The following is a 144179-nucleotide window of genomic DNA, read 5'->3' as shown; positions in this document are numbered from 1 at the left end:
CCAGTCATACACTTGCAGATATAATCACGCAAATATGTTTCATGATAGAACGGCTGTCACAGCATCCCCACAACTGCACAATCATGCAGTCACCAATTTTTAAAAACTTACTTTACTATTTAAATTGCTGCTGCCCAGCACTCTGAAGATGTTCTTGAAAAAAGGCACTTTAAGGATAACTTGGTGGAATTCAGAGGTTTCATATATAATTTTAAGATCAGATATATTCATATTGTGCATAAAATGGTAGCCATAATTACCTACCTTGTAGCCCCTTTCCACTTTCTATGTGTACACTTCTCGGGCTAGTCAGTCCCTTCCGAATCTTCTCAGTGAGAGGAATGGAAAGGGACACAACCTTGAAGAATGAGATAAAGAGAAAGATATTGCAAGAGGTGGGGGGTAGAGCTGTACCCGAGATAGAAATGGAAAAAAGCCAGGAAAAAAAAAACAGTGTGTAGAAAAATGTAGGTAGAGAAAGACAGGAAAAGAAATAGCTAAGGTTTTACAGCGAGGTTGAGAAAGCTAGAGACGTTGAGGCTTTAATTTAGAGATCGGACATGGGGTAGAGTACACCAAGTGATGAGGAAGAGCGAGAGATAAGCTAAAAAAAGGTAAAATGGAGAGAGGTAGAGGCACAGAGTTAGAGTTAAACTAATATTGAGGTGATGTAGTGAGACACGTATGAAGACATGCAAGGTATAGCAAAAGTAGTATGGTAGAGCTGGGGCAAAATAAATAAACAGAGCTACAAAAAGACAGGTATAGAGAGCAGAAAGAAGGGTAGATAGAGGAGCGACAAATAGGAGGGATGAGAAGTAGAAAAACAGTGAAGTAAATACAGAGGTGAAGCAAGGAAAAGATTAATTTGAAGAAGTGGGAGAGGAGAGAATGGGTGAGGTAGTGTGTTTTGAGGTAGAAAGGTATACACAGGGGTGAGCTAGAGAGCTTCATAAAAAGATGAGGCAAAGAGGGTCAGTGGAAATAGCGAAGGATGTGCCGAGGTGAAAGATTATGTAAGGGTAGAGAAAGTGAGGGAAGAAGAAAACAGTACAGTAGTGAGACAGATGGAATAGAGGGAACAGTGGTAGAGAGAGGTGGAGAAGCACGGTAGTCAAGGCAAGGTAAAAAATTAGGTTAGTTGGTGGGGGTAGAAAGGGAGGTGGGTCAAAAGCAGGCTTGGGTGAAATTTAAATTACGCGCACTGTCTGAACCTTTGCACTACACTTGTGTCAAAAAATGAATGACAGGTTTGCATTTCATATAATTTTCTTGAAATTTCACATAATCACTCAAAAGAAAATTGCGCAAATGTCATACTCTCCTAGTCGAAAGTAGGCTAGAGGGAGGTGAGTTATAAAAGAATGGAGAGAGAAGTTAGTTACATAGAGGTAAAGCTGAGAGAGGTGAAGTAGATGCAGGTGAGATATATTGGGATGAATTGGAAACAAAACAGTGAGCTGCACAAAGAGGGGTTAGTTAGCAAACAAATTGAGGTAGGGAAAGGAAGCAAAGATGTGGAAGCACAGAGTGGTAAAGAAATGAGGTTGTCTGAGAAGTGGGGGGAAAAAGTATATTGAGAGAGTGGAGGAACAGAGTTGATAGAGAGTGTGTTAAGCATATAGTGAGGGCGTAAAGTGCCACAGGGTGGAGTACAGTGTTAAAGTGGAATAAATTGGCATAGAAGAAATTGCGTAGACTGGAGTAGAGTGTTGTAGAGCAGCATAGAGTGGAGTTGTGTGGAGTAGAGTGTCATAGTGTAGCATAAGGTGGAGTAGTGTTGTAGAGTGGCGCAGGGTGTTCACTGAGTGGAGTAGAGTGGCTAAGAGGAGGGGCATAGAGAGGAGCATCAGATTGGTGTGGAGTGGAGTAATGTGGAGTGTCAGAGTGGAGCAGAACAGAATAAAGTGTCAGACTGGAGTGTAGTGCCATGCCGTAGAGTGGATTGTCAGTGTGGCGTAAAGTAGATTGTCATGAAGTCACAGAGTGGAGCTGTGTATAGTGGAGGGTCGAGTGGACGGGCACACAGCAGAGAGATGTAGAGCAGAGTAAAATCTCATACAATGGAGTGGCATAGAGTGGAATAAAGTATCAGAGTGGATTGTTATGGAGTGGTGTAAAGCGGCCTAGAGTGTTGCAGAATGGAGTGGCACAGAGTGGCGTAGAGTGGAGGAAAGTGTCATGGAGTGTTCTAGAGTGGCCCAGAGTGAAGCGGCAAAGTGGAGACAAGTGGAGGGTTTTAGAGTGGTGCAGAGTGGAGTATGCATGGTGTGGTAGCGCACTGCCATTACATACAACACATTTTCAATTGAAATGACCATTACATTTGAACATACAGTTTTATTGATAAAAACTATGTAGAGTGGCATTGAGTGGAGTGGTGTATAGTGGAGGGTCGTAGAGCGTTGTGGATAAGAGTAGAGTGGATGGGCACACAGCGGAGGGATGTAGAGCAGAATAAAATGTCATACAGTGGAGTGGGGTGGAGTGGAATGTTGTGGAGTGGTGTAGAGTGGCCTAGAAAGTTGCAGAATGAACCGGCAGAGTGGATAGAAGTGGAGGGCTGGAGAGTGGGACAGAGAGTGGTAGTGCACTGCCATTACAGACAACACATTTTCAATTGAAATGACCATTACGTTTGAACATACATTTTTATTGATGAAAACTATGCAGCACACAAACAATCATGTGTGGAAATGGCATCACCTAGTCTATTGATTTGTTTTAATTGTATTCAAATATTGGTTTCACCACGCTTCAACAACAAAATAACTGTACTTCATTTCTGCTTCCTATTTCTGATACATTCTGTAATATTTGCACAGTTCATTTAGACATTTAAATTTTGCTGTGTGTTAGAAAAACCTTCCCTTTCCCACCCTCAGTATCCAGCAAGATTATCACACAAATCCTCTCACTTTAAGCCCAGAGAAAGAAAAGTAAACACCAAGCTCCCTCTTAGGACAAAGCCTGACATCTGAATGCACAGCAAATGTGCCAAGATAAGAACAAAATTTAAAGGCGTGTTTACAGAAAGCGAGCACTCATGGAAGAATACAGTAAATAGACTATGCTTCACAGGAGAGACTAGCTCAAACTGGATAACCTATAATAAGTAAAGCCAGCAAATAGAAAGCAAGCAGATGGGAGTTACAAACCACAAAGCCAATGGTAAGCAATGGGAGGAATGCATTCCTAGGGAACCTTTCCGAATGTCCCCAAGATATCTTCAGCAAATGAGACAGCTCTGCTGTCTGATAGGCTTCGACTTAAAACGTAAAGGGTGGGATGGATACATTAATACAAGTCACCTGTAATAAATATGGGACCAAAAGAGTGGTGGATGGAATGAAGCACTAGTCTGTTGGGGAATATACCTTGATGGGAAGATGCTCCTACTGCAGAAATCTGTACAATCAAGGTTTCAACTTAACTATCTGACTTAGCCTTCTACTTGTCAATGGGTTTCCGTACTTTTAATGGGGCAGTATCTTCACTTTCAGCAAGACATTAACGAGACAGTATCTATATTTCTTAAGTGCAACAGTATAGGACTTCCAAGATTTTCAAGACATTTCAACTGCAAGTAGTATCAGTGATATATTGTTGGTGCATAACTGATACCTTTCAGCCGAACTGAAATACTAGTAAACAGACAGTACCAGCATTTCATATTACAGAGGATGGCTGCTGTAAATAAAAAATAAAAAAATATTGAAGTTAATAAGAGTAGGTTACATTCAATGGGACAACGCAAGCACTTCAAGAGAGATTGTGTGACACCTCACCTCCTCAAAATGTTAAAATCTTATAACATTTTCTCCAGTACTACTGGTTTATACTTTGCTGCTTCTTGGGGAATTTGTAAACTGCATCTTATGCTAATGCCCGCAGTTAAAATATGCCAACAAGCGATCAGAGTGTTCCATTAGACGTCTGAGAACATGCTAAAAGGTGTTGGCACTGTCCATGAAAAGCATACCAGAGTGGCGTTATAGTTCAGTTTAGGTGCTGACTTAACCGGTACCGAAAGGAGGTTTCGGTACCAGTTATGCAAGCAACTAAAAGGTCATCAATTCGAATATAACACAATGCAAACATCAAATACGCTCGTTGGGTGAACAGAGCATAAATCTACTAATATCAAACTGTGCAATGCTAAACAATTCAGTAAACGTTGCAGGAACGGCGTTTCGATATATGCAACTCCTCCGTGTTATAGAATGAACCCTGAAGCTGCAGCAGAGAAAAAACCATGTCCATTCATCCTTGCCCAGACCAAAGTGTGCGCTGTGCCAACTAAATAACACAATAGAGAATGCAGCAGAGGGCCTTCAGTGTCTAAGAGACTGACGCCCCCTAAAAGAACATGGTGTTGACTACATACAAATCACCCTTTAGATGCTGTAGCCGTTTAAAGTGTAAATCTGAAGCCTCACACGGAGATGGATCTCATCACTGAGGCTAGTGTTTTGCTATAAATACCCCAAGTTTTCTGTATGTTATGCACGGGCTCCGTAGCTTACCAATTACAGACTGTGGGTGAATCTTCTTCTTGCAGGACTGGTCAGTTATTTCTTTCCCCAGAAAGTCCTTTTTTAATTTGCGTGGTGCACAAGTAAAGGTTAACCTGGGGGCTAAAATGACGATTTTTGTTTCTACAAATGCAGCACGATAGTTCTCTAAATCGGCGGATGCAGTGTATTCGTTCAAAAATGGATAGCATTCAGATTTATTTAAATAAAAAAATGTTTTCTTATCCTTTAATGCTAGACCCAGGCAGTGCTTAAAAATTACCAAACGGCTGTTTTCGCTGTCGTAAGCATTTTTCATTAAAGGGCTAATTTAAACAAAGACCTTCCCGAACCAACGAAAACACGTCCCTCAATTACCTGAGAAACTACTAATCCTATGTCTTGCTCCTGAAAAGATTTCTCGCCCACCAACAAGCAAACGGCCAGGAAGCATTGAAGAAAGCTGAAATAAACTACAAAGTGGTTGAGGGAGAGCCATGTTCACTCTTGTAAATATCCTTCATAATCTTGCTGGCCCTCAGGTTTGCCCTAACGATTGCACGACGATCAGAAATGACGTCACTTCCGATGCCCCCGGAAATGCGTGTCAACAATGCTTCGACAGGTTACGTTTCCTTTATGAATGCAACTCCCACATTTCTTGGGTCAGCTGTTGCAGGCAAATGAGATCACTAGCTGGCATGCACAGATCTAATGAGCACTCCAGTTTTGTTTCCATGAGTACCAAAACCTCACTCAGGCCCTACGTTTTGCTTTGCATTCTGGGACTTGAAGTTATAAATTCTAAGTCTCTGAATGGACACCCAAAACGTGGCCTGATGATTTGTACAGCAATCAAGATGCAGTGAAGGAGGTGGGGTGCACATCCAATAGTCGATTGCAGTCTGGGATTTGTAGTTTCACTTTTCACTCAAAATCCCAGAGTGCAACATGGTGTTAGCTAAAAACATGCAGATGTCCAAGCACACAAGCAAAAAAACATATGCACGCTTGTTTACTCAAAATACAATGTAGTCTCACTCTTCTCCTGCCAGAGCACTATTTCCCCCCACACTGTTTGTTGGTTCTTTCGGTTTTGTTATGAAATGAGGAATAACCATACAAACTGGATTCTCTCAAGTTCAAATGACACATAATTACCTATTGTAGATTATCACTCCCATTTACCACTTCCTGCAGGTGGTAAATGGGAGCGGCTGATGGTGCGGGGCTGGGGGGTCAGGGAGGGGCACCAGGTGGGGAGTGGAGATGGCATTAGTGAGCAGTGGGGGTTAGAGTGAGGAAGGAGAAGCACCCTCGTGCTGTAGGAAGGCATTGAAAGTTAAGTGCAGCTTTTTATATGATTTAGACAAATTGTTTTACTGTGGATGCGAGAAGCGCAATACTGATAATACTAATCCTGTTCTTCAATGCAAAAAATCATTACATTTTGGGGAACAATATTTCAAACAGTATATACTGAGAGTATATTTTTCAAAAGCGCCGGAGTACACTTTGTATTCATACCTCTCTGTGTTATAAATGAGATAGAAGGTTTACTCTTTGCAACAGTTTCCCTGCCCGAAAGGTGGATGAAAATTACTGGCTTTGCACTACTTCGCAGAGGAGGAGAGTACATTGCACAGTACTGTAGGTGACTGTGCATAGCGTGGAGATAAAGGCATAGGGGCGCAACCTCATACTAATTAGGGCGGGTGGCTCAGAGAAAGCAACTTTCCTCCTCCGGAGGGGAATCTTATGGAGCAGGATGGGTGGGTTTAGGGTATAATCAGGGTATATGGGATAGGTCCTCTGACAAGGGATAGCTGTCAAACTACCAATAGAACCTCACAGCAGCTGAAATTGTTACTCGATGTGATGATAAAGGACAACTTAACTGGCCTGTTTTTGCTTCACACTTCTTAAACTTGCTTGGTTGTCCCAATTCGCTAATTTACTATCCACTAGTTAAAAGGACAGCTATCATGCTATGCAGCATATTATGGCCCTCATTCTGACCTTGGCGGTCTTTTCGCGAGACCGCCGAGTTACCGCCGCGGTGAAGACCGCCGACCGCGGCGGTATGCTGCTGTGCGCATTCCGACCGCTGGGAGCGTTCCGCCGGGAAACCGCCAGCAGCCACACTGGCGGTCGGCGGAAAAGTGGAGACTGGTCAACCTCCACCGCCACGCCAGCAGAACACCGCCCACAGAATTACGACCCACATATCTGTGTGGCGGTCTTCTGTTGGCGGTGTTCTGTTGGCGGTCACCTCCCATTGGCTCCCGTCGCCTCCCGGAGGACCAACGCACAAGGTAAGTTGACCGTCCGTGAGGGGAGGGGGAGGGGGGGTGTTGTGTGATGTGGGCGTGCATGGGGGTGTGCGTGTGAGTGTGTAGAGGGGGTGTGTGAGTGCGTGTATGCGGGTGGGGGGTGCTGCTGTGTCTATGGGTAATGTGTGCTGTTCGGCAGGTGCGCATGTCTGCATGTATGTGTGCGGGTATGTGTCCCCGTTGTGTATGTGTGTGTAGGGGGTGTGTATATGTGCATGTTGGGGGTGTGTGCATGTATGTGCATGTCGGGGTGGGGGTGGGGAGGGGGTTCATACCACCTCTGGGGGGTGGCAGGGGGGTGGAGGGTGTGGGGGGAGGACTCGGGTGGGTAGTGGGGGGTGGGGGAGACCCCTATCAGTGCCAGGGAAGGAATTCCCTGGCCCCGATAGTGCTTACCGCCATGGTTCGCATGGCGGTTCCCGACCGCCAGAAACCGCGGCGGTAGGCAGGGTCATGATACCGTTGGCGGTCTTGGGACGACCGCCGGGCCGGAGTGCGCAAACTCCAGCCCGGCGGTCATGACCGCCGTGGCGGTCGGATTGGGGAAGTGGCGGTCGATCGCGGCGGTGACCGCCGCGGTCAGAATGCCATTTTTCTGACCGCCGGTCTGTTCGAGGTCCGACCGCCGCCTCTCCGCCGACCGCCAAGGTCAGAATGAGGGCCTATGTCTTTTTGGTTACATAATCCACAATATAATTCACCTTTCTCCTGGTGAATAATGTAGCCAAAATTTTCTACTCGAGTGCTGCTTAATTCCAGCACCACTGCCTTTAGTGGCAGACATACATCATTATTAATATTATATATTGCTCTTTATTTCAATGGATTCTTGAAAAAAATAATTTGTGACTCTTCTTACTGACTGTTTTCTAAAGCTAATTTTATGCATATTTACATGTACTAGAAATCAAATGTAATATCTAAATGGTGATTATCGTACAGTAATTAGCAAATAGTTCTGAAATCATGCAACAGGTTTAACTTTTTGGACAAAAATGACACCAAAATTAAGAGCATTTTCTTAAAGTAATCAGTAAATCAGAGCGATTAATTTTATGTTAATGACTATAACTGTGCTTTCAAAAGCATCAAATAAGCATCTTTAAGTAATCAGGAGCAATCACATCCTGTGAAGTAATCAGACAGTCATTTTAAAGTCATTCTGAAATCATCAGGCAGAGTTGCTAAACTTTGTTGATGACTTCAAGAGCTTGATGATGTCTGAGAACGAGAAAATGACTTCTAAAGTAGTTTGAAGATCATCCAATTACTCTGGGATGGCTTCTAAAGTCATCCAGTTTGACCAGGGCAGGCATCTTACTGATGCCACTATGCTGTCTATCGGTGTCCTGCAGCTTAATCAAAGATGACAATTATTTCTCACTTTCAAAAAATGTTCAGTGCTGGGGAGCGTTGCTCAAATTAATTTTAAAGTGTTTGTACCTGCGCATAGTTTACAAAAGTTGAATGACAGATTGAAACGTATCATTTCCTGCAATGCGACTCATGATAAAGTACCAGTTAAAGCTGCAGTAAAAAATAATTTACCGATTTATTGAAAAACTAGTTCGGTGTATCCATGCAGCCCCACTATGCGTTTGATTTATAGCATTCAAAGGTGTCTTCTCTAATCGCTGCGCTACGTCACCGAATTTTAAGTCCAAAGTAAAGACTCTCAAAGTATTTTGAATGCAGAATATATCGGCCATCTTTGAATGACACTGGTTCCAGTTTAGGGAGAAAGCGAATATTTATCAGAAGACTAATAAATAACACTTTTATTAAGCAAAGCAAATCTTTTAGAAGAACTTTACATAACAAATATACCAGTTGACATTATACGTTTAAACTTACAATTATGTATAATAATGCGCTGTAAACTTCACTAAAATGTACTCTAAAACCTGTGGTCAATGTCAAAGAAAGTTTTCTGTAAAACTGATCAGAAATCGTGTTTTTATTGCATTCTCTTAACCCCTTCACTGCTAGGCCTTCCCCGTCCCAATGCTAAGCCTTTTATTGGCTGTTTTGGAGTAGTTGGCCCTTAGGCCTTCTTAACTTTTTGTCCACATAGGTATTCCCGCCAAATTTGTGGGGTTTTTTTTCAACATCCTGGGGATTCTAAAGATACCCACGGTTTGTGGATTTCCCTGGAGGGGACCATGAAATTAGCCAAAATACAGCTACATTTGGGGTGTTTTGGGAAAAATAGGGAAAAAAGTGCAAATATTATCAATGAAGGGTTTGCAATGCTAAAATCACCATTGTCCCAGCTTTCAGTAACAGACAGAATTGAATCAGAAAACCAAACTTTTCAACACAGTTTTGGCGTTTTATTGGGGCATAGCCCATGTTTCCTATTTTTTTTGCTTTCAACTTCCTTCCAGTTAGTGGTGGAAATAGGTGTGAAACAATGGTGGATCCCAGAAAGCTATACATTTCTTAAAAGTAGACCAAATTCTGAATTTAGCAAGGGATCATTGTGTAGATCCTTCAAGGTTTTCATATAGACAGTTGAAATAAAAAATTTTTTTTGAAATTGAGTGGAAACAAACAACCATTTGTGCCTATGTTTTAATTTCTAAATTTTTCTAACTATGGCAGATTTCTAAAAGCAATATACGTTACGTCTGCAGGACCCTTCTGGTTGTGGGGATATATAGGGCTTGTAGGTTCACCAAGACCCCAAGATACCCAGAGCCAATTACTGACCTGCATCTCGCAACGGTTTTTCATTGTGCACCAGGTATACAGCAATTCATTTGGTAAAATTCAAAGAGTGAAAAATAGGTATCAAAGAAAGACAATTGGAAATAACACTCGTTCTACTATTCTGTGTCCCCCCCAGGTCTCCTGGTAAAACAGTACTTCTCTTGTATAGGTAGGCCTAGTGACCGCAACAGTAAACGGCCCAAAACACAACGTGAGCACATCACATTTCTCCACTGAAAACTGACACTTTTTCTGCACTGTGTCTAGCTGTGGATTTTGGGCCCCAGCTCAGTCGGCACCTAGGGAATCCTAGCAAATCTGTACATTGTTGAAAACTAAGCACCTAGGGGAATCCAGGATGGGGTAACTTGTGTGACTTTCATTCGGGTCTGTCACCCAGAATCCTTTGCAAACCACAACATTTGTCTAAAGAAACACATTTTTCTCACATTTCGGTGGTGGAAAGTTCTGTAACCTGAGGGGAGCCACAAACTCCCTTCGACTCAGCATTTCCCTAAGTCTCCCAATTCAAATCGTACTTTACTTTTGTGGGTAGCATGATGGCTGTGACAGGAAACGTCTCAAAACGCAACATGGACACATCACATTTCTCCACTGACAGCTGACCTTTTTCTGCAATGTACCAGGCTGTGGATTGTGGGCCCTAGCTTAGCCGGCACCTTGGGAAATCTAGCAAACCTGTACATTTTTGAAAACTAGACACCTAAGGGAATCCGGGCATTGGGTGACTTGTGTGGCTCTCACCTGGTTCTGTCACCAGAATCTTTTGCAAACCTCAAAACCTGTCTAAGAACACATTTTCCTCACATTTCTGTGGTGGAAAGTTCTGGAATGTGAGGGGAGCCTCAAACTTCCTACTACTCAGCGTTCCCCTCAGCTTCCCAATAAATATGATACCTTCTGTGGGTGGGCCAGTGCCTATGACAGGGAAGGGCCAAAATGTGTGAAGTTTGAGGGGGAACAAAAGCTGGTCCAAAAGAGTTGTTTTTTAAATATGTTTTTAGGCTGACTCTGCTTTGGGCACCCACACAAGTGAGGTATAATTTTTATCAGGAGACCAAGAGGAACGTTGAGTGGTGGGAAATATGTGGTTTATTTCTGTGTCTGGAAGAATATGGCACAGACATGCAAGGAAAATGTGGTGATTTTAGGCACATTTTGAGGTTTGCAGGGCATTGTGGGTAAGAAAATGTGTTGGGATCCACAATAGGCACACCACCCTGTACTCCCCTGGGTGTCTTGTTTTTTTAACATATCTAAAGTTGGTATATTTCCCTAGACAAGAAGCAAACACGCTGCCAAGTCTATTACCTCTGTGAGGTTCTAAACACTCAAATTGTGAAAAGAAAATGCTGGTAGGTTTTGATACAAAAGACCCCTCACCCACCAGCCTAGTTGGTGGTATACTTCTTCACTTGGGTCCAACCTGAGACACCCAGCAAATCAGGAGTGTGCTTTGATGCCTAATTACAGTAGAGTGTTTTTTTCATGAGTTGATTTCCCAACCCAGAGGAGAAGTGCAATAAAATTGTCTTGTGGTTACCCACCAATATGGTATGTTTCTATTCGTGGTAACCTTGGACAAAGGTTAAAATGAGTGATTTTCATAATATGAGTGTATGGGACATCACAGAACTAAAAGACTTAGTAGCATGCTTGCTTGTTGTGGTTTTTGATAGTAATTTGGGAAGGTGAGTGAGCTCTCTCTTGTTACTCTCTTCACACACACACACACATACTGGTAGGATTGGGCACAAGGGTGAATGATGGTTCAATATATAAAATTTTATCACAAGAGATTTCACAAAAATGAAATACACTGGCAGGTTAAAAAACGTAACCAATGACACAGCTCATGAGCTGTAAAGCCGTGTCAAGGTACCAACTGCTTTACAGTCCATTCACACACCTTTCATACGTGACACAAACGAGACCATTCACGCCGCCAGCCACGGACCCAGCACATTACAACACTCATATCAACAGACAGCTCCATTCAAGGACCCATCACTTTCATAAGCCCACATGACTGACTCAGTAATCACACAGCTGACGGAGTGTGTGGACTGGCATTTGACTAGCAGTGAGTGTAGTGACCAGCAGCAAGTCACTCCTCACACACCACCATCCAAATGCCAGCTCACACACACAGCCAGCCAAACACTAGCTCACACACACTGCCAGCAAACCAGCCCACCCACACCGCCAGCCAAGCGCCAGTCCATGCACAAATCCAGCCAAGCACCATTCCACACACACTGCCAGCCAAGTGCCTGTCCATGCACACTGCCAGCCAACCACCAGTCAACACACACCACCAGCCAAGCACCAGTCCATGCACACCGGCAGCCAAGCACCAGTCTATGCACACCATCAAATTTTTTTTTTGACAAAAAAGAAAACACAAACCAATTGTAAGTAAATATAAAACTACAAACACAACAGCTCTAACTAAATGCATCACACTAATGCCATCCATGACACTGAACAAAAAATATAAAACGATACAGACCAGGCAGTTCACTTTTATGCTCACGGTTGCTCCCAAAAATAGTTTTGCGTGTGGTACAATCTAAAACATGCTGGCACACACAGCCCAGGTTTAGAAGGACAGTTGGGGCAGTACATACGACTCTCCTTCTGTGCACCTCTTCGCAAACAGACTCTACATCTCCTACCGCGAAAGTCTTTTTTTGGGCGTGGGAGGAATGTGATCAGGAAAGTGGCGATCTCTAAATTTAGCCATATTGTCCATCACTCCAACTCTAGGAAAACCTGCCTGTTCCACAAGGTTGTCTATCACAGACTGCTGAAGCTGAACAAATATCATCTTCGACCCTGGAGAACAATCCTTTAATACAACAAAAGTATTAAAGGTTGCTAAGTGGAATAAATGGATAGCCAACTTCTTATATCAAATGTAAGCCTTATGAACAGCAGTGTAAGGTTCCAACCTCTCATCTACTCTATCTACACCACCCATGTGCTTTATAGTCTAAAATGCCTACAGGTTTGCACACTTCAGCATACTGACCCCAAACAGTCACAGATGAAGTATTTTCATCATGGTTGGTAGTCAGCATGTAGACATATCTCCTGCCTGCAAATTTCACAGCTAGAATTTCATCACTACGCAAGGCACTGCACTGTCCCCGCTCAAGTTTTTTACAAACAAGCTCTTTTGGATAACTTTTACGGTTAGAGCAGACTGTGCCACAAGCAACTGTGTCCACTTTGAACAACTGCACACCAATGTAGAAGTTATCTATGTATAAATGGTGACCTTTGTTAAAAAGACCTCTACCAAGTTCCCACACAATTTTCTCACTATCTCCGAAAGTGGACATACAATCAGGGTGGTCGATACTGGAATCTCTACGGGTGTACACCTTGAAATTATAGACATATCCAATCCTGCTGTCAGACAGCATATGCATCTAAGTTTCATAACGTGCCCTCTTGCTAGGAATGTACTGCCGAAAAACCAAATGGCCCTTGAACAGGCCAAAGACTAATCCATAGTTATTTCTTTTCGAGGAATATAGATCTCTGAAAACCACTCTTTAAAGTGATCAAGGACTGGCTAAATCTTAAAAAGACAGTCACAATCGGGGTGATCTTGTGGCAACGCAAAAAAATTATCGACAAAATCCAGCATCCGAAGCAGAAGCAAATATTGATCATAACTCATGGTTGCAGGAAATATAGCTGTTGCCATCAAGGAACTTGTAGACCAATATGAAGACAGCGACAGCTTCCTTATCAAGACCATCAAAAAAGTTAAACACAAGAACTTCCTCAGTTCATCCAGATTGGTGGGAGTCCATCGGCTAGCTCTAGAAAGGGGCTTAAGTCGGGCACTGTTGTCTCTCAAATACTGTTCACCATACAAATTGGTCTGGTCAACAATCTCATCCAAAAATACACCGTCCATAAACAACTGAAAGAAATGTATAGGCAAAACGTTTTCAGTATTCATAGTGCACCCTGTGACACCATTGAAGATAGGCAATGCCGGCTGCCCTAGTCTGGGGCATACCAGAGTTCAGCTCTTCCAATGGGACGTCTTTCAGCCCCAGGCTGCAATCTTCTTGCAGCACCATCAGCACATCAACGTCCTCCTCTAAAACAGGCACTTCCTCTGCACTGAGTGGCTTTATCATCAGATGATTCCTGTCGGACAGAAAGTTTACTGCCAGAATCTTGCACTTCCTCCTCTGCCTCAGATGAAGAGTCACTCTCATAATCATGGTCAGAGGAAGATTTAAAAAAGCATACCAACAACCTGCAGAGCGGTAATCCTGCGGCTAGCCATAATCTTTAATGATAAAAGTAACTTGACAAATAAGTCAACAACAACCATAAGTAAAATAAGTAGCAAAAAAAGTGAGGCTTTATCACAATGACTTATGTACTCAAAACGATCCCAATCACTTGCCAGAGACAGCTAGACTCACCAGCACATACGCAGCACGGACACACCAAGCACCAACGGTATCCCACTTGAAAGGAAGAGCAACAGAAAATTACTCACAAGACAACACAATACCCTTTGTGCACAATTCCAAGGAGAATTTCACACAAAAAACAGAAGCTAAATATGTTGCTATTATTACACCATTTACAAAAAACACTTTAATGTAGGGAAATTATACTCATTTAGAGTAAACAGTACCAAAATTGTTTTTTACCAAACACATGCAACTACACAAATTGCAGATCTACCAGTGCCAAAACCACAAGCAGGAATCACAACAAATGAAATCAAAAGCTTTGCGCTAGAATACAAAGGAGAAATAAAACATTACAATCACAAACACAAATGATTATAAGAAATAAATCAGTTAACATTATAAAATGTTAGGTCCCCACCCAAATGCCAGTCCACACACACTGCCAACCAAGTGCTTGTCCACATACATTGCAAGTCCATGCATACCGCCAGCCGAACTCCAGTTCACATACACACAAAAGGTTTCCCTGGTGTCTAGTGGTTTTCAGATGGGCCTCCAACTATGGCTGATCTTCCCCCATGGAGGAAAAAACAGCCAAACGTAAATTTAAAAAAAACAATTGGGGCAACCCTAACCCAAGGGGCTGCCACCGAACATAAATATAGTATTATCCCTGGTGCTAGTGGGTTTTCTGTCCCCCCTTGGGGCAGATAGGCCTCCAACTATGGCCGCTCTGCCCCGCAGGGGGGTGGAAAACGCCCAACAGTAAATAAAAACAATATCTCCCTCCCCACAATTGGGACGACCCTTACCCAAGGGGTGCCCCCAAACATAAATATATGTTTATCCCGGTACTAGTGGGTTTTCTGCCCTCGTTGTGGCAGATGGGATTCCAACTATGGCTGATCTGCCCCTGGGGGAAGGGGTAGACAGAAAATGGCCAAACATAATTACAAAAAAAAACAATTGGGGCAACCTTTGCCCAAGGGGCCGCCCCCAAACATAAATATATATTTATGCCTGGTGCTAGTGGTTTTTCTGCCTCCCTCTGGAGGTAGATGGACCTCCAACTACAGCTGATCTGCCCCCACGGGGGTCAGAAAATGACCAAAAATAAATATAAAATATGTCCCCCCACTTGGGGTGACCCTTGCTCAAGAGGCTGCCCCCAAACATAAATATATATTTTTCACTGGTGCTAGTTGTAGTTCTGCCCCCGGGGCTGTTGTGTAGCCATTTTAGTTATAGCTCCATACACGTTATTTTAACATACTAGGCCTGCCGCTGTGCACTTCAACCTAGATATATTTTTTTGGTTTTGCTTTATTATTATTACAATAGGCACTTTTACGGTCTTGTTTTATTTTCTCTTTATCTATCTGTTTTTGCCTAGGCCAGCACTCTGTTCTCAAAGCTCACTCTGTGCTTTTCCAAGGCTGCAGTAAGATAGGTTGCCGGTGAACATGGTGTAGAGTTTTGTCTCTGTCGTTCATAGAAAACACAAATCCTTACGCAGGGACATTTTCTCAGAACATCAGCTGTTATGTTATAAAAACACTTCCCTGTCCCTTACACGTTAGAGGGAGTTTCCAGCCAGAGAACCACAACTGTGTGCTGATTGCCAAACGCTTCGATACAGCTGCTTATTCAGACCAGGTCTTTGCTCAGGTCTGGGGGTGATGTCTTCCCAGTAGAACCTGAAGGGCAGAATTAGAGCTTAACACGCTGTGCTCTGTTATAGCCTAGGTAGGAATTAGTCCATTGACACTAGTGACAATATGGTAGCGTTATTTCTATGCTTTACTCTCCTTCTCACAATTTTAATCTTGTCATGCTGTATTGTCCTGGTCATTGCAGCCCATGCTTTGCTATCTAAGATGCAGTTGCTTTATTAAAACATTATTGAAACATATACTGCCTCTGTTTGTCATTGTGTATGTGAGGCCAATGTAATCGAGAGAAACGGGTGAGACCTGAGTGACCACGATTTCCCTGAGAAATCAAGTATGTCATGCGCTCGGCTGCCTAATCATCCCTGCCTGTGGGTAGAGATGAGGCATTGCTAGTTAGCTGGAGAAAAACCCATATTTGAGCGACAGCTGTCAACTGTAGTGGGTCAGACTCCCACACACCAGGCGATCCTGCACCTCAAAATCCAGTAGTCTCATTAGAGTAATGAGAGTCTAAGCAACAGGGCAGATGAACCTCCAAACATAGCTGTTTTGCCCCTGGGGGGGGCAAAACAGGGCCAAAACAATTCCCATGCGTTTGGATGCAACCTTTGCACAAGGGGTCGCTTCCATACAAAAAAGAAAAATCCCTGGTGCTAGTGGGACATTCCTGCTGCACAATTGTGGTCTCACATGCAATTATGCAGCAGGAATGCATTGCAAAGAGACATCAGGAGAAAGGGAAAACTCTTTCCTTTACCCCGATGCCTCTTTGAATTTCCCAATTGCTCCTGCCTCCCCACAGAAGGCAAATCTACCTTCTTCTCCGACACTCTGGTAGTCAACCAGCTCATCCCGGTGCCTTTTGATGATATTGGCGTATGCTGTGCACAGCAACATCATTGGATCACCTAGGGGGGTGTCAGGAGTGCAGCGGAGGTGCTTTCGCTGCCATCCCTGTTTTGAGGGGTACAATGAACAGCCCAAGGGGGGAACGCCAGCGCTTTCCCCTTTGGCATGTGCGAGGACTGAATGGTTCCATCCTCAGCACAGGCCCACTGGTGGTCAGGACGGAACTGTTCCATCCTCAGCACTGAAGGGGTTAAAGTAAATGGTACCACATGACTGCTGATTTGTTTTGACTAAGGGGTGACATCATTTTAGTCCTTCTTCCATGCCTGCACTCTGTCTTTTCATGGTTCCCAGGTATTGTTGGGAGAAAGGATATGGAAGGCAAAAGTGCTCCGGAGTTGCTGGTGCCATGACCATCTAACGTGAATGATGTCTGGCCTGCTGCTGACCAAGCTGGTCCCTCAGGAACAGGATTGCCTTCTGCAGAAGACCCGGCAGAAGGATGAGGGAGGAGGAAGAAAATGCAGTTTCCTGCTGGTGGATAAGGAGGAGAACCTGCAGATAAGAAGAACAAATTCCCTTGGGAGAGGCATAGGTTAGTGAAACAGTATGGATCTAGATTCCCACTCTCCTGATGCTTACAGGGCCCCTTCTTAGAGTTTTCTCACTTTCTTACACTCCTGACTCGTCTCTCTTAAGATTAGGATCGGAATTACGCTGCTCACTGAACTTAGCGGAATCTCACAGAGTTTTTATGTTCAATTGTGCAGAGTAAAACTCCACAAGTTCCCCCCACCACCCTTAATATCAATGCAATGTAACGCAACCACTTTTGGTAATTTTATACAATGATTTCAAAGTTCATCTTCATGCATACAGAAGCAAGAGTGATGAAAATCTGATATGCAGTAGGAAAATGCAAATAAATCCCCGAATTCTAAACATGTTGCTGTATTATATGGTGGAGGGGTGGAGGGATAGGGGTCCTGCTCTCAAGGGGTTAAGCACACATCCTTATGATGGTCACTTCAAAATTGCACTATTGGGTATTAAGATCTGAAGACCCCCTGTTACAATTTTACCACATACTAGGGACTTATAAGTAAGTTAACCTATGCCAATTGTGGAAAGTCTAATTAGAAATATTTTTTTAAAGGGTCAGAGCACTGGCAATGAGGCTTGTTTGGCAGGACTCAGTGCACTGTAGGAGTTGAAAAACCAGCAACATCAATCAAAACATTTGGAGGTAATCATGCATTCGTTCCTTACATGCCCCCCTCCAGGCGAAAGGTGATAAGCAACTAACCTATAGCCTGTTAGTTCTCATCATCTAAGTTTAAGAACCTGGAGGGGTTATCTGCAAAAGGTCACTCCGAGGTCTGTGTTCGACTTGACAGTCCATACACTTCAGGGAAGTTGACCACCTCAACGATTTTGGGCCACATAAAAGGTCTGTGGTCAGTTTGAACTCTGATGTAAGTCCCAGACAAGTAGGGTCTCAGCGTCTTTAGGGTCAAACTGCAGCAAAACAAAGACTTCCCTCGCAATGGCACTTCAACGCTGCTCTGTGGAAGAGTTGCCAACTGATAAAAGCAGCTGGTTGATCTTAGCCCTCATCATTCACTTATGCCAACACTGACCCAATCCCATGTTCAGAAGCATATGTTTTTAGCAAAGAGGGAGATTTCAGCCAGATGACCACGACTGTATGATGATTGCTGAGTGCTTTACTGTAGCTGCTTATGTAGACTACAGGCCTCTTGCTCAGGTATGAGGGATGATATCTTCCCAGTGGAACCTGAAGGGCAGAATTAGAGCTTAACATGCTGTGCTCTAACATAGCCTAGGTAGGAACTATCCTTAACGATCTTAGTGACAATATGGTAGCGTTATTTTTATGTTACGCTCTCCTTGTCACAATTGTAATCCTATTGTGCTTTATGGTCCTAGTTATTGCAATACACGCTTTATTATCTAATATGCAGTTACTCCAATAAAACCTTATTGAACTATATTCTGCCTCTGATTGTCCTTGCATATGTGAGACTAAACTAACTGAGAGAAACCAAAGAGATCTGAGTGACCACGATTTCCCTGAGGAGTCATTTGTGTCATGCGCCCGGTTGCCCAATCATCCCTGCTCTTGGGTAGAGATGAGGCACTGCTAGTTAGCTGGAAGAAAACCCGGATTAGGGCAACAGGTGTCACCTGGTGTGGGTTCAGACTCAGTCCCCGTAGTACAAATGATTCTGCCTCCCAAATCTAGTAGTCTCATTAAGATAATGAGAACCTATGCAACAATGCGTATCTATTGGCCACAATAACCACCCACCAGGATGTGAAAGTGAAGCATTAAACGTGCCATTTTGGACCCTTTCATCAAGCTGATCTTCAGTAGCATTTATATACTTCTGCCATTTGTATAATTTTGCAGGGGCAGGAATACTGGGCGCATTCAAATCCTTACTTTTTGCCTAGCCTAAACAGCTTATCTGTTGTACAGTTTCATTTAAAAATATCATTAAAGGTATCAGGCATGCTCTTAAAAAAGCTTCCTTTCCCCTTATTTGCCAATATTTTGTTCCTCGCACACTTTTTAAGTCAATCGACTAAAACCAATATTCATAGCCTTCTATAGCCAACTGGGAAACAAAGGAATCTGAACAAATGAATTTCGTATCTGTCAATAATATAAGTACATTTTCCTTAAATGGCAATTTGAAATAATATGACTCAGCATTTGTAACATTGTGCCCAGAAAAGTAAGTACGTTTTTCAGAATATGTTTTAGAACTCCCTTGTGGTGGAGTCGGACAATGTTCCCATTGTGTATAATTAAAATTAGTCTTTGTGGTACTTGATCTGTGAATGAAATGGTGTCCATAATAATTATAGCAAAACATGTCACCATAATTCTCTTTGGATTGATAAACATCTTCTCTTTCAAATACAGTAAAATACTGCAATTCAGTTATCATAGAATCAGCTGTTTTCACATCCCAGTCATGAGAAACAACTCCGGGTATCATTACATCATTCATAGAAAGTTTCAACACATATGGTATTTGAATGACCTCTGTATATATCAAATGTGACTTTATCCCAAACAATCCCATCAGGAATTGGTATAGGGGAAATGTTCATGAAAGACAAGTCTCTGTGCACCCTGTGAGAAGAAAAATTGAGTTTTAGGACCTCATCCACCAGTTCAACTGTTGATCTTTATTTACCATGTATTAATAGAAAGAAAGTAATAACAAAGTCAATCCAAAGAAGGAAAGCTAATACTTTCAAGGAAAGCCACAGATAGTTCCATGGGAAAATAAAGTAATTTGTTTTAAGCCAGTTTATCAGCTTACATGTTTTGGGGAGTTCAGGTGTAGAAGAGTCAAATGAGTCAGAAAAGGTGTCATTGATGTCGGCAAAGCAACCAGAAGCAGTTTGTGCAAAAACTGGAGCCGTATTTGATGGAGGAGAACTGGTCGGGGTCTCCCGCGGTAGTTCACTGTAAATGACGCCATCCATTTGTGTAGAAGTCAAATCAAATCGATTAGCAATTTCCGTGTTGCTTGTTGTAATAGATGTTAGTGGAACTAATGCAAGATAATTCTCCACCCTTCCCAAGCTCGGAGAGGTGTCAACGTTTCTGCTTAAGACTTGTAGGGGGACATCTTCACCAGTAGTGAGAGGGATTCGGGTACTACTGGTTGTTCCTCTTGGTCTGCTGTGCAGGATCGGCCACATGGTGTAGCTTGACATTGTTGATGGAGACAAATCGGTTTTCTTTAGAACCAGGCAGCGGTGGTAGAATGACAGTTCTGGTACCGTGTAGTCCCACGACTGGGACCGGTGCACGATAGGAAGGACCAAACTCCTTTTTCACAGCAACATTTTCACATACTAGAACTCCAACCTTTGGAATCCAGCCAGTAAATGTTATTGGTACATCCTTAATTCCCACGGAGGCAGCACTGGCAGAAGCGTTGTCGTCATGGAACTATTGTAATTCCTACAAGACAGTGGCACGTTCATTTATGTCAAAAGGTCGTTTCTGCCGCCTCCACGCCAAGGACCATCAAGATCTGGAGCATACATTTGAGTTTCAAACAGGCACTCATATGAAGTATGACCCCCCACCCCCCGGGACCTTCTAGGCAGATTATTAAGTGCTATCTGGACTCTATACAGGTGATTAAGCCAACTACGACCGGTACCTAATACTCTGGCTGTTAAGGATTGCTTTAAACCTTGGTTTCGTCGCTCCACTACACTATTTCCCTTGAGATGAAATTGAGACAGACCCCAACAAAGCCATGGCATCCCTGAATGCCCTTGAGGCGAAAGCAGGGCCTTGGTCCGAGTGGAAATCTGCTACTGCATATGTGCTGATAAAGACTTGAAATCTTTAATAACAGTCCGAGCGTCAGACGCGCATTGTGGACACACCTATAGAAATCTGGAGCAGGAGTCAACAACGACTAAGATGTATTTGTATGCACTGTCTTATGTTAGGGGACCGCAATGGTCCAAGTACACACATTGTAATGGTTTGTTTGAAATTAGGAGGGGTGTCAGCAGTGGGCGTTTGATGGTGGACCCTTTAATTTGTTGGCAGATATCACAACAAAGGACATACTGCTTGGTCTGTTTGTATAGACCTGGCCACCAATAACATGCTTGCAATAATGATATTGTAGCCGTCACACCTGATTGGGCAGAGGCAACCCTCTCATACACTGCTTTGATCAACTCTGGTCTTAGGTCTTTATTGGGAATTACTCGAACTCCCGCGTCTGGTATTTTTACTTCTGCATCTAAAAAGCCTCCCATTCGGTAGCAATATTTAGCAGGAAATGCTTTTGGTAAGGGCGTGCCTTCAGCCGTGGCTTTCACGGTAGCCCATATATTTAATTGTCCGGTTTCGTTCTAGAACGAGTTACTGCAGCAACAGAAGCTATAGCTACTGCTGATTTGGCTGCTTCGTCAGCCAGTGTATTCCCAGCAACGTGTATTCCAATGCGCTGGTTTCCAAGTGTATGCACAACATGGCCATTTGGTAGCGTTTCTTTCAGATCCTGCTACTTTCCCCCCACAGAAGTTTGTGTTTGATAGTGTTACCTTTAGGATCTCTGAACCCATTCTGGCTCCAGAAATGCAGATATTAATTGAAGGACTGGACACAGTAGTACGAATCACAGACAATCAGCGTTAGCTGCGCGGGATCCATATGCTCCTGTGCCATCACCAGAGCCTTTAGCTCTGCTAGTTGTGCAGTGCAATCCCCTAGGGTTTGAGTGAAGGTATATTGTGGATAAAACGTACCCTCCATGTAGCCACTTATGACTGAGCAAGCAGCGGAGTATTGATGCTTTGTGCCTATTGCAGGTTGTGCTGAGCCATCATTATACATGACTTTGATATTGTTCAATAGGCAATGTGTTTGCCGGAACTGGGTATTCTAGTTCATATTGCAAAAATTCTTGAGTTTGTAACTTTGGGGCAAAAATATAATCTACATCAGTGGCTGTCAGAGACATTGCCCATTGGATCCAACGTAGATGTAATGCTTTAGCGTTTGGAACGCTGGCTTTGGTAACAGCCTCAAGGGCTGGGATTGGAGATATGACAATAATGCTTTTCCCCTGGGCCAGTGGTCTTTCTTTAATAACAGCCATCTGAACAGCAGTGCGAATTTTCTCGGTGGAGGCAAAGCGTTGCTCTGCTGCTGAATGCAAATGTGATTTTATGCAATCGGGACTGTCTCACCCTCATTGAATGTTACATAGGTGAAACTAATGGCACCAGCAATTACTCTGATGACCAGATGTTCTTTATTGTCCTTTGTGTGCATGTCTGTTTGCAAAACTCTGAGAATGCGTGTGTGTTTGACTGTCCAAAATTTACTGGAAAAGTCAGGACGAATTAAGTCATATAAGGGTTTTATACGTGATGAGTATTCTGCAATGTAAGTTCTGCCAACATTTAGGAAACCCAATAGGGATTGGAGTTTTTTTTAATGTATTTGGATGTTGTTACTGCACATTTTTTTTCTAAGAATTGTGGTACTAGGCTCTTTCCTTCACTTGATAGTTCGTATCCCAGAAACAGGACGCTAAGAAAGGCAATTTTTGTTTTTTCAAATTGAATTTATAGCTGAATTCGGCAAATCCTACAAAAATGCGGGCTACCTGTCTAAGATGTTGCAGTAATTCAGCATCCGTGAGATAGATATCATCTACATAGGACAGTGCTTCAGGGTCAATGTCATGCAATATTGAAGTCACACGAGCCGCGAATAGTCCTGGACTGTTCTTATACCCCTGTGGTAAACGACAGAATTTTTCTTGGAGCCTAGTGCACTGAAACTTGTTAAGTCTCTATTCTCAGGCGCTATATTTTGGAAGAAAAAAAAACATTGGAAATGTCCAGTGTTGTTTTGTATTTTTTGCGCACTATGTTGTTCATAAGTGCTGTGCTGTTAGAGTTCTGTATAGTGTATGTGTGTGTATGACTGTTTAAGTGTTTGTAGTCTAAGACTATTCTGTACGAATGGTCTCGTTTAGCTACTGCGAATAAAGGATTATTCATTGATGACACACAGGGTTCAATTACGCGCTGGTACTCCAGTTGTGTGAGGATTTCCCTCACGGGTGCTTTAGCATCATGTTTTATTGGGTATTGGGGTTGAGGTTGAGGTTGATTTTTAATTGGAAATACATGATAGGGGGAATCTTAATCCCACCCTACGTGGTTGCAATACAACACAGGTGCCTGCGCGGATGCCCAATTAATGGCGTAGGATTCTGCAAGCTCGTCGGGAAAGAGAAAGAAGGTTTGATAACCTCTTCCCCATATGGGCAAGTGCAAACAAATTCAGGTGGCCAATCCCTTTCGGCCAGTAGAATATCATATATGTTTACGAAGCGGTCCCAAAAGATTGCGTTGATTATGCGTTCAATGTCTCCTTCTAACTGTAACATTACTTTATACACCCTATGAGGCGTGGAGACGCGCATGTCCGCAGTTTCAAGAAGTCATCAGTTGATTTCACCTCCAGATGCTCTTGAAGATTCCGGTGAACCATTGTGACCTCTGCCGCACTGTCGAGCAGAGCTAGTGCCCACTTCTTGTTCTTCAATAGAGCCCTCTTCTTGAGTGGCATGACGAATCGCAACTGCTGCCACTTTCTTCTTTTTTAATTGGGGTTTTTGTTGGGGCAGTTACTCTTCTTTTTTCAACAGAAACTTCTGTAGAGCTTTGTGATTCCTGTCTTGGTTTCACGTACTCAGTTCTTCGCTCTGACCACCCACCTCTCTCACTGCGTTTTTCCAGTGAGTCCTGAAAGGAACGAGATTGGCCTGTATCAGTTTATTGATATCTTTCAGGCGTTTTTATATTATCTCTATTTCTGAAATTATATCTATTCTGTGGGGTCTAAGTATGCAGAGATTCTCCCCTTTCTTTTTTTAGGTGGTTGTTGTTTTTTATCCCAGCGTTTTTTAGACCCGTCAGGAGCTTGCTTGGTAGTATCTTTAGTAGATTTTACCTGAAACTGTGGTTTTGTGGTTCTGGCCCCCAGACTATCTCGACCAATACTAGAGTAGGTCTCTGCGATAACCTTTGGCAGCTCACGTTCTTGATCTTGTAGAGGAACGTCCCGGAGCCACATGCGCACTGCTAGTGCAACTACTTCCCCTTTAAGGTTACTTAATATGATGGAAGATACAGTGGCAAAATTGCCCATAAGTTCCATCCCCAAGTACAGGGACGGGGCAGCCCCGTATTCATCTTGAATTTGTTTTAACATTTACGGTGAATTGGCAAGTGTCGGTGTACCATGTGTGGAAGTATAGAGTGTGGCAAATACCATGCCCCAAGTATTGCAGTTAATCTACTGTGGTAACTATCCCAAATGGCAAGCACGTAGTTAATATTCTATGATTATCCTGAGGTTCCCTATGGGGAAATACTGCTTCCAGAACAATTATTTTTGTAGCTAACCAAAACGAAATCTCTTCTCGTTTGGCGGGAGCTTTACCCATGATCGAATGTACAGTCGCAGGATTAATGCCTGGCATTACTGCATGTGGTTGCGCCTGGGCAGCACGTGCTGGGTTTGTATTTACTATTTGCATTACAACCTGTACTAATATTCTATATATTTACATAAGCTCAACATATGAGCAACGGACTTCAGCTACCGTCAAGGTTGCTGCATCAGAGTGCAGTGTATATGTGGCCAATAAAGGCCAGGTAGGACCACCATTATTTAGAGGACCAAACCTAACGTGTAGAATTGTATGTGGTAGGGCACTATCAACACAATTATTACGTTCTTGATAAGACAGAGGTATTTCTAGATATGCATATGCTCTATATTGTGCAGGTATGTTTGCAGATGTATAGTGATGAAATGTATTTGTGTTCCCATCAGCTGCTGGAAATGTGACCCAAGAATAGAACATTTCTGTTCTGTATGCTGCATGAGCTTCAACAACAAATCTAACTGGACCCCCCTGGGCCATTAGGCCATGTGCCAATAAATGTGTGGTAAGGGGTGGTCGCATATTGACTGCAATTGCTACCCGTTGTGGGTTCGCCATGGTGAATGGTAAATTTTTGTTCAGAGATGAGACACCAAATGGGGATTATCCTTTTAGGGTTCAAGCTTGAACAACCTACAGCGTTAGTTAGGTACACCCCACTTAGCTGAGGAGGAAAATCTTCAATACCACGGACGTCTCCGTAAATAGTACTGAGGTGTCTTTGCATATAGTAAGACAGAGATACTCAGGAGGGCCCGAAAATTAGTGCTTGACCAAACGTTGGCGGTGCCATGTCGCATAGGTTCTCATTATCCTAATGAGACTACTGGATTTGGGCGGCAGAATCACTTGTACTGCGGAGGACTGAGTCTGAACCCACACCAGTGCCTCATCTCTACCCAAGAGCAGGGATGATTGGGCAACCGGCGCATGACACAAATGACTCCTCAGGGAAATCGTGGTCACTCACATCTCGTCCGTTTCCCTCAGTTACTTTAGTCTCACATATGCAAGGACAATCAGAGGCAGAATATAGTTCAATAAGGTTTTATTGAAGTAACTGCATCTTAGATAATAAAACATGTATTGCAATAACTAGCACGATGAAGCACAATAGGATTAAAATTGTGACAAGGAGAGTGAAACATAAAAATAACGCTACCTTATTGTCACTAAGATCATTAAGGATAGTTCCTACCTAGGCTATGTGAGAGCACAGCATGTTAAGCTCTAATTCTGCCCTTCAGGTTCCCCTGGGAAGACATTATCCCTCATACCTGAGCAAGAGTCCTGTAGTCTACATAAGCACCTGCAGCGAAGCACTCAGCAATCAGCGTACAGTCGTGGTCATCTGGCTGGAATCTCCCTCTAACATGCATGGGTCAAAGTCGTGTTTTATAATAAAACAGCTGATGTTCCAAGAACTGGAAGAGTGTGTATGTTTCTGTGAACATTAGAGACAAAGCGTACCACTTTTGCCGGCAACCTATCTTACTGCCGCCTTGAGAAAAGCACAGAGTGAAAGAAATGTCTTGTTTAAGAACGCAGTGCTTCCCTAGGCAAAGAACAGCTAGATAGAGAAAATAAAACAAGACCGCAAATGTGGCTATTGTTAAAATAATAAAAACAAAGCTGATTACAATATATCTAGGATAAAGTGCACAGCGGCAGGCCTAGTTTGCTAAAATAACATGCATAAAACTATAGCTAAAATGGCTACACAACAAACTCCTTTCTCTAATCAGGTGCTTTTAAGACAGATGCTCATCACAAAGCCTCTTTCAAAGTGTCAAAGGCCTTTTGAAACTCTTCAGTCTGAATAACCTTTTTGGGCTGTTTCCTAGAAATTAGTTCTGCCAATGGTGCCACAATGGTACCATACCCATTTACAAATCTTTAATTATACCCGGTCAGGAGAAGAAAAGCTCTGGCCTGGGTCTGAATCTTTAGAGACTTCTAAGCCAAGATGGCCTGGATCTTCGGTTGAAGAGGTTGTTCATGGCCTCCACCTACTTGGTGGCACACGTACACCACACAGCCTTGCCCTATCTGGCACTTACTTGCCTTAATAGTCAGTCCTGTCTGCTGCTTGGCATGAAGCACTTTATATGCTCCTCCCAGGTAGAAATAAATATAGCACTTTCATCTAGATGTGCAGCATTAAAGGTTCCAGAACTGATAGGACTCCATCCATCAACCTTTGGAAGGCGACAGGTGCATTCCTCAAACCAAAAGGCATAACTTTGAACTGAAAGTGGCCTTCTGGGGTTGAACATGCTGAACTCTCCTTGGCTCCTTGGATGACGAACAGTCTGCCAGTAACCTAAACTTAAGTCAAATGTTCTTAGGTACTTGGAAGCCCCCACTTTGACTATGAGCTCATCAGTTCTCGGTATGGGGTGAGCATCAACTTTTGTGGCTGTAGTTAGGCCTCTGTAGTCCACTCAGTATCTCATCTCAGGTTACTTACTCTTTAGATTAAGTTTGGACACCAGCACCACTGGGCTGGCCCAAGGACTGTTAGAGGTCTTAGTCACCCCAAGAATTAGAATTTTGGCAGTCTCAGCCATAATGTTAGCTTTGACCTGGTCTGACAGACTGTAAATCTCACAGTTGACAAGCTAGCTGTCATTTGTATCAATATCATGGATACAACAATTTGTCTGACCTTAGGTCAAACAAACCAGAAACTGCCTCAACAAGTGGTAACAATTTTGCTTCTGGTCTGTTAAAGTGTTAAAGTATAGGAGAACACAACTACACCCACTGACCCATCCTTGATATTATTTGACAGGAGATCAGGGAGAGGTTTCCTTTCCTCTATTTCCCACATCTGTCACCATGAGAATAGTCATGTCAACCATGTCATATGGGATTAAGACATGCATCACCCTGTGAGAGGGTCTTGGAGCCCCTGTCTACTAGATAGGTGACGGCCCTGTTGTCTGTGATAGAGCCCACTCTATTTGGCTTAGAAGGCCATGGAAGCCACAGGTTTTAAACCCCACATCAATTGACCTGGCTTGTACTCCACCAAGGAGTAATTCTAGCCAAACCAGTGTTGGCAAGCTCTTGGCTGGCTGCCAGATTCCTATTTCCCTTCTTCATATATTCAGCAACGAGAGAACACAGACCTACTACATAGTCTACTCTATTGTGCTTTCAACCTTGATGGGCTTCTCCCAACCTGCTCTGACAGCTTGGCACTGAGCAGTCAGGCTTAACTCAGAAGGCAATATGTAAAGTATTTGTGCAATAAATCATGCAATAACACAGTGAAAACACCACAAAAATACACCACACAGGTTTAGAAAAATATAAGATATTTATCTGAGTAAATTAAGGTCAAAATGATCATGATTTGATACGTACACGTTGAAATATCACTTTCATAATTATAAGAAGAGTCTTAAGTCTTTAAAAAGCAACAAGTATCTCCGCAAGAACAAAGTACCTGGTATGCGTCAAAATTACACGCACGGAGACCTCAGAAAAGGGTATGCAAGGAAAACATAGGGTGTGGGTCAGATTTCCGGGTGCACACAGACAATGCGTTGATTATATTCCACGCGGCAAGGACTTTGTGTTGAATTCCGGCGCGCAGGCCTGAATCCTCTTTGTGATGCAGGGTCTTTTGACGCCCAAGGACGATGCGTGGAAATCCTGGGTGTGCAGGACGAAATCACAGGTGCTGCGTCGATCTGGTGGGCAATGCGTCTGAGTTTCTGTCGCACAGCAGGCGCTCTGTCGATTCCTCCTGCAGGAAGTCGGGCTGCGTCATTTTGGCTCGGCAATGCGTCCATCCAGTGGGCTGTGCGTCGAAGTTCTAGTCGCAATGTTGGCGCTATGTCACTCTCCACTGTGTCGTTCCAGTTCGGCAATGCGCTGATTCTTAAACCTCTAGGCAGGCTGTGCATCAATTCCAACAGGCTGTGCGTCGATTTTCGCTGCACAAGGAGTTCCTTTGCAGAGATGAAGTCTTTTTGGCCCTGAGACTTCAGGAGACAGGAGACAAGCTCAATCCAAGCCCTTGGAGAGCACTTCTCAGCAGAGCCAGAGGCCAGCAAGGCAGCAGAGCAACAGCAAGGCAGCAGTCATTCACAGCAAAGCAGTCCATGTGATTCCTTTGGGCAGCTCCTCTTGGTAGGCTGCAGGGTCTGGTTCAGAGTATCTGTCCCAGGAAGTCTTTAAGTTGGCAGTGTCAGGGACCCAGTGTATATACCCAGAAGTGCCTTTGAAGTGGGGGAGACTTCAATGAGTGGTTTTGAAGTGCACAAGGTCCGCTATCAGTACAACTCTTCCAGGGTCCCAGTAGGGGGTTAGCAGTCCATTGTGTGAGGGCCGGCCACTGTCCTTTGAAATGTAACTGTTAGGCCCTCCACCCTTCCAGCCTAGGAAGACCCATTCAGTATGCAGATATGTGCAGGTGTGACTGAGCATCCTGTGCTTGTGGTTTTCTGGGTGAAATGCACAAGGGAGCTGTCAAACAGCCCAGCCCAGGCATGGATTGGAGACAGGCTGTGAAGCACAGAAGGATTCTAAGTGCAGAGAAATGCTCACTTTCTAAAAGTGGCATTTCTAAAATAGTAATATGAAATCCAACTTCACCAGTCAGCAGAATTTTGTATTACCATTTTGGCCATACCAAACATGACCTGTCTACCCCTTTCTGATCAGAACCTACCACTCAAACAGTCTACGAGGGTGGCCCTAATGTTAGCTTATGAAAGGAGCAGGCTTCACAGTAGTGTAAAACGAATTTAGGGGTTTTCCGTTACCAGGACATATAAAACACACAGGTCTATGTCCTGCCTTTTACCTACACAGCACCCTGCCCTGTGGGTTATCCACGGCCTAACTTAGGGGTGACCTATATGTAGAAAAAGGTGAGTTTCAGGCTTGGCAGGTACTTTTAAATGCCAAGTCGAAATGGCAGTGAAACTGCACACACAGGCCTTGCAATGGCAAGCCTGAGACATGGTTAAGGGGCTACTTATGTGGGTGGCACAGTCAATGTTGCAGGCCCACTAGTAGCATTTAATTTACAGGCCCTGGGGACATCCAGTGCACTTTACTAGGGACTTACAAGTAAGTTAAATATGCCAATTGGGTATAAGCCAATGTCACCGTGTTTTAAGGGAGAAAGCAGATGCACTTTAGCACTGGTTAGCAGTGGTTAAGTGCGCAGAGTCCTAAAACCAGCAAAAACAGTGTCAAAAAGTGGAGGGAGGCAGGCAAGAAGTTGGGGGTGACCACCCTAAGACTGTCAGGTTTAACAGAGGGTGATAGGGGTGGTGAATTTGTAGGGAAGACCACATTCATCCCACATAGCTTTTACAAATGCAGACATGAAATTAATGCCCCTATTGAATTCATCTCCTTACGAAAACCTACTTTGGTGAGGATGCCAAGTACGGCTCTGGCCATTGTGGGTGCACTGTCCTAAGGGGGATTGCCTCTGTGTACCTGGTTGCATGCTCCACTATCACCAGTATAAATCTATTCCCAGGTGCAGTTTGAGGGTCAAGGTATCCAACAATATCAATCCCTACTCACTCAAAGGAATTCCTAACCATGGATAATGGTATAGAGGAAGCCTTTGGCTTGCCCACTGTCTTGCCACTGGCATGACAGGTGACATAGTAAGGACAGCACACATTCACTTTTTCCAACATCTGGGGCCAATAAAATGGTTGACTAATCTTACCCAAGTTTTAGTCATTGCCAGTTGACCAGCAAGGCAGATGCATGGGCTAGCTGAGGGGAAATGCTCTGTACTGTTGTGGAGCCACCACTTTCCTGGTTGCCTTAGTGTCGGGTGCCTTGTCTCACTGTACAGAATTCACTAATCACAGTATAAATTATCAATATCACTGTCATACCAATTCTCTTGCCTTTGATCCAAATTCCCAAGGCCCTCAAGAATGAAGCAAGTCTTCTGCCCCTTGCACCAGTCCTCCCTTGAGGGACCACCTGCCCCCTGAAGTACTGCCAACTCTGGCATGTTCCTCAAGGGGCATCCTCCTCTGCAGAGACTAGGGCTTTCCACTCAGGGTTAGACTCCCTCTCGGTCTTAGGACTTTTTGAAGCTGGCAGCCCAGACCGCTTGCCCTTTGTCTTGCCGGGGCCCTTTTTCCAAGCTTCAGGTTCCCTTTACTTCCCAGCAGTGCTGTGTGTGCCCTTGTTCTTAAACACACCCACTCAGGAAAGCCCAGCATTGCTGCATGAGCCCTCATTCCCACACCTGCCTGAGCAGAAGTTTCAGTTTCATTGCCTAGAAGACCCTTCACTGGGATGGCAGGAGACAGACCCACTTTCACAGGCCAGTAATCCCTCCCCACTCAAAGTTCACTATTACCATGAAATGGACCTTTGAATCATTGTAGACACTGACTACCTGATGCACCTCATCAGGGATGATTAGGTCTTAGGAAACCAGCTTGACCATAACCATAGCTGTGCTTTCACCTGTATCCCCCAGAGTCTTGAACTCATTCCAATTGATATTTGCCCATTGCCTGTAATTCTCCATTCGTTGAGGCCAGGGTGCCAGTGTGTCACTCTTTGGATTGAAAATTCCTCTTCATGATAAAGACGTATAACCCTGCCCCTAGTGCCCAACTGTATTATAGTCTGGATCCTGGGTGCTGATTTTTTTCTAGGGGTGGGCAGAACTCGCTGATTTGGAGTATGCAGTATTCCACAGAGTGATATAAAAACTCCACAGGATTCCACAGAGTTCCGCCCACCCCCCTAACACATGCAATATTTTCTTGGAGTCCTTTACATCAACACCGAGTAAGAGCACATATTGACTTTTCAATCCATCTCAATGAACTGATTGTTCTTTTCATATTTGTAGATAGAAGTCATGAACATCTTCTCAAAAATGAAAATAGTGCATTCAACCTATTATTCTCATAGAATGCATATGTGTTGGCCCACCTGAAATAGCAAGGAATGGAATAGCACAGTTTCCCAGACTGGTGTACGCTGCTTAGTTAGTATGCCAAGGTTTTCGGGCAAGTCAAGTGTTTGCGACAACCCCATCCACGTCCTACTGCCACAAGGTGGTTCTGTACATTTAACAGAATGGAAGCTTTTGTATCCTGTAATACAAACAACTGTCGCCCTCTATGTTTGTGAGAAGTAAAAAAGTGTATTTTTCTCGAACATAAAAGACTACAGTTCAGGCTGTTTTGACACACCTTATTTCTTATATTCTGCTTTTTTCTTGGTGTACCTATCTCCTCTATCTGCTTTTCTTCTGAATATTTTTGAGAGCCCTAATATCTGCTCATTTATGAAGCTCTGTGTAGTCACCACGTGTGAATCTCGCTTTGGATGCTTATGTGTGATGCCGGGAGTCTGTCTTGGAAAATTTGGTAGGTAAAATGCCACAACCATTACTTTAATTCAATGCTTTTAGGTGCTCTATGCAGACACCATCATTAAACCAAACTCTTTATAGTCAAATGGAAGTTGCAGAACAGGATGAAAACCGTGTTAATACAGGATTTAGGCAACACTCCAGCGTTTTACAAGCAGGATATATCATGAGAGGATGTTGTAGTTGGGGATTCTTATAGAGGCTGCAAGTACTGGGAGGTGCACTCATATTAGAATAATAATCAGGCCCAGGGTACTGAGTGCCTGGGCTGGCATGCAGGCGTGCAGTCTGCTGTTTGCTCAACCCCTTAGGGTGAGCTTGTTGTCATCAATGTTAAGTGTGATCAATTTTGAGACTTTTATCTGCTTTTAGAGTGACGGCGGTTAACAGGTATGGCAAGTGCCCGGGTTTTGTGTGTTTATTAGGTACAGATATCAGCTTTGCATGGGGTTTGCGAAAGAAGTGTGTTCAGGCCCCCGAAATTCCCTAGTGTAAAGAAAATCCGTAAACAGGCACAGACTGGACTATTCCCTGGAGCAGGCACCACAGGCCCCTTACCTACCAAGGGCCATGTACTCTGTGTAGTGGTGCTTTCTTTCTTCTGCAGAGCTGTTTGTACTGTAGCACAGCATGCCTTCCCACCATCAGACAACCTTCATGGCAGCAGCAAAAAACCTTGGCCAATCGCAGCACAGTTTGCATTTTCTTCTAAGTAAGAAGAAGGGTGCGTATACATGCACGTTCTAGAAAGAGTTACAGCATGGTGCGAGAAGTATGATTGTGACTTCTAGAGAGAGGGGCATGGGTGGACAGTAAATTCTGCCACGCAGCAGTTGGCATAGAGTTTTTGGTGAACTCCGCATTCCAAGCAGAGCAAGGAGTGGGCAAAACTCTGCATACTCCATTGGCGGAGCGGAGTTTCCCATACAACCCTAATTTTTTGTCATAGGCAAACACAGATCATGCATGTGTCCCATAACATAGGCCTGTCTCATGGATTGCGGTCTTGTAGGAACAGAAGGGGTGCACAAAGCGCTACCCTCATAGTTGTGGAAGGCTACTGCCTTCACAAGTAGCTAAACAGTACAAGCACTGTGGTGGTAGCATTTTAACCTGGGTCATTGTAGTGAGGCATACAGGCTTAGTCACCTTTTTAAAAGTTCTGCTGCTGTGTGTTTAACTCACCCTTGGCCTACATCAGGTTGATGTAGAAGTGCATGTCCAATGAAACATGTGCTGAGTGCATGTGAGCATGCAGGAAATACACTACCCAGAGGGTACAGTGTGGAACAGTGTGCACATGGTAAATGTCTCTGCACTAACAGAGGTTGTTTAAGGTGACACACTGGTGCAGTAGAGACACTGTAGTATTCAACAGTACGCGCAGACTGAGTGAGTGTGCTGCATGTAGAAATGCTGGTGGTAGGACAGTACATGGGTATACAAATGCTAGATAATGGAGTGTGCTGTGAATGTATGCTGAGTACAGACATGCCTGCATTGGTACATTACAAGTAGGACCTTGGGTTCCCTTTTGGGAAGCCGAGGCGTGCCTGGTGAAAACATGAGTAGAGTAATCACCCCAGACGAAAACATGAGTAGAGTAATCACCCCCAGACAGACTTGTATATTACTGCATTCCTGTAAGCTTTGTGGGACAAGAACCGGGTGAAGGGGGGGGGGGTCAATCTCCCCTGTGTACTTCAAGGCCTCTTTGATTCAGTGACAGATCAGAAGGAAAGGGCCTGGACACATCTCAGGAAGAATGAGCTGAGGCTGATAAGGGAATCATGAAAAGTAGGGCTGAGGACACAGGATTAACCTTTGATGGACACATCACTGTGGCTGACATCCAAGTGTGAACTCTGGTCACTCCTATGAATCTTGTTGTGGGTTAAACAGCTTAGGAGTGATACCTGCTGAGACAGACATCTTTCAGAAGGAAAGATGAACAGGAGAGATTTCCATATCAAAGAAGAACCCCAACATAAAACTTCAAAGGTCCAGACCCTAAATCACATTTGGTATCTGGAAAAGACTATAAGCAGAGGACTCTGAGACCCTATACTTTGTCATCTACTGAGCAGCCAGCCAGGCTGCATGAGGAGGGGAAACTCTGCAAGACTTCCGCCTGGGACCAGGACTAGAGGCCTAGCCTGCTAGTGTCCCTGCTGGGTGAGAGAACATCATACAGGGAAACCAAGATCATCTCCCCTGGAGCCTGGAGCACCAGTACCTCCCTGCTCGGCAAGATCTGTGTGCCCGTGAGGAAGGGAAGCGCGTTGGAGTGAGCGAGATCCAGAGAGGAGCCCACACATGCAGCTCTCCTGAGCAAAGTGTGAAGATCTGTGCTGCGTCAATGGGGCCATTGCCCAGGTGCTGCCTTGTGAAGATTGGCAACCTTCCATGCCAGGAGTGCTGCCATCTAAGGACAGTGCTGCATTGATCGGGCCGTTATCCGTGTGCAGTGTTGTGAAACTTGCCGACCCTGTATGCCAGGAGAGGCCGCAGAGGAAACCTGACTGTGGCCAGAGTGACCAGACAGTGAGGTTTATTTGAATGATCTGGTATGCCAGTAGGGGCCACTGGAAGTGCTGAGGCCGGAGGTCCGGGTGGTCGCCCATGACCCAAATTGCTCCTACAACCAAGATAAGGCAGACTTTGACCCTCATTATGAACATGGTGGTAAACACCGACGCCTGCCGTGGCGACGGTGAACAGAATACCGCCATTGGCGGTGAACAGAAACCCGCCATATAAAGATGCCAAAAACAAAACCCGCCAAAAGTTTTGTTACCGCCAACCACTGCCAGGGCCTTGTCGGCTGAAAGGCTGCACATCCCACCCCGCCACTGCCAAGCACACAAATCCCCCGCCCTCCAAATAATGATGCACAAATCACCGCAGTGGTTAGTGGATGCCGAACGACCATTGGCGGTACAGACCGCCACGGCCAGCAATGGGACCCAACAGAAAGAAATGCACACATTGGCAAGTTTGAAACCCACACACCTGACCCACATCCACAACACTATAAAACACTCACAGATACAACCCACAATCCTTTGCATCGCCAATAGGAGAAGACAAACTGACAACACTACAAGCAGATGTGAATGCAACAACACACAATTTACACACCCAACCACACAACAGCACCCTCACCAATATCCACACACCACCCACAACACACACCATGGCAACCCCTAAGCACCCACAGTTCACAAAAAGGGAGTTAAGAACAATGGTGGACGAGATACTCAAGGTCGAGCCACAAAAATTTGGTGCACAGCTCCAGCACACACCCATCGCCAGGAAGATGGAGTTATGGCAGACAATAGTGAACAAGGTCAACGCAGTGGGAAACCATCTGCACACAAGGGACGACATCAGCAAGAGATGGAATGACCCGCGCAGGAAGGTGAGGTCAATGGCATCGGGGCATAACACTGCGGTCCACCTACATCGGTTCACCTTCTGTGTCTCTGACGGGAGGACGAGGTTCCTCTGGACAATGCAAAAAGACACGTGAAGTACTTGGCTGGGAAGGTCCTCTACCTTTTTTTTTTCCATGCGTCGTTCTTGAAGACGGTATTTGATTGAAAGAGCTAGATCCATCAGCCCACGAAGATCTTCAACTCGGGTGGAATTTACTAACTCATCTTTAATCTCCTCTTTAAGTCCTCTACGGAATAGAGTAACCAGAGTTCGTTCTACCCAGGTTGTCTCGGCCGCAAGCTGTCGAAAGCGGGTAATATATTGGAGGACATCTTGAGAGCCTTGTTGAATGTCACATAATGCTTCTTCAGCAGAGGCCTCCAATCCTGTACGGCTAAACATCTGTTTGAACCGATTCACGAAGGCTGGATAGTCAGACAATACTGGATCATTGGATGATACCATTGGAGTTGCACAGACCAAGGCAGGACCGGATAGAGCACTGATAAGATACCCCACCTTTGTCTTGTCGTGGGAGAATTGTGTGGGTCGGAAGGCAAAGTACACAGTTAATGCATCGAGGAACTCTAGCAGTTTTGTTGGTTCACTGGAGAAACGAGGTGTTGAGGTGGAGACGGTAGGAACATCTGCACTGCGGAAAGCCAAAGCCTGTCGTAAAGCAGCATTCTCATTTAGTAATTGTTGCAGTCCCTGAGCCTGTTGCTGAATGGTTGCCAGAAGGGCTTGATCAGGATCTGCAGCAGCCGCCACTGTATCATCCATGGTGTTAGACGACGTTGGAAGTATTTGGCGCTGCAATCTGTCACAACTTACGCGCTGCTTTAACCTGGAGTCCGCAGAACTAGTGGCGAGGATCTTGTTCCTGAATGTTCGGCCTTGGCCCAGATAGGGGCGACTCTTTCTGGTAGCCACGGTGCTGCAGGCAATGGAAATGCCAAGGGCAGTCTGTGTCCTTCAGAAGTAGTGCCAGAGGGAAAAAAAACCCTAAAAGAACAGGAAACAACACTGGAACGGACGTGAACCAGAATTGAGTACGAGGAAGCAGGAGCAAAGACACCATCCAAACAAAGTGTTGCAGCACAAGGAGAGAAAGAAGCACAGCCCTTATAAACCAAAAAACAAGAAGTGACCCACAGGAAGTACAAGGACACCATCTTAGATAGGAAAAAACACATGGAACATAATGGACTAGGAGCCATATAGAGTAGGGAAACTAAGCATGCTGGGAAGAGAGGGGTAACATGGGAAAAAGTAAAAACATAAAGGGAGGCACAATGCAAAAGGAAAAGAAAGAAGAAGAAAACAAGAACAGGTGAGTAGGGGAGGGTTAAACCTGCCTGTAAGCGCGTCACGCTATGTAGGAACGAGGCCTCATTCCCAATTTGGGGCCTCGTACAGTGCACAGCAGGCTGGGGGCGCAGCTCGTCTCCATGCCGCGCGCTGCGGCCCGAGCCGAATGTTTGCCACGCGCTGCGCATAACAACCATAACCAGACGTCTGAGACTAGATAGCTTTAGGTCTACCAGATGCTGGTGTAACTTATCTGTGGGACAATTAGTAAGTATGCGCTCCTTCACCACATTATAGAACCCTTCATAAGTGTCTACTTTGTTATGCCTAATCCGCCCATCTGGTACCTTTACTGAGGCACCCACACAGCCTACCCATGTCTGCTGTGCCCACTTGAGTGTGTTCCTAAACTTGTGTCTGTACTCCTCTGGGGGCCAAACAACATGACAAATGCTGCCTTAATGTGTGGGTATGACTCTGCAACCTCATCCTCTAGAGTCAGACACCCATCTCCCCCCACCACTGGTACTAGCTCCCACAAAAAAGACCCCCAGTGTTGAGCACCCACCTCCCTCATCCTAACAGCCCTCTCATAGGCTACCCCTCCACAAACATAGGCACAAACCATTTGGTCAACCTAGGTTTATGAACAAACCCTCCAGATACCTCAGTCATATTATTGCTGCCACCACTCTGGCACAACTCCAAGCCCACCTTGACCCTCCTATCTTCAAGTGCCTGGGCCAGTCTTCTTTCCTCCACAGCAAAGAGGCTCAGCTGGGCCTTGAGGTCTCCAAGCTGCCTCTATGAAGTCAACATATTGAAGGGACCCTGGCATGAGTGTAAAGGCGCTGTTAACATCCCCACCATTCTCCTTATTAATGTCCCTCCTGTCAACATCCTGTCTAGGGTAATTCCTTATTCCAAAAGGAAGCCTCTTTTCAGGTCCTGGGGATTCTCAAGATCTTATTCCGTGGCTGAGAAACCTAAGACGATCTTCCTGTTCTTGCATAAACCTCTTGTATAAACCTCACAGTTTGTTTCCTGGTCTTTTTTAGCAACTTCTGAAAACTTTGCAAAACATTTCAAAACTTTTTTCCAACTTTTCAAAAGTACAGTAACTCTTGGAAACAATAGTTTTGGAGTTTCAGAACTTGACAAAGTGAAGCAAATCTGTTTGGCAGTCACAAATACTTCTTGCTAAGTGTTAATTTAGTGAATGTTTAGACGGTTTACTATACAATGTGGTTGTTCCACCTCAATATGTAATCAAGGCACAATTATGATTCAGGTCCAGTCAGGTTTGTATGTAAAACATTAGCTCAGTCCAAGGTAGATGTGGCTCAGAGAGGTCAGCATTTATCAATGGACCAAGAGTAAAGCATTAAAAAGTACTTAAACAGTTACATAAAAAGAAAACACAAGAAAATAAAAATCCTAGACCAGTTTATGAAAATAGGTTGTATTTTTATCTTTAAATAGACACCCCAATGACAAAAATACATCAGAGGGTTCTGGAGATTTGAATTTCAAAGAAACAATAAATTGCTGTTTTTCACTGAATTAAATAAATTGTAACTTGAAAGTGGGTGAACACTCTTGAGGAAACCAGCTCCGACAGGAAGCCAGTCACATGAGCCATTAAAGGTCCAGCTGAACAGTTACCTTTTGACCTAAGCAGACTTCAGTCTAGTTCCAGGTCTTATGGGAGAACCTCCATAGAAGTCAATGGAGTGTCCCTAATGCAAGGGATGCAGGCTCCTGAAGATGCTCAAAGATCCTGAAGATGTTGAGCCAGTATTGAGGGTCTTCCAGTGGGTAGCCCTTGGTCCAGGGGATTTGGAGGGCAACTTTTGCATAAGAGGTCAATCCCCCTTGAATTCCAGGTGAAGTCCTAGAATGTCCAGGTGAAATCCAGCACAAAACCAGTTACCACTGGTTTATGGTTACAGCAAACACAGCGGTTCCCTTTAAATTGCAGTAACTTTTATGCTGGGTGACCAAACTGCCCTCTAATGACTCTCCTCAGTCCAGCAAACTTGGGTGCAACCTTTGGGGGTCAGGACATGGACTCCCAGGCTGTAACTCAAAATCCAGTGATGGTCAAGTTTCTTGGTGTTGGGAGGTTGAGGGTGCAGACTTCTCAGCTTGTATGACCCTGAGGCTGTAACAGGTAGAAGCAACTGACTTTCAGAGTTACTTTATCTGTCTGGGGCTTACTGCAACTTTTTCAAGAGTGGGGGCACAATTGGTACAGTCTGTACTTTGCTAGTCCAAGGTACTGCAGGTACAGGCCAGTCTTTGGTGCAGCCTATCTTTGCTGGGTCCAGGGAACAGCAGGGTAGATCTTCTTGGGTCTTCTCTCCAGTACAGGTGTGATCTGGGATCTGGGTGCTAGGGGTTCCACTTTTATGCCTGCTACAAGCCTAGGGCAGGGTTCTGCAAAGTCGGTCCTGGAGAGCCAGGTCCATGCCAGATTGTTGGCATATCCACATTTAGAAACAAGATGTTTCAGAAATCGACATTTTTCTAAATGTGGATATGCTAAAAATCTGGCATGGACCCGGCTCTCCGGGACCGAGTTTGCAGAACCCTGGCCTAGGGGGATCTGGCGGCTAACTAACAAAGTAACTACTAGGTCCCATCCTACATGATGACGACTTCCTGCACAGTGTGGCATCTATTTAACCCAGAATGCACTATTCTGCACACTCCCAAGATGGCAGGACACTTTTTTGGTATGTAGAGCTCCATATTTACTACCTAGATTTGCATTCTTTACTTCCACATAGGTTTCACTGAAGCTTCAAGGCTGATCGTCCGTCACATAGTCACATGCTTGACTCCTGCTTTACAATTCACTCACTCACAGGGCCGCAAACAGTTTAACTGGCTCAGCTGCAGCCTTCAGTAGGTAGAGGAGCTTGTGTGCAAACCCCTATTCAAACTTTTGGCAGCCTTGGGCCTAGAGGGATTAGGTGCAATCAGAACCTTTCAAAGCTTGTGTTGTTTCTGCCCAAAATATACTTTTCAATTTACAGGGGTTACCCTTGACATTTCCAAAGTCTAGAGATTCTTGGAATAACAAACAAGCCTTTCTGAGCTTTTTATATTATCATCATGTCTGCTTGATATTAAGCAAGCTCATTGTGAGGCAGTGTTGGAAGATATGGGATTTTTATTGCGTCCCAAAATCAGATCATGGTTCTGATGTAGCCAATCTGATGTGTTACATGCAAGTCCCCATTTGGTACAAATACATTGTAGTTAGGAAATAGAATTTAAACAAACTTAGAAATCACAAAAAAAACAAGCAAAGATTACAGTGCGGTTTAGTTAGGTTCACATTTTACAATCACAAAACCATAGAAATTCTGCAGTTATAGTTCTCTCACATAACTATAACTCGTGCCTTAAGGTAACTATAACCCGCGCCCTTACTATGTACTGCTAATTATCCCATATATTAGATCACTCATAACATCTTCTATGACATCATTGATAATATCACTGCAAAATGTGCTGTAAAATTATTGATGAGAAAACTGTGCATGGCAGGCACGAGAGTTATAGTTGCTTTAGTGCACAAATTAAAGCTACTTGAGATAACTCTCACTAGAGCTGCTGAATTTCAATGGTTTTGTGTCTCTAAATTCTGAACCAGTCTATAACCTCCCTGTTAACCTTAGTTTTTTAGTGATTTTCTAAGGGTTTTTTAAATTCTATTTTGCTATTTTCTAACTATAGCATCCTTTTAACCTCTGTTTTATAACAGCAATGTATATACATATCTACATAATAAAGTACTACAACGGCTACAGGCTTCCGGGGAGGAGGGAGGGCACATGTGAATCTGCAGCACTACATGCCACAAACAGATGTACACTGGGTATGTGACATTTTCCATTCGATGGCATGTGTGGCTGCAGATACACATGCTGTGCATAGACTGAAAAGCACTCCCTCTCCTAAGTAAGCGGTGGCTAGCCTGTAGGAGTTGGAGTAGTTTGAAATAGTGTTTTAAGCACTGCTTGACCTACATTTGCTTGTTTTCTAGATAACACATCCACACAGTAGTGTTCAGTAAATGTGTGTGGTGTGGACCATGTGGCTGCTTTGCATATGTCTGCCATTGGTATATTTCCTAAGAAAGCCATTGAAGCTCCTTTCTTTCTAGTAGAATGTGCTTTACGAGTTACTAATAGTTGCCTTTTAGCTTTAAGATAGCAAGTTTGAATACACTTTACTATCCATCTGGCCATCTGGCCAATCCTTGTTTGGAAATAGGATTAACCTTATGAGGCTGTTGGAAAGCCACAAAAAGTTGTTTAGATTTTCTAAAGTCTTTCGTTTTGTCTGTATGATACATAAGAGCTCATTTGAGATCAAGAGTGTGGAGAGCTCTTTCAGCAACTGAATCTGGCTGTGGAAAGAGGACTGGCAATTCCACTGACTGATTAATGTGAAATGGTGAAACCACTTTGGGTAAAAATGTTGGATTTGTCCTAAGTACTATTTTGTGTTTGTGTACTTGGAAGAAGGGTTCCTCTAAAGTGAATGCTTGGATTTCACTCTTCTTGAAGTAATTGCTTCCAGGAAAGCAACCTTCCATGAGAGAAAATGAAGAGCGCAAGAGTGCATGGGTTCAAATGGTGGACCCATAAGCCCTGTGAGTACAATTTTCAGATTTCATGCAGGAGCTGGAGGTGAAATAACTCTATTAAGCCCTTCCCTAAAAGCTTTTATGACAGGAATTCTAAACAGAGAGGTATGTTGTCTGTTTTGAACGTAGGCTGATATTGCACTTACATTAATTATAATAGATGTATATGCAAGATTTGCTTTCTGTAAATGAAGCAAATAACATACAATATCCTGTACTGATGCTTTAAGTGGATCAATGTTTTTAGGTTGGCAATACTATATAAATTGTTTCCATTTATGTAACAATGCCTGGTTATAGGTTTACATGCTTGCTTGAGAATGTCCATACATTCCAATAGAACCGGTAGGTATCCAAATTCTATGACCTCAGGAGCCAAATCCCAAGGTTGAGTATACTGGGATTGGGATGCCTGATCTGACCCTTGTTTTGAGTCAATAGGTCTGGTCTGTTTGGGAGCGTGTGATGTGGTGCTACCAACAGATCCAATAGTGTTGTGTACCAGTGTTGACGTACCCACGTAGGAGCTATGAGTATCATAGTGAGGGAAGTGTGACTGATCTTGTTGACCAGAAACTGAATTAACAAGAGAGTGAGAAAAGTGTAAGCAAATATCCCTGACTAATTGATCCATAGAGCATTGCCCTTGGATTGAGAGTGTGAGTATCTGGATGCAAAGTTTTGGCATTTTGGGTTTTCGCTTGTTGCAAAAAGGTCTATGTTTGGTGTTCCCCACATGTGAAAGTAATATTGAATTACTTGTGGGTGAATCTCCCATTCGTGTATTTGTTGCTGCGTCCTGATTAAGAGGTCCGCTAGCTGGTTGTGTATCCCTGGGATGTATTCCACTAGCAGGTGAATGTGATTGTGAATTACCCACTTCTAAACTGTTTGTGCTAGAAGGGACAATTGGGATGTGTGACCCCCTCCGGTTTTGCAGATAATACATTGTTGTCATGTTGTTTGTACTTATAAAGACTGTTTTGTGTATGATCTGTGGTTGAAATGCTTTAATTGCTAAAAACATTGCCAGCAAATCCATGTGGTTTATGTGGTAAATTTACTGGATTGAGTTCCATTCCCTCTGTATTGTAAGATTGTTTAGATGGGCTCCCTAACCTGTCATTTATGCATCTGTGGTGATTATGGTCTGTGGCACAAGGTCTTGAAATGGACACCCTTTTGATAAGTTGGTTTGATTCCATTTGTAAGTTTGGCGGCCCAACAACAATAGATCCTGTAGGTGATGCTGTGCCTGAGACCATTGTTGCGAGAGACATTGTTGCAGTGGTCTCATGTTTAGACGTGCATTGGGCACTATTGCTATGCATGATGCCATCATTCTCAATAGTCTCATGACAAACCTTACTGTGTAGGTATGACTGACTTGTAATTGGGATATGAGAATGTGAAACGCTTGTATTCATTGTGGATTTGGGTAGGCTAATGCTGACTGAGTGTTCAGAATTGCTCCTAAATATGGTGGAATTTGTGCTGGCTGACGGTGAGATTTCTGGTAATTGATTGTTTGTGTAGGGTATCTAGTGTGTATTGTGTGTGCTGTTGACAGTTTCTAATGGTGCTGGCTTTTATTTGCCAGTCGTCCAGATATGGGAAGACATGTATGTACTGTCTTCTGAGGTATACCGCAACTAAAGTTAGGCATTTTGCGAATACCATTGGTGCTGTTGTTACTTTGAATTGATAGTGCTTGGCTGCTATCACAAACCTTAAGTACTTGCAATGTGCTGGATGCATAGGAATGTGGAAGATCCAATGTTGTCATGTAGTCCTAGTTGTAACAAGGGAATGACATCCTGTAGAGTGACCATGTGGAAATGCTCTGACAGGATATATTGATTTAGAGGTCTGAGATCAAGAATTGGTCTGAGAGTGCCATCCTTTTTTGGTATGAGGAAGTATAGAGAATATGCCCCTGTCCCTTGTTGACTTATGGGAACCATATCTATTGCACCTTTGAGTAGAAGAGATTCTACCTCTTGTTTTAACAAAGCAATGTGTTCTAGAGAAAGCCTGTGTGAATGGGGAAGAATGTTTGGTGGAGTGAAGATAAGTTCTAGGCAATAACCATTGTGGATAATTGACAGTACCCTTTGATCTGTTGTAATTTGTTGATGGAAATACTGCAGGCTTCCTCCCACAGGGGATGTATGCTGTGTGGGGATGCAGGGAAAGTCACTGCTTTGATGAGGTGGAGGCACCTCTTGCGGCAGTGGATTTGCCTCTAGATCTTAAAGTGTGTCCTCTATAAGAGCCCATGAAAGATCCCCTGGGATAATATTGTTGACCCTGTGTAGGAAAGTACCATCTTGCCTGGCATGTTACCCCCATATTTCACTGTATATATGTTGTTTTAGTTGTATGTGTCACTGGGACCCTGCCAGCCAGGGCCCCAGTGCTCATAAGTGTGCCCTGTATGTGTTACCTGTGTTATGACTTACTGTCTCACAGGGGCTCTGCTATCCAGAACCTCAGTGGTTATGCTCCCTCATTCTCTTTCCAAATTGTCACTAACAGGCTAGTGACCAATTTCACCAATTTACATTGGCATACTGGAACACCCTTATAATTTCCTAGTATATGGTACTGAGGTACCCAGGGTATTGGGGTTCCAGGAGATCCCTATGGGCTGCAGCATTTATTGTGCCACCCAAAGGGAGATCTGACAATTCTTACACAGGCCTGCCAGTGCAGCCTGAGTGAAATAACGTCCACGTTATTTCACAGCCATTTACCACTGCACTTAAGTAACTTATAAGTCACCTATATGTCTAAACTTTACTTGGTAAAGGTTGGGTGCTAAGTTACTTAGTGTGTGGGCACCCTGGCACTAGCCAAGGTGCTCCCACATTGTTCAGGGCTAATTCCCCGGACTTTGTGCGTGCAGGGACACCATTACACGGGTGCACTATACATATGTCACGACATATGTATAGCGTCACAATGGTAACTCCGAACACGGCCATGTAACATGTCTAGGATCATTGAATTGTCACCCCAATGCCATTCTGGCATTGGGGAGACAATTCCATGATCCCCAGAGTCTCTAGCTCAGACCCGGGTACTGCCAAACTGCCTTTCCCGGGGTTTCACTGCAGCTGCTGCTGCTGCCAACCCCTCAGACAGGTTTCTGCCCTCATGGGGTCCAGCCAGGCCTGGCCCAGGAAGGCAGAACAAAGGACTTCCTCAGAGAGAGGGTGTTGCACCCTCTCCCTTTGGAAAAAGGTGTCAGGGCTGGGGAGGAGTAGCCTCCCCCAGCCTCTGGAAATGCTTTGATGGGCACAGATGGTGCCCATCTCTGCATAAGCCAGTCTGCACCGGTTCAGGGATCCCTCAGCCCTGCTCTGGCGCGAAACTGGACAAAGGAAAGGGGAGTGACCACTCCCCTGACCTGCACCTCCCCTGGGAGGTGCCCAGAGCTCCTCCAGTGTGCTCCAGACCTCTGCCATCTTGGAAACAGAGGTGCTGCTGGCACACTGGACTGCTCTGAGTGGCCAGTGCCAGCAGGTGACGTCAGAGTCTCCTTCTGATAGGCTCCTTCAGGTGTTGCTAGCCTATCCTCTCTCCTAAGTAGCCAAACCTCCTTTTCTGGCTATTTAGGGTCTCTGCTTTGGGGAATTCCTTAGATAACGAATGCAAGAGCTCATCAGAGTTCCTCTGCATCTCTCTCTTCACCTTCTGCCAAGGAATCGACTGCTGACCGCGGTGGAAGCCTGCAAAACTGCAGCAAAGTAGCAAAGACGACTACTGCGACCTTGTAACACTGATCCTGCCGCCTTCTCAACTGTTTTCCTGGTGGTGCATGCTGTGGGGGTAGTCTGCCTCCTCTCTGCACTAGAAGCTCCGAAGAAATCTCCCGTGGGTCGACGGAATCTTCCCCCTGCAACCGCAGGCACCAAAGAACTGCATCACCGGTCCTCTGGGTCTCCTCTCAGCACGACGAGCGAGGTCCCTTGAACTCAGCAACTCTGTCCAAGTGACTCCCACAGTCCAGTGACTCTTCAGTCCAAGTTTGGTGGAGGTAAGTCCTTGCCTCCCCACACTAGACTGCATTGCTGGGAACCGCGTGTTTTGCAGCTACTCCGGCTCCTGTGCACTCTTCCAGGATTTCCTTTGTGCACAGCCAAGCCTGGGTCCCCGGCACTCTAACCTGCATTGCACAACCTCCTGAGTTGTCCTCCGGCTTCGTGGGACCCTCTTGTGCAACTTCAGGTGAGCTCCGGTTCACTCCACTTCGTAGTGCCTGTTCCGGCACTTCTGCGGGTGCTGCTTGCTTCTGAGTGGGCTCTTTGTCTTGCTGGACGCCCCCTCTGTCTCCTCACGCAATTGGCGACATCCTGGTCCCTCCTGGGCCACAGCAGCCTCCAAAAACCATAACCGCGACCCTTGCAGCTAGCAAGGCTTGTTTGCGATCTTTCTGCACGGAAACACCTCTGTACGACTCTTCACGACGTGGGACATCTATCCTCCAAAGGGGAAGTTTCTAGCCCTTGTCATTCTTGCAGAATCCACAGCTTCTACCATCCAGTGGCAGCTTCTTTGCACCCACAGCTGGCATTTCCTGGGCATCTGCCCACTCCCGACTTGATCGTGACTCTTGGACTTGGTCCCCTTGTTCCACAGGTACTCTCGTCAGGAAATCCATCGTTGTTGCATTGCTGGTGTTGGTCTTCCTTGCAGAATTCCCCTATCACTACTTCTGTGCTCTTTGGGGAACTTAGGTGCACTTTGCACCCACTTTTCAGGGTCTTGGGGTGGGCTATTTTTCTAACCCCCACTGTTTCCTTACAGTCCCAGCGACCCTCTACAAGGTCACATAGGTTTGGGGTCCATTCGTGGTTCACATTCCACTTCTGGAGTATATGGTTTGTGTTGCCCCTATCCCTATGTGCCCCCATTGCATTGTATTGTGACTATACATTGTTTGCACTGTTTTCTATTGCTATTACTGCATATTTTGGTATTGTGTACATATATCTTGTGTATATTTGCTATCCTCATACTGAGGGTACTCACTGAGATACTTTGGCATATTGTCATAAAAATAAAATACCTTTATTTTTAGTATATCAGTGTATTGTGTTTTCTTATGATATTGTGCAAGTGACACTAGTGGTACTGTAGGAGCTTCACTCGTCTCCTAGTTCAGTCTAAGCTGCTCTGCTAAGCTACCTTTTCTATCAGCCTAAGCTGCTAGACACCCCTCTACACTAATAAGGGATACCTGGGCCTGGTGCAAGGTGTAAGTACCTCTTGGTACCCACTACAAGCCAGTCCAGCCTCCTACACCGTTTTTGTTGGGACGTAGAGACCTCTAAAGTTTGTGGCTTAAACCCTCCTCTAAATTGAGGTTTACGAAGTGAGTCCCGAAAAGGTGTTGTGTAAAGGGGTCCCACGGGTTTTGCTGTTTCAGAGTCCTTTTTGCCCATTTGTCAATGGTTGCATCCACCTCAGGTCCAAAAAGTTGTTGTTTATAACAAGGCATATTAAGGACCGCTTGTTGTATTTTATGCTTAAAGCCCGAGGACAGCAACCAACATTCCTTTCAGTTTTGACGCTAGTGTTAATTCCCCTAGCTGCGGTACAAGCCGTGTCTAGTGCTGATCGGATCTGATTATTAGCAATGGCTTGTCCTTCTTCCACTACTTGCTGTGCTCTTTTTTGGTGTTCCTTTGGGAGGTATTGAAGGAACTCCTTCATCTCGTCCCAATGTGCCCTATCATACCTGGCTCAAAGAGCTTGGGAGTTAACAATTCTCCACTGAGTTGCAGCCTGAGTTGCTACTCTTTTGCCTGCTGCATCAAATTTGCTGCTTTCTTTATCAGGGGGAGGGGCATCCCCTGTGGACTGGCTATTTACCCGTTTCCTGGCTGCACTGACCAAAATGGAATCTGGTGGCAATTGCTGTGAAATAAAGACTGGATCAGTTGGTGCCGCTTTATATTTTTTGTCTATTCTGGGTGTCAATACCCTGGCCTTTACTGGTTCTTTCAAAATATCATTGGCATATTTGAACATACTCCGTAACATTGGCAAACACTGATATTGTTTGTGAGTTGAGAAAAGAGTGTTGAATAGAAAATCCTCTTTTATTGGCTCAGAGTACATCTGTGCATTATGATACATGGCTGCTCTGGAAATGACCTGATTATTGGCTGTGGTATCCTCATTTGGAGACAGTCTTGTGGGATACAAATCAGGATCATTGGATGGGATTGGGTCAGAGTCATACATATTCCATGGAACCATGTTGTAAATACTATCTCCTATATAATCCCCAGGTGGTGGTGGAGTATGAGGTGGTGGAGAAGAGGGAAAATAAGGCGAATGCGGTGGAGAAAGCTGTACAGTCTTTGGCTTCTCTTTGTGTTTAAAGATCTTCGCTGGTAAAGGGCCAGTTTCCAAGCTTTCTTGGAATGCTAGTTTTCTCTTTGTAATTGGAGGAGGAGAGGCAATATTCTTTCCAGTCTCTTTCTGGATTTGAATCCTCCTTTGTTTTTGGTCCATGACCTCAAGAATCGGTATAATGTCTGTTTCATCTGCTTCCTGTTTTAAAGATGAAACCTGTTTGCTCCCCACTAATGAATGTTTCGAAAGCTTGGTGACAGCATGCTTTATATGGGCGGAAAAAATGGTCTGATCTGTAGGGGAGTTTTTTCGGCACCGAAGAGAGGCTTTAATATTTCAACTCCGAGGAGGAGCGTGGATGTTTTGGCTTAAATGTGGTATGAAGCCGTCTCGGTTCCAAAGTGGAAGCTGCCATCTTTCGACTCAATGCCGAAATAGGCGTAACAGTGTGTTCGTGGGAGTGAGTCTTGGCCTTCTTCGGCGCCAAACCCAAGGGTCTGTCGACGATTTCTTGTTTTCAGGTCGCACCACGGCCAGCAAGTAGTGGTAGACCAAAGGCCTTCTGCAACTTTTTAGTTTGTTTCTGATGGGAAGGGGCTGGCGCCACAGTGTATCTGGCTGTCCTCATCTGAATCTCGGTCGGAGTCAGTCTCGAATGGAGACTGCAGTCTGTGCCTTTTCCTCACCAAAGATGTCAGACATTTGTTCTGCGAACTTAGACGCCATCTCTAACCGGCTTACTCTTTGATCCCGTAAGGTCTTCTTTGATTAAAAGGACTGACACGCCTCGCAGGTCTCTTCTTTGTTGTCCAGAGAAAGGCAGAGGTTACACACCGAATGCTGGTCGGTGTAGGGGAACTTGGTGTGGCACTGAGGACAGAATTGAAATGGAGTCCAATCCATGAGCCTGTGACACAGTAGGCCCGTGAAGGGTGCAGGTGCCCGAAAGGGCGTTTAGTCGATCCTGACGCTACAATCAGATTGTAGTAAAAAACGCGTTCAAAAACGATACCGACGTTGAGGAAAAAGAAAGAGAAGTTCAGATAGTACCGAACCGAAAACTACCGGAGTGAGAGGGAACACGTCCGAACTCGACAGCGGAAAGAAAACAATCTAACAAAGGACTCGATGTCCATGCGCACTATCACCGAGAGGAGTCACTTGATCTCGTGACTCGAAAAAAAGATTCTTCGAAGAAAAACAACTTGCAATACTCCAAGCCCAACACTAGATGGTGATAATAAATGCAAAATGACCAGGGCACACAGAGGTATAAAGTCCAGACACGTTATGGGAGAAGAGTATCCCTGGTAGTATGAATCCGGAAGCAGAGAAAAGAGCGCTGTTTCTCAGTTGGTGTTGAACGTGTCTTTATTCATAGACAAAGTTTGTCGTAGGTTAGTATCGTCTTGCAGAAAACAGCCAACATGTGTTTCGTCACACAAGTGACTTTATCAAGGCTGCAAAACAGTAATCAATACAGACTAGTATGTACAGTTGTCTGAAGGAAATAAGCCTACGCTGTGTCAATAAAGATTATAAAATATAGTGTGCCCGTGATCCGCTTCAGATAAGTGCTTTATCATGCACACGCAAGCGAGTGGAGAATAAAAGGCATGGCAAGAACAAGTGATACCGTGTAGTCCCAGTTGGTTGTGTAGTGAAAGAAAAAAAGGGATATGACAAGTGAGTAAAAGACCGTAGAGCGTCTAGTAGTGAGCATATAGTAGTTACAGTGGTGCTCTATGTGCATAAAGAGTGAGAAGCCGTAAAGCAAATGCACTAGAATGCAGAAGTGCACAAACACGAGATAGTAGAGAAACGAAAAGCCCAACATAGGACTCCAGTCAGGAGAAGAGAACCGCTAAGTAGGGTGGAGAGGGAAGCGTGATAGAGGGGAATAATCCCAAGAACATACCTGGGCCCGTCCGGCCAAGGGAAAGGTAGCAGCAAACCGATATGAAGGTAAGTTGGTGGTATGCACTGAACCTGGCAACTGCGAGTATTTAGTGGTCCAGTGATCGTAACTAAAGATGTAGAGGCCCTGATAAGCCTCCAAACGTGACCCTATAAAAACGAGAGTCTGCAGTGAAAATAAGTCCCGCGGTCTTGAACGGAAAAAACCCCTGTGAAGATGGCAACAGGGAAATGTCCAGAGGGTACGGGGGCCCAGAGATAGGGGCTGAGAAGATGTACATGGGACCGTAAATACTACGGTCGTGTGATTGTATGCAAGTAGGGTAGTGGTTTAAAAAACGAGGCCAGTTATCGCCTATGTGGTGCAAGATTACTAGTGTAGAATAAGTATGCCGTGTTGGGTAAAGGGGCAAACTCGGTAATGAGAGCCTAATTCAAAACCTGGTAACCTAAGGGAACATGAGGCGCCCCCTGGATGTGGGCGCTCATTCTTACGTGGTTCGCTTACTAAAGGAAGCACGCTAAACAGGCGTTGTGTAAAGCGATATGTAATAAATTTGTTAAAAGGTATATTGCGCAGACAGCTAGATTAAAGGATATGTGGCGGGACACAGATGTCCCGTATGCAGTATAAAACGTCTAACGCGGTTCAAAAAGATACCTGTATAGTATACGGGGAGCACCTAGTCCGTCCGATGCAGCGCGTCTGGGGTCTGAGAGCCCCGCGCGTTGTTTATGAGTAGTCCAATTGCAGCATCATAGAAAAAGGACTATGCTGTCGAATGGCATGAGCGTATGTATAAAAAGCGATGGAAAGGAGGCGGCCATTTTGAAGAGGTTAAGTTGGAATAAAAAGTAGGATCGCAGGGGTGGAGTAAGAACGAAAGCCAAGAGGTGTGAATAGCTTAGATCAAACAAATTGATGTGAGCTACTTCCAGGTAAACAGGAGCGTGACATGGTGAAGCATGCTAGTGAATATGAGGAATGGAATATAGAGACGTATTGGAAAGTGTATTCCCAGAAAGGTAGTACAACATTGCGGAATATGGGATAAGTATAGGGTAGTGTTGTTGAAACAAGCTGTAAGACCAAACAGTGGGCACAAAGCACAAAGTGTAGCAGTAACGTCCAAATGTGGAACATGGTTTCTCAGTGGCGTATATACCGCAGACAACAAAGAGTAATGGTAATTATATAGAAGAACAGTACATAAACTCTGTAACAGATTCGATGAGACAGATTTTAGTCAAGCCAACTGTGAAGGGGGTTACAGTCCAGATTGGCAGGAGGAAGTACAACATATACTGAAATAAAGTGAGCCTTAGTGAAAAATGCATGTCCATATAATATATGCTAAGTACTCAATTAGTCACATATTCAATTAAACATACAGCAATAGATGCAAACAAGTGAATAATCCTAGAGCCTTGTGGTTCATCACAAAATTAGGTGAGGAAGAAATGCAGTTCGTGGTCAGTGTTCAGTCCATGTTCCACTGCACGGAGTTTCAGAATCCATTTGGCCTCACACTTACGGAGGTCCCTGGTTCTGTCACCCCAACTCGGTGAGCCCGTAACCTGAGTAATCCCATGAAATCTGATGTTTAAGAGATCCCTCTCGCCATGTAAGGTGTTGAAATGAACAGCCAGTGGGCATGTGGTGTTACAGTTTCTAATGGCTCTTATGTGTTCCTGAATACGTTCTTTGAGTGGACGTATTGTGCTGCCGACATAGATCCGGCCACAAACACAAACGATACAATAGACTGTATATCTGGTGTTGCAATTAATAAAGCTCCTAACACTGTGAATGGTCTAAGTATTGTAAGTGAAAGAGGTAGTTTTGTTGAGAGCCATTTGGCACGAAATACAGCAACTACATTTGAAAAAAACGTTGGGTTTGACTGGGATCCACGATGGGGAGTGTGTCTGTGTGTGGGGCATGAGAAAGCTGGGACACAAGATATTTCTGAGTGTGCGTCCCCTGCTATGTGTCATGGTTGGTGAGCTATTGACATAGTTTTTTATACATGAGTCCAGTAATAGTAAATGCCAGTGTCTTTTAAGAACACAAAGTATAGTTTTACTAGCGGGACTGTATTGAGTGATAAAAGAGACGGGTCGTTTGTTGGATGTTTTGGACGGTTTTTTGGAGCCCCTGATGAGAAGCGAGTGATATGCGTTTACTAGCCGTTGAGATAAGCTCCTTGGTGTAACCACGTGCTTGGAAGCGGTGTGTCAAATTCTTGAGTTCTTGTTTAAAGATGTCAGGGTCGGTGCAATTACGTCGAACCCTAATCATTTCCCCGTAGGGAATTGCTCTGATTTGTGTCAGGGGATGAGCGCTTTGCGCATGTAAGATGGAGTTACAAGCTGTTGGTTTTCTGTACAATCTGGAGGTGATCCTATTGTGATCCTATTGTGATCCTATTGTTGGTAATGTACAAGAGAAGGTCTAAGAACTAGATTTGGGCACGGTCCACCTTATGTGTGAAAGTCAGGTTGAAATCATTTGTGTTGAGGTGATGTATGAGTGTGTCAAGATCGGAAGTGTTACCCGTCCAGATTGCTAGAATATCGTCAATGTATCTTCCCCAATAGAGAATATGTTGGGTGATGTGTGTCGGGCACTTGGACCATAAGTGTATCTTTTCAAATTGGCCCATGTACAAATTGGCATATGATGGAGAGAATTTAGCACCCATCGCTACCCCCTGGCATTGGCGATACCAATCGCCATTGTGTATGAACACATTATTTTCAAGTACCAGGCGCGTAAGGTCGAGGAGCATGCGCGTGTGCTCATAAGGGGTGGCATCACGTGAGCTGAGAGTCATAGAGAGCATCTCCAGACCCCTTTCGAGAGGGATCGAGGTATAAAGAGAGCTAACATCAAGGCTGACAAACATGCAATCATCAGTCCATTCAATGTCTTCAAGTTGACACAGTAGATCCCTGGTATCCTGAATGTAGGACGGAAGGTTCCGAACCATGTGTTGAAGGAAGGAGTCAATGTATTCGGAGATGTGTTCTGTAGGAGAGCCAATGCCAGAAATGATAGGCCTGCCTGGTGGAAAACTGCCTTCTTTGTGTACCTTGGGAAGAATGTAAATACAAGGTGCTCGGGGTGCTGTAACATGTAAGTACCTGTATTCAAGATCAGACAGGAGACACATATTTTTCCAGTAGGTCAATTTGCTTTCAATTAGAGTGGAGATGCCAGGAAGAGGATTAGACTGAATAGCGATGTACGCATGTGTATCATCCAGTTGTCTTTTGATTTCCAAAAGGTAGTCAGATCTGTTCATGACTACCACGTTGCCACCTTTGTCAGCTTCTTTGATTATTATATCTGTGCGTTTGGAGAGTCCCTGCAAGGCCAGAATTTCTTTATGAGTCAGATTATTGTTGTGTCTATGCGTCTGTGTTCCACGTTTGTCCTCGAGCTGGAAAAGTTTGGTGCTAACCGCTTTGTGAAATACGTCAATGCAGTTATCAGGAGATAGAGTTGGGACAAAAGTGGATTTAGGTTTAAGCCCACTGTCCTGATCTAAATTGGATGGAATGTCAAGCTGGACTAGTAGTTCGTCCAGACACATAGATGGTGATACATGCACAGCATGTGTATGTGCCTCTACACATGCCATCGAACATATATATATTGCCTGTTTCCTTTTTATGTACCTTTATCTCTATTCTATCTCCCTTTAAATACATAAATATTACAGTCTGTAATTTTGCATTATCAACAATGTAGTTATGATTCTTATTACAGCATTCTAACTACTGAAGGCCCTTTTGATGCTGTCAGTTGTTGGTGGAGCATTTGCCCAGGGGCATAACAGAGGCCCGCAGCCCCTGAGGTGCAGGCGGGGAATAGGCTTACCCATACTGGAGGGGGCCCTCCTCATCCCCTACTGATGTGAGTGGGGGGGTCTCTTCAGCATTTCTTGCAGGGAGTCATGTCATTTTCTTTTCAATGGTATAGCTCTGTATGTTGATCATTTTTCTCAATAGGTCACCCCATATAGGTGACAAGGCCCCAGTCAGCCAGAGGAATGCAAAGAACACAGGACACCAAAGAGCAAGCCTTAGAAAAAGTAGAACAATGCATTAAGAATAACATATCATAATACATGATCGCGGAAGGCACATGAATGAAATTAACAGAGGATATCACACACCATTATATGGAGCAGTAAAGAAATGCAATGAGCACAGCACGTCAAATATCATTCCCTTAGAAGCTGAGGAAAGGAATTAGCAGAAGCATCACATTACAGCCCAAGGAATTAAGAGGATATCATACTCCGTAACCCTAGAGGCGGAATACTGGAATGAGCACAAAATGTCACACACCACTCCTTTTGACATTAGATTAATTAAATGATCATAGAATGTCATATATCACCAGGAAGGTAGAGAAATGGAATGATCTAACAATATTACATGTTAGGCACTAGGAAGGCCCAGAAATGGAATGAGCAACTGTCTTCACACACCATCCCCAGTAGTCAGAGGAACTGAACAAGTATAAGACATCTCACACCACAACCTGGGACGACCGAGGGATAGAATGTCCTGAGTACTTTCCATACCGTGCTGCAGAAAAGGCATAGGAACTAAGGGGCATATTTACAAGGAGCATGTGCTGCCACTGCATAATTTTTTTATTCTGGAGGTGGTTCTTTAATTGCTCCATGGCTACAAGGCGACACATTAGGCCCAATGCATCTATTTTTATAGGCTTGCGTCAAAAAATAACTGTGCTGGAAATGGGTGCGTCATGAAGTTCATAATGAATGCAGGGTAGGCGTTTCCCCCATAAAAACCCACTTAGAACTGACACAGTGATATTTACAAGTGTTGCAATTTCTGACGCATGTTTGAGATGCATCCTGCTAAGCCTGGAATGCGTCGAAATTCCTATGCCTCTGTAACCCAGGCATAGGAAATGAAGCAGTGGCTTTCTAATAGGAATCTGACAAGCTTAAGTCACCTTACACACAGTAATAAATTATAAAATCACATCCCCTCAATTGGTCGTAGGCCTACGCATGTAACAATCATGTTGTAGGACCCCTTGACCAACCTGGGACCATGGTACCTGAGATATTAACATCCACAGTAGCAATGCAATGTAATGCTGTGAGCGCCTTTCAAGGAACAGGCCAGGATTACCACATCTCCATATAGGAATGGGTTCTAAAGTCCAGCCAAGAGTACTTCAAAGCACAATAGGTAAGTACACACATAAGCAGGTAACACATAATTACCCACTTTGCATTACAACATGTACTTGAATCCACTCACATTGCACTGTCATTCACTATGTCACACATACTTAGGTATGTACGTACACACACGTAGACTATGTATACTGTAATGTGACACATAGCCATACTCCATCTTTGTCTGTATTGCATCCAGGACCAATGTAATAGAGTAAAAGGTGAGTTTTCCACCATTTCATACTCTATTACATTTATCCCAACACATTAGGCTACTTGCGTCAGTGAGAACTGACGCATCGCCTATGTGTTTTTGACGTATTGCTGAAGTTCCGCTTGTTCTAAGCCCAACTTCAGTAATGCGTCACCTTTTGGGCAGATGCACTGCGGCTTCCTTCCATTGGATGTGTCAGTATTTCTGACATATCCTTGGGACCCTACACCATGGTGTGCCTAACTGTAAATACAATGCATCCATGGCTTTGTAAGCTACCTTGAGGCAGCGCAAGTTATTCTGACACATCACTGCCGCAGTGCAGCAAAGCGTCATTCCTAATAAATATGCCCTTAAATGAGTTTGGTGCATCACGCACACACCTTGGGAAAGCAGGTATATGGAATGAGCTAAAGAGAGCACACACCATGTCCCATCTGAACAAGTTTAGGCCATCAAAAACCATGGCCCATAAAAGCAGAATGTATTAAAAAAAATATCATACTTCATAACACTGACATTCAGTTGGAATGCAGAGGAATGCAATATGCATAGAACGTCATAAGCCAAGTCTAGGAAATGAACACCCGGAAAGCAGAGAACGGACTGAGCAAAAGACAAGATAAAAAACAAAATAATGAGATGTCAAAGATACTTTTTTGCAAAATGGCAAGTAATCAGCTACAACAATTTCATTGCTACCAGACCACAATCCAAAATATCAAAAACAACATTTCTTCCTATAAACTTTTCAAGGCCTCCTTGTTCTCGGAGAGGAACTGGTCAAAGCTCTTGACATTTGGGTTGAGCTGACGTGTTAGTTCGATGTCACGGTCTATCTTTGTCCAGAAGAACCGGAACATATTAGCAAGTTCCTTGGCCCCAGGGAATCCCAGCTTCTCATAATTTTCAGGAGAAATCTAATAAATGAAAACAGAGGGCAAATACATACAATTAGCCAATATCACCAACATAAGAGCACAGTAAAAGACTGCAAGAGGTCAACAGGTGTTCAACGGGTTTCATTCTCTGCGATGGAATAACTCAACTATAATTTTATTACAACACGGGAGGCTCTGTTTTGCAGTGTCTCTTCTTGTTTTATTTTGTAAAGCACTTAAAAGAACAATACAACTCTCACAAACCTACTCCCCTGGGCAGGAAGCAATTATTGACATTAATGTCCTGAAAAAGTTGAAAATTGGGGCTAAGACTCATAGGCCCTCATTTTGACCCTGGCAGTCTTCTGACCGCCAGGGTTAATATGGCGATATTACCAACAACAGGCTGGCGATGCATACCGCCACATTATGAGTGTAGCGGGTTGGATCTCCACTCATACCGCCATGGTGGTATGAGCCGCCAGGCCAGAGATGTGTATCTCCGACCCAGCGGCCCACAGATTACCGCCAGCGGCATTATGAGCCAGCCTACTGCCATGGTTTCCGTTCCCTGTCACCAGTATGAGGCTCCCACACTCCTACCCCCACTACAGTCACAGCGCCCCTCACCACACACACACCCTCCCCGCATACACACCCACAAACACCACGCATACACCCATTCACTCATACACTGGCAGACAAGCATTCACTCACACACTGGCAGACACGCATTCATACACGCATACTTCCAGACACGCACTCACCTCACCATTCTTGCACGCGTTCACTCACATGCATACAACCATGCAAACACCACAGCACACAGACGCATTCACACACCCACTCAAACATTCATGCACACACTCAGACACACACACACATACAACACCCCCTTCCTCCCCCCCTCCCCTGTCAGATGCCTGACTTACCTTGTCTGGCGAGGTGGTCGTCCGGCAGGGAACGGGAAGGGGCACTGCTACCGCCAGCAGCGCCCCACCAACAGAACACCGCCAGGCCGTATTTCAGGTCAAAATACGGCTGGCAGCGTTCTACTGGTGGGGCAGAGCTGGTGTTAGCAGTGCCAGGTCACCACTGTCCACCAGCATGAACACGGACGGATTTCCACCCTCATTGTGGCGGACTCCAGGCAGTGCTCATAATCGCGGCAGTATGTTTGCGGCAGTCACCGTGGCGGTAAGGGGATTCTACCGCCAGGGTCATATTGAGCACCATAATGTTGTTTTGGACAAGGGAGGTACTCACATGTTTGAGCCTGGGCTCATTCTGCATCCAAATTCAGGAGGGTGGGCTCCTCTGCTGTTTATTCATGAATACATTACGTCCAAGCTTAATAAAAGTTTGGTGGGCAGGAGTGTTAGGTCTAAAATGAGGGCAGAGTGCCCAAGGAAAATAATATCTGAGAAAGCTGCCATAGCGCCAGGATTGGAAGCTAAAAGTGTAACATTTTAACATTTTTAAGCAAAGGTGGGAAGAACCTCATAAAACGTGTGGATAGGGCATGGCCCTCGTGCTCAAATAACTTGTTGGATGACCTAGGTCTTGTTTCCCTTATTGTGTGTGTGGCTGAGGAGGGGGAAAAAAATCAGGGGTTCTAGCGGACCCAGAAATAAATTCTGGTTGGGCCTAAAGGGCAATTTGCTTTCTTGGGAATGCAAAAGAAGGGGTTTCATTTGAAAGATGTAAGGGACTGTTACTACATGTTGATCAGAAACGTGGGGAGCTAGCAGGCTCAGATACAGGGGCCAATTATCAAAAGTCTCTGTTTTGGGATGAATTTGTTGAAGAAGTTGGGTGGTACACTCAGACCTTTTCCTCTGTAGACAGGGTACAATCATCCCTCGTCTGTGTTTTCCGACGTGTCCTCCAGGGCCGGTTGATATTAGGGGTATTTCACCGGCCAGGGAATCTTCTACATATCCTTCCACCACCCACAGTAAGATAACTCAATCTCAACAATCTTCCTACAAGGAAGAAGGGGAGGACACTTTGTCATCAGCAGAGGCCAAGCAAAGAGAAGGGGGACTCGAGAAATGTAGTGTCCTCTCCCCTTGTGCCATGGCAGGATGGCCATTTTCGTTCAACAGTGGTGTCTAATATCACAAGATCCATGGGTATTACCGATCATGAGATGGTTTAAAACAGAATTACATGCAACACCAATACAGACTAGATGGCCTTTGCCAATACATTTTTCTCAGGGAGGCTGGGATCTTTTCACCGCAGATGTACAGGAGTTGTTTCAGAAGGGGGTTATAAAAAGATATTGCTACATCCCCCAGGATTTTATCAGCAACATCTTCCTAGTGCAGAAGAACCACAAAAGAATATCGGCCTGTAATACATTTGAGAGAGCTCAACCAATTTGTTCTGTATTGCCATTTCAAAATGGAGACAATTATATGCCTGAGGGGCATCCTTCTTTTAGGGGACTGAATGGTATGTCTGGATTTTAAAGACTTCAGCAAAAAAGACACCTAGCTGACAGTGCCAATCTCTCAAGAGCACAGAAAGTATCTGAAGTTTCTGTGGCAAGGACATATGCTCAGATTGAAGCCCCTTCCTTTCAGCCTATCCTCTGCTCCTTGGTGCTTCACTAAAGTGTTGAGGCCTCTTGTGGCTGCCAAACTCAGAGCACAGGAACTGAAGATGATGGACTACGTGGGACAGGAGAGGAGGAGGTTGGTGAATCAAGTTCAGGAGGCAATAGAGTTGATTCTGTCATTGGGTTTTATTATCATAGTGTAAAAATTGGAGTTGGTGCACTTATGAAGGGTGGAATTCTTGTAGTTTTTGGTGGATTCCGAAAAGAAGACTCTCTAGTTGTCAGAGGCAAAGTTAAAGGTGATAAAGAAGGAGTTGAGGGTCATGTTGTCATAAAATCAGATTTCTTTGTCAGTGGGCGAGGCTAGTGGTTCTCAATTCAGCCGATTTTTCTTGGACCCCTTTTTTAAAGGGCTCTCCAGCGCATGAAATAAGACACCTCCACATAGGTCTAGAATATTCACAAACTTTCCCTTTAGATCAGGAGTCAAAAGAGGGGATAAGTTAGTGTCTAAGTCATATACACACATGGAATGAGTGAGCTATCTTCCCTGCATCTCCAGATCTTTCCTTAGAATCAGATGCACGTCTTGTGGCCTGATGTGCAAGAAATTGCAGTTGCTTGACAGGAGGATGGTCAAGGAAGAAATCCTTTATGCACATAAATAGTTTAAAGCTTCTTGCAGGCTCCTTTGCAGTTTAGAACTTTGCAGAAAAACTGAATCAAATATTCTATCCTCCTTCACATGGACAATATTACAGCAGTCAGGTACATACACAGACTTGGAGGATCAAGAACAGAGCTATTGGTAGGTCTGGTAAGGTCCCTTTGGGAATTTCACCTACATAGGAAAGTATCACTGGTGGCAGAATATATTTTGGGACCGACAATGCAGTAGCATATTAACATTGGTATTCAAGGACCACAGACGACAGCAGCCAGTGGTGTTTGCAGGCTCTGAACAAGACGTGGGGTTCTTTCAGCGCAGACCTCTTTGTGTCCTGCTTGACAGCTCGGGAAGATTTTACAGCTGAAGCCTGGATCCCAAAGCTCCAGCAACTGATGTTTTCCTTCACAATTGGTCCAGTGGGAATCCTTTTTGTTTTTCCACCATTTATCATGATTCCAAGATGTGTTTTCCAGATCGGCAGGCAGTTAGTAAGGGTCACATTGGTAACTCCATTGTGGAGAAAGCAGCCTTGGTTTCTTTCACTCCTAGAATTATTGTCCAATTCTTATTCCAACATTTCCTCAGTTGTTGTGGATCCCTCCTGGGCAGTTTCACAACCTGGTTTTGAAGGGCAGCCTCACCCTGGTGGCATGGAGCCTTTTGTGTGTTTACAGGCATGCCAGGCCTTTCGGAATCAGCTTCTACTTATGTAAGAGCATCCTGGTTAAAGATACAAGGGCTAAAACTCACCACAGGATACCTGGAGTTGCTGGTGTGTGGGAAAAGGATTCGATTTCATTATCTCTCATGTCATAGTGTTCTACATTTTCTGGCATTCTTTGAGAGGGACAGAAGGCTATTAGAACTATTAATGGATATAGATCAGCATTATCAGCAGGACATCAGAAAGATGAAGGTAAACCGGTTTGGGAGCACATGCTTGTCTGTCAATTATTGAAGTGTATCATGCATATGCATGCACCTGAGCCCAGGTATTCAACGTTATGGGATGTAGAGATGGATTTACATCTTATAATCTAGAGGAGGACAAAGACAGATTATACTGTATAAATTGGTAATGTTGTTATGTTTAGCTTTTTTTCAAAGGATATAAGATGTTAGACAGAGGTGAGTTAACAATGCAGAATTTCCTTTCATGTGATGAAGCAAAATTATGCACTATTACTCGAAATGCATAGCCATCATTTCATGTTATATTTTAGCGCAAAATGCATTCTTGTGTCAGTCTTTGCAGTGATGATGTACAAGAGCACTGTGAACAGCATCTGCTCACAATATGTTGTTCCTATTTGTTTGCGGTAAATTTTTACTGACAATTGTGTTGTTCACTGTAAATTTTTAACATGCATGGCACATAGGCCCTCATTAGAACCTTGGCGGCAAATGCCGCCCACCGCCACGGCGACGGCCGCCAACATATCAACGCCGTGGCTACCGACCGTCCATGCCATTATGACTGTAGCCGGAATTCCGCTTCTTGGTTTTCTGATACTATTTGGGGTTGTGCATTTTTCTCATAGACTGCAGACTTTGATTCATCAAGAAAAAATTAAATAATATGTGCACTACTGCAATTTATAGGCGTGGATGTCCATTGTGTATGTAAAAAACATCTTGCACAGGGGAGCAGGATTGTGGGAGCTGTGGTGTTGCGTCACGTGCTGTACAAAATAAAGCAAGAAGAGAGTCCTCCATAATATTCCCCTTCTTTGTCTTTTATAAAATCATGACTCTCATTCAATACTATCTAGGAGAATCTCTGTGTCCTCGTGGATGTCGGTGGCATGCACACCGTGTCATTTATTATCTTAATTTTCTCCTCACTTGAAGTGCATGACGTGATAAGACTAGCACTACTTATTTAAGAAGCTTTAAACAACTATTCAAGTATAGGAACTGCATGAAACTATTAGGAATCTTTTAGAAAGTAAAACGTTTATTTAAAATTACACAGAGAACTTTAATGTGCAGGAAGAATTGCATTTCTTACGATTCCTGATCCTACAGTGCCATCTACTGGCCAAATTAAGAATATACCAAGCATATGTAAGGCTACTTTATGCTAAGCATATCCAATGCTTTCAGCTTAGATCTGAGATTTACTGAAATATGACTATTCATTTCCTTGAACATACAGCATTATCTTTCTGACAGTTCATATCTAAGAAGTTTGTCTTCCATTTTACGTAATCTACTTAATGCAGTTCTAATTAATGATTCCTGTCCTATTGTTTGATTTTGTATGTAGAAAGAAAATATTTGTACTACTAACTAAAGCTTTTACATTCTAGTACTATACAGTACACCATGGCAGCTGCCAGTATGCTACAAACTCCACCATTCTTAAATGAACTGGGGGAGCCCAGCGAACCACGGGACGAATGGGTACACGTTTTTGAATCCTACCTTATAGCTATAGGAGGTGAAAAATTTAGCCCACTAAGAAAACAACATATTTTACTGCACATCCTGGGGCCCAATGGCAGGAACATTTTTTAAATGATTCCTGAACCGGAATTAATGGACAATGACGCAGATGAATACAAAATTACTTTATTAAAACTTCAAAATCAATAGGGGGACAAAATCAACATTGTATTGGAACGTCATAAATTCTTCAGCCGGGTGCAAGGTACACAAGAAAACATAACAAGTTATGCAGCAGCACTTCGAGGCTTAAGCAAGTTCTGCGATTTCTGAAATCTCACCGACTCATTAATAAGGGACCAACTAGTTAGGTGTACAAACAACGTGAAAATCCAAGAGAAATTACTGCAAAAAAACCAAACTTACAGGAAGCTGTGGAAATCGCGAAATATATAGCACACACAGCGAAGTGTTTGAAAGAAATGAAAGTCACAGTAGCTAATGAACAAATTTCTGAAATATCTGAAGAGGACTTGGAGAGTAATATATGTAAAATGTAACTAAAAAAAGAATCAAGCAAGGAACATTGTCAAAAAAAAGGATTTAATACAGAATAATGTGAAGTGTTATCGATGCAGTAGCAGTAACCATTTGGCAAATCATATCAATTGCCAAGCAAGATCTGCCATATGCAGGAAGTGCAATAAGAAGGGTCATTTTGCCAGAGTGTGCAGAGACTTATCAAAGAACCTAGGAGGAAAAGAGAATAGTGGTCGAGAGGAAGATTACCAAAGTGTAAAGAAAATAATTTTACAAATAAAGGAAGACAGCATAGTCAACCAAATAAAATATAATGTGTGCGGTATTAGTTTAAATGGCAATCCTGTGAAGATGTTTGCAGACTCATGTTCACCATTCACACTCATCAACATTTCTGACTTTAAGTTGATAACCAACAACAACAATTCTGAGATTGAATCACCAGATATTTCACCAAGAGGATATACCAAGGACCCAATTCCTCTTAAAGGCATGATTCATACGCATATTGCTTTCAAAGACAGATCCACCGTTGGCAAAGTGTATATAGTACAAGAAGGCTCTAATCTCCTTGGCTGGCAACATCAGAAAGAATCAGGAATAAAATTAGATCCCAACAACCCGGAGCAAGTACTACTAGTGGATCAACCCTCTGCAAGTGAACACATATGTAACAAATTGCCTGAAGTATTTACAGAAAGATTGGGACTCCTGAAGCAATACCAACATAAGTTCAAATTGAATGCAAACTACAAACCTGTTGTACACAAAACAAGACCAATACCGCACTTAATGTGGGGCCCGTTAGAAAAGGAGCTGACTAGACTAAGAGAACTAGGGGTCATACAACCCATAGACTGCTCAGAATGGTTATTTCCAATTGTTTTAGCCCGGAAATCAAATGGTAACGACATCAGAGTATGTGTTGATCTACGCGACCTTAATGACAATATTTGCGTTAAAAGACATCCGCTACCCCGCATCCATGAAATGCTAAGTACTATGGGAGAGGCTACATGGTTTTCCGTACTTGACCTATCAATGGCATATCACCAGGTAGAACTACATCCGGAGTCCAGGTGCTTAACTGCATTCACCACTCCTATGGGAACTTTCATGTTCAGCAGAATGCCATTTGGTTTGGTTCCGCTATTATTTTAGGCAGCTCTTGTTCCTGATCTTGTTGCGGAACGTCACGGAGCCGCATGCGCACTGTGTAGGAGGCTGGCCTGGCTTATAGTGGGTACCTTGTGGTAGTTACACCCTGTGCCAGGTCCAGTTATCCCTTATTAGTAGAATAGAGGTGTTTCTAGCAGCTTAGGCTGATAGAAGGTAGCTATGGCAAAGCAGCTTAGGCTGAACTAGGAGACATGCAAAGCTCCTACTATACCACTTATATCATATAGCACAATATCATAAGAAAACACAATACTCAGAGTTACTAAAAATAAAGGTACTTTATTTTTATGACAATATGCCAAAAGTATCTCAATGAGTACCCTCAGTAAGAAGGTAAGTAATATACAAATGTCATATGTACACAAACCAAAAACAGGTAAGTAATAGTAAGAAAAGTAATGCAAACAGTGTAGGGATTACAATTGGATGCAATAGGTGAACATAGGTCTAGGGGCAACACAAACCATAGACTCCAAAAGTGGAATGCGAATCACGAATGGACCCCAGACCTATGGGAGCTTGTAGAGGGTGGCTGGGACTGTAAGAAAACAGTCAGGGTGTCCAAGATACCCCACCCCAAGACCCTGAAAAGTAGGAGTAAAGTACCCCTACTGCCCCAAAAGGACACAGAAGTCGTGATAGGGGGATTCTGCAAGAACCACAAACACCAGCAAAGCACTGAAGACGGATTCTTGGACCTGAGGACCTGCAAGGCAAGGGGACCAATTCCAAGAGTCACAATAGTGTCCGGGGGGGCAGGAGCCCAGGAAACCCCGGATGAAGGTGCAAGGAAGCTGCCTCCAGATGGAAGAAGCTTAGGATTCTGCAACAACGAAGAGGACTAGGAACTTCTCCTTTGGATGGAAGATGTCCTACGTCGTGCTGAAGGTTGCAGAAGTGTTCCCACGCAGAAATACCGCAAACAAGCCTTGCTAGCTGCAAGGGTCGCAGAAGAGGTTTTTGGGTGCTGCTGAGGACCAGGAAGGACCAAGATGTCGCCACTTGGAGGAGGATACAGAGGGGGTGCTCAGCAACTCAGAGAGCCCCCACAGAAGCAGGAAGCACCAGCAGAAGTACCGGAGCAGGCACTTAGAAGATTTGTGAACCGGAGCTGGCTCAGAGTCACAAAGGAGGGTCCCACGACGTGGGAGTCCAACTCAGAGGGTTGAGCACTGCAGGACGGAGTGCTGGGGACCCAGGCTAGGCTGTGCACGAAGGAATCCGTGGAGAAGTGCACAGAAGCCGGAGCAGCTGCAAATCACGCAGTACACAGGTGTGTATTCCAGTGTGTGGAGGCAGGGACTTACCTCCACCAAACTTGATCTGAAGGATCACTGGACTGTGGGAGTCACTTGGATATAGTGCCTGTGTTCCAGGGACCACGCTCGTCAGGATGAGAGGGGACCCAGAGGACCGGTGATGCAGTCTTTTGGTGCCTGCGTTAGCAGGGGGAAGATTCCGTCGACCCACGGGAGATTTCTTCTTGGCTTCCAGTGCAGGGTGAAGGCAGACAGCCCCCAGAGCATGCACCACCAGAAAACAGTCGAGAAAGCCGGCGGGAATAGGCGCTACAATGTTGCTGGTAGTCGTCCTGCTACTTTGTTGCGGTTTTGCAGGCGTCCTGGAGCAGTCAGCGGTCAATCCTTGGCAGAAGTCGAAGAGGGAAGTGCAGAGGAACTCTGGTGAGCTCTTGCATTCGTTATCTGAAGAATACCCCAGAGGAGAGCCCCCAAATAGCCAGAAAAGAAGGTTTGGCTACCAAGAAAGGAGGATTGGCTACCAAGAAAGGTAAGAGCCTATCAGAGGGGGTCTCTGACGTCACCTGCTGGCACTGGCCACTCAGAGCAGTCCATTGTGCCCCCAACACCTCTAAATCCAAGATGGCAGAGGTCTGGGACACACTGGAGGAGCTCTGGGCACCTCTCCTGGGAGGTACTGGTCAGGGGAGTGGTCACTCCCCTTTCCTTTGTCCAGTTTCGCGCCAGAGCAGGGCTGGGGGGATCCCTGAACCGGTGTAGACTGGCTTCAAAGCATTTCCAGAGGCTGGGGGAGGCTACTCCTCCCCAGCCCTTCACACCTATTTCCAAAGGGAGAGGGTGTAACACCCTCTCTCAGAGGAAATCCTTTGTTCTGCCTTCCTGGGCTGGGGCTGCCCAGACCCCAGGAGGGCAGAGTCCTGTCTGAGGGGTTGGCAGCAGCTGCAGTGGAAACCCGGGAAAGGCAGTTTGGCAGCACCCGGGTTCTGTCCTAGAGACCTGGGGGATCATGGAATTTTGCCCCCAATACCAGAATGGTATTGGGGTGACAATTCCAGGATCTTAGACATGCTACATGGCCATGTTCGGAGTTACCATTGTGACGCTATACATAGGTAGTGACCTATGTATAGTGCACGTGTGTAATGGTGTCCCCGCACTCACAAAGTCCGGGGATTTTGCCCAGGACGATGTGGGGGCACCTTGGTTAGTGCCAGGGTGCCCACACACTAAGTAACTTGGCACCCAACCTTCACCAAGTGAGGGTTAGACATATAGGTGACTTATAAGTTACTTATGTGCAGTGAAAAATGGCTGTGAAATAACGTGGATGTTATTTCACTCAGGCTGCAGTGGCAGGCCTGTGTAAGAATTGCCTGAGCTCTCTATGGGTGGCAAAAGAAATGCTGCAGCCCATATGGATCTCCTGGAACCCCAATACCCTGGGTACCTAAGTACTATATACAAGGGAATTATATGGGTGTGCCAGTGTGCCAATCAGAATTGGTAAATTTAGTCACTGGCTTTCAGTGACAAATTTAGAAAGCAGAGAGAGCATAAACACTGAGGTTCTGGTTAGCAGAGCCTCAGTGATACAGTTAGGCACCACACAGGGAACACATAGAGGGCACATACTATGAGCACTGGGGTCCTGCCTAGCAGGATCCCAGTGACACAAGGGCTAAAACAAACATACATACAGTGAAAATGGGGGTAACATGCCAGGCAAGATGGTACTTTCCTACACACTGCAAGTGCAACTGCTTCCCCTTTAAGATTAAATCTAGGGCCGGGGCAGCCCCGTATTCATCTTGAATTTGTTTAAGCACTTCCGGTAAGTTGGCAAGTGTCGGTGTACCGTGTGCAGTTGTATAGAGCGCGGCAAATACCGTGCCCCGTGTATTACAGTTTTCAACTGTAGGGACCATCCCAAAGGGCAAGCACATAGTTAATATTCTATGTTTACCCTGAGGTCCCGTATGGGGAAATACTGCTTCCAGCATATTAATTTTTTGTGCTAGCCAAAGCGTAGTCTCCTCTCGTTTGGCCAGGACCTTACCCATAATTGAGTGTACAGTCACCGGATTTATACCTGGTGTTACTGCATGTGGTTGTGCTGGAGCAGCACGCGCTGGGTTTGTATTTAACGTTTGCATCACAAATTGCAATAATCGTCTGTATATTGCTATTAATTCAATATATAAGCGTCGAACCTCAGCTACTGCTAAATTAGCAACCACAGGATGTGGTGTAGATGTGGCCAATAAAGGCCAGGTAGGACCGTCATTACTTAGTGGACCTAACCTAACTGGTAATATAGTATGGGGTAGGGCGACATCAAGCCAATTATTATGTTCTTGATAAGATAAAGGTATCTCTAAGTATGAGTATGCCCTGTGTTGTCCAGGTGCGTTCACAACTGTATATGTGTGAAATGTATTTGTTTTCCCATCAACTGCTGGAAATGTGACCCAAGAGTAAAAAAGCTCTGTTCTATAAGCTGCGTGGGCATCCACCACAAACGTGACTTGACCTCCCTGGGCCGTGAGACCATTTGCCATTAAGTGTGCTGTGAGAGGCTGTCTCATGTTGACAGCTAATTGTATAACCTGGGGATTCGCCATAATAAAAGCAGTAAGAGTTCAGAGAAGCCACACCAAGATGGGGTTTTTTCCTTTTAAAGTTCAAGCTTGAACAACCGCCAGCTGAAATAGGATTACCTATACGGCTGTGGTGGAAATCTTCAGTACCACGGACGTCTCCGTATACAGAACTGAGCTGTCATTATATAAAATGAGACAGAGAGGTTCCGGTGGACCCGAAAATTAGAGCCTGACCAAACGTTGGTGGCGCCATGTCGCGTAGGCTCTCATTATCCTAATGAGACTACTGGATTTTGAGCAGCAAGATCGGCCACAGTGTGGAGGACTGAGTCTGACCCACGATGGATCCGGGTTTTGCTCCGGCTAACCAGCAGTGCCTTATCTCTCCCAAGTGGTAGAGCCAATTGGGCAGCCGATCGCATGACATATCGGTACTTCTCAGGGAAGTCGTGGTCACTCAGGTCACAACCAGTTCTCTCATACACAGTGCGGTCTCATATATAAATGACAAGAAAGGCAGTATACGTTTTAAAGATTGGTTTAATAAAACAACTGCATTTTGGATAGCAAAGCGTGAGCTCCAATAACCAGAACTATACAACACAGTAATATTAAAATAGTAACGATGAGAGTGAAACACAAAAATAAGGCTATCATAGTGCCGCTAGGATCTATGGACTATTCTCTCTCTAAGTTATATTTCGAGCACAGCATGTTAAGCTCTTAAGCCTGCCTTTCAGGTTTCACCGGGAGAACATCAACCCTCATACCTGAGCAAAGGCCAGTAATCTGCGTTAGCATCTGCAACAGGGCATTCAGCATACAGTTGTGGTTCCCTGGCTGGAATCTCCATCTTGACGTGTACTAGGACTAGAAAGTGTTTTTATAACTAACACAGCAGATGTTCTAAGAAAATGTCCCTACGTAAGGATGTGTATTTTCTACGAATGTTGGAGACTAAACTTCTACCAACGTTTACCGGCAATGTACCAGACTGTAGCCTTGACTGAAGCACAGGGCGATCAAGAATGCATTGTTTGAGAACACAGTGCTGAACTAAGCTTAACAGTTTGATAGAAGAAATTCAAACAAGACCGTAAAAACTGGTTATTGTAAAATAACAGTGCGAAGCTGAATAAAATATATCTAGGGCAAAGTGCACAGCGACCTAGTGTGTTAAACTAACGTGCATGGAGCTATACTTGAAATGGCTACACAACAATAACATTTTTAAAAGACACGTTTACAATTGAAGGAGACCCTTATACTATTATTACGGATAATGGTGTACAATTCACTTCCCTTGCTAGGACAGAGTTCTTAGAAAAGCTAGGAATCAGACATATGAGAACAGCGTTGTACTGTCCCAGAGCCAATGGTATGGTTGAAAGAGTTAATGGAATGATAAAAGAATGTATTCAATTAGCTCGTGCAAATCATATTCCAGTAGAGAAAGCAATTCAAGACATGCTTTGGGCATATCACACCACCCCTAACCAGATCACAGGGATCTCACCTTTTGCAGCACTCAAAGGAAGGAAACCGTGCACTAAATTCTTTCCTGGTTGGTTAAGAGGGGGAACGGAGGTGGTGCACAACACAGGAAGTAGTAAGGACAAAATAATTCGACACCAGAACAAATACAAGGAACATTATGACCACACGCATGGAACCAAACAGCAAAAATGGGAAATAGGAGACTGGGTTTATGTTAAGAAACCGTTGAGGAAATGTGATGAGGTCTCCAAATTTTACAATCCTATGCGCATAGCAAAAGTAAAACACAATGTAGCCATAATGGACAGTGGCTAAATATGGAGCATGGACAGACTGGTAAAACAGCAACCCACAGGGGACAACACAAGTAATGGCACCTCATCACCGCTCAACGTCAGGCGCTGGGGTGGAAGCTGTCACAAGCTACCTGCCTGGCACAAAGACTATGGCCCTCATTATAACATTTGCGGTAAAAGCCGCTTACCCCTGTGCAGAAGACTGCCAGTACACCGCCGCCGCGGTGGGAGACCGCCACAGCTATTATGACACACATCACGGAATCCGCCGAAATTCAGACACCCACACAATACCGCCATACCAAAGGTCAGCGATAAACATGCGGAAACATATCCTCCACCTCCACACCAACATAAACACGCCCATGCTATTACGACCCACGAATCCACGCGGCGGTCTTTCAACCGCGGTATTCCATTGGCGGTACACACCGCCGTGCTCAAAATACACACACAGCTCAAAAACACCGCCACATTGGACAATTCCAAATACACACACCTGATACACATACACACACACACACCACACCCACACATCCAATACAATATAAAACACACACCCACATCACCCACAAACCCCTACGACCACAAATTAGAGACGAAGGCCAGAGAGAGACACCACAGAATAGAGAACCCCATCACACAGAGGCACACTACACCATCACCCACACAACATCCACGCACAAAACACCACATACCACTACACTCACCACACTCATCAACACATACACCACCCCACACCTCACACACACCACCCCATGTCACGCCAAAGACACCCCCGCTTCTCCGAGGAGGAGCTCAGGGTCATGGTGGAGGAAATCATCAGGGTAGAGCCACAGCTATTTGGCTCACAGGTACAGTACACATCCATACCCAGGAAGATGGAGCTATGGCAAAGAATAGTCGACAGAGTCAACGCTGTGGGACAGCACCCAAGAAATAGGGAGGACATCAGGAAGAGGTGGAACGACCTACGGGGGAAGGTGCGTTCCACGGTATCCAGTCACAACATCGCGGTACAGTGGACTGGCTGCGGACCCCCACCCCCCCCCCCCCACAGCTAACAACATGGGAGGAGCAAGTCTTGTCCATCTTGCATCCTGAGGGCCTCGGAGGAGTCGTTGGAGGTACGGACACTGGTAAGTCAAATCTTCACTATCATATCCCCCACCCTACCTGCATGACATCACACACCCCCACCCTCACACCCTCCCCTATCACCCTAACTCCTCACTAATCTACCCATAATACCAACCACCCATCCCAACCCCAAGACCTGCATGACACAACTAAGCATGGACACCCAGCACTAAAGCATGCCCACTGCACAGACCCACAACACCCCCCAACCATCACCACACAAGCCCCCACACAGGAATGCCTGCACTGGGGTTCACGCACACCCAACCATTGCACACCATGAAACACACACATGCAATAATCATGTACTTATACCCCCGCAGGAACCCGAAGGAACGTCACCACACCAGAGGGTCCAGACAACACTACTCCACCCCCAGAAGAGGCCCACAGTGACGACAGCAGCTCTGCCCTACTGGATCTTGATGACCAGCCCGGACCATCGTGGGCCTCAGGACAGTCGGTTCCCCTTGCCCAGCCACAGCCCAACACCGAGCTGCCACCCTCTGCTAACACCAGCACAGCACCCACCCAGCGGGCCCATACCCCGTCCCTAGGACAGGTCAATCAGCGGTGTGTCCACCACTACAGGGCACCCAGGGTAACCCACCACCCCAACAACAACAGGGACCTGGGGGCAGTGGTAGTGGGCACACGGTCCAGGGGACGGAGGCACAGGAACGTAGGGGAACTGGAAGGGCTGCTGTGCGACAGAGGGAGGACAGGCCAAGGGAACCAACTCTCAACGAGGCCCTCTCCTCCATCATGGGAGCATACCACCACTCCCAGGAGACGATGGCAACGGTCCTGGACAAGTTGCAGGAGACCCTGCGTCTGCAGGAGGAGCAGTATTTGGGGTTCAGGGAGGAGCTCAGGACCATCGGCTCCGCCCTGGGCACCATCGTAGGGGTGCTGACGGACGTTCAAAAGACCTTGAGGGACACCGTGGCACTCCAAGGGGCCCCTGACACTAGCCAGGACGATGAAATGCCCACTACCTCCGCCGGCGCTAGTGGACAGGACGCCCTGCCACAGGACCACCACACCAGCACCCCACCCCCTGCAGACGGACAACCACCACAAAAGCAGTCCCTGAGATCCAGGAACAGGACAGAGCAAGATGGCAAGACCCCCGCCAGGAAATAAGACCACCCTGATTGTCCCCCCACTGTCCCACTTTGTTACCCTGTCCAAATCGGAACTGCCCCAGCTCCACTTCCAATGGCCAGATGTGCAATGTACCTGTGAGACTAATAGACTGGCCTCTGCCATGGACATTCTTCCACCATGACCTCTCCCCATTTCACAACCCCCCAACATTTTTATGCACTTCAATAAACACCCTTGAAACCATAATAATATTGGAGTCAGTCAATGATTGTGAACTGTGTATTGTCAATTACAGTCTTAAAAATGGTTACCCATTGGAAGGCCAACATACCAATGTCACACATCACAAGCCTTTCAAGGGTGCAAGCTGTTGACACGTAGGTTACCACATTACTGAAACTGAAATGGAAGGGGACAAGTCAGTTACCAAATAGGGAGTGAAATGTAGGTACAGGATAGAGGTAGACGTGTGAAATGTAATATGATGTGAAACATGAAATTGTCCTCACCTGTGTCTCACTGAAAATATCGCTGTATGACAGACTCCCTGTTGTCGTTTTCATCTTCATCAGCTTCCTCCTCATCACTATACACAGGCTCCACAGGCACACCCGCTGCAACAACACCGTCATCTGGATCATCCTCCTGCAGAAAAGGCACCTGGCGTCGCAATGCCAAGTTATGGAGCATAGAGACGGCGATGATGATGTCGCACACCTTCTTCGGTGAGTATGACACCTTCTTCGGTGAGTAGAATAGGGACCCACCTGCCATATGGAGGCACCTGAACCTGGCCTTCAGGAGGCCGAAGGTCCGCTCGATCACCCTCCTAGTCCGCCCATGGGCCTCATTGTAGCGTTCCTCTGCCCTGGTCCTGGGATTCCTCACTGGGGTCAGTAGCCAGGACAGGTTGGGGTAACCAGAGTCCCCCAATAGCCATACACGGTGCCTCTGGAGTTCACCCATCATATCAGGGATGCTGCTATTGCGCAGGATGTAGGCTTCATGCACTGAGCCAGGGAACATTGCATTTACCTGCGAGATGTACTGGTCTGCCAAACAGACCATCTGGACATTCTTTGAATGATAACTCTTCCTGTTCCTGTACACCTGTTCATTCCTGCGGGGGGACCAGAGCTACTTGGGTCCCATCAATGGCACCTATGACATTGGGGATATGTCCAAGGGCATAGAAGTCACCTTTCACTGTTGGCAAATCCGCCACCTCAGGGAAAATAATGTATCTCCTTATGTGTTTCAGCAAGGCAGACAACACTCTGGACAACACGTTGGAAAACATAGGCTGGGACATCCCTGATGCCATGGCCACTGTTGTCTGAAAAGAGCCACTTGCAAGGAAATGGAGCACTGACAGCACCTGCACGTCAGGGGGGATTCCAGTCGGGTGGCGGATTGGTGACATCAGGTCTGGCTCCAACTGGGTACACAGTTCCTGGATTGTGGCACGGTCAAACCGGTAGGTCACGACGACATGTCGCTCTTCCATTGTCAACAGGTCCACCAGCGGTCGGTACACCGGAAGATTCCGCCATCTTCCAATATGTCCCAGCTGATGGTGCCTAAGAAGGACAACAGCGAAGAAACTGTCAGCATTCCCCCAGGTATGTACCCACAGTCACACACAAGACTACAACAGACGATTAACCCATCCATGAAAGGTTTTGAGTGTAGGTCTCAGTATGTGTGACACAGTAGTAATTGAAGCCATGTGGGCCCCTGAAATGGCGGCTGCCTGACCTCTAAACTGGGACAATGGAATTGTGGGGTAACATCGCTGGCGTTGGACACCGTCGCGGTAGGCGGTCGTAGAGCGCGGCGTAATGCTGCATTGGTTAACATTGGACCCTATGGGTCCCAGGAGCCAATGAACAGGTGCACTGGCGGTGATGAAGCGCACCGCCGCGGACGTCACCGCCGCGGACGTCACCACCATTTTCTATCTGTTCAATCACTAGATACCTGACCTTCGACAGGAGAGGACCTACACTGCTAGTGCTGCTGTGACCTCGGTCTGGAAGCGACGATGGCTGCTGTGTCTGGGGAAAGGGCCCCTGCCTTCACTGCACAGGAGTTGGAGAAACTTGTGGATGGGGTCCTCCCCCAGTATACGCTACTCTACGGTCCTCCGAGACCAACAGGTCAGTACACAGGGACCACGTTGTATGGGCTAGGCCTGGGTGGAGAGGGCTGGGTGGATGAGGGAAGGGGGCAGAGTACATAGAACAGTCATGCATGGGGATGAATGGGCCACAGGGATGGAGTTGGGAGGGGGCCAATTACAACGACGGTGCTGTAGGTAATGACTGTTCCTCTTTCCTTGTGCATGTCATGTAGGTCAGCGCCCACCAGAAGAGGGACATTTGGCGTGCCATCGCCAAGGAAGTCTGGACCCTGGGGGCCCACCAGAGACGGGGCACCCACTGCCGGAAGAGATGGGAGGACATTCGCCGCTGCAGCAAGAAGACGGCGGAGGCTCAGCTGGGGATGGCCTCCCAAAGTGGGAGGGGTGCCCGTTGCACCATGACCCCCCTGATGTTCCGGATCCTGGCGGTGGCCTACCAGGAGTTGGATGGGCGCTTAAGGACATCACAGCAGACACAAGGGGGTGAGTACAACCTCATCCTATGGACTTTGCGTGCAGTGGAGCTGTCTGGGTGGGGGTGGTGGGCTGTGGGTGTCCCTAGGCCAGGGCGAGTTAGGTATGCAAGGCCCCTCCGTTATGTAGGCCATGTGGCACTCTACCCAAGCTAAAAAAAAAAGCCTAATTGATGTATAGTTGCCCCTTTGCCATCCATGTGGGCAGATTTCCACCATTGCCATGTAGGGCATATCCCAGAAATTGCATGTGCAGAGGGCAGGAGCACGGCGTAATGCAGGGGGCTGCTGCGTTTGTCTTGTCCGCCAACGGTAGCAGTATGCCATGCACTAAAACTCTCTTTCTTCTGTCTACCCCCTTTTTCTGCTCTCCCTGTCCTTCTGTACATCAGCATCAACAGGCGGAGGTACAGTGGCACTGGAGCACGAGGGAGCTGCATCCCACATGGCCATGGAGGGCCACACCACAGACTCTGAATTCACCAGTGGGACGGAGGGCGAGGGGAGCTTCACGTCGGCCACAGGATCACCAAACAGCGACACGGACTCGTCCGCCGATGGGAGCTCCCCTGCGGTGGTGGCACCATCTGTGCGCCCCACTTCTACAGGTACAGCCGCCACCTCCCCTATCAGTACCGCCCTCCCAGCAGCCCCTCAGCGTTCGCCCCGTGCCCGCTCACCCAGGAGGGTGGGCATCACCTTCGCCCCAGGCACCTCAGGCCCTGCCCCAGTCACCCCTGCTGCCCTCAGTAAGGAGGCCATTGACCTCCTCAGGTCACTCACTGTTGGGCAGTCTACCATTGTGAATGCCATCTAGGGTGTAGAACGAGAGTTGAAACACGGTAATGCATTCCTGGAAGGCATTCATTCTGGTCAGGCTGTCCTTCAGCGAACCCTGCAATCTCTGGCCTCAGCACTGATGGCAGCCATTGTCCCTGTGTCCAGCCTCCCCCCTCCAACTTCCTCCACCCATACCCAATCCCCTGTACCCCAGCCCATCCCAAGCACACCTACAGACCAGCATGCACACAAGTCAACACACACAGGTAGCTCAAGCAAACATAGGCACCACACACACCACAGGCACTCACACAAGCATCAGACCCATACAGATACAGCAACATACTCTGTCTCCACTGTGTCCCCCTCCTCCTCTTCTCCCTCCTCCCTCCCAGTCTCGTCTACACACACACCTGCATGCACCACATCTACAGGCACTAGGACTCGCACCAGGACACCCAGCACCACAAGCCGCTCACCTGCACTCACCACCTCCACTGCCAAATACACGTCCCCTGTGTCCTCTCCCAGAGTGTCTGTGATGCCCCCTCCCAAAGTACACAAACGCCGGCAATCACTCACCCAACATCCATCCACCTCACGACAGCCTCCAGTACCTGCACCCAAAACAGCTAAAGTGACACCTCCTACAACCACCTCCTCTTCCTCCACTCCCAGACCCCCTCCAGCTACCCATCCCAGTGTCCGTCAGAAACTGTCCCTATGTCAAATTGACCTTTTTGCCCCCCCCCCCTATTCATCAGTCCCGTCGTAGCGCCTCAGCCAAAAAGCCTCCAGTACCAGTGGTGCGTGTTCCAGGTTTTTGGAGTGCCCCGTCCACCAGGGCAGGCAGTAGGACTCGGAGCCAAGGCACTGTCAGCCCACCCCCTGTAAAGGCTCCGAAATTGGAGAGTGGACGACGGGACCGTGTCAAGACTCCTGGTGGGACACAAAGTGAAATGGGATCCAAGGCGATTGGTGAGTCATCTGTAACTCCAAAGAAGGTGGGGAAGGTCCTGAGGAAGTCTCCCCAACCTGTTGTGAGTGTCACGGCGGAGAAGTGCGCCATCATTTCCGGCGGTCCAGACACAACCGCCAGCACCGTCGTTACTGGTCAGGAGACCACCGCCAGAGTCATAGCCCAGGAGGGCCCAAGTTTCGTCACTGGTCCGGAGACCACCGCCAGAGTCATAGCCCAGGAGGGCCCAAGAATCGTCACTGGTCCAGAGACCACCACCAAAGTCATAGCCCAGGAGGGCCCAAGTATCGTTACTGGTCAGGAGACCACCGCCAGAGTCATAGCCCAGGAGAGCCCAAGTTTTGTCACTGGTCCAGAGACCACCGCCAGAGTCATAGCCCAGGAGGGCCCAAGTATCGTCACTGGTCCAGAGACCACCGCCAGAGTCATAGCCCAGGAGGGCCCAAGTTTCGTCACTGTTGCAGAGACCACCGCCAGAGTCATAGCCCAGGAGGGCCCAAGTATCGTCACTGGTCCAGAGACCACCGCCAGAGTCATAGCCCAGGAGGGCCCAAGTATCGTTACTGGTCAGGAGACCACCGCCAAAGTCATAGCCCAGGAGGGCCCAAGTATCGTCACTGGTCAGGAGACCACCGCCACCGCCGGAGTCACAGCCCAGGAGGGCTCAAGTATCGTTACTGGTCAGGAGACCACCGCCACCGCCGGAGTCACAGCCCAAGGGGGCTCAAGTATCGGTACTGGTCAGGAGACCACCGCCACCGCCGGAGTCACAGCCCAAGAGGGCTCAAGTATTGTTACTGGTCAGGAGACCACCGCCACCGCCAGAGTCACAGCCCAGGAGGGCTCAAGTATCGTTACTGGTCAGGAGACCACCGCCACCGCCGGAGTCACAGCCCAGGAGGGCTCAAGTATCGTTACTGGTCAGGAGACCACCGCCACCGCAGGAGTCACAGCCCAGGAGGGTCCAGAATCCCACAGCCCCGCTGGGCAATGATGGAACGTCATGCCACACACCAACGTCCAGTGTGGAGTTCGTCATGCCACACACCAATGTCCAGTGTGGAGTTCGTCATGCCACACACCAACGTCCATTGTGGATGTCGTCATGCCACACACCAACGTCCAGTGTGTAGTTCGTCATGCCACACACCAATGTCAGTATCAGAACCGCCATGGCAAAGCACCGCTGAAAAGGCCAAAGACCGCCATGGCAAAGCACCGATGAACAGGGACAAGACCGCCATGGCAAAGCACCGCTGAACAGGGACAAGACTGCCATGGCAAAGCACCGCTGAACAGGGCAAAGACCGCAATGGCAAAGCACCGCTGAACAGGGACAAGACCGCCATGGCAACGCACCGCAGAACAGGGCAAAGACCGCCATGGTGAAGACCGCTGAACAGGGCAAAGACCGCCATGGCAAAGCACCGCTGAACAGGCCAAAGACTGCCATTGCAAAGCACCGCTGAACAGGGCAAAGACCGCCATGGTGAAGACCGCTGAACAGGGACAAGACCGCCATGGCAAAGCACCGCTGAACAGGCCAAAGACTGCCATGGCAAAGGAACGCTGAACAGGGACAAGACCGCCATGGTGAAGATCGCTGAACAGGGACAAGACCGCCATGGCAAAGCACCGCTGAACAGGCCAAAGACTGCCATGGCAAAGCACCGCTGAACAGGGACAAGACCGCCATGGTGAAGACCGCTGAACAGGGCAAAGACTGTGTGGGTATGAATAGTCCGGCACATCAGGCATCGTTCTCCCATGTGAATCTGGGACAGTGACAGGACATGTACTTTCACGGGGAGACTCATCCAGTCTGGCCACCAGTCCCACCCAGTACCAGTAGATAACTGCATCTACTTGCGAAGATGTGTGTTTGCACTCCCCAGGATGGCACAGTGGGCAAGCCACCCACTGTAGAGACTTGAGAGACTGTGGCTTTGCACTCCCCAGGATGGCACAGTGGCCAAGCCACCCACTGTATAGACTTGAGAGACTGTGGCTTTGCACTCCCCAGGATGGCACAGTGGCCAAGCCACCCACTGTATAGACTTGAGAGACTGTGGCTTTGCACTCCCCAGGATGGCACAGTGGGCAACCCACCCACTGTATAGACTTGAGAGACTGTGGCTTTGCACTCCCCAGGATACATCAAAGGGCATGGTGCCCCGTCGTGGATCTGGCTTCGCATTCATCTGGATGAGGTGCCCCCCCTTCCCTTCCCCCTGAGGTGCCTGTATTGTTTCTATCTGATGCCCTGGCAGTGTTCTCTCGGATTTTGGTCAGGTATCTATTGTGGGCCTCGCCCATGCATTTTTGGACTGTTTGTGCACGGACATTGTTGTGTACATATCTGCACTACTTCTTGTATTGTACATTTATTTTTCACAAATTTCGTGATATGTATCAGTTTATTTTTTTATGGGTAGTATATTGTCACAATACAGAGTTTGACCGCAATTCGATTTGTCTTTGCATTCTTCTGGGGGGATTGTGGGTTGGTACTGTGATTTTTGTGACTGCATTGGTGTGTATGTTGTGATATGCGAGGGTGGGGGTGTTTGGTGGGTGTCCCCGTAACTTTTGCCTCCCCGTGTCGTAGGTGAGGTACTCACCGGTATCTTCTGCCCGTACGTCGCTGTTGGTCATAGATGAGCAGGAATGCAAGGGCTGGGAGTATTTGTAGTTCCGGTTCCATGGTGTCCTCGTTCCTCGTGGGATGTGTTGAGGTGAGCGTTTTCCCATAGCAAAAGCTGTTTCCGTCGTGTTTTTATCCACGGGGAATCCGCCCCAGAAAAGGTGGTGGATTGGTGTGTTGTGATAGTGTGGGCGGTACATTGTCTTCCGCCTGTCTGTTGGCGGTGACCGCCGTGCTGCTTGTCTGTACCGCCGTGGCGGGCGGTGTGTTAAAGTGGCTGTCTTAGTTGGCGGTTTCCGCCAGGGTCGTAATTCCCTTTTTTTGTCCGCCGGCCTGTTTGCGGTATTACCGCAGCTTTAACACCGTCCGCCAGGGTTGTAATGACCACCTATGTCATGAAATACATATCTCTGACAATCAGGGGGGTTACAGTTGATGTTACTACTTATCTTTACCCTTTCTATTCAGGCCATGTATTGATATACTGTATTGTAACCATTTGTCACCATATATGGTTCATTGTGTTATAACTTGTACTATGTGATGAAATAGATATATGTGACATACCAGGGAAGGTTACAGTTGACCTTGCTATGTATACATTATCCCCCCCAAGTCATTGTCCTGTGTTGATGTACTGTAATGTGATTATTGCTTTATCACAAATAGTTATACATACATTTTGTAGGTAAGGGGATGTTTTATAAATTGTATTATTGTTTATATTATTTCTGTTTAACCTTTTATTTGAGTATTTATATGTACAATAATGATACAGCCCTTCCTACCTCTGCGAACACGCTGTAACAGAATAGCCCAGGAGCTGTGTGGGAGTTTGCTTTAGAACGATGGTGTGAGGGTCTGCTGACAGGACGGAGTGTAGGAAGAAGCGGCTAGTGGAGACTAAATAAAACACCTACTATACATCTCATCTTTTCCTGGTACTTCTTGCAACACTGACAAAAGTAAATCGTAAACCTACACAGGTGTAAGCTCACAATTCACTCAGCTGGCCAAATAAGGCCAATGGAGGCTTCACCCAGGTAAACGTAACCACAGAGGTGAAAAAGAATCTACCTGTCAAGTCCAGGAGAACATCCTTCCCATGTGGCACAAAGTGTCCGCAGGTGTAGTGAGGCTTTACTCCCTGCTGCCCTCAGCCTCAGCAGAGTGGACTGAGGCAGCTTCCATGGCTCAGGCCCATGCAGAGTGGCGTGCTTAAACTCTTAGTGCAATCAGCCAGCAGCACAAACCCCAGAGGGTTGAGTGCCTCAGTCTCACACAGCAGAGGAACTCAGAATCAGTGTCACCAGAAAGATTTCACTTGACCTGATAATACAAGTGAGTGTCTAGAGCAAACAAGGATTTGGTCTCAAAACAGCCATCGGCTTATGGGTGTATGGCATCTAGTGCTTAATTTGTTAAACATGCAATGGGCCCCATTGCCAAACAATTTTTAGAACTTCACTGACTGTGAAGGCAAACGCTGGGACTGCTGACTGGCAAGGCTATGTGGCGCCACATAGATGGCAGCCTCATGTTGCAGCTCAGATGAACCCGCCCATCCAACACTTTTTACATAGTACAATGGGGATTTTGAGTGCCATGGGGCACAGATTGGGACCTGGAAACACCCAAGTGCATATCCGACCCGTCCCTGGCTGAGTTGTACCAGTCAACGACACACTGCACACATTCCAAGGTCTAAGGCGTTGAATAAGTTGTGGACTTGTGGGAACGGCAGCAGCACGCCCAGTGGGACAGAGGGAGGTGTCCAACCACAGGCCCTCCTGTGCACAGCAGAGAGAAAATCCATCAAGCAGTTGCCTGAGGGATGCCTTTGTAGTATCAGGCTCACTCTGCCATCCCAAGACGGAGAGGCACCTAGAAAGGAGGGCTGAAAGTGGGTGAGGTTGGAAGTCTGCTCCTCCTCAGCACCAGAAGAGGCTGCTGCAAGGTTGGATGCAGCCTGAGGCTAGACCCACATACAAGGAGAGGCCACCCTAGTGATCCAGCAGTGAATACGTTGAGCTGCGGCATAGGTGATCAGTGGGTATTTGTCGGAGTCGGACAACAGTTGCAGATGACTAAAGAGGTGCGGGTGCCATGTGGGTCACTGTTCCCATCAACAACACAATAGTTCTCAGTGACTGAAGGGGAGGCCAGACCAGCACACGTCTCTCCTCTGTGCTCCATGCTGATACCTCTATGGCAATAATACCTGGCATATAAAAGTGACAGCAGATGTGGGCGTGGCTTAAGGGACACTAGTACTTCACCCTGCTGCTTCTAGGAGCTGCAGACACCACCTCCCCATAATTATCAGAATTAGCATGGAGCATACCTCTGTGAAAGATGAGACTGAGGAAGTGTGGGTTTCTAAGTTGAAGTCAACTAAAGGCGTCATCATCCCCCACGATGCCAGAGTTCACAGTGGAAATAATTATACACTTTCTGACATCCATAAAGCTTCCAGCGGCTCGATTAAGAAAAACACTGTGAAACTGGTAATTAAATGATTTCTATTAGAAGTGGTTTAGCCGCGTTCAATACTCACTTGCTGGTGGTTGAGAACAGAATGGCAAAGGTGGAACAGAAACTGGCAGAATCATCTGATTGGGAACATTGTGGCATGCACAACAACCTGACTGAGTTGGACAAAAGAAACCAGAGAGGTAATTTCTGTTTCCCAGGAGTTCAGGAGACGCTTTAAAAAATGATATGTTTTTTCCATCCATTTTTACCCAGTTAACAGGACTGACCTTCAACCCGCCCCTCAAGTTTCAGAGAGTGCCTGGGGTCAGATCCAGGGACCAAGCCAAATAATTGCCTGTATTCTGAGACAGCACATCAAGTGATTGGTCACATTTCAACTGAAGACCACGTGGTACTTACCTCACACAACTTCTCACCTTCAACCTATCTAAAGCGGAAGAAATGTTAACTCCTCATGTCACAGCTGTGAAAAGCGAGATATCCGCTTTGGCTTATTTGATTGGCCACTACACTGATAACTGATGCAAAGATCAAAGAATACGAGACCCTGATTCTCTGGAAAAGGTACTGGACTCACTCAGTTCATCCATGATTGACACTATACATCCAGAAAAACACCACATCCTACTGACCACCGAGACCAGCCACATGAAGGACCTGCACCTGGAGAAAAGAGAGCGACTGGATGCTGTCATCTGCCGTCAATCTACTGGGAACAGGAACAGAGATGGAAGACAAGATGAGCCCAGAGACACATAAGATCCCCTCTTAGGGACAACAGTACACAGGGTGCGCCGCCTGGGATGCACTGGTAACTAAACTGGAGGCCAAAAACGACGATAAACCCCCATGAATAGGAAAAGCCGCTCCTCCCACAAAAATATAATATACGTGCGGCACATAATACCTAATCGGCTCGTACACCCTATCCAAAACACGCTAGCAGCCAAATATCTCACCAGCACGAGAATAATTATAGCACACAGGGTGTACATCCAATTTTTGCTATAAGTAGTATTGGCTGCTCCCACTCCAAACCTCCACCGGGCTACAAACAGTACAGATCCAGCTGCAAAAGGCCTACATTAGCTACCAGCGAGACCCCCCCTGTTAGCTACTTAACATACGCTACAGCTTTCTCAGCTAAATACAGCAAGCAATGATACTGATGGTTAATTAGTGTTCCAAGGCGTGTTTAGGGTGTGGGGGCTGGGGTGGTTTCATGTTTTCCTTTCTTTTCATGCAGTCAAGCGGAATCCTGTGGTCCATAATTGAACAGCTTGTAATGTACAGTTGAAATATAAAACCAATGAAATATTTAAAATAATAAGATCCCCTCTTAAGGACTTTTTCTCTTAACAGATGTTACACTAGTGGCCCACACTAAGTGGGGATGGCTGGTCCTTTGGGACTGCTGACAGAAGAACACTAAGGCCCTCATTACAACCCTGGCGGTCGGTGTTAAAGCGGCGGTAATACCGCCAACAGGCCGGTGGTAAAAAAAATGGGATAATGACCACGGCGGAAACCGCCAAAACATACAGCCACTTTAACACACCGACTGCCACGGCGGTGGCAACAAACACCACGGCTGTAACCGCCAACAGCCAGACAATGTACCGCCCACCCCATCACAACCCGCCCATCCACCAGCTTTTCCGGGGCGGTACCAACGCCATCAAAAGCACGGCAGAAACAGTATGTGGACGGGAAGCCACTCACCTCTCGACACTCAACGAAGAACCAGGTCGCCATGGAGCCCGAGCTGCAGGTCCTCCCCATGCTGGTCTAACTCCTCATCCACCAGGAGTGCCAACTGCGGCGGCGACGACGGTGAGTACTGCACCTAGGAGACGGGGGGAGAGAGTGACACACACACGCAACATGCCACACCCCCACACCCATCGTCACACACAACACCATACACACGAACACATGCAGCAACATTACATTTACACCCCCTAACCCCCTGGAACAAAGCAAAGACAAAAGGAATAGAGTCACATCAGTGATTATTTTAGAAATAGTCAGATATACGTAATAATTTTAAAAACAGTATTTACAAAAATATACAATATGTACATAAGGTGGTACATTGTCCACTCAAAATGTCTGTGGGCCACTGGGCCAAAACTCATAGGCCAAGCCCACACTTGACTCCTGCCTCAATACGGAGAGAACACTGCAGGGGCATCAGGTTGAAAACACACAGGCACCTCAGGGGGAGGGTGAAGGGGGTGCACCTCAGCCAGAAGATGGGACAACACCACTGCTCCTGGAGGGGGCTCCATGCCCACAGCCATGTCCTGGGGAGTGCAAGGCCACAGTCTCTGAAGTGGGTGGTTTGCGCACTGCTTGGTCCTGGGGAGTGCAAAGCCACAGTCTCTCAAGTGGGTGGTTTGCCCACTGCTTGGTCCTGGGGAGTGCAAAGCCACAGGCTCTCAAGTGGATGCCTTCTTCCACTGGTTCTGGAGGGGGCTTTGTGCCCAGTGTGCTTCATCCTGCCAAGGATAGGATGAGTGGATGCCTTTCTCCACTGGTTCTGGAGTGAGCTTTGTGCCTGATGTGCTTCATCCTGCCAAAGGTAGGGTGAGTAGATGCATTTCTCCACTGGTCCTGGAGGGGGCTTTGTGCCCGGTGTGCTTCATCCTGCCAAGGATAGGGTGAGTGGATGCATTTCTCCACTGGTTCTGGAGGGGGCGCTGTGCCCAGTGATGCAACACTTGGGGTGTGGCAGTTCACAGTCCCTCACCTGGGTGTCTGAGGCACGAGATTTTCAGAGACCAGGTTGCATGATAGTCCATGGAGGCAGGGCTAGACTCCACCCGGCGACAGCTACGGCTGCAAACTGGTGGTAGTGCCGGGGCTGGTGGGGGTGCTGCCAGTGGTGCTACTATCAGCGGTGCAGGTGGCAGTGCTTGCGGCGGGGCCTGCGGCGGTGCAAGCGACGGTGCAGGTGGCGGTGCTGGCCACTGTGCAGGTGCCGGTGCTGCCAGTGGTGGAGGGAAGCTCCAGTCCTTCTCCTGCAGTCTCGCTGCTGCTGACAGTAGTGGTGCTTGCGGGGGTGCAGGTGGTGGGGCTTGAGGCGGTGCTAGCGGCAGGGCTTGCGGCGGTGCTAGCGGCAGGGCTGCTGGCGGTGCTGCCCGCGGTGCAGGTGGCGCTGCTGGCGGTTGTGCTGGTACACACCAGGCCTTCACCTGCAGCCTCGGACAGCTGAAGTGCCTTGGCTGGTTTTTTCTGCCCCTTCCTCACCTTGGCAGATGGTGGTGTGACCTTGGGTCTGGCAGCTGGAGTCTTTGAGGTGGCCTTGCTGGGTGGTTGTGGCTCCTTCCCCTTGCTGGATCCTGTCCCCCTCTTCACCTTGCCGGGTGGCGGAATGGCTCTGGCCTTGGCAGGGGTTGGTGGCACACTGGCTGGGCTGATGGGTGCCCCCTTTGAGCCTTTGATAGCTGCCTGGAAAAGCTTCTTAGGAACACTGGGGCGGGAAGAGGGAGTGGGTTTGGGAGTGGAGGAAGAGGGAGTGGTTGTAGGAGGTGTATGTCTGCTGAGTTTGGGTGCAGGTGCATGGGATGGATGCTGTTGTGAGGTGGATGGCTGCCGTTGGGTGGGTGGGTGCTTGCGTTTGTGTACTTTGGGAGGATGGGTCACAGACAAACTGGGAGAGGACACAGGGGACACGTACATGGATGTGGGGGTGGTGACTGCCAGTGAGGGGTGTGTAGTGATGGGCGTGCTGGTGATGGAGGTAGTGGATGAGGATGTAGTGCATGTAGGTGTGAGCGGAGACGCTACTGGGAGGGAGGTGGACGACGAGGAGGAGGGGGACACAGTGGAGGCAGTGGATGTTGGTGTGTCTGCATGGTGATGGTGATTGTGTGAGTGCCTGTGAGATGAAGTGTGGTGCTCGTGTTTGCCTGAGTCACTTTTGTGTGGTGATTTGGGTGAATGCTGGTCTGAAGGTGTGCCTGGGATAGGTTGCGTTTGAGGGGATTGGGACTGGGTAGAGGAAGTTGGGGGAGGGAGGCTAGAGACAGGGACAATGGCTGCCATCAGTGCTGAGGCCAGAGCCTGAAATGCTCTCTGTTGGGCTGACAAGCCAGAGTGAATGCCCTCCAGGTATGCATTTGTTTGTTGCAAATGCCTCTCGACACCCTGGATGGCATTCAGTATGGTTGACTGCCCAACAGTGAGGGATCTCAGGAGGTCAATAGCCTCCTCACTGAGGGCAGCAGGGCTGACTGGGGCAGGGCTTGAGGTGCCTGGGGCGAAGGAGATGCCCACCCTCCTGGGTGAGCAGGCACGGGAAACAAGCTGAGGGGCTGCTGGGAGGGCGGTGCTCCTAGGGGGGGTAGCGGCTGTACCAGTTGTTGGGGTGGGCACAGAGGTGTCCGCCACTGCCAGGGAGCTTCCATCGGATGAGGAGTCGCTGTCTGTGGTGTCCCCTCCTGGCCCCGTTGTGGAGCTCCCCTCGCCCTCCGTCCCACTAGTGCCCTCACCGTCAGTGGATTCGGCCTCCAGGCCCATGTGGGATGCAGCTCCCTCCGTCGCCGGTGCCTCTGCTCCTCCGCCAGTTGATGCTAATGCACACAAGGACAGGGTGACAAAACAAAAAGGGTGGGGGAGAGACAGAGGATACACTTGGTCAATGCCAGCAACAAAACTACCGTTGGCGTACACAACTCACAGAGAGAAGCCCTATGCACTAGGCCATACACTACCAGTTACTAAGATAGTCACCAGCCCATGGTGTACAATGCCTAACACCATTAGCTGCACACCTGAAACCCACAGGACCCTGCCCAGTAGTAGATGAACACTAACACTATTGGGGGTGGAGTGCTTCAGAGCCTGCCCAACAAGAGACCTATCCTGCCATGTTCGCCCTGGCCTAGGGGCACCCACAGCCCACATCCCCCACCCAGGTCAACCTTAATGCGCCCAAAGTCATGATTCTGAATCTGTACTCACCCCCTTGTGGCTGCTGTGATGCCTTCAAGTGCCCATCCTACTCCGTATAGGCCACCGCCAGGCAGCGGAACATCAGGGGAGTCAGGCTACGACGGGCACCCTTTCCTCGTTGGGAGGCCAGCCCCAGCTGGGCCTCCGCCGCCTTCCTTGCCCAGCGGCGCTGGTCCTCTAACCGTTTGCGGCAGTGGGTGCTCCGCCTGTGAAAGACCCCCATGGCAATGGCACACCAAATACCCTTTTCCTGATGGGCGCTGACCTGCATGGAAAAAGACAGCAGAAAAGGGCATTATTTAACCGTCCAGACCGTCACACTCATGGCCCACCAGATCCCTACCATCCCCTGACACAAATACATTGACCACCATACATGCATCACCCTGGCCAGGATGCCTCAGCCCCCCCCCCTACATGTGGCTTACACACACAGCAATCCATACATTCATGGCCCACGCATCATGCTCACAGTGTACTCACCTGTTTGTCTGGAGGACCGTAGAGTAGCGTGTACTGGGGTAGGACCCCATCTACCAAGTTTCTCCAACTCCTCCACAGTGAAGGCAGGGGCTTCCCCAGACACATGAGCCATTGTCACTTCCAGACACAGGTCACAGCAGCACTTGCAGTGTAGGTCCTCTCCTGTTGAAGGTCAGGTAGCAAGTGAGTGAACAGATAGAAAATGGCGGTCACGTCCGCGGCAGTGCATACCGTCACCGCCGGCGTACATCGCCCTATTGGCTCTTGGAACCCATAGGGCCCAATGATCACTAATGCGAAGTTGTGCGGCGGTCATAGACCGCCTACTGCAACGGCACACAACGTCAGCGGAATTACTTCATTTCCACTTGTCCCTCCTCACAGGTCAGGCAGCCGCCATTTCAGGGGGGCACAGGCCATGGCACCTAACTGCGTCACAGCAGACACTGGCACAGTAACTGACACTCAGATTCACACACAGGTTCTATAAAGTAAAAGATGCATCATTATTTAAATTGATGTGTGAATAAGACCCTCTGCTCACCGTTTTCCTCCATAGGCTTCTGCCTCTGAGGATGAATATGAGATGTCGACATCCTCCGGTGTACAGACCCCTGGTTGGCCTTGCAACAATGGAGGACAGACACATTATCCTAACCTACAGACTTGATCGGGCCACAATCCAAGAACTGTGTGCCCAATTGGAGCCAGACCTGATGTCAGCTATCCGCAAGCCCACAGGTAACCCCCCCTATAGTGCAGGTCCTGTCAGTGCTCCATTTCCTGGCAAGTGGTTCCTTCCAAACAACAGTGGCCATGGCATCAGGGATGTCTCAGCCAATGTTCTCAAACGTGTTCACCAGAGTGTTGTCAGCCCTGCTGAAACACATGCGCAGCTACATTGTATCCCCCCAGGTGGAGGATTTGGCCACAGTGAAAGCTGACTTTTATGCCCTGGGACATATCCCCAACATCATTAGTGCCATAGATGGTACACATGTAGCATTTGTACCACCCTGGAGAAATGAACAGGTGTTCAGGAACAGAAAAAGCTATCACTCTACGAATGTGCAGATGGTGTGTTTGGCGGACCAGTACATCTCCCAAGTGAATGCCAAGTTTCCTGACTCTGTGCCTTTATCTTGAGGAATAGCAGCATCCCATATGTGATGGGCCAACTCCAGAGGCACCGGGTGTGGCTAATAGGTGAGCCCAAGGTCACCACCCAGTATAAGTTTGTGTCTGGGTATGTGGTTGTCCCTAAGGGCTAGTGTGTGTCTAACAGGTATCCCTCGATGTTTGCAGGTGACTCTGGTTACCCCAGCCTCTCATGGCTACTGAACCCAGTCAGGAATGCCAGGACAAGGGCAGAGGAACGTTACAATGAGACACATGGGCGAACAAAGAGGATCATTGAAAGGACCTTTGGTCTCCTGTCCTGAAGGCCAGGTTCCGGTGCCTCCTTCTGACAGGTGGATCCCTGTACTACTCACCCAAGAAGGTGTGCCAGATCATAGTTGCATGTTGGACAACCTGGCCTTGAGATGCCAGGTGCCTTTTCTGCAGGAGAATGAGCCTGGAGATGGTCTTGTGGCAGCGGTGGAGCCTGTGGACAGTGAGGAAGAGGAGGCAGCGGAAGAAGATGTGGACAACAGAAATAATATAATTCAGCAGTACTTCCAGTGACACACAGGTAAGACACTAAGGGGGTCATTCTGACCCCGGCCGGCGGCGGAAGCCGCCGGCCTGTCTGGAACGTCCAGAATACCGCTGCGCGGTCAAAAGACCGCTGCGGGTATTCTGGCTTTCCCGCTGGGCTGGCGGGCGACCGCCAGAAGGCCGCCCGCCAGCCCAGCGGGAAAGCGCCTTCAACAAGGAAGCCAGCTCTGAATGGAGCCGGCGGAGTTGAAGGCGTGCGACGGGTGCAGTAGCACCCGACGCGAATTTCAGTGTCTGCTATGCAGACACTGAAATTCTCAGTGGGGCCCTGTTACGGGGGCCCCTGCAGTGCCCATGCCATTGGCATGGGCACTGCAGGGGCCCCACGTCACCCCTTACCGCCATCCTGTTCCTGGCAGCCGAAACCACCAGGAACAGGATGGCGGTAAGGGGGTCGGAATGGAGGATTCCCCAGGGCAGCGGGAAACCGGCGGTACACCGCCGGTTTTCCGTTTCTGACCGCAGCTGTACCGCCGCAGTCAGAATGCCCATGGGAGCACCGCCAGCCTATTGGCGGTGCTCCCGCGGTCCCCGGCCCTGGCGGTTTTTACCGCCAGGGTCAGAATGACCGCCTAACTTCACTTTACATTTCAGTTTTCTGTTGGACATTGTACATGGCAGCCTGATTTCCCTTTGTCTATGGCCACTTACTGTACCCTTTGGCATCTCTATTTTCAGATCTCTCTGGCCCACTCTGGCTCCTGGTATGTTTACTGCTGCCCACTAAACGTCTTACCAATTGAGTGTTTATTTAAGTGCTCATACATAGAGGGGGATGTGCAATGGGCTGGGGTGATGGTGGAGGAATGTCCAGTTAGAGTCCAGTCTCTGTGTATCACAGGTGCATTGTCGAATGGGGCATAGGAAGGGGAGTAATAGCAGTTCAACGGGGACAGGGTGACAGAGTGGGACAGAAGGGTGACAATCAGGAGAGTCTTATTTCCTGGCGGGGTCTTGGCAATGTTCTCTGGCTTCTGCCTGGATTGGCGGGACCGTTTGCGGGGTGGTTCTCCTTCTGCAGGGGGTGGGGTACTGGTGGCCTGTTGGTCCAGTGGCGGGGCCTCCTGTCCACTAGCGCCGGCAGAGGTGGAGGGCTGTTCTTCGGTGTGGCTAGTGTCTGGGGCCTGTTGGTGTGCCACTGCCTCCATCATGGTGTTGCCCATGTCTGCCAGCACCCTTGCAATGGTGACCAGGATGGTGTAAATGTTTTTGAGGTCCTCCCTGATCCCCTGATACTGTCCCTCCTGCAGCTGCTGGGTCTCCTGCAACTTGTACAGTATCTGGCCCATGGTCTCCTGGGAATGGTGGTATGCTCCCAGGATGTTGGAGAGTGCCTCCTGGAGAGTGGTTTCCCTGGGCCTGTCCTCCCCTTGTCGCACAGCAGTCCTCCCTGTTGTCCTATGCCTCTGTCCCCTGAACCGTGTGCCCACTGCCACTGACCCCAGGTCCCTGATCAACCTGTGTTTGTGGGGTTGCCTGGGGTCCCTGTAGTGGTGGACACACTGCTAATTGACGTGTCCTAGGGACAGTGGCATGGGCCCGCTGGGTGGGTGCTGTGCTGGTGTTTCCTGAGGGGGAGGCTCTGTGGTGAGTTGGGACTGTGCCTGGGTAACCGACTGTCCAAAGGTCCCTGATGGGCCAGATTGGTCATCGTGATCCAGGCGTGCAAGAGCTGCTGTCATTAATGTAGGCCTCCTCTGGAGGGGGGACTGGATGTTGGTGGCAACTCCTCTCCGGTGACGTTGAGTAGGGGTCCTGTGGGGATGAAAATGCAGTGTTATTGTATCTGCGTGTGCCATCTTGTGCATGGGTATGTTTCCCTCTATAGTTGTTATTAGCAAGGCAGCTTTGGCTTGTGTGAGTTGTGCTTGGTTTGGTAAAGTGATTGTCACTAGTGTGCATGCTGTGGTGATGGGTGTCCATGCAGGTCTGTGATGGGGGTCCATCGATTGGTGTTACATGCAGGGATTGGTTTTGGGATGTGTGGGTTGTGATGGTGGGGTATATGTAAGGTGGAGGAGTGAAGGGGGTGGGGTTAGGGGTAGGAGTTTGTGATGGCATGCAGGTAGGGTGGGGATATAGTAGTAATGATTTGACTTACCAGTTCTCCTGCTACTCCTGCCAGGCCCTCAGGATGCATTATTGCCAAGACTTGCTCCTCCCATGTTTTAGTTGTGGGGGAGGAGGTGGGGGTCCACCGCCAGTCCTCTGTACGCCTACCTGGTGTCTTGCAACCACGTAACGCACCTTCCCCCTTAGGTCATTCCACCTCTTCCTGATGTCATCCTTTGTTCTTGGGTGCTGTCCCACGGCGTTGACCCTGTCCACGATCCTCCACCATAGCTCCATCTTCCTAGCAATGGACGTCTGCTACACCTGTGATCCGAATAGCTGTGGCTCTACCCGGATGATTTCCTACACTATGACCCTTAGCTCCTCCTCTGAAAACCTGGGGTGTCTTTGGGGTGCCATGGATGTGGTGTGAGTGATATGAGTGAGGATGTGTGGGGTGATTTGTTGTGACGTGTGCTGTGAGGTGCGTGGATGGTGTATGGATGATGGTGTTCTGTGGCTTAGATTGAGTGGGTGCTCCTGGCTTGTGTCTCTCTCTGTTGGCAATCTTTTTTTTTCGTGGTAAGGGTTGTGGGTAATATGGGTGTGTGTTTTATATTGGATTGGGTGTGGGGTATGGTGTGTGTATGTGTGTCAGGTGTGTGTAGTTTGTATTGTCCAATGTGGTTGTATTTTGTAAGTGTGTGTGTATTTTGAGCGCGGCCGTGTGTACCGCCAATGGGTTATCACGGTTGAAAGACCGTCGCAGTGATTTGTGGGTCGTGATACTGTGGGCGTATTCCTGTTGGCGTAATGGTGTGAGTTTTGGTACCTTTGGTCTGGTGGACTTGTGTGGGTGTCTGTATAGTGGCGGATTTCTCAGTATAGGTCATAATACCCGTAGCGGAATACCGCCGCGGTCATGGTATCTTGGCGGCCGTCAGCACAGCGGTAGGTGGCATTTACCGCCAGGGTTGTAATGAGGGCCTAAATGTTGACATGATTTGCTCTTTTGAATGTGTTAGCTTATTATGTTGTGTCTTTTGGGGAAGGGTGGGGATTTACGTATATCCTACATACTTGAGTTGATTGATAGAAGTTAATTACTGTTGAGCCTGATTAGGATGTATGCAGGTAGGATAATGTCAGTCAGCTTTTGGTGATGTGATATACACCTACTCCTTAGGATGGTTCAGACAAGTTAAATGCTTCCAATTTATGGCATGGTAAGGCTGTTTTGCCAAATATGCTGTGTTAATTTGACTTTCTCCCATGTTTCATGTTAAAATGCATAACAGGTGACTTTGCTGACCTGGCTTTCCTTTAAATAGCCAGTCTAAAGTATTTTTGGTCAACTGACCATATTGACCCATTTTTGGATGTGTCTAGATCCTGTTTTTGTTAATTCTCTGTTCCCACTATTGTGCTATACAGCTTTGCTTGACATGGATAATGTCTTCAGCAATTTAAAAGCTATTTCCATTCATTCACGGAATATTAGTGGCCTAGCAGACTTTGTAACAAGCATCATCAAAGCATATAAGTCTCACCTATATGAAAGCTTTTGGCTTTGTTGGAGTGGGGTGCACTGAGTGGCATAGCATGGAGTAGAATGCAATTGTGTGGCTTGAATTGAAATGGTATTGTGTGGCATGGAGTGACACTGAGTGGAGTGCAGTGAAACTGTGTGGCATGCAGTGAGTGGCATTGTGTGGTGTGGAGGTGAGTGGCATTGCATGGCATGGAGGGTAGTTGCATTGTGAGGTGTGGACTGAATGTGTGGTGCGGAGTGGAGTGGCATTGTGAGGTGTGGAGTGTAGTGAAGTGACATTTTGTGGTGTGAAGTGGACTGGTATTGTGTGGAGTAGAGAGACACTGTGTGGCGTGGTGTGGAATGGCATTGTGTGGAGTGAAGTGGAGAGGCACTGTGTGGAGTGAAGTGGTAGTGAATGGAGTGGAGTGACACTGAGTGGAGAGGAGTGGCATAACGTGTAGTGCCATAAAGCGGTGTGAAGTGGATTGCAGTGGCATTGGGTGGAGTGGACTGACACAAAACACTTCAATGTCTTGTCAGGGGTAATACGTGCTATATAAACGTAACTGTAGTTAAGTGGAGTGGCATTGAGTTAAGTAGAGTGAAGTGTCATTGAGTGGCATGGACTTGTATTGTGTGTGTGTGGCATTGAGTGGAATGGCATTGTGACACAGAGTTAATTAGAGTAGAGTTTCATTGAGTGGAGTGGCACTGTGTGGCATGAAGTGGATTGGCACTGAATGGAGTGGAATGGCACATTGTGTGATGTGGAGTAGTGTGGAGTGGCATTGAGTTGTGTGGATTAGAGAGGCATTTGTGGCATGGAGAGGAGTAGCATTGATTGCAGTGGAGTGCCACTCTGTGGAGTGGCATGGCATTGAGTAGAGTGGCATTGTGTGGCATGGATTGGAGTGGAGTGGCATTGTGTGGTGTGGATTAGAGAGGCATTTGTGGCATGGAGAGGAGTAGCATTGATTGTAGTGGAGTGTCACTCTGTGAAGTGGCATGGCATTGAGTAGGGTGGCATTGTGTGGAATGGATTGGAGTGGAATGGCATTGTGTGGCGTGAATTGGCGTGGCATTGTACTGCATGGAGTGGAGTGGCATTGCATGGAGTGGCATTATGTGGAGTGGAGTGGCATTGTGTGGCATGAATGACAGTGTGTGGCATTGAGAGGCATTTTGAGGAGCATTGGGTGGAGTGGCATTGTGTGACATGGAGTGGAGTTGAGTGGCACTATGTGGTGTGGAGTGGAGTCGTATTGTGTAGCATTGAGCTGAGAGGCGCTGTGTTGTGTGGAATTGAGTGGAGTGGAGTGACGCTGTGTGGTATGGAAAGCTGCCTGAGGTTCCAATTAATTGTCCTGTAGTGATTCAAATCTTGTGCTTTATAAATGGAATTACAATTTGTTACCAATTGTGTCGACCTACACTCTCTGTGAACATCTGATGCCTTTAATCCGATGCAGGTGCTAGTTAGTATATACAATGCTTCAGTCAGAACTGATTTGTTTACAAATAAATGTGTTTTAAGACCATGAGGGACTTGTAGGCGACGGAGTAACATATTTCATACCGGTTAGGGATAAAGGAGATGGAGCCAGCTGGTGGCATTGTGGTGGAGCTACTACTGTTAAAAGCCTTTTCCAAACATGAGTAGCTCAGTGCTCAATCATGATAGAGAATGACAGTGAGTAACAATCACCTTGTTGTAAGAACAGGTGAGCAGAACAGACTGTCAGAAGTTTAAACCAAAGATATTCCAGATATGAAAATTGAGGAACTCTATAATGACTATCTCAGACATTGGGGTGGGGGAATGGTAGGGGAAGAAGCAACATGGAGAAGAGGCAGGTGGAGGAGGAAAGAAGCACCATGGACAAGGGGGGTGGAGAGGAAGAAGAAATGGTACCTCAATCACAGCGTGTGCAGCAGACAAACACTCCACAGGAAGGAAAGGAAGTGATGCCTGGCAGGCACTGGGCAATTAGGAGGCAACTAAGAGCAACAATGATGCTAACGATTGGTTAGCAATGGGCAGGTTCCAAGGCCTTTATAGTAAACAATACCCCTTGCTGGGAAAGCACATGCGCTGTCAGCATGCAAGACCTAAAAAGGAAAAAAGGTTCTTACCAGCATTGGTTCTGGGTGCCCTGACATAGCTCTACTCCAAGAGTCTCACCTTTCCCATAAGCTAAAGTGACAAGTTGAAATGTGACTGGCTGGAGAGAGTAAATTATGTGAGAAACAGTCATGGGGCACACCAAGCAGATTCTACACAAGTGACCAACAGGAAGGAAGGAGTGGCAATATTGATCAAAAAATAATTTCCTGTAGCTCATCTTCAAGACCTGGAAGGACAGGGATGGAGGTTTTGTGTTCAATAAGTTAAAGATGCAGGGCAGAACACTGGTGGTCAGCTTAGTGCATGACCTCTACTGTTGGGGAGAAGGGACAATGTCTAGCTGCAGTATCCAAACGTCTACTTGAGGTGGGCAACAGTATGGTTGTGATGGTCAGTGATTGGAACCAGAAACCAGACTCTACAAATCCTGTAGACCCAATAAAAGGCACAGCAAAGACAGAAATATTTAATGACTGACAACTCCATGGTTGATCCTCGGAGACAGCTCCACCCTATGACAGAGCTCACACTGTAACCTTGTGCATACACTGGTTCTGCTCCTGTACTGATTACTTCCTCATTTCTGCCTCTAAACTCAATTGAGTAATAGAGGCCTCCTCAGGAGCAGGATTAACGAATGCCCACTGCTGTGGAATGTCTACTGACAAGGCTAGATTGCAATTTTACCGGACTACATACCAGGAGGATAATGAAGGATCTGTAACATTGTCCTAGCTTTTTTATGTAACCAGGAAACCATGTGTGAACGGATATACAATGAGAGGTGCAGTCCTAGCCAAAAAGGTGTCTGGAAATCACAGAATCGATTATACAGGGATAGTGTTAATCTAACATTTCAATATAATCCGCTCCTCTAATACTCTGAATTGAGATGACTTATAATGGTGAAGTACGATCTCAACTCTTATTAATACTCAGCAAAGAAAAACATGAGCAGAGAGAAATAGCAGACAGTTTATTAGCTCTGTAGCTCAAGCAGCACTCAAGGAACACTGTGTAGGTGATTAGTGAAGAGAATGGTTGCTTATTGCCCAGTGTAGCTGAGGTCACTCTGGGAAAGAGTGCAAATAGTTAACATTAACTTTGCGCCCAGGTTCAACTCTGTGTTGTGATGGTACCAGTTGCACCCTACTGGACCTTAGGAGTTCTGTGGAAAGGAGAATGAAGGCTTTTGTTTGGGGAGGGTGTATTCTTAGATTGAAAGTCTTAGGCTTCATGCCTCAACAGAATTGGGAGGCTTACACCTGGTGCATGTGGAATCATGTGGGTCGTCACAGGGCAAGCACATGCCGCTCACATGCAAGTAAATTCAGGCGTCCTGTTTTTGTTCACTCTCTATTTCAAATTGTTGCTCTGTATATCAAGGCATGATGAGACAGATAAAGCCAAAACCTTTTTCTATAGTCCTCGCTTTATGCCTGCCGCAGAGAACATAACAAGGTGAGAGTCTGATGTAGGTTACGCACAAGGCACCATTTTGGTTGAATGGGGAAATACTGATTGACAGCTGTTTCGTACCCAGGACCAGTTGGAAAGTGGGTTGTATCCAGAACACTGATCACATGCTGTAGATGGGCATTTTAAACAGTTCAATGAACTCTAACCCGAGTATAAGCAAACAAATATCCATTTCTGGGGGTCCTGACAACTAACCCATTGTTTCAATGGCCTGCTGGTCCAGACACCTATAGAAGTAGCCCAGAGACCCATCCTAAAATATGTATAAACACTTGTGGTCCTACAAAGGAGTAATGTCACGTCTTTACAGAGTCATCATTGATCATTTTTTCTCACATTTGACAGTTCAGGTCCTCGGAGAATGCTGGGAATGGCATATGGAGATTCAGTACATGGCGGAAAACTGAGATGCCTTATTCAGGGGACTAAAGACCACTTCCAGCGCCCCAACCTATGATACCAACCTATGATACTTAGCTGAAACAAGCATGTTTGAGATGGTCTCCTATGAGGAGATGTACAAGTTGGAAAACCAGTGACCCAGATTTGAAGAGACATGGGGTAGTTTGAGGTTGAGCGCACAAGCAATCTGACCTGTTGTAAGTATTGTGGGCTTTTAACCATGCCTACCTCATGCCCATCACTATCATTCCTCCGTGGGCTTGCCTTTCAAAAATCCCTTGATGTAATTGGTAAATGCTTCACGTTTGTCCCGCCTTGAGGCTGTTTCTGTCACGCCTTGCAGACTGCCCCAGTTACATGGATTATTGCACGACTGCCCATATACTTCAGCGTGGGTGAACTATCTTTTTCCTTTTGTCTCTCCCCTTTTGCTGCATGGCAGCCATGGCTGTCACATGCGAACAGGCACAAAAGCGTGAACTCTATCAGCGTTATTGGAGTGATGGTCACATTGTTCACAGTTACCTAATCAGAGTCATTACTTGTGGCTCTCCACTTCGCGCTCCATAGCTTTCCCAAAAACACTTGTTATTGATAAATGCTTTACAAAAAAACACAGAAATCGCAAAGTGGCTCTCCTGGCACAGAGGGAGAGTCGATACTACAATATTCACTGCACTCGGGAAAACTGGACCCATAATGCCTTGCAGCATTCTTTTTCAAAACATTTTTGCCCATAACTCAGCCTGTGGTGGTCCTAAGACAATGGAACTACCACCAAAATGCTCAGCATGGCACACACTCTCTGCTTAGGTCATCTATGGGTCCCCCACAGTAGGTTAGTGGGGACACCTAAATAATAACCCCTCCCACCATTCAGTCCCTTCTTAAGCACTCTTATGGTGGGAACATTTTGTTTACAGCTTGAAGTAGTTTGTGTTGTAAGGATCTTGGTATTAGTAGGTCTGAGAATGTGTAAGACACTACAATCTATTGGGGTTAAATATATGGTTGCACTATATTACTTTGTGCCATTTTATTTTCATAGGGTTATGTCCTCCAGGGGATAATTATATGTTCACATGGCCATCTTTCTTACCAATTATATTTTTATTGAGGTGTGCTTTAGGGGTTGTTCTGAGCATTACAGTCAACATACTGCAATATTTGCTGCACTTGGTTGTCCCATAATGCTTTGCAGGGCATTCTTTTACAAAACATGTTTGCCCGGAGCTCAGCCTGCGGTGGTCCTAGGACAATGTGACCACCTTCAAAACGTTCCCCGCAACCTGCTCTTTCTGTCTAGATAATCCCTGGGCCCCCACACTAAGTTAGTGGGCCCCCAAAATATTAACCACTCCCTCCATTCAGTGTCCTGAAAATGTGTAACGCACCACGCCCTCTAGGAGTTAAATATACTGTATGGTTATATTGCGAAACTTACAGTTATGTTTTTAATTATGTAGTTATGCCCTCTAGTGGCTAACTATATGGTAACATGACCATGTTTCTTACAAATGTTATTTTAATTGTGGTGTCCTCTAGGGGCTGTTCTGAGCATTACAGTCTAATGCCAAATGTTTGTTTCTGATAAAGGCTTTTATTGGGTGTATATGATAATTGTATATGTTTCATTAATTTCTCTTTATTGCAATTATGACCATGATTCAGGGCAACTTAACATCCTTATTACACTACGACTGTTTAAACACTCTTGATATATTTGGGTGACCCTTCTAATGTATTTCTCTTGTAACTCCTCCATGCCCATCTTGTTTTGGGAATTTAGTTAGCCAGCCAGCACCCCTGATAGTGGGGTGGTGAAAGTGGTATTCTATTGGAATTAGCATGGCAGATTTAAATTAGGATGCTAAGTGGCAACATTTTTATTTTTGGCAGCAGACAGAGGAAAAAGGTAAATGGAAGTTCTTTAGTTACATGCAGGACCAATGGCAGGAAAAGACCAAATTATGAGGCAGGTTGACCAATTTGTGTGGCAAGAGAAGTCCAGTTATGCATTTACAACACCAACAGCTCTAACTCAAGCAACTGTGAGACCCACTGCATTGCAAATGCTTGTTTGATTTTCTAATCCGAGTTGGAAGGCAGAGAAAATGGACACAGAATGTGGAGAACTCTGAGATACTATAACAATGGAGTGGTGATGCAACAGGGCATACTTACGGATCTTGGAGATTGGTTCCTGCTGCATCATTTTATTTCAGGTTTCCTTTCTCCCTATTCCAAGCTTATTGGAACTTAGCATTTGGACCTTGTATCTGTGACGGAAGACTTTTCAGAATGCTTTAAATTTTTAATGCACTAGGATAGTTATCCACTCTTGGTTTGCTGATGTTTGATAATAATAAGGAATTGCAATCTAAGACTGCCCTCTGCCACTGTGTGGATGCCAGTCATACCGATCATTCATTTTCTTATATTTTGACTATGTTCCTCTGTCAGTCCTCTATGATGCTCTATTACTCTACACTTGGGTTTGCTATTGAAATACCAATACACACATTACATCATTCAGACAAAGGAAACAAGAGTTTCACAATGCTAAAAGTAATAGATTCTAAATTGCTTTACCTTCATAATGAAACCAAAAAATCTACATTCACCAACATTCAAATTAAAAACAGGACTGGATACATCACATTCCTGCCAATGGACAGCTACAGAAGTCTATATATTTTCGCTGGCCCATGATGCATAATGCTTTGAAAAAACAAACTGTTTAAGGCCAGGCTGCTCTTAACATTTTGTTCATTTCAGGAAAGAGAATCCAGCCTGGATTCACTTACTTGAAGTAAACAGAGTGGTCAGATAACAGATTTGGATGGTAGAGTAGAAGTGATGCAGCTACCAATGCCATTCTGTTGAAGTAGAGTGAATCTTCTCGTTTACGAGATCATTTAGAGCAGGGTGGTAGGGCTAATATGCGCACAAATGGTATGTATCCATGTTTCAGCAACATTGTATGTAAAGAGCTCAAAGAGAATGGTGCTTGATCTAATATTTACCCGGCTGCTACCAGCTGGTGGGCCAAATGCAAAGTATGGGGATTTCACATGCAGAAAACAGACACAAATGCTGACAGCATGCCTTACTCTCCTATTTTAATTCTAGAGTGGAAATAGATGCCATACCTGGAACAGATGATTTTTGCACTGGGAAGAGATGATTTTTGCACTGGGCTGGTTTTGCACCCATCTGCATTTACCGCATGGGTATAAAACATCCTCTTATTTTTCCCTCATATTTTATTTGCGCACAGTGTGCTTCTCACCTTGGAATCCAGCACTGTCTTTCCCATGTGCTTGGACAGTATCTCCGCGTACTGCTGGACTGTCAGCCGTTCAGAGCTCAGTCCAAGGGCCTTGCCCAGGTATCCTTCAGGGGACTGGAAGATGCTTGCCACGACCGGTCCGATGTCAGCCACGGATATCCCATCCAGTGGAATGTCCGCCATGGGCAGCACTAATGTAGAAAGGAGAAGATAGGTAAAGGGTTAGCAAAGACTAAGTAAGCAAGGTGAGTGGGGAGAAGAAGGGAGACAACCTCCCCTCCATTCTCCCACCTCCCATTTGGAAGGAGACATCAAGTTTTGTTATTGGTTTTACTAGTATTGTCTGACCTTCTTCCACCCCATAGGTCTTATCACAAATGCATGTGAATGGCATCTTCTTATAAACCCACAAGAAAGCTCTCAGATGTTATGGACAAGAGGATCATCTGAGTTCATGAAGTGATTCCAAAAGGCCTCAGTTGTCTTCTTGAAGGTACAGACAGAAAGCGTCCCCCCTACCAGCACATAGCAAAGACGGCTGGTTCTTTCTTTGGACCTCACCTCCAGGTATTCAAGAACCAAATTACAAGTGAGACCTGCAGAACAATTGGTGTCTCAACGACAAGTGACACAGTCGAAAGAGGTCCTGTGCTTAAAAGGTCCACATTCTAGGATTACCCAATTACAGGTGGCCAGGAGGACACAAGCAACATCTGACTTGATCTTACATGTGGTACCTGCTGACTTTCCTAGGTTATTCAAAAAGTACATTCTAAGGAGGTGTATTTTATAGTTCCATGGTAGCCAGCTCTTGTTTTCAAACATTTCGGAAAGCACTAGCAAACAGAACTTCTCTCCATATGTTACAAAGGTTATAGGAATCACCTTGCCCAGCACCTGAGGCTTGCTCCCTCCTAATAGTACTAAATGGAGAGTGTCATCTCTTCACTATTTTTCACCTATGAACTAATTGCCCCTTTGTCTTCATGGATCTTAAATCCCTCTTCAAAGTAATTCATGTGCCTCTTTTTTTAAAAACGTCCAAACATACTTCTGCAATCCTGCATGTCTGAAACACGTTTCTTTTGCTATGGGCCTCTACTAAATAAAATAAAGCAATATTCAAAAATCAATTTGCCATGGTGAATAGGATTTTTAGGATGCAATTTAATTTTTGGAAAAAAGGTAATCAGTATAATACAGATTGATAAATACAAGCTGGAACATTCTGCCGCTGAAACTGTGCATTCTAGAGCATGGGTTAGCTTTACCTAAAGCCTTGAAGACCTGGCTTTTTGGTATCTATTTTCCTGCAACAACTCTTGACCCCTTCAGTGTCTTTGGCAGCGCTGGAAGGCCTCTGGGTAGCTATGCGGTGCATAAGACTTCAAGAATAGAATAGAACAAGCCTGTCTCTTGAACTTTCTTTGATTCCTTGCCAATGTTGTAGGGTAGCCCTGCCGCACTGCCATAGCCGGTTTTACTGTTTTAAGATAGCCCTGCTCCACTGTCATAGTGTCTACTGGCCCTTAAGAGTCCGCTGCAGCATTTTTTATGACCAGGGAGCGGACCTTTAGCGCTGCAATAGCCAGTTTCAACAGGCTACAAGGCAATTAGAATATTCCACCCCATGAGTTCATACCCACTTGGTCATTGCATTATACCCCTGATGTTCAGAACTTTCATTGGCTTGCTTCATTTTTTGTTCCATCACTCCAAAGTGGTCAATTGGACATATAGCGCTTTATAATAATCCTACATAAATAAACAAATGCCCCCCATTATAACTGTGAATCAGACTTCCCCATGTTCGCTCCCTAACATCGAACCTCTATTTCTTCTTACCTCCCTTATACCTTTCCGCCTGAGATACCTTAAAATTATTGCTCTGTGGTCACCACTACTCTTCTTGTCTGGCACTATGGTAAATGTATGAAATAAACAAATGATTCATCCTTACCCAATGAGTGTCAGCCCATCTCAAACAGAGCTAAGAACCTTTAATATGCAGCTAGGATTTTCATACCGTTACAGCCAGACTGGACTTCTGTACACTGTCCGACCTTCCCATGGGGTGGGCCAATAGCTCTCTTCTTCTGCAGAGCACTGGTCATGAGACAGCTCAGTGAGTTAAGGCTCTACCTAGAGGATCAAAGCAGCTATCCATTCTTCTCATGTCAGATAAGACAAAAAAACGAATTGATGTGATAAAGTGCATTGTGGCTGTCGGATTTATAACAGTGCTGCTATTAAGGGTCTGGAGCCATTTCATGTTACTGTACATTTGTCTGTCTCACACAGTACCACAATACCATCTTCCAGGGATGATCCAGGCATATTCTTCATCTGAAAGGATGCAACCTCAGCCGGAGGCATCCAATATAAGGCTACTCACAATCTACACCATGTTATACATACTGGTTAGGTAGATACTTCAGGGTTCATACACCCACATTTGAGAGTTGTTGGTAAAGTGAAACTGACTGCTCAACCTTCTCTTGGACACAGATTGTGGGAAGGGCCTCAGAATCACAAAGGTTCTGCCCACATAAGCTCTACAATCTGGACCATGCGTGTGACATACCCAAGTTGTAATAGTCTCCTTCTGGTGCTTTCACTGGCTTTGCGATAGTGAGGAAATTTTCAAAGTAGAAGCTGACGCGGACACTTGTCATGGGTACCCCCGTGTCCCAAAAGTACTGCTCCACCTCGCCCTTGCCGTCCAGATGCATCACTTCCAGCTTCCCGCCAGTGAGCGCCTTTACATTTTCCAGCCCACTGAAGACCACGTGCTTCGTGCCCAGCCGCTTCGCAACATCAGCCACCCTTTTGCCCTGTGGAAGAAAGAAGAAGTTGCCTCAGTCAGAGAACATGTTACGAATTATGTCCAGCATGGATGTGTATAAGAAGGCTTTTCTTTATTTAGGTTAGAAAACGTTTTCGTAAATCTTTCACTCCCTTCTAAGCAGAGAATGCTAACTTTAGAGCTTCATCAACCAATTGGCACTCTTGGCCCTTTTACAAAGAAGACTCACAGAAATACATTGTAGGGCATCAGCCATGCATCATCACTGCAGTCATACCTCTCCCATATAGAAAGACAGGTGGCGAGACAGCAACTGCAACACAGTATCAGCACTGCAAGTGTCACCTCTGCAAACACACCTTCTCCTATGCAACCACTAAATACAAGGCAGCAACTCTTGCAGTACCATCGCTGAATGCATCACCTCTGCAAACACACCTCCCCACGTACAAACACAGAAGACAAGGTATCAGTTTTTGCATTCCCAGCACTGCATGCATCGTTTCTACAGCCATATCTCTCCCTTCTAAATACACAGGAGGTGAGACAGAAACTCCTGCAGTACTTGCACGGCATTCATCATCTCCCCAAACAAACTTCCCTCTATGCAGACACAGAAGACATAGCAGCAACTCTCGTAGTACCAGCAGAGCATGCATCATCTCTGCAAACACACTTCCCTCTATGCAAACACAGAAGACAAGATAGCAACTCTCGCAGTATAGCATTGCATGCATCATCTCTGCAAACACACTTCCCTTTATGCAAACACAGAAGACAAGATAGCACCTCCTGCAGTATAGCATTGCATGAATCATCTCTGCAAACACCCTTCCCTCTATGCAAACACAAAAGACAAGGTAGTAACTCTCGCAGTGTCAGCACTGCATGCATCATCTTTGCAAACATACTTCCCTCTATGCAAACACAGAAGACAAGGTAGCAAATCTTGCAGTAACAGCACTGCATGCATTATCCGGGCAAACACGCCTCACCCTATAAAAACTCTTGTAGTAACCGCACTGCATGCATCATCTCTGCAAACACACTTCCCTCTATGCAAACACAGAAGACAAGATAGCAACTCTCGCAGTACCAGCACTGCATGTATCATCTGAGCAAACACACCTCACCCTATACAAACACAGAAGACAAGGTAGCAACTCTCGCAAAACCAGTACTACATGCATCATCTCTGCAAAAACACAGCACCCTATACAAACACAGAAGACAAGGTAGCAACTCTCGCAATACCAGTACTACATGCATCATCTCTGCAAACACACTTCCCTCTATGCAAACATAGAAGACAAGGTAGCAGTTCTCGCAGTACCAGCACTGCATGCATCATCTGAGCGAACACGCCTCACCCTATGCAAACACAGAAGACAAGGTAGCAACTCTCGCAGTACCAGTACTACATGCATCATCTCTGCAAACACACTTCCCTCTATGCAAGCACAGAAGACAAGATAGCAACTCTTGCAGTATAGCACTGCATGCATCATCTATGCAAACACACTTCCCTTTATGCAAACACAGAAGACAAGGTAGCAACTCTCGCAGTACCAGTACTACATGCATCATCTCTGCAAACACACTTCCCTCTATGCAAGCACAGAAGACAAGATAGCAACTCTTGCAGTATAGCACTGCATGCATCATCTATGCAAACACACTTCCCTCTATGCAACACAGAAGACAAGGTAGCAACTCTCGTAGTACCAGCACTGCATGCATCATCTCTGCAAATAGACTGCCCTCTATGCAAACACAGAAGACAAGGTAACAACTCTTGCAGTACCAGCACTCAATGCATCATCTGAGCAAGCACGCCTCACCCTACACAAACACAGAAGACAAGCTAGCAACTCTCACAGTACCAGCACTGCATCCATCTTCTCTGCAAACAAGCCTCACCCTAAACAAACACAGAAGAGAGCAGCAACTCTTGTAGTACCAGCACTGCATCTCTGGAGGCACATCTACATGTCTTCCCTATGTAAACAGAACACAAGGTAACAAGTCTTTCAACGTTGCTACTGCATGCATCATAACAATCTCCATATGTACTAGGAACCAAAACAAAACCCACAAACACCTTGTCTTATACTAAACGCAGCAAACTAAAAACTTTAAAATCCTGCAATATCAGCTCTGCATGCAGTGTCTTTGCAGACACACCTCTCCCCGATGCAACCAGAATGGAAGGTTGTAGCTCTTGCAGTATCAGCTGCTCAAGCATCCTCTTCAGCGGAACATCCTCAAGAGGTCTACACAAGGTAAACAAGACTTCCCTCTTACAGAAAAGCAGCAAACAAAGCAGAGACTCCTGCAACATCAGTATACATGCATCATCTCCACCTCCCTCATATACCAACAAAAAACAAGTCAGCATGTGCTGCAGCATCGGCATCGCGTCTGCATTGCATGCATCATCTCTGCAGATTCACCTCTCCCCATACAAACACAGAAAATAAGTTAGCAACTATGGGAACTTCAGCAATGCATGCAATGGCTCTGCCGAAACACCTCGCACATATGAAAGGAAGAAAATAAGGCAGCAACTCTGGCAGCATCAGAAGTGCATGCATCATCAATGCTGGCACACGTCCTCTAGAGACACAGGACATGGCGGCAAATCTCATAAAATCAGTACTGTATGCATCATCATCTTCACACAATCAACACTGCATTCATCATTGCCATTGATGCATTTTTCTTCTCTACAAAGACATTAGCACTACAAGCGTCATGTCTACAGGCTCACCTCTACACTTTACAAACAAGGCAGCAACTCAACAACATGCACCAATTCAAGAAACAACGCCCTTCTGGATGCAAATACATCAACACCACCTACATGCAACTTCACTGCAGATGCACTTTGTTCCGTATACCATCATAGATGACAAAACAGTATCAACAGACTACACAATGTCAACAGTAACTTGTAACTGCAAATGCACTCATCTGTCCAAGGACAGCCTTCCTTCACTGAAGCTGCTCTTGGGTATTAAGACATTTTGATGGAGACTGTATGGGCTCTTCTATGCTAACGACATGCAGCAGGAACTTTCTTTTTTAGATTTTTTTATTTTGGTTTCACTGATTTCAATTTACAAACACATATGCAATCCGAATTTCATGCACATGAATCAACTGAGTAGCTCTGCTGTGCCTATTTTTGGTCTCATAAAACACGTCCAGACCCACAGGTGCTCTTCCTGTGTGCGCTTGGATCAAGCCTTTCTATCCTGGACCCTTTGCTTGAGAAGGGCGGAGATGTGGACTATCGAGTTGAGATTATTTATTGATTTACTAGACATTCATAGCCAAATTATTGTGGACATATCAACTGATAAGAACTTTAGAGGTTGTGTCCCACAGGCAGTTAGGGCAGGTGGTGCAGACCAAGAGACAGTGAAATGCCATTGGTGGAGAAATATAGACAGGTGAGGCGAGGGACTTAAAGGAGGCTTTATGGATAGATATGTCACACTTTTTGAAGGTGACAGTGGCTGCAGTGTAGGCAGGGCAGTTTTTTCCAGGTTATTTTTTTGGCATTTCAACAAAATAACTTAATTTGAGGCAGATATTGAGGGGATTGTGGAGGCGTTGAGCATGAGCAATGAGGCGGGTTGCGAAGACCTTTTGGCTTCGGGTGCACTGTAAAAGATAGAAGCCCGAATCAATTCCACCTGGCGTGGCGTTCAGCGGGGACTTAGCGGCGGTAGAGTTTGCATGTTCCCCGCCATGCGCCAAACTGCAGAAAAAAAAGAGTACAGCTGGCCTGGGAGGCTGCACTGTGGCAGTAGCATTGCGAAGGATAGCACACCCAGAGGCAGTGTAGAGAGATGGTGGCCTATCTGGGGCTGCTATTGGCATGGTCTCATTGACACCTGAGGCTCTGAGAGCGCTGTTAGGGAAGCATATGGGCCCCGCAGGAGTGAGAAGGCATGCGGTGCGGCCCTAATGGTCAGCAACGCCTGTGGTGGTGAGTCAGGCAGCAAAAACAACGGAAAGTGAGAGAGGACAGTGAAGTCGGTCGGAAAGCCTGCATTGGATCAGAGCATCAGCAGTAATGGCTGCTATGCTAGAATGCAGTGAGGAAGAGGACGAGGCAGACAAACAAGGAGAGGACAGTGAATGAGGAGGGTGCACTTTTGATTGGAAGACTGCTTCTTGTGCGAGAAACCATTTAAGGTGTATGGAAGGACAGCGGCCACAGCAGGACTGGGGGGGCGCTACGTCAAAGGGCAAATTTGGAGGACAAAAGGGTGCAGCCTATATCTAACTTGTGCCCCAAGGTAACCTGTAACTCGCACCCCGCTATGCACAGTTCTCATCAATAATTTTATTGCAAATGTTGCAGTGATATTATCAATGATGTCATAGAAGATGTCATGACTGATGTAACATGTGGAGTAATTAGCAGTGCATGGTGAGGGCGCGAGTTATATTAACCTTAGGGCACGAGTCATAGTTCCTTGACATATGTATAATCATAACTGCTGAATTTCTATGGCTTTGTGCGTGTAAAATTTGAACCTAACTATAATACCCCTGTTATCTTTGGTTTTTAGTGAATTTCTATGTTTTTTAAACCTATTTCCAAACTATGACATCCCTGTAACCTTTGTATTTTTCAGTGAATTTCTAGGGTTGTTTAACATATAGTAATATTTAATTACCATACCCTAATCCAACTGCCGCAGCACAAGGCGTGGCAGGAGGTTAGCCGCAGAGCCTGGCCTCAAGCCAGGCTCAGCAGCCAACCCCACCATATGCGGCCGACCCCACGCTGTGGGTATGTGAGTGAGTGTGCGAGTAGCTGTATTAGTGTGTGACTGGGTGTGTGTGAGCGTGTACATGGGTGTGTGAGTGCATGTCTGTGTGGTTTTGTGGGTCAGTGAGTGGCGGTATGGGTGTGTGAGTGGGTGTGCAGGTGTATAAGTGGTTGTGTGAGTGGGTGTATGAGTGGCTGTGTGGGTCTGTGAGTGCGTGTGACGGGTTGGAGTGTGTGCATGTGAGGGGGTGTATGAGTGGCTGTGTGGGTCTGTAAGTGGGTGTGCGAGTAGTTTTGTGGGTCTGTGAGAGGGTGGCTGTAAGGGTGGGTGCGTGGTTGTGTGGGTGGGTAAGAGGGTATGCGAGTGGGTGTGTGGGTGGCTGTGTGGGTCTGTGACTGAGTGTAGTAGTTGGTTTGTGGCTCTGTGAGTGGATGTATTTTTTTTTTATTGGGGTCTGGATCCATGGATCAGTTGCAGATTCACTTGGGAGGCCTTGGTGAGTGCCCGATGGATCTGTGCGTGCCCCCCTAAAAAACCTTTATGGGTAATTCCTTGCCCATGAGAGGTCCCTCACAGACCCCTCCATCAGTTCCATGGGGTCAAGGTACCCCTACCCTCACCCTTTCTATTAGTTTTAAGTTTTATTTCCCCTCCCCCTGGGACTGAATGCCAATACACAAAATGGCAGCCGCAACTTTACTCTCAGGTTGTGGCCAGCCAATCATGGCATTGTTGTTGGCGCATGAATCCATGGAGCCATCCCAATGAAAACATTCTAGACAGTAGTTGAAGTGAGTAGCAAACTAGTTTTAAGAATCTCATAAAGATTCGTCAAACAGAACCAAAGTTATTAGCAAGACAAAAAAAGCTTTTCCTATGGAAACTAGGTCCTGTTACTTTCAAAAATATATTTAGAAAGCGAGAAAGATGTCCAAATAATAAAAGTAAATCTATATTTTACCTAAATGCACTAACCTCAGTATCATAAATCCACACAGAATTCCAACCACATGCGGTTTAATGCGTACATTTTCCACCTGGTCTAGGTGGTAAGTGAATGCTTCCACTTCTGGTTGGGGTTGTGAAGGAACTGAGGATGGGTATCGGAGTAGGGAAAGGAACAGAAAGCTAAGTTCTGCGAGGGGGAGCATTGTATGCACACAATGGCCCCTCAGATCAGAAAAAAACCCAGAAATGGGCTTGGCTTGGTTACTGCTGCAGGGAAAACCTCAATCAGTTTTCCAGGTGGAATCATCACCTGGACAATTCAGGTCTGGTGTTTCAACATCCAGGAAAAATGGTGTGATATCACTGCCCCACTTTGAATCAGGGAGAGCAGATTTCCATATGGCAATCGTACTCCACCTGACTCAGAATTAGGCCTAAGTGGTCATGCACCATCAAGGAAAGGATTTGCCTTCTGTTTATAACAAACCAGCACAACCCTCCATCCCATTCCTTCTTTCCTCAGACCTGCATGTGCATCTCCAAACCCTTGTGCTTACGTAAGAGCTTTAATGAAGCCACTGTCCAGCTAATGAAGGACCCGGTACCTTGTTCACAGAGGCTGCACCTGTGACAGATGAAGGTCTCTAGCTTTCCGCAGGTCTAGATCATGATGTCACAAGAGATGCTGGGCAAACACAAGTAGCACAATCTTGAATGACATAAACTTCGATTGATTCAAGATTCAACAAATGTCCATTCCTTTTGATGGTTCACATTTGAAAACCTGAAATCTGTCTTTCCACAACAAAACTTTTATACTTTAGGCATAACTAAGAAGTCAACCCAACAATAAAGAAAAGGCAGAATTGTGGCTCACAGCCATCTTGAATCTAAACTTTGAGGCGGTTAGTCCAGTCGCATCTGTGCTTTGTGGTACTCATCCAATCAATTCACAGATTCCATAAATAAATCTAAAAACAAATTTTGGCCCATGCCTACCAATGAGCTCTGAAAGTAGTGTGCTGCAAACACCCTATCTGAAAAGTTCAGAAAAACACCATCTAAAGTGGGCCACACAAACTGGACCCGGACACTGAAACTTAAACAGCCTCGAGACATACTTTCTGTCCTGCGTATCTATGCAGAAGGAACGTGTATATATTCAATAATCTATCCAAGAAGACCTCATGGGAGGGACTAACCTCTGAGTTGTTTGTGAGATGTAGTTCCCCACTTTAGAAGGAGAGCTGAGTGAATGAACTACAGTCTCTTCCAATCCTCTCTTGATGTTGCCGTCTAGAGTTTCTCCTAAGAGGATCCCCACCAGTTCTCCAGAGCCACACAGAAAGTTCATGCAACTTTTTCACAAAGCTAGCAGAATTTTTGACACTGACCCATCTCATATTCAAAGCTTAAGCTCAGAGCCTGTTTCATAAATACTGCATGAGTGACTGCATCATGTCCATTGTAAAACTTGCCATGTGTTTTTATTCAGTAACAGTTTTAAATAGTGAAGATAAGTCACAGTAGATGACAGGCTAGTTAGGAACGAAGATTTTGTTTTCTACAGGCTATGGGAATTATAGGAGTAATATATTATCTCATATAGGTTACAGCTATAAAATACAATAACGTTTAAGAATACGGAATAAAATAATGTAAGACAGTTACAACTGGTGAACAGAATTGCCAATGTGCGTGCCAAAGCCTGGAATGGGAATTTATCAACATAGAACTCATTCCAGAAAGTCCATGAAAGAGAAAAAGGTTGCTTCATAGTTGGAATTGCCCAACATTAAATATTTGACAAATGTTATGGTAAAGCATCCCTAAAAGTTCCCATGGATGGGAAATATAAATAATCATGGAAAAACACCCATTATAGGAAGGGCTTTACCTATTATGTTGCGTGATGATCAAAGGCAGATGTCCTGATCTTACCTGCTGCACTTCTTTCTCCTTGCTGAAACTGTCAAAGAAGTTGGTCACCAGAAATACCCCATGAGCCCCGTGCATGGCTTCCTCCACGCTCTTCTGGTTGTCCAGGTCTCCTTTCACCACCGTGGCTCCCAGGTCACGAAGGGCCTGCGATGCCGGCCGGTTGACATCGCGTGTAACCGCTCTCACTGCAAAACCAGGTCTCTGCAAGAGGGCTCGTGCGACCGCCCCGCCCTGAGCACCTAGGGGTACGCAACAAACAAGGTATAGTGATTTAAACAACAACAAGAAGGGTAAGAGATAGTCTAAGGTAATGTCTTGTAATTTGGGTTTGAGTAAGGTTTACTAATAGGAATGGGTTAGGGTTGTGGTAAGAGGTGGGTTAGGGATGACAGGTTTAGGGGTGGGGCTAACAGAAGGTGCATGTGATAGCGTAGGAGTTGGTATAAGAAGATGTGGAAAGAACAGGGGCATGGAATGACGACAGGGGTATTGGCTCATAAAATGGCAAAGACACCACTGTGTAAGGGAAAAATGTACTAGGAAAAATGTTAAATTTTTACTCTTAATTTTTTATTCTTTTTCATATACATACCTTAAGACCTCTATTTTTCTACTGTTATTCTTTAATCTAATTGTTTATATGCTATTGTGAAAACATTTAAAAAAGCATGTGTGAGAAAATGAAAACACTAAACATAAAGTCATATGCACAAAGATAAATTTAAAAAGTTACATTCAGTGTATGCAAAAATAAAAGACAATGTTGACAGAAATGAGAAAAATTCATAGAAACAAACCTTTAGTTTATCGTGTGGGCCCACTCACCAGCAATCCTTCCAGCTGGCTGAAGACATGCGGGATGGGGTGTGACTGGCATGTAGTATGGGAGGCGGAACTAGAAGGTTAGTGGGGGCACATGTGAAGTGTCCCCTCTCTGAATCAGTCCAGAGTGAGTGGGTTACAACTGCAGATCGTTCTATATGGGCTACTGCAATCCCCTCCCCACAGCATCATTCATGATAATGTTAAGGAAAACTGGGATAATGCAATTGGAGTGGTCTGTCCCACTCTGTACCATAGTGTAGGATCTCTATTGGTACATTGTTTGGAAGCATATGGGGCATAACATAAGGATTTGCAGGGTCTGTCATTTCCCTGAACTTTTTTGAAGTTGGTGAATGTGTACATTTGGGTATTTTCCTCTACTTCAGATTCAATTTGAGTCTCACTGCATGTGAGACATGCCCCGGATGCAGGCTGCAAGGAGACCCATGCTCCACTCTGAGCAGGAAGTGGCATTTCTTATGCCCACTTTGTGCACTTCTCGGTATGGTAGTTTTGGTTAGGTATGATGTGGGTCGGATGTAGAAGTTGGCCTTAAAATCCTTTCTCCTCAAGCGCTCCAATGAGGGAGAATTGCAAACTAAGATCTAGTTAAGATGGTTCTGCAAGCCAGGCATGGTGAAATAATTTGGCTCTGCATTCATCAAGTTTCTTTAATGATCTGGAAAAAAATGACTCCATGGCTAAGGATGACCCACTTCTCTCTGTCTGGCTAGTTCAGAAATTAGTTATTTTGTTATGAAGTGAAAGTGGAATTAGAAATTTCGAGTTGACCGATTATGCCACTATGTATCTATGTCAAACCTGTTCACCACATATGTTTTTGGTTTGGGCCAAACATCTGTGCAGCTCCCCTTTAAAGAATAAAAACTGACATGATCTATCTGTTGTCAATGCTGCATATTAGTTAATCAATCGTTTGAGTGTTTTCCATTTGTAAAAAATATCTCATTTCTATTTCTATCTCAAATTCCCATAATCAAACAGACATTTGTGACAGAGCATCCCATCCGCCAAGGTCGTAATCAGGCCCTTTGTATTTCTAGGCCTATTCCTACATAAAACTTTAAAAATGTATATCGCTGGTTCCAATTATTAGGTTTTTGTCATTTTGTTTATTTAATTTTACTCTATTTTTCTAATTCAGTTTGAGATTTCTATTGTTTTGTGCCAAATTTATTGCTGTTTTGACACTGCAAAATGAACACATTGCCCTGAGGTAAGCCTGTCTGCTATGTGCCATGGTTACCAGGGTGTTGAGCTCAGGTTAATTTAGTGACTATGAGGGTTCACCCTTATAAGGAAGGTAACTATTCCTTGAGGTGGGTAGTCACCCACCTGAAACAATACTCCAAATGTTACACACACACACCCAGGGACACCCACACATAAACACACATTATTTACAAAATATATAGCATTAATTAAACAATATTTAAAATACAGTAAATGAAATATGTTAACAATAACTTAAAAGTAAAATGTATCTAAAATACATAATCAAAACATATATGTAATCTAATTTAAATATTACACTTATAAAAAATAATACTGCGAAATAAATAAATAAGTTTAAAAATATATATTTAAACAATTACAAAAATGCTAATATCAACAATTACTTCTAAATTAAAATTAACAAACATATTAACAGTAACATATCACAATTAGCTTAAAATTTCAATTCAGAGTTTCAAAAAATTTAAGTTAAATAAGAATTTTATATATATATATATATATATCTTTAACAATAAAATAAACATCAAAGACAAAATACAAAATATTTTTTAATTGACAGCATTAAAAGAAATAACACTAGCAAAAGTGTTTGACTTCAAAGGAGTGAGATTAACTAATTTAATTCCAATTTAAGCAATAGAAGAAAAAGTATTATACTTTGGAGGAGTTACTTATTCTACTCCCAATGCAATGTAAGCAAAAGCAGGGAAAGTGTTGTACTTAGCGAGGTTAGATTTACTATTTGCAATCCAACGCAAGCTAAATCATGGAAAGTGTTAGACTTTGGAATGGTTAGATTTACTAATCCACTCCAATGTAAACAACAGTCAATAGGGAAAGTGTTGGGACTTTGGACGGACTAGATGTACTAATCCTACTCCAATCAAACAACAGTATGGAAAGTACTGAACTTAGGGACTTAATTTTACTATTCCCACTCCAACGTAAGCAAAATCAGGAAAAATGTGCACTTTTGGGGCAGTTAGAGTTACTACTTCCACTCCATTCTAAACAACAGTAGGGAAAGTATGTGGCTTTGGACAGGTTACATTTACTATTGCCACGGCAATCAAACAACAGTAGGGAAAACATGGAAATTGTTGGGCTCAGGAAGGGTTACATATACCACTCCAAATCCTAATCATTTTTTTAAAAAAACATTTAAATACCTAACAAAATAAAATTATTAAACATATTCAAAATAAAAAAATATATAGTTCATGAACACATGAAATTATACATGCAATATTTATAATACACCACCTCCCTATTCCCCAAAACAAACACCCCCTCAAAACAAATTATAATACATTATAAATAAAACAATAACATTAAACTGTTAATTAAATAAAACAAATAAAATTAAAGCCACTAATAAATATAACATACATTTTACACATTTTATAAATAAATACACATATTAATCATAATTTGAATACAAATAATATGTTAAAATTGCATAATTAATTATCAATTAAATATTTAATTAACATAAACAAATAATTTGAATATTTTCCTTTAAGTGACTTCCCAGACTATTCCCCTACAAATCTAACAACCCACAACTAAAACAAAAAGTAGTAATTTGACTATACAATAATAAATATACCTTTAAAATACCGATTAATAAATCAATTCAACTAATTAATCTGTTAAATATTCAATTTACATAAATTAATTAAAACTAAAAAGCTATAAATTATTTCAATAACTTCCTATCCTATTCCCCTACTAACCCAACAACCTGTTACCAAATTATCAATTGCTATTTAAATGGAAAAAAAGTTGCACATGACAAATTACAAACTATACTTAAAATGGTAAAACAATTAAATTAATTATATTAACACCTAAAAGTATTGGAACTAATATATAGATATTAAATTAATTAAAACATGAAATGTAATACAACTATATTAAAGTACTGATATTATATACAACTATAGTTTTAAAAACAACCATAGTATGTGCATAAAAAGCAACTTTCTTACCTTCTATATTCTGCTTCTCGATATTTTTGTAGTGACATTAGTCTAGACATAATATTCATGTTGTACCATTTTCGAAAATAGTTTTGTCAATTGTCCTACAAATCCCCGCTGCACATAGCTTTCATTCATCCTTGCATGCTGGGATGAAAGAAGGGAGTAGCCACAGGACAGGACCTCCAGCCAATCACTGTTGCATGAGCCAGGCACCCAACCACTGCAGCCAGAAGGCAGTGCACAGCAAAGGTTGGCTAAACAGGAGGTTAGATGCAGGGATTGGGTGAGGTACAATTCGAAAGGCTTGCACACCAGGGGTTGTCAGCTGGTTGAATGAAAAAGGCCATGGGCAGGAGGCCTTGGCTGCATTGTGGGTTGGGCACCAACTCCTGCTGCTCAAACCGAAGGCGGTGGGCATCTAGCCACGTTAAGGAATGGGCACAGCACCTGTCTTACTGAAAACCCCAACTGAGCCCAGCCTAAGGCAATAGGAAGCACAATTTGTGCCGCCTTTATTTCAAATCATATGAAGACTTGAGCCCTCCCAGTCTCACAGTGAGTGTGTGAGATCTGACATCTGTGTGTGTGACATCTGTGTGGCCTAAGTCAGAACCCTTGTTGGATTTCATTCTTTTGAGAACCCTGAAAAAAATGAAAACCATTGCATCTCAAAGCAATATTAAATACCAAAATGCAATTTGTGCCATATAAATAGCAGCGTAGTATAATTACACATATGATCATTGTAGGAAAATGCCACTGTTGGCATGGTTAGCCCCTAACTTTTTGCCTTTTGTTGATGCTAGTTATGATTGAAAGCGCGCTGGGACCCTACTAACCAGGCCCCAGCACCAGTGTTCTTACCCTAAACTGTTCCTTTGTCTCCACAATTGGCACAGCCCTGGCACACAGATAAGTCCCTTGTAAATGGTACCCCTGGTACCAAGGGCCGTGGCCAGGGAAGGTCTCTAAGGGCTGCTGCATGTACTATGCCACCCTGGGGACCCCTCACTCAGCACATGCACACTGCCTCACAGCTTGTATGTGCTGGTGGGGAGAAAAATACTTAAGTCGACATGGCACTCCCCTCAGAGTGCCATGCCCACAACCCACTGCCTGTGGCATAGGTACGTCACCCCTCTAGCAGGCCTTACAGCTCTAAGGCAGGGTGCACTACACCACAGGTGAGGGCATAGCTGCATGAGCACTATGCCCCATACGGTGTCTAAGCCAATTCTTAGACATTGTAAGTGCAGGGTAGCCATAACGAGTATATGGTCTGGGAGTTTGTCAAACACAAACTCCACAGTTCCATAATGGCTACACTGAATACTGGGAAGTTTGGTATCAAACTTCTCAGCATAATAAATCCACACTGATGCAAGTGTGGGATTTATTGAGAAATGCACACAGAGGGCATCTTAGAGATGCCCCCTGTATACCAGCCCAACTACTAGTGCTAGGCTGACCAGTTTCTGCCAGCCTGCCATATCCAGACGGGTTTCTGGCCACATGGGGTGAGTGCCTTTGTGCACTCTGTGACCAGGAACAAAGCCTGTAGTGGCTGGAGGTGCTTCACACCTCCCCCTGCAGGAACTGTAACACTTGGCAGTGAACCTCAAACGCTCAAGCCTGGTGTTACTGCGCCCCAGGGCACTCCAGCTAGTGGAGATGCCCGCCCCCCGACACAGCCCCCACTTTTGGCGGCAAGTCCGGAGGAGATAATGAGAAAAACAAGGAGGAGTCACCCTCCAGCCAGGGCAGCCCCAAAGGTGTCCTGAGCTGAGGTGACCCCTGCCTTAGAAAATCCTCCATCTTGCTTTGGAGGATTTCCCTCAATAGGATTAGGGATGTGCCCCCTTCCCCACAGGGGGGCGGCGCAAGGACGGTGTAGCCACCCTCCAGGACAGTAACCGTTGGCTACTGCCCTCCAACCCTAAACACGCCCCTAAATTGAGTATTTAGGGGCGACCCTGGACCCAGGAAAACAGATACCTGACAACCTGAAACAAGAAGAAGGACTGCTTACCTGAAAGCCCTGCAGAGACGACGGAGACAACAACTGACTTGGCCCCAGTCCTACCGGCCTGTCTCCAGACTCAAAGAACCTGCAACAGCGGGACCAGCGACCTCTGCCGACTCAGAGGACTGCCCTGCAACCCAAAGAACCAAGAAACTGCTGAGGACAGCGGCTCTGTCCAAACAACCAAGAAGAAACCAACTTTAAAGGGACTCTAGCCTCACTCCGGAAGCATGAGTCCCCAACACTCTGCACCCGACGCCCCAGGCTCATGTCCAGAAAAACCAACACTGCAGAGAGGACCCCCAGGCAACTCCAACGACGTGGACACGCTGAGACGACCTCCCTGCACCCCCACAGCGACGCCTGCAGAGAGAATCCAGAGGCTCCCCCTGACCGCGACTGCCCGGTAACAAAGAACCCAACGCCTGGAAGAAGCACTGCACCCGCAGCCCCCAGGCCAGGGAGAAACCAACTACCGGTGCAGGAGTGACCAGCAGGCGGCCCTCATTGTGGCACAGTTGGTGGCTGGCCCAAGAAGCCCCCTGTGCCCTGCTTGCATCGCCAGAGTGACCCCGGGTCTCTCCACTGATTTCTATCTAAAGCCCGACACCTACTTGGCACACTGCACCCGGCCGCCCATGTGCCGCTGAGGGTGTACTTTGTGTGCCTGTGACCCCCCGTGCTCTACAAAACACCCCTGGTCTGCTCCCAGAGGACGCAGGTACTTACCTGCTAGCTGATTGGAACCGGAGCAGCCCTGGTCTCCATATGTGCCTATGTTATTCGGGCCCTACTTTGGCCTCTTCACCTGACCGGCCCTGTGTTGCTGGTGCTGGGTGTTTGGAGTTGACTTGAACCCCCAACGGTGGGCTGCCTATGCCCCGGAGACTGAACTTGTAAGTGCTTTACTTACCTGCTAAACTAACTTGTACTTACCTCCCCCAGGAACTGTTGATTTTTGCAGTGTCCACTTTTAAAATAGCTTCTTGCCATAGCTTATTGACATTTTTGCCAAAACTGTGTACATTACTGTTTTAATTCAAAGTTCCATATTTACCTATGCCAAGTACCTTACAATTTATGTATTTACTTGAATTCTGAATCTTGTGATTCTAAAATAAATTAAGAAAATAATATTTCTCAATATAAAAACCTACTGGCCTGGAGTTAAGTCTTTGAGTGTGTGTTCCCATGTATTGCCTGTGTGCTTAACACTACCCTCTGATAAGCCTACTGCTCGACCACACTACCACAAATCAGAGCATTAGTATTATCTAATTGTGCCACTATCAACCTCTAAAGGGAACCCTTGGACTCTGTGCACACTATCTTTCACTTTGAGATAGTACACGCAGAGCCAACTCCTACAATCATGATACACTAGCTATTACTGAAGGAATGAAGACAGGATCCCAGATATCAGCTCCACCTCTTATTCAGGTATCAACCTTCATGGTTTCAGTGATGTAGGAAGCCTGTGCATATTTTGGCAAAAGCAGTGAACAGATGAAGCAGTTTACATGTTTGTTTCCTTTAATGTCCTGAAGAGTCTGTAAGACAAGACTAGTGGATGCCTAGTTAGGGACAATAAAAGCCTTCCATTCACAAGTGGCCAGGTTGGCCATTATCTTTTATATGCTTTTGGGGCTGCGTGTTAGGATGGCATCTTTTAAGTCTGGTGTTAGCCCAGGCCTTTTGATTTTAGTAAAATTCTGCATATAATATACCAACTAATAGGGGCTTTCTGCCATCCCTCAGATGAAATCTACACTGTATACTGGCCTCAGTGTCTAAATTTAAGTATATTATTCTGACAAAAATAAAATTTGGCAGCACTATAAGCTGCAAGTGAAGTCACAGCGATGGCCCCTGGGCTGGGGACCAAGCTGACTGCACTGATTCAAGCTGAGACCTAGCCAGGGCCTCTAAGGCCGTTCCACAAGCATGTGGCCTACTAGTCACAACACAAGCTTATCCTATTCGGAACGAATCATTACCCCGGTAGTATCCTCACATAAACCAGGGGTGGCACCTGTTTTTGTTTTTCCAGCAATTGGCGCTCCGCCCCCTCTTCCCCCACAGTGGAGTGTCACCTTTTGACCCTAATGCCGGCGAGCGTTCATGGATAAAAGTTTGTTTCTTCATCTTGTGTGGATCTTGCCCCAGTGTCCCTAGAGTAGGGGTCTTTAAACTGGTGGGCCTCAAGTGATCGGGATTGGGGGCACCAGGCTCTGGCCAAAAGAAGCATTATACATATATTACGGCTTTGTTAGAAGCAGAAGCATGTTATTGCATTTTACAGTACTTAACTGCAAAGTTTAAATAGGTCTAGACTTATTTAAACATTACATCTTTGTAAAATAGTTGTGAAAAATTCGGCGGGCCCAATGATTTTTATTTTTCAACTAGGGGGGACATGGCATTAAAAATGTAGAGACCACTGCCCTATAGAGTGAGTGAGGCTGGCACCTCGGGTCCACCAAGCTGTGTGTCCCTGGTGGCCGAGTCCACCAGGCTGTGTCTCCCTCGTGGCCATGCATCAATGTAACCACCTTCCTGCCCACTCAGAGTCTAAAGTCCTAGGACTGCAGCTGGCTTCTCAGCCTTTCTGCAGCTCACCAATATAAGCAGAGCCAGGCCCTCCTTCTTGGACAGAGAGTGAGGTGAGGGGTAGTGGCTGAACCTTAGATCTTTGTGCAAGCGGCATCAGTGGCATAGCAGTAGCCCCCACTAGTACAGGGGGCGAGCTCCAGGAGGTCCCCTCAGCAGCAGGCATTCACGCACCGGCTGGCACTGTGCGCGAGCCCCTGGCCTGAGAGCTGCTGACTGAGTGGGGGCCCCCCTCAAGTATAGTTACCCCACTGCGTGGCACGCACCAAATACTTCTCAGGTACGGAAATAAGCAAAATGATTGGTTTGAAGGTGTAAGGCCTTGTAACCAGTAACGCGAAATAAGGACCAAACTAAGGAACAAGTCGAAGCTTGGAGTCAGGCTGTACGAGTGGACATCTGTCCAGCAGTGTGAGAGGGCAGTTTGTATTAGGGTGACCACCCGTCCGTAAATTTCATGGACTGCCCATAATTTTGCCCTGCCGTCCGTTGTCCATGATGAAAGGCTTAACGGACGCCATTTGTCCGTAATTTTAGCCTTCTACCAAAAGGACAAAGGACAGCAGATCGAAATTACAGGCAGATTAGTTTCCCCAGCTGGGGGAAGGTAGGGAGTCTCCTGTGCTTGGAGGGAGGGAGGGGTAGACAGATAAGAAATAGACCTTCTTGCCAGGGTGTCTCATTCCCTAAAGAAATGCAAATGTAGGCAACTAGTAAATCTGCAAATGTAAAGGGGCTTGAAAACCTGCATCCACTTTAACCAATGGAGTCACTTGAAGCTATCTGATGGCAAAGATATTTTCTTTTAGAGAGGTACTGCAATGGTATCCTAGGTGAGCTGTAGCGTGTGTGGTTTTAATGGAGTGTTATAAAATAAACTGTATATTACTCAAATCTGTATTTGAGAAGCACTTATTTTTATTTAACCAGAACGTATTTGCGTATTTTGTAGCAGCCTATATATGATGTAATTGTATTTGTATAGCGCTTACTATCCCTGATGAGGCGTTGAATGCATGTTTAAAATAAGGACTTAAACATTCACAGTTCTTTCAGGGGCCTCGGTACCTCATAATACTAACAAACATTGGCAAAGCTTTGCCAATGTGTTTTAGCCATGTTATACACCAGAGTGGCTGCTGTTCATGGCTAAAACTTAGTGGTATAGTGGTGTGGAGTGGAGTAGAGCGGCGTAGGAGCAGTGGCATAGAGCCCAGTGGTGCAGGGTACAGTGCAGTTGTTTAGAGTGCATTGGTGTAGAGTGCAGTGGCATGGAGTGGCGTGGGAAAGAGTAGAGTGGCATAGAGTGCAGTGGAGTAGAGTGGCATACAATAGAGTAGCAGAGAGAGCAGTAGTGTAGAGTGGTGCAGTGGCAGAGAGTGCAGAGTAGACTTGTGTGGCAGAGAGTGCAGTGGCGTAGTGTAGAGTGGTGCAGTGCAGAGTAAACATAGTGCTGTAGAGTGCAGTCACGTAGAGCAGAGTAATGCAGAGTAGAGTGGCATAGAGTGCAGTCGCGTAGAATGCAGTAGTACATAGTAGATTGGTGTACAGTGGCAGAGTGCAATGTTGCAGAGTAGAGTGTCAGTACAGTGATGTAGAGTGGAGTACAGCGGCACAGAGAGCAGAGGCGTAGAGTACAGTGGTGCAGAGTAGAGGGCAGTGGCGTACAGTGCAGTTGTTTAGAGTGCATTGGCGCAGAGTGGCATAGAGTAGAGTAGCATAGAGTGCAGTTGAGCAGAGTGGCATACAATAGAGTGGCAGAGAGTGCAGTAATGCAGAGTGGTGCAGTGTCATAGAGTGCAGAGCAGACTCATGTGAGATAAATGTAGAGTCCCAGACATACACTCTAGTGCTGAGAGACTACAGACATGTTGTGGTAAGCCAGATGTTTTTGTTCAATTTGCATAAGGTTAATTACCTTAATGTTTCCCAAACTGTTTGCCAGGGGTTTTAAAATGTTCAGAAACATAATCAAAAATGTGCTGTTACTTTCTCTTCAAGAAAGATTGGGTAGATTTGGGTAGGGGGTGATGTCTGTGCCGCAGTACTGAATGGCATTAATTTACTACTGAACAAGGACGTAATGCGACACCTGAATGTAGCATACCAGGTGGCAATCACAAAAAGACCAGTGAATAAATAGTGCTATGTTAAAAAAAGAGTAAATAAATGCACTGTCAATATAGTGAGGCATGGCCTCTATTGCGTGTCTGTAAAACTGACGTTTGTTCGTTAATTTTTGTTTTGAATTTTGACCCTTTGTCCTGAATTTGTGTCCTGAATTTTGATCCTTTGTCCTTCATTTTTTACAGTCCTGTCCAGAATTTGCATCAATGCCAGGTGGTCACCCTAGTTTGTATTAATAGTTGTCTGCTCGCTGATTACTATCACAAAACGCCTGTACACATGCTCCCAGCGCGGTAAACATGGCCCATCCGCGTCACAGAAGAGCAGCCACTGATAAGGCTCTCTGCTGCTCCCAGAGCAGCTCCCAAGCTTCACAAGCACGCAGCTTAAATAAACGAAGGCGCTACCCACAGGTGACCTGTATGTTGTGGCACCACCATGTTACATAGGCATGTGAAGCGTTGCAGCCGTTTTAAGGCAGTTTCTTGGTCATTAGATACAACAAAAGGGGCAATTTCTGCCATTTACTAAATTACTAACGTGCACGTTTCTCCCATGTTCTACTCGATTAAGTGCCAGAGCGTCACGCATACTGAATGAAATGTCACTCCCGAGCACGCGTAAGCCTTGAAAATGTCACCCGTGGCCAATCGGAAACCTTGGCAGCTGTGTGCAGTGCTTATCTATGGATTTTACCAGCCCGCGTCCGCTTTTCCTCGAGTCTTACCTGTCGCCCCAAACACGGTGATCACCTTCTTGGCCGCCATCGTATTTGTTCTGCAAAGGTCGGGCCCTGTGGAAACCTGGAGGACTGCCGAGGAGAGGCCGAGGGAGCTGCTGCCAGGGCTGGGAGTCTCTGCAGCTTTATAGCAATGCACTTTCTAAAGTCAGCCCCTCCCTGACAAGGCGCTTTGCAGAGACTCTGCTTTTAGGTGTCTCCACCGTGACAAGGTATATCTCGCCCCCCGCCCCCTGCAGCCTGCGCTCAGTCACAGAGAGTGTTTACTGAAGCCCCTGCCCCTTTTGGGGCCTTTTCACAGTAAAGCAGACAGTGCTCTCGAGGGAGGGACGCTCGCGAACCCAGGAGTCACGCGGGCGGGATATCTGTGCGAGGCGCCGCGCGACCAGTGATGCCAGATTTTTAAACATTCTAAAGCCCAAAGCTATTAAACTACCAGCCCAAACTAAGCCCAAAATGAACGGATTCTAGCCCAAAAAGTAGCCCACAATTTTAACACTGAAATAATGCAATCATAGGCTTAATCAAACATTTTAAAGCACAAATCTAATTTCTATTTTAAGCAAATATGTGGAACTCACAGTGCCTGAATTATGCATTGCATTACACACTAAAAATAGAAATGAACATGGAAAAATGGTCACTCCCTTCTTATGATGAGCATCAAAATGGAACAAATACTAGAGAAGGTGGAAGGGGGTCAGGGGCACCAAGCTGACCACACAGAGTAGGTGGGTGGGAGGGAGCAGTAGCAGCACAAAAGACTGTGCATTGCAAGCGGGAGGGCTATTACTCGCACAATGGCGTTGGTGGGCAAGGGTGGGGTTTAGGGCTATGCACTAAGGACAATGTAGGGTGGAAAAACCTAGAAATTAACTGAAAAAAAACACAAAGGTTGATGTGAAGATATAGATAGGAATTGTAAGAATATCTAACTATGTTAAAAAAACTTAGAAATTCACTGAAAAAACAAAGGTTAAAGGGATGTTCTATTTAGGTGACAATGTAAAATATACCAGTTGAAACTAACAAAATCACTGAAGTTCACCCCAAACTATTACTTGTACATTCGTCATGTACTGCTTTCGCCCTTGAATATTAAATTACTCACGACATTCGTTGACTATATTTATAACAATCCTAATCACATCTGAAATGCTATCATACTCCTACACCAAACAAGATATTTGCACAGCATCACTCCAGATATTTGCTACAAATCTCTTCGCCATATTACTCTACATATGAACTAAACCCGCTACTGCTTCCCTTCACAGCCCTCTCCTTCCATGTAGTTTATAAAGCGTTTATTGTAAATCTCCCAAATGCTTCCGTAGCCCTGCAGGTTAGGCATGTACTACTGTTGCTACATATAATTCTGTAACTCCACGAGTGGGATAGGTTGTGCAATATAAACATCCAAAATAAAGTTAGCCCATTGTGTTACCACCTAAGACCCAGAAAGACAACATCCATTCAGCCCATGATGTCCTCACTGTGCACCTTGTGGCAGCCAAATAAATACTCTTTAAAATATGAGCTGAGCTGTGAAGTGCTTTCTTTTAAGGGACACCTATATAAACAAAAAGTGGTTAAGGTGCAGGGGGGGTTCTAAAATCGAATTTTTTGAAAGCACCATTTTATCTTAAACATGTTTGTACATTTTGCAGCAGTGTATCTTACACTGTGTATAATTCAAGTTTAAAATAATGACGTACATATGCATAGTGCTTTCTGTCACAGGTGAGTCTTGGCTTGCAGCACTACAAGTACACAAGTCATTATTCTCCAAAATCTCCACTGCACCACCAAGATTTAATGCTGTGCCTCTCTGGTTATACCCAGACCTCTGCATCACATTAAATAACAGGGATTTCTTAAATTTAGAGCATTTACCACTGATAAACGTAATCTTTTAATTTATTTCTCCTTTATTCTGTGCAATATTTTATATGTAGCTGCCTGAGGGTGACAGACCAAAAATATAGATTTATTTTTAACCACTCTTGACCCTCCACCCGTTGCATGTGGCATCACAGTTCCCCTAATTTCAAATTCCTTCCCATACTGTACAGAAGAGAACAGTTCAGTTAGTCAGTAGTGTGTGCAATTCCAGCTGTCAGTGGAACCCAGCCAAGCCTCACATGACCGTCCCAGGGGGAAGCCAGTGGCCACTACGGCCAGGTGCATGGCCTGAAGTGGCTGCACCTCCACTGTCTGACATACTCACTGTAAGTTACCTAAACCATCGGTTGAAGTGCTAGTGCTAATGCACATCAACCGCTGGTTTCGTTAACCTACATTGTGTAGGTTGGACTGTGTCCCCAGTGGTGATCATGTGAGGCTTGTGTTGCAGTGGGGGATTGCACGCACAGGCACGGTGCACTTTGAAGTTCTAACAGAACTTTTTATTTTAAAGCATGTGCAGCCACATTGTTCAAGCACACAACACAGCACATAGCACCACTTACCTACTTCTTGTTGTGAGAGAGTGCTGTGCGAGTATGCTGAGACCACCTGAGTTGCAAGGTGCGGGGCACAGCTGGGCCCAAGAGCCACAGCTCACACAAGGACTGCCAGCTGGGCTGCCCACACATCACACCACCAAGGGGAGGGGAGCTGGCGGGGAGACTATAGTGCATTTACCACTTATTAACTTAACCTTTTTATTTATATCTCCTTTATGCTGTGCAATATTTTATATGTAGCTACTTGAGGGCGACAGACCAAAAATTCAATACCCTGCCACTAGCACATTTAGGAGGTCATTACTCCGAGTCTAAATTTAGCCTTAAATTGGCAGGGAAATACACGCTAAGTTGAATAAAGTTGAAAGAGAATTGATGCCCATCAAATTATTAGGAGAACTGTGACACAACGTAAATTCATACTAAAGAAGCACCCGGCTTGTAACAATATTAGGACGTTGACCCTCAAAAACTCAAGGGGTAAAGGGCCAATGTTATAAATCTGACGCTATGCTTCAGTGATATGATTGCCACTGAACCTGAGCATAACCCCAGACAGTCTATTTATGCTTATACTATGAACTGCTGAAGTCTCTTTCTTGGTTTAGGAAAGGGAGCAGGGGTGGTGGACTCTCCGTGGACATGTTAATAACGGCTAATCAATACCAGCAATGATTCATTATGAAGAACTCAGGTCCAACATAAATTAAGGGCACGTGGCATGGTACACACTGGTTCATGGTGTGCCTTTCTTGGGGTAAACTCACTGTCCGGTTTGTAAACACTGCCCTGGCCAATGCTCTCTAAATATAAACTGACGGACGTGTGCAGTGACTCCAGTCTGAGCGTCATTAGGTATGTGACATCAAGGGCACACACATGGGAGCAGGATGGGGCCTGGGCATGCACAAGCTGGTCATTAGAAAAGAAAGGGGGCTAGCATGTATGTGGGAGAACGCTACACAGGGCTGGAGTGCTGGCACTTCTCAGGAGCAAAGAGGTACTCTAAATAGTGACTAACTACGCCTCTATATTTCCATTCAAAGCACTGGATTAGTAACAGGGCATTCACTACTTTAAAAGTGCGTCCATGCTGTCTAAAGTAAGCACCCTAGAAAGCTGCCCTGTCATCTCTCTCGCCCTCACAATTATAAAGTTGCAGTCCATGGGCAGACACCAAAAACCTGGCTCGGATCACCGTATACAAGTAGCAGACCCCTGAGCAGTGCAGCTGTCAGTATGTCATTGACTCGTCGACAATGGCTATTCAGCCTCTGGCACCGCCCAATTGAGACCCTCACCACGTTGCCCGGGGTTTGGTAGCATTGCTGGAACTTTTAAGAGTGTTGCAGGGGCAAGGCCAAAAATGTTTGGCACGGCTGTGAATTGGTAGCGCTTTCGAGCACTACTAGATTGACAGGCCTATGTCCCTATTACAGATACACCCACCGCACCTTAGCTAGGATACATCAGTACATGGGCAGCATGTGGGCTTGCAGTTCACACACACGCTGCAGCAGCAACTATACAGTATGTAATGTTTCACTGTAACCTCTCTCACTCCCTGTCCGATCATTATGCTGCACGCTTTGCTCAGTTGCGGTCACGCGTCGCCACTCACCACTGGCAGCAGCTTCATCATAAGTGATCACATTTCTTATAGCTTTGTGAATGTGTGCCTATACGTGTGTGTGTGTGTGTGTGTATATATATATATATATATATATATATATATATATATATATTTATATATATATATACATACACATTTACAAGACTACATATATAAAATTAGCTATGGCTTGACCTCCCACCCTGCACCCCCAACCCGCCCCCACCCACCTCGCTCTCTCTGCGCCCCACTCCCTCTCTCTGCTGGGAGCAGACAGGGGACTGTGTTGCCTGACAGTAACAGATAAATTACTTTCATTATTGCTTACTTTGTAGACGTATTTAACTTATGCTTCCCAAGATGATCTGACTTTTATCCCAAAAAATGGGACATTTATATAATGACCTGACCTTTGTCCCAAAACCCGGGACATTTGTTTAAAATTAAGAGAAGCATCGGAACACTAGGACAATCCCCTAAAAAACGGGACTGTCCGGGGAAATCTGGGACGTCTGGTCACCCTATCTCCACACTGCACTGTGTGATCGTGAGCGCACCCGGGCGCGGCGCCCATTGAGATAAAATGGTTTTGTTCCCCACTTCCCCATAGTCCCGTGTGTCTTAGCCTGGGCTTTCTGCATCTTCTAGGACACACAAAATCCTTCAACGTGTTTACGATCAATCAGAGTGAGGATGGAGGACAGATTTATAGAGATATAGGGTCATGGGGAGACAGAGTAAAGCGTACAAGAGAGTATTGTTTTTCTTTAATTTTGTTTATTTTTTTTCTTTTCTTTCTCTAGTATAGTAGGACTCACATTTACTTGAGTTGTAGCTATTGGCATTGTAAATGCATAGCTGGACTTTTTTGCCACACTAATTGGTGCTACCTGGCTTGTGCTTCCTAGGCAGAGGCCTGATATGCTGAAGTGCTGTGAGAGCTCAATACAGTTATTACCAGCTGAAACCCCACTGCTATCACAGCAACCTAAAGGGTTTTACGGGATTATACCATTAGCAAACGGGGGAGGGGGTTGCTTAATACAAGCAGAGATTATGTGAAAGCATTTCATAATTATCTTCTTGTTATCTCTGACCATAACAATTTTTAATAAGGACTGAATGTTACAATTATCTTTGAACATTTCATATAACTGCAAGATCAGAACTTCTTTTTTATCGAAAATAACGTGTTTCATACAGTTACTGGTTAACTGTTTTTATATAGCACCTAGTAGTGCGGTTTGGCGGTTGAGAGATCCCATAAATAACAGGAGGTGCTGTTCCACCACTTTAATGGTAATCACCTTCCTGACCTCGTAAGAATGAAAGGATGAGTCGGCCCTGCCAGGATTTCAAAACACGCACGCGCGCACACACACACACACACACACACACACACTCTGGATTGTGTTTATGCAAGAAGATATCCGTTCTTGCACAAAAACAATCCTGCATGCATTGCAGGCACCCTTGCACTATGGTGCAAGGGTGCCTGCATTGAAGTGGCTGCCAGAAGGGCACCAGCGCAGGGGGAAAGGACAGGCATGCGTCATATTGGATAAATGTAGCGCATTCCTGCCCTTTTCCTGTGACGCAGCACAGTGCTGCATGGTGACTTGCTGTGCTGCTCTGCACCACAAAGCCCATAAATATGGCCTTGTTTTGTAAAATCTCTGCCACAAAAAATAGGCAACAAGTAGAAACAGGACCATAAAAATGTTCTGCTTAATTGGTTGCAAAGTCAGAATTTTAAAATATCTTATGGGGTTAAGGCGCCTACTGCATAGATCTTTGGGTTCTCAGTAAATCTGAGGAAATAATAGTAATGGTAAGATAACATTGATGGTTAACGTATGTGCTGGAAAGATCTGTGTTTTCTCCAGGGCCCATCTTGACTCAAAGTAGCATAGAAGGCTAATATGTCTCATGCAAAGCACATCATGAAATACGCAGATAGCAGATTTTTTTTTCATGGAGATAGGTACGTGAGTTACAGCTTTTAACACAGAGATACTTGCGTTACTTGCAGTTCATTAATTGTAATCCTCCTAATATAGTGCAGTGAACTATGAAGGACGCTATGTGACTCCTATACCTTGTAACCTTCACTGTTTTACATAACATATCCTGAACATTAATGTACAAACTTGTATGATTCATTATCAGTGAATGAGTACGTTTGATGTAAAGTGCTCAGACACCCTGCGATTTTGAAGAATAGCGCTATAGCAGAAATAAAAAATAGCAGTATTCAAATTGTTATTTTGTGTAAATACTGTGACAGACCAACACATCCGACATTCTTACAGGTACATGCATATCTCTTATACACAGAGACTGAACAAAGTCAAAAGCGTGTCTCTTTGTGTAGTGCTGACAAGCTGTGTGCCTTTGTTTCCCCTCCACTGCATTTTCATCCTGGTGTGAGGCTCCAGGTAGCTTCCAGCCAAGGACACTCCAACAAAAGAAGACCTGGTGACCCCTTAAATTCGACCTGTGTAATGGGCACAGCTGGAGTCTTTTTTTGTATATGTTTATTGAGAAGTACATGTCAATATATAAACAATGTGTTAAAAAGAGAAACAATAAATCAAATTATGGCCATATAGGAAAATTATTATGAAATATTACCTTCTCAGATTTCTGAACACAAAAAAACATTATACAGATATCAATAAATGCAATATATGAGATTATTTATAAGGCATGCATCTGTGCATTAACTCTTAGAAGTAGACCTATAAAAGAAAATATGGAAAGAAAGAATTATGCAATATGTATTAAACCATATATTATAGGTAGTTAGAAGATAGTTGAGATAGTAATATCATACAAATCCACATATATAGCATTTCAAATGGAGATATTCCTGCCAATTCAACAGTGTTGAATAGGTGAGCAATACGTCCTACTTAAAATAACAGTGTTAATGGGTGAAGTGTCAATTGTCTTAATAATAACAGCATGACTCAAAACAATAATAAAAATGTCTTAATAAAGATCGGAGACAAAGAAGGAGAAAACATTTAAGTATGAATATTAATAGAATATGTATTAGCTAGAAAGGGTTTCCCAATTTGGATGAAAATCCCAACATTATCTTGCAATCTGTAAATCAGCTTTTTATATGATACCATGTTATACATTTCAATAAGCCATTCATCATGTGTAGGACGTTGTGGTGTTCTCCAATGTAGTAATATACAAATTTAGGCTGCAGTGAGTGCGATAGTCATCAGTCGTCTTGTATGGTTTGTTAGATTTGGGAGATCAGTAACGTCATGTAATATAACTAATTTTTCTGTTAAAGTAATGGGCACATGTATAGCTCTGCGTAGAGAGGAAGTTATAGAAGACCAGTATTCCGTCAAAACTGGACATCGAAATAAAATGTGTAGGATATCACAATCCTCATGCGGACACCCCCAACAGGTAGAATGGTGTAGTAAGCCTGCTGCCTTGAGTTTTTGTGGTGGCCAGTACCAATTATGAAGAAGTTTAAAAAGAGTAAATTTCATTCTTGCCTCTCTGATTCCTTTCTCCATGTTCATAACAACAACCGTCCAGTCCTCATTGGAATACGCTACATTAAGTAACCCTTGCCATTTGACGTGGAGTTGTGCTAGTAATGGTGATGAGTGTAGTTTATGCTATGTTATGCTAGTTTAGATTATAAAATCCAGAGACTGCTCCTTTCAATATCCCCCAAGCTTTTAAGTATTGTAAGACTGGGGAATCCCCAGGTATCCACGGAAATTGTCCTAATCTACTAAGTAGAGCTTGTTTTAATTGTAAATATTTCCCCTTATGAGAGCTAGGGAGTTGAAATTCTATCTGAAGCATTGTAAAGGTTTTAAGCTCGCCTTCTAAAGTGAATAAATGATCCAACATTAGAATACCTGCTCTCTCCCATGTATCCCAGGAAATGGTCTGTTTCCCTATTCTAATATCAGCGTTATGCCATATGGGAGTCTTATTGTGTAGCCTTGGATTACTCATAAGGGGTTTGTGGGCGTGTATCCAAATCTTAAGCATAGACTGAATAATAGGGTTAGAAGTTTGTAAAGCAGGCGATTTATGAGTATAAAACATTTGCAAACCTGAAGATGCCTGTAAAGATTGCCTTTCAATAAAAACCCATAGTGGGGGGTCATCCTGTCTTGGCCAAAGATAAACCAATTGACATACATGGAGGGCTGTATAGTAATGTTCAATGCCACATTGTTCAATAAACTAAGGCCACATGTTCAATAACCTAAGGCCACCATATTGCCTGTAAGCAATCAGTTTGGAGATTTTGAGTCTAAGACTCAGAGATCCCCAAATACATTTTTTAATACCTTTGTCAATGTCTCGCAATACTGATATTTTAACTGTCAAAGGTAACATACCTAAAACATAAGTGAAACAAGGCACTATAATCATTTTCACTGCCTGGACTTTACCTCAAAAGAACAGGTTAAGATGGGACCATTTTTCATATTCTGACTTCGTTTTAGCAATAAGTGGATCTAAGTTATCTTGAATCATACATTCTAAACCTGTGTTGATATAAATACCTAGATACTTCAGGCAATCTGCTTTCCATTGAAAATTGTAGCCTAAGATAGCTGCTTTTTTTGTACCCCGGGACAATGGGAGAGCTTCACTCTTATTCCAATTGACTTTGTATCCAGAAATGTTTGAGAAGCGAACAATAGTAGACATGAGTGCCGAGAGTGAAGTAGGTAGATCTATAAGTTTGACTAATATGTCATCCGCGTATAGAAGTAGTTTTGAGATGCCTGCTGGTGTGGGTATGTCTGCTTTTTGTGAACACTGTCTTATTGCTGCAGCCAGTGGTTAAAGTGCAAGAGGAAATAAGAGGGGCGATAAAGGGCAACCCTGGCAGGTACCTCTTTGCACTAAAAAGGTTTTTGAAAGGAACCCCCCACAATTCACTTGCACAGATGGTGTCTCGTATAACCATTTAACCTCAGAGATATAATCATTACCTAATCCCAACCTATGCAATGTACGGAACATATAGCTCCATTCAATGCGGTCAAAGGCCTTCTCGGCATCTAAGGATAATGCTACTCTGTCTTCTCCAGCATCCTTGGAAAAGCAAAGTATGTGAGCCAAAGTGTGGAGATGGCTACAAGAGTTTCTGCCTGGCATGAATCCAACTTGAGAATTATGTATGAGTTTAGAGATATCTTGTTTGAGTCTTTTGGCAAGAATGGTGGCTAATAGCTTCGAATCTTTAGAAAAATCGGATAATAGTTACTGCAGTATAATGGATCTTTCTCAGGTTTGGGAAGGACAGTTATGATAGCTTTATTTTAGAGTGAGGAGAGTACCAGTTTCCTCTGCTTCTTTATAAACCTCATAAAGGGCATCTATTGCTTCTGGTTATATCCAACGGTAAAATTCCCCAGGAAAACCATCTTCTCCTGGTGCTTTATTGTATGGGAGACTAGAGATTGGTTGCGCAATTTTATCCTTTGTTATTTCACCTGCCAGTATGAGCCGGTCCTGTTCATTGAGACAGGGGAGTGTTATTTTATCAAATAATTCCTGTTCTTTGAGGAGGTCATCATCAACTTCTGAACTATATAACTTGGTATAATAATCTGCAAACGTATTAGCTATTGCTTGAGTGTCAGTTATTAGCTTAGCCCCAGGGTTATATATAGCTGGAATAGCTGTCATAGCTTCTTGCTGTTTTAATCGTGCCGCTAGTAAGCGGCCTGCTTTTTTTCCTTGTTCGTAATTGCGAGCCTTACGTCTATATAGCATATATTCTGCTTTAGAAGTATATAGTGTATTAAATTCCATCTTAGCTTTTTCCAATCTGCATCTGGAAGTTTCAGTTGGATTACTAAAATGAGTATGTGTCAGTGTTTTGATATCATTTTCCAAAATGGCCTGTTGTTCTATTCTGCGTTTATTTGTTATGGCAGAATCCCTCATAATTTGCCCCCTAATAGTGGCTTTTGCAGCTGCCCATAAGATTTGTGGAGAATAAACTGAGCCTTTGTTATCTTTCATATAAGTAGGCAAATGTGATTGTAATTGTGACTTTTCTGCCGGTAGTTTGTAGCGAGATATGTTTAATCGCCATGGTTTCCTACAAGGGCGTTTCAGACCCCAATCAAGCTGGAGACTGATAGGAGCGTGATCTGACAGTGCAGTTTCTGAAATATCACAATCTAGTACTTGTGGTGTAATAGAATGTGAAATAAGGAAGTAATCTATTCTAGAATCAGAATCATGCACTGTCGAGTGATATGTAAACCCCTTATCTGATGGATGTAGTAAACGCCAGATATTGATCAAACCATGATCTTCTCTGATGTCTCCCAGTATGGCTCTATCTCTACCACGAGTTGTGTCTAGGGGACCCATTCTGTCTAAGATCACATCTGGGGCAAGATTCCAATTGCCTCCCAAAACTATTCTGGAAATTCCCATTTCTGTTATAACTCTATTTAGATGAAGGAAATGGGGGCTTTAGTCCCAACAGGGACATAAATGGAACCCACTCCTAATATATTATTACCAAACTTAAGCTTGGCTAAAACAAATCTACCATCCTCATCTGACCATGACTGTAGTTTTTGGTATTGCAGTGTTTTCAGTATTAGAATGGCTACACCACTTTCCCAAGTAGTAGTGTGGGATGTAGGATCTCCTGATACGTGAGAAGGTGATTTGCAGCTGTAAAGAATGTGGCCTACCCAATCTCTTTTTAATTTTTCTGATTCTATATCAGATAGATGAGTCTCCTGGATGAGAGCAATGTCAGTATGTCTGGCTAAATAGGAAAGATTTTTCTTCCTTTTATTGTAATTAGTAAAGACATTGATAGAGAAAATGTGCATAGGACTTGTTGTCATGATGCTGACTGGAAATGTTAGAGTATATTTGTAATGTGCGAAACTGGGTCAAAATGCTAAAAAGGGAAAAGGAAGTAGATAAATTATATGGTAATGTGATAATGGGAAATTACTGGAGGGAAAGGAAAAAAAACTATCTGTAGTATAGTGAACCTGAAACCAATATGTAGAACTATAATCATAAAATATTCTTAACACTAAACTCCAAATGGTGTAAGTACACCGTTCTAAGTGCTAGAATATAAAAGAACACTACAGCTCAAAGGATGTGTATCTTTCGTCGGTGGGTCTAAACCTCAATTCGAGACCCAGACTCTGCAGGGGAGGAAAGGAAAACCACTCATGGTAAATAGATTATAAGAAAAACCACACCATGGAGTTCTAAAGTCTACCCAAGAGAAAATCATCTGCATATACAAATGCAGTATGAAATGTACATGGTTATTGAACAACAATATATGAGGAAAGGAAATGAATCATATCCATCGGAATGAATACCTGCAGTAAAACAGTAATAACATTATACTAATACATAGCATGTATAAATATACTCATCTAGCTGGAAGAAGTGATAGTGGAAGGTTGAGCATCAAATACTTTATTAAAAGATGTGGATGACTTTAGAGGTGATCTCAATTTGTCTCTGGAATTTCCCTGTGTGAGTACCTCTACGCAGTGGACTTCTTTATCTCTGTCAAACTGTTTCTTAAAGGTACAGACATAATCTACCAGAATAATAGCTTTGTGGATCATTCTGTAATTGAAGCGGACTATTCTTAGATGTTTTGTTCAGGGGTGGCGTTGGTGTTGAGTCCACATGTTGGTTATCCAAACTGTCCAGGAAGCGGACCAGATCCTCAGGCTCTGTGTAATCCCTTGATTTCCCATCCGTTGTGATCCACATTGTGGCAGGTTCTAAAAGACCATATTTGATATCCCATTTGCGAAGTCTTGGCCAAAGTTGCAGGAACACTTTTCGTTTGGCATTGGTTTCAGTGGAGAAGTCTGCAGCAATAAATACTTTATGGCCTTCCAAGTCATACGGACCATGTTTACGAGCAGCTGTTAATATTTGGTGGACCTGTTCATGACGTAAGAGGCATGCAATAATCGGTCTAGGTCTAAATTCAAGGGTTGAAGTTGAAATTCTTGATCGAATTCTGTGAGATCTCTGCAACTTAAGGGGATGCTCAAAAGATATGTTCAGTAGCCACGGAATTAACGTTAGTAGCAAGTTCTTTACATCATTATTGACTTCAATTTTTCTGGAATGCCATAAAAATGAATGTTATTTCTTCGGACCTTGTCATCCAAATCTATAACTTTTTGTTTTAGGTGCCAGATATCCAGGCCCCAATAATCCACATTATCTAATTTCTCTTCCAAAAATGGGGTTCTTTTATCTCGAATTCCCACTAAGGTATGAAAAGAGTTTAGATTCATCCGTACTGTCTTTATTTCTGTTGCGAGATCTGAAATTTTGACATCCATACATCCCAATCTTTGACCCACAGCAGAGATTTCGTAAAATACGGTCCATAGAAGCAATGTCTTGTGGGACAATAGTAGAAGTGCCTGGAGGTACAGTGTTCCCTACTATTTGTGTAAACAAAGGCTTTTTATTAAATTTGGCACTGCCATACTGTTATTCTTCAATGTTAGAGAAGAGAAGACAGTAAATAAGTACAGCTTAGTAATCAAATATGGTATCCAAGCGACTCACAAAGCAGGTAGATATTAACACTGTAAATGTAGCTACATGTTTAGATGGTGACAGACATCTGGGATTTTAAGATTATGGCTATATATTTTCAAGCGGGTGTCGCTGAAAAACAGTGCATCAGAAATGTTGTACAGTTTTGCCTGCCTACCCATATTCACTTTACCCCCTCTGCTGATAGGAATTCCGGCGTTTACTTAATTTCGTAGTAGAGTCTGAATTGTCAAATTTAGAGAAATTCCTCAGAAGTAAAAATTGATATGCTTCTCATACAGCAGCCTTTCGACATTCAAGGAAAGGAATTTCACATATCTCTTCAGAACGTGTCTTTGTTTCCTGATAGAATGAGTAACTTTCACAAACTCTCTCAGCTGTAGGAACGCTGTACAACATTCACTTGCCAAACTGTATTTACGCCACACACCCGTAGACAAGTGATTTCTGCGCTTACATAATCACGTAATGGAATCTAAGAGAGTTTGCATGTGCTTCTCTTACAGCAGCCTTTTCACTTGTCTTATCAGCAGCTGGCTATGTTTCCTGACAGAATTAGTCTTTTCCACAGACTTCTAGAATTTTAAAAATAATGACTGAATGCTTTCAGACAGGTGTCCCTGAAAACCAGTGCATCAGAAAATAGCTCACATCTTTTGCCTGCCTATCCTTTTTCGCATTACACCCTCTGCTGATAGGAATTCCTGCATTTACTTAATTGCGTAGCAGACTCTAAACTGTCAAATGAAGAGAAATATCTCAGAAGTGAAAGTTGATATGTTTCCCCTACAACAGCCTTTCAACTTTCAAGAAAGGGAATTCCACTTATATGTTAAGAAACTGGCTGTATTTCCTGACAGAATGAGTAACTTTCACAGACTCTCTCCGCTGCAGAAATGGTGTACAGCACTCACTTTCCGAAATGCATTTGTTCCACACACTCTGCTGACAAGACATTCCTGTGCTCACATAGTCACATAATGGAGTCTGAACAGTTAAATGAAGAGAAAATACCTCAGAGTTGAGAGTTGTTAGAGGCTTCCCTGTGCTGTGTGGGGAGTTCAACCAGAGGTCAACAGTAATTTAGGGCCATATGTGCAAAAGCTTTTTCCCATAGACACAGAATGGGTAAAATCCTCTGGTACATCTGGCCCTTAATTCCCCTGGTGCTGCCTCCCAGTTTAAACAGGAGGAAAACCCCTTATCTCTTCAGCAGCTGACTCTGTTTCCTGATGAAAAGTGTTGTTCTTGACTCAGCTGAGGGGCTGTGTTCAGGTGATTTGTAGCCAGGCTTCAGGGCTTTAATTAAGAACTCCCCTCTCACTTTGGAAATAACTTAAGAGTTATGTCGCTGTTATCACATTTATATTGCCTTTCATTCTGGCTCCAAGGAGGCTTTTTGACAGCTGTTTGGGTAATCCTTCTCTCCTCCAGTCTCGAAGATCTATGTTGAGGCTACCATTTCAGACGGCAGCCAGACTCCACCCCGCTATTGAGTTCTGAGTCAGGTAAGATTTCAAGTTTTTCTTGTGGATAGAGGTGAGTTAAAAACTTAACATATTCCGAAAGGTACAAAAACCCAATTCATAGCACCAGATCTGAGCTTTCTAACAAGTGTATGTAGGTCTAGGAAGTTCAAAGAGTGAGTCTGATATCCAGTCCGAGTCATTTGAAAAATAAGCAAAACCAGACAGAAAATATTTTCTGACAGGTTTTGCAAATTTTTGTTGATAATACTCATGATAGTTTGTGGGTACCTGTGATCATCAGAACCCCATATTATACCTCAGATGGCATACCTGTAGTGCCTAGGACCCTATTCGAGCCTCTAGGCACATGTTTTAGTAACATTTGTGACATTTTGAGATGTCCAGGCTCAAGGGGACACAGTCACTTCTTCTGGGCAAGGCAATGGGCCTTAAGTCGGCTACGATTTCAGGTTTTTCCCATGGATGGAGGTGAAACAAAACTTCATATAATTCAAAGGGTGCAAAAATCACTTAACAGTATAGATCTGAGCTTCCTAACAAGTGTACTTAGGTCTAGTGTACTCAAAATGTGAGTCTGATACCCAGCCTGAGCTATTTGAAAAATTAGTGAAACAAGGCAGAAAATATTTTCTTACTGATTTTGCTAATTTTTGGTATGACCCATCAAGACAGTTTGTAGGTCCCTGTGGTCATCAGGACCACCTATTATACCACCTATTATACCACATATCTCAGGGACCATTTCAAACCTATAAGCACCTGTTTTAGTAATATTTGTGACATTTTGAGGTGTTCAGGCTCAAGGGAAAAAAGTCATGTATTCTAATAAAGGCTGTGGAGCTCTGAGTCGGCTAAGATTTCTGTTTTTAACTTGGATGGAATAAAAAAAAAACTTCTCATAGCCCAAAAGGTATATAAACCGCTACACATTATCAGATCCGAGCTGTCTAGGAAGTGTATTTAGGTCTACCATACTCAAAAATTGAATCTGTTATTCAGTCTGAGCTATTTGCAAAATGATCAAAATGAGACAGAAGTTATTTTCTGACTGGCTTTGCTAATTTATGGTATGTACCCTCAAGACAGTTTGTGGTTCCCTGTGGACATCAGGACCGCATATTGTACCTCATATAAAGGTAGGGTCTTGTGCCCTTTTCTAGCCAGCATGCATCATTTAGTAAGATTTGTGACATTTTGTTGTTCAGGTTCAAGGGCACAATGTCACTTCTTCTACCCAAGGCTATGGACCTCCAAGTTGGCAAAAATGTTGGCTTATATGTAATAAAACGGGAGTTTAAGGTTTGGCAAGTGGTTTTAAATGTCAAGTCAATGTGGCAGTAAACTGAACACACAGGTCCAGCAATGGCAGGCCTGAGACATAGTTAAGGGGCTACTTATGTAGATGACACAATCAGTGCTGCAGACCCACTAGCAGCATTTAATTTATATGCCCTGGGCACATGAAGTACAATTTACTAGGGACTCATAAGTAAATTAAATATGCCAATTGAGTAGGTGCCAATATTACAATGTTTAGTGGAGACAGCGCAAGCACTTTAGCACTGGTCAGCAGTGGTAAACATAGTCCTAAAACCAGCAACAATTAGTTCAGAAAAATGGCGTGAGGCAGGCAAAAGAAGTTGGGGGAACACCACCCTAAGGCTGTCGGGTCTAACATGTGTCCCCCCTAGCTGAAAGTAGGGGAGAACTATCCAATCCCTTGGCAGCTCTCTTCACTGAGGCAAAAGAATCTGGAGAGGTCATCAATATTGGCGTGGTCAGTACTCAGGTGATACTGCACCATAAAGTCCATTCCCTGTAGGCGAATGGAACACCTCAACAGTTTGGGATGCTCACCCCTCATCTGCATGAGCTATCTGAGGGGTCTGCAATATGGCTGAACCTGGAAGTGAGTCCCAAACAGGTAGGGTCTCATCTTCTTCAGTGCCCACACCACAGAAAAAGCTTTTTTTTCTCAATGGCACTCCACCTCTATTCCTGTGGAAGTAACCTCCTACTAATGAAGGCTACCAGTTGGTGTAGACCCTCCTCATGTAGATGTGCTAACACTGCACCATGCTGTGCTCTGAAGCATCTGTCTGCATGATAAATTCAATGGAGAGGTCAGAGGCCATGAGCACCAGTGCTGTGAACATGGATTCCTTGCAAGAGTCAAAGTTATTCTGACAAGACTCTATCCAGATCACCAATCTGGTCTGTTTCTTCAAAGTCAACTCAGTTAAGGGGGCAACAATGGTGCTATATTTCTTAACATATCTACTGTTATAGCCAGTGAGACCTAGGAATGCTCTCACTTCAGTTTGAGGTGTAGGTGGTTGCCAGACCATGATAGTTTCAATCTTGCCCTGGAAGGGCTGCATCTTGCCTCCACCTACCAGATATCCCAAATACACAACGGAACCCTGCCCAATCTGGCACTTACTGACCTTGATTGTCAGGCCTGCCTGTTGCATGGCCTAAAGCACCTCTTTGAGGTGATGTAGGTGTTCCTCCCAGCTGGAACTGTAGATGGCAATGTCATCTAAGTAGGTGACACAGAAAGCCCCCTTACCAGCCAGGACCCTACCAACCAACTATTAGAAAGTAGCAGCAGCATTCTTCAAACCAAACAGCATCACCCAGAATTGGTAATGGCCTGCTGGGGGTGAGAATGCTGACCTCTCTTTGGCCCTTTTAGTCAGAGTGATCCGCCACTACCTTAACATCAAGTCAAAAGGACTGAGGAATTTGGCAGCGCCCAGCCTGACAAGGAGCTCATCAGCTCTGGGGATGGGGTGTGCATCAGTCTTGTTGATGGAATTGAGGCCTCAGTAGTCCATACAGAACTGATTTCTGGTTTGGTGCCCAGTGGGGCTGCCTTTGGTACCAACACCACGGGCCTGGACCAGGGACTGTTAAAGGGCTCAAGCACCCCTAAAGCTAACACCTTGGAGACTTACTCCAGAATTCTGGCTCTCACCCTATCTGACAACTTGTATATGTTATTTTTTGCAGGGGGACTGTCTGACATGTCAATGTCATGGACGCACAGATGTGTGAGTCCAAGGATGAGTGAAAAGAGTGAGGTAAAGTGTTGCAACTGGGACCGGTCACCTTGCTGCTCTGGGGTCAGAGTATCAGAGATGTTGACACCCTCCAATGACTCATCGTGTTCCTGTGCAGAGAGGAGGTCAGGAAAAGGTTTACTCTCATATTCCACTTCCTCATCTGTCAATAGGAGCATGCTCACCTCGGACCTCTCAAAGTGAGGCTTCAATCTGTTCACATGGAGCACCTTTAAGAGGTTATTAGGGGTCTGAACGTACACAGGTAGGTGGCTTTCCCCTTCTGCTCCTTGATCTCATATGGGCCAGTCCAGCGGTCCTAAGAAAGTTCAGAGCTCTACTGGTTCCGTGACCCACATCTTTTGGCCAGGCTAAAACTCCACCAGTGTGGACCAGAGTTTCATCACCTCTTGACTGGCCTCTAGGCTGTTTTTAGCCTTCTACCAGAAGTGGTGCATCTGGTTGCAAAGGGCCAGCATCTAGCTGACCACATCCTGAGGGGGTTTCTTGGGAGCTTTCTCCCACCCCTCCTTGACAAGTCTAAGAGGTCCCCTAACAGGATGCCCGTAGAGGAGTTCAAAGGGACTGAACCCTAATCCTTTCTGTGGCACCTCACTGTATGCAAAGGGAAGGCATGGTAAGAGGAAATCCCACTTACGCCTCATGGGCTCAGGAAGGCCCGCAATCATGCCCTTCATGGTCTTGTTAATTCTTTCAACTAAATCATTGGTATGGGGGTGATATGGTGTGGTGAAGTTGTAAGTCACACCGCACTCATCCCAATGAATTTCATATAAGCTGACATGTAGTTAGTGCCTACGTCTGCCACTTCGTCCTTGGGCAACTGGGTAAAAATCTCTTTCAGAGCACTCGCCACCATTAGTGCAGCCACTGACCTTAGAGGGATTGCTTCTGGACAGTGGGTGGCATGGTCTGCCAAGATCAGTACAAACCTGTTGTCTATGGCTGTCCTTGGGTCCAAAGGTCCAATGATGCAATACCCACTCTTTCAAAGGGGTGCCAACAACAGGAAGTGGGATCAGGGGAGCGATTTCCCACTGACCTGGCAAGTGGGACAGGATCTGCAGAATGCATCTGAGGCTGTCTTCATTTGGGCCAAAAGAAGTATGAGGTAAGCCTGGCAAAGGTCTTGCCTTGCCCTAAATGCCCTGCCAGGAGTTATGTCATGAGCCGGACCTAGTAGGAAGGCCTGGTAGCATTGGGGGACTGCATGCACACAAGCTGCCCCAGCACCAGGAACCTTAGGCTCACTGTAAAGGAGATCATTCTGCCAGTAGATTATGTGATCTCCGGAGGCTTCACCAGCTGCATAGGCTGAGGCCTGGTGCCTCAAGCCTTCAAGAGTGGGACAATTCTTCTGCGCTTTACAGACTTCCTCTCTGGTGGGTCCACCCTCAACCTGTCAGCTGGCAAGCTCAGGTAGGTCACCTAGGGTGGCAATGTCTTCCCTGGTCAGCTCGGGTGTACCTCCCCTTCAGAGGTCACATCAACCTTCACTGGGAGAACTTCAGGGACTGGTTTCCCGCACCCCTTGTCCCTCTCCGTGGCAGCTGTCTGGGCCAGTGTTCCAGGCTCCAGTTTTCCTTGACTCCCTTTTCAGGCAGCCATGGCTTGTGTGGTCATGCAGACCCACTTAGGCAATCCCATCATCTCCAAATGAGACCAGAGCTCTACCTCCCTCCAGGCAGAGTGATCCAGGTCGTTGCCTGACAGACAATCTACAGGCATTTCAGGGATCGCAGCAACTTTTAGAGACTCTGAGCCCCCACCCCACTCAAAGGGAACCAGAGCCACCGGTAGATGACTCTCACAATTGTCACCAACTAATACTTGGTAGAATATGTTTGGTAGGTCCTGCTCTGCAGACATCAGATGACACTTGACAGTTGTCATGCAGGCTCCTTTTGTTGCAGAGCCTCCACCCATTGCCCATTAATGGCGACCCACTGCCTATACTTGGAAATATTTGCAGGCATGTGAGTTTTTGCCACCATTTCTCTACCCCCCAGGGACACTAGGGTTACCTCTATCTGTTCCACAAAACTATCCGGGTCTACCTCCTCCCCGAGCGCTACACTCGCCAACCTAGGTGTTTGCCCACCAGTGGGGTCTGTGCTCTCTTCGGACATTTGGAGGCACCCTTAGAGTGACCACACTTATAGTACTTGGTACATTGGGGTACAAACCTCTCTGTCTTATGGTCAAATAATCAGTCCGGGACTGGTTACCACTAATCCCATAGGTATTATTTTGAGGGCCTTTAGAGAACTCCTTATATTTAAGTTTTTGCCCCTCCTTTTTCTTCTGTTGGGAACCCTGCCCACTTTTGTGGGTGCCTCCCATCCACAGATACCTTTTTGGACACTCTGATGCTAGCCCAGAGGTCCTCTTGCTTAGCAAGCTTCCTTGGGTCAGGCAGCATACTGTCAACTAGATGCTTCCACAACTCTGTAATACAGATACAGAGCATGTGCTCTCTCATGATTAAACTGTACAACCTAACATAATTATTAACTTTGGTGGTCCTCACCCAGCTATTCAGTGTGTTACTGGAGTAATCATTAAAATCTACTCAGGATTGGTTGGGGGGCTTCACACTGTCCCTGAATCTTTGGAAATTCTTCTCAGGGGTCAGTCCAAATTTGGCAAGTGAGATAGTTTTCATAGGGGTTACTTGGTTTGGTCCCCAACCTCTAATGTTACCAGTGTGTCCCTCCCAAGTGTTGGCAAGTGTTTCCATAGATCCGCCGCCTAGTGTTCCTCAGGAACTTCATAAGTAGAAAAACTCTTATCAATGTAATCTCGCAAATATATATGGGCACCAGATTTTTGGGTCTAGAAACCTTCCTGTCTCTACCAGGTACTGTATGTATGCTGCCACCATTACTGCTGCACCCAACCCAGGCTGCCTGGCCTTGACGTCCAGCTCTTTTAGACAAAGTTCATGAGCCAGAAGTAGTTTCTCCTCTGTTGAGGCTCTTTCAACTGCCCTTTCAGGCTTTCTCACCTCAGCCTCTCTTTTCAGTTTTGCCAACTGCAGCTGGAATTCTCTCTCCTGTCCTCTGGGGACAGGCCAGGATTAGAGACACTGCTCACTGCTCTCACAGGGAGCACAATCCTAGGGGTGCCCCCCTCCAACTACTGCATCTTCTTGGCGGCTTCTCTGGCAGGCATCCCCATGTCCTTGCAGAAGGTTTTCAACTGGTTAACTGTAAAATCCTGCAGCTTGGCCAGCTCAAACTGCAGGGCTCCACTTGCAGAACCAGTCAGAAACATGATCTATAGGATGTATTAAAAATGCAAGGCAGGTAAAATTGCAGAAAAAAATGAAATGGTCTTAAATGTGGATGAGTAGTGTACACCTAGCTATTGTAAGCACCACACAAACACAAGTCTTTTCCTCACAGCTGATCACCAGTGTAGAAATAGAGCCTCTAGTTGGCAGGGGTATGCACTCTGTCCAAGTAGGGACCAAATTTCTAGTTATGGTAAGTCACAACACAACCTAATTAGTCCGGTGCTCACCCTCTGGTAACTTGGCATTGAGCAGGGAGGCTTAACTTAGAAGGCAGGATATAAGCCATGGGGTCAGCCACGCGGTATGGTGGGCCTGATGATTTGGAGAACACCACCCCCTTAGAGAAGAGCAGCTGTCTGGATACCTTCCTGGAGACTATGGGAGCTGGCGCGGGGGTGGCTCCTGCGGACACAGAGAGGGCAGAGAGCTGACAGTCACAGTAGCACCCACGCGTGGGGTCTCCAGGAAAGCCTCATCAATGAGGGATGAGTGCAGCACTCTCCACCAGGGCCGACCCGGAGCCCTGCTTCGAAACAGTGGAGGCAGTCGGGTGCAGGTAGGCCCAGTCCCAAGCATCCGAATGGAAAGGTTGATCCCCACACAGAACTCAAACCTAACAGCAGGAATGGAGGGAGATCCTGCTGCAATATTAGTTAGGTGCCCCAAGAACACCTCCAAGGGCCCTTCATAGACCAAGGGTATGAAGGGTCAGGAGCACTGAAGGGCCCGATTATATTCCCAGGCCAAATCCAAGTGGCGTACCCCTAGGATGCAGGCATGTGGAGGTGCGCAGTCCAGCACCCAGCTGCTCTTAGGTACAGAAGGAGGTGGGGATGTCTCCAAGGTCCAAATTAGGATGGTAGGGGGGCAAAATGAACTCACCCTTATCCTTGGTGATGCCCTCCACAGTCCTGCTCCAGCTGTGGTGGGACAGGGGTAGGGATGAGTCCAAATTGATGCAGTCAATCCCCCAAGGATGGTACGCTAAGAAGTCTACCCACTCCCTTGAGACCAGGCTAGCAGGACTGAGACGTAGTCCAGGATGCGGTGAGCCGGCGGGGGCCCGGTCCCAAAGCCCCTGGGACTAGGCATGACCCCCAGGCCACAAAATGAAGAAAGCAGGGGCCCCCATGCTGCTCCCAGGCAGATGTGTGGAGTTGTGCCTCCTGCAGCCAAATAACAGAGTAAGTGCACCTGGCACTCTCATCAATTAGGGTGGGGCTCCGGAGCCATTGGATACAGTGCAGCCATCAGTGGCATAGCAAAGGCCCCCCTCCACCTTTGTGGTGCAGGGGGGGCCTGAGCTACAGGGGACCCTCCCTCAGCACAGTGCCCTAGTCTGGGTGCTCTGGGTGAGTCTGGAGAGGGGCCCCTCCATGTATGAGTACAGCCCTGATGGGAATCCGAGCTGCACTGTCCTCTGGGGTTGTAAGAGAAAAACAAATTTGGCAACACTAAGCAACAGTATCAATGCACATTTCCTAATTTACCCAAGTATAAATGCTGTTAGGTAGTGCTCATACACTAATGCACATCGTTGCCCTGATGTGCTTTCCGGTTTTTCAGAGAAAAGACCGTAACAATAGAACCAAACAAAATGTACTAGCGGAGCACAACAATGTTTTTTTCTTTCTTTTTTCTAAAGTATTGATAATCAAAAAGTCAAATATGACTATATAATTAGTAAATTGTGATAGACTGTCCACAATCCATATACATTCATATATTATTAACCTCAAGCAATGTAGGTTCTCATCATTTTATATAATGAAAATATTTATTTCAAAATTTGGTGACAATGATAAATAACATACATCACTAAACCCCCACAGTAGACAACCAAACAACATAAAAGACATAGGGGGTCATTCTGACATTGGCGGTCCATGACCGCCATGGCGGAGGACGGCGGAAGCACCGCCAACAGGCTGGCGGTGCTTCCTGGGCTATTCTGACTGCGGCGGTAAAGCCGCGGTGAGAAAAATGGAACCGGCGGTTTCCGGCCGGTTTTCCCCTGGCCCAGGGAATCCGCCATGGCGGCGCTGCTTGCAGCACCGCCATGGGGATTCCGACACCCTTCCCGCCAGCCTGTTTCTGGCGGTGTCCACCGCCAGAACCAGGATGGCGGGAACGGGTGCCGTGGGGCCCCCTAACAGGGCCCCATAAAGATTTTCAGTGTCTGCTTTGCAGACACTGAAAATTGCGACGGGTGCCACTGCACCCGTCGCACCCCTTCAACTCCGCCGGCTCCATTCGGAGCCGGCATCATTGTTGAATGGGCTTTCCCGCTGGGCTGGCCGCCGGTCTTCTGGTGGTCGCCCGCCGGTCCAGCGGGAAAGCCGGAATGGCCGCCGCGATCTTTTGACCGCAGTGCGGTCTTTCGGCGGGAACCGCTTGGCGGGCGGCGACCGCCGACAGCCGCGGTCAGAATGACCGCCATAATGTAAAAAGATACAATAAAAGTCCATAATCTAACACAGAAATGAACTATGAGTCAAAGGACCGGTTGATATTTTGTCAAATCCACATGTAACATCAGCCGACACGTGTTTCGTCCACACATTGGACTTCTTCAAGGCTGATAAATCATAATTCAAAAATATTACATAATAATTTAAAAATACAAAATCTGAAAAGCAACTCTAAAGTCTAAAGAAAGGATCACAGTTAGTCAACCTGCACCAAAAGTGTGTTGGAAGTAGAAAAAGTGCCATAGATAACCTACATCCCAAATTAGTCTTTGAGATTAATAAAAT

At 45.5% G+C, this 144179-nt stretch overlaps 1 protein-coding gene across 1 annotated transcript; it reads right to left on the bottom strand.

The window, feature by feature from the left end:
• Positions 1–55820: 55820 nt before the first annotated feature.
• LOC138274751 (nmrA-like family domain-containing protein 1) lies at positions 55821–121074 on the bottom strand. The gene is made up of 5 exons (XM_069219016.1): positions 120860–121074; positions 109306–109544; positions 101405–101654; positions 98821–99011; positions 55821–56054 (listed from the first exon to the last, which is right to left on the bottom strand). The coding sequence occupies exons 1-5, from the start codon at positions 120897–120899 to the stop codon at positions 55875–55877; spliced, it is 900 nt and encodes a 299-aa protein (XP_069075117.1). The 5' UTR covers positions 120900–121074; the 3' UTR covers positions 55821–55874.
• Positions 121075–144179: the final 23105 nt, after the last annotated feature.

This window comes from Pleurodeles waltl, chromosome 2_2, assembly GCF_031143425.1.
Source record: "Pleurodeles waltl isolate 20211129_DDA chromosome 2_2, aPleWal1.hap1.20221129, whole genome shotgun sequence".
In the NCBI taxonomy this organism is placed as follows: Eukaryota; Metazoa; Chordata; class Amphibia; order Caudata; family Salamandridae; genus Pleurodeles; species Pleurodeles waltl.
The sequence above is the reverse complement of the archived record's forward strand: the minus strand, read 5'-3'. Positions and strand labels throughout refer to the sequence as shown.

Excerpts from the sequence above, each read along its gene's own strand:
- LOC138274751 (XM_069219016.1), bottom strand. The coding sequence starts at position 120,899 with ATGGCGGCCAAGAAGGTGATCACCGTGTTTGGGGCGACAG. Across the intron at positions 99,012-101,404 it reads AGGAGACTATTACAACTTGG|TGCTGCCCATGGCGGACATT; the intron begins GTATGTCACACG and ends TTTCTACATTAG. Across the intron at positions 56,055-98,820 it reads AGACAGTGCTGGATTCCAAG|ATTTCTCCTGAAAATTATGA; the intron begins GTGAGAAGCACA and ends TTCATTTATTAG.